Source organism: Kogia breviceps, chromosome 9 (genome assembly GCF_026419965.1).
Source record: "Kogia breviceps isolate mKogBre1 chromosome 9, mKogBre1 haplotype 1, whole genome shotgun sequence".
NCBI lineage: Eukaryota > Metazoa > Chordata > Mammalia > Artiodactyla > Physeteridae > Kogia > Kogia breviceps.
The window spans coordinates 1,512,042-1,656,220 of NC_081318.1; the positions used below are offsets into that span (position 1 = coordinate 1,512,042).

The 144,179-nt window shown below is 45.7% G+C and overlaps 1 protein-coding gene across 5 annotated transcripts; it reads right to left on the minus strand.

Moving 5' to 3' along the window:
- Nucleotides 1-472: 472 nt before the first annotated feature.
- On the minus strand, nucleotides 473-119,623 carry UBE3C (ubiquitin protein ligase E3C). Of its 5 annotated transcripts, none has more exons than XM_067041742.1 (23): nucleotides 119,206-119,623; nucleotides 98,483-98,536; nucleotides 94,878-94,952; nucleotides 93,878-94,024; nucleotides 89,510-89,625; nucleotides 82,094-82,251; nucleotides 79,121-79,274; nucleotides 78,486-78,706; nucleotides 77,831-77,985; nucleotides 74,962-75,149; nucleotides 67,050-67,136; nucleotides 62,113-62,270; nucleotides 61,723-61,955; nucleotides 53,537-53,641; nucleotides 51,385-51,472; nucleotides 50,964-51,058; nucleotides 50,026-50,158; nucleotides 40,871-41,118; nucleotides 24,659-24,871; nucleotides 17,379-17,567; nucleotides 17,215-17,281; nucleotides 12,337-12,467; nucleotides 473-2,202 (listed from the first exon to the last, which is right to left on the minus strand). In XM_067041742.1, exons 1-23 carry the CDS (start codon nucleotides 119,269-119,271, stop codon nucleotides 2,032-2,034), a joined length of 3,252 nt encoding a protein of 1,083 aa, XP_066897843.1. In that variant the 5' UTR covers nucleotides 119,272-119,623; the 3' UTR covers nucleotides 473-2,031. The 5 variants fall into 5 exon arrangements, with proteins under 5 accessions (XP_066897843.1, XP_058930662.1, XP_066897846.1 ...); XM_059074679.2 differs by having other exon boundaries at nucleotides 50,964-51,061; XM_067041745.1 differs by lacking the exon at nucleotides 12,337-12,467 and having other exon boundaries at nucleotides 50,964-51,061.
- Between the last annotated feature and the right edge of the window lie 24,556 nt (nucleotides 119,624-144,179).

A 144,179-nucleotide genomic window follows, 5' to 3' on the forward strand; every position in this document is an offset into this window, starting at 1 on the left:
CAGCTTTCCGGGGACACCAGGCAGAAGTCTATTCGCAGACACACAGCCTGTGAGAAATATCTGCAGCCTCTCCCATGGCGTGAGCACAGAACTACCAGCACCAGAGAGCAGAACAGAACCAGGAAACGGCAAACGAGACAATGGAGAAAGGAGAATCTTCCTGAAGTGTCATTTTCTCAGTCATGTAATGCTAAACCCAGTGAGACCCGGCGAGGTGAGGGTAACTCCTGGAGGGCGTGGCTCTCACCAGAGCACGTGCGGGAAGGGCTGTTACAGGTCAACCTTCTCGAAGCCTCGCTCAGCGCATTTCACACGGCAGGCGTCACTGCCTAGTGCACCTTCTCTGAATCACAGGTGGCCGCACCCAGTACGAACTGCTGACGTTTCAACGAGCCTGATAAAACTGTTCAGAAGCTGTGGTTTCACTGGGGCAGAACAGAGCTCATTACAATGACTTGGGGTACAACTCCAACACAGACTTGGGAAAAAATTTAATGCAAGTATTCAGCCACTGGAACCTACAAATAAATACGCTCAGAACAGCTAAGGAAAAAACCCCAAATAAGTGTAACTGCCCGTTTCTCTTCAGTCCCAGATATTCCATTTCCAAAATACTGACAATAACATATACAAATCAACTAATAAGAAGATATAGAACATTCAACACAAAAGGACCTAAAATAAAAATAAAACCAAGGACAAACCCTATTTTATTTCTGTGTATCAACACTACAAAGAGCATTTAAACACTTAATTTATTCTTCAGATTAAGAAATTATACATTTTGTTTCGATAACGGTCACGGTCTTGAAAGTGTCATTCAGTTCCCCCACAGTTAGAAGTATATTGCTAATTCTGGCCAGTTCAACACGACAGCCCAGAGCTCCAGGGGCAGCGAAACACCGGCCGTGGGAGAGAAGTCGCGCGCGGTCCAGAGTCCTCCGCGGCCCCAGTATCTGTGTTCACAGGTGATGCTCTAAAACGCTCTCCGCTTTTGGAGACTTGTGGAGACTGAAACCACCCAGGTCCTGATAAAGTGCCGAATCCCGAGAGAATCACCCAGGCCCCAGGCGCCTGGGCCGCCCGCCCCCCCTACACAGCAGCACCGACGGTGGGGGGACAGCAGGTGCGGAAGCACGGCGTCCCCGCACATCCAGGGGGACCGGCCCGCGGAGCCCGGGCCGCAGTGCAAAGGCGCAGGGCCACTTTGGTTCAAGTGACTTGAGACGGCGCTGCAGGGTCTCCTCTCCCCGAGCCCTCGTGGGTCACGCACGCCGCAGGGACCGGACCGAGACCCCCTCCCCTGAAAGCTCTCCAGGCACAAGGTGGAGACAGAAATGGAAACAAAAGGAAGTTCCCGCCTCACACACCACCCCCCACAGTAAAGTCCAAACCATCAGGATGCAGGGCAGCGGCAGCCGGAAACAAGCATGCTAGTCCCGTTTTGGGGAAATGGCTTAAAAAACACAAATAAAATATTACCCTTGTCATCTACTCTCCAAACCTAACCACTCTGGGAAAAGGCAGCAGGGGGAAAAAAGCCTTTAGTTTTACCAATTAGGCTTGTAAACAATTCAACCACACGAGAAGCAGTGGCCCCGAGAGCGAGCCTCTCCGCCCTCAGGCCCGTCTCTCTGAAGACCCAGAGCTGGGCCGAGCCACAAGCAGCGCCTCTGCCAGGAGCCCGGGCCGCGTGGCTCGGGCCGCGCTCGGTTCCACCAGCAAAGCCAAAGCTTCATCTTTGGTTAATTTCACTGAGTTGCCACCAGTCTTAAAACTGTGCTCTTCTTGGCAAAATTACTAAGTTAGCCACGTGGCACATAACATTTAAGTTATTTGAAAAGCAACGCCCATCTAAATACGAGAGCACAACTTAATAAATGATTTAAAAATGCAGGAAGAGGGGTGGCGGGGGAGGGACCCAGGAGAGCCAGGGGTCCAGCCTGGGCGCCCTGCTGGCCGGAGGTGCCGCGCGGAGGCCCTGGCCTTCGCCGTCGAGGGTGGGCCGCGGCCGTGCCGGCTCAGCTCAGCTCAGCTCAGCTCGAAGCCCGCGGCGCACTCGATGGCGTAGAGCAGCTTGCTCCGCAGCAGTGCCTCGTCCTGGAACTCGGGGAGCTTCAGCAGGTTCATGCAGGTGCTGGCCGTGGGCAGCCGCTCCAGGTCGGAGCCCCCGTTGTGAATGCAGAACGCGGGGTACAGCTCCTGGAAGACAGCGGGTGCGCAGGAGAAGGTTAACAAGCGCGGCCTGAAATGAGCTTTCCAGACTCGCACGCAACAGCTGCCGCCCCCAGCCACCTTTCCCCAAAAGGACACTCGCTCTTTCACCGCGCTCAAGACTCAGCTCTCAATTTCTACCAAATACTGTATGTAACCCTGGGCTCCACGCATAAACAGGGATAAAGAATAGCATTAATTCATGGGAGACACAGCCTTGTCAGTGAACAGGGCCTCTAAAGCTCTTTTTAGTCTTTTAAAAATGTGTTTAAGATTCAGAACGGTACAAGGGTAAAGAGCTGAATATATAAATCTCTGCTTATACCAAACTACAGGAAAGGCAGAAGCCCATCTTCTCCAAATGAACCACACTGTGTGGATTAGGCTCAGAAGCCACATGGAACGTAAAACAATTTCAATCAAGGAGAGAAAAAGGCAATCTCTAAATATCGAAAGCAAAATGAAACAAATAAACCTATTTATTGGTGGCTTAATCACACAGAGAGGAATATTTCCAGTGTTTTGGAATTGCAAAGAAATCTTAAATGGTTTTCAGAAATGTCACAGTAGGGCTTCCCTGGTGGCGCAGTGGTTGAGAATCCGCCTGCCCATGCGGGGGACGCGGGTCCGTACCCCGGTCTGGGAAGATCCCACATGCCGCAGAGCGGCTGGGCCCGTGAGCCGTGGCCGCTGCGCCTGCGCGTCCGGAGCCTGTGCTCCGCAACGGGAGAGGTCACAACAGTGAGAGGCCCGCGTACCACAAAAATGTCACAGTAAATTATTGGTATTGTTCTAAAACCACTGTAGTATGATGTATAACTGTTATATAAGTATTTTTTAATGGCTGCTGTTAATTTTTAATTAATTAATTAATTTTGGGGGCTGCGTTGGGACTTCGTTGCTGCGTGCGGGCTTTCTCTAGTTGCGGTGAGCGGGGGCTACTCTTTGTTGTGGTGCGCGAGCTTCTCACTGTGGTGGCTTCTCGTTACGGAGCGTGGGCTCTAGGCGCGCGGGCTCAGTAGTTGTGGCACGAGGGCTCAGTAGCTGTAGCTCGCGGGCTCTAGAGCACAGGCTCAGTAGCTGTGGCGCACAGGCTTAGTTGCTCCTCGGCACGTGGGATCTTCCCGGACCAGGGCTCGACCCCGTGTCCCCTGCACTGGCAGGCGGATTCTTCACCACTGCGCCACCAGGGAAGCCCCACCATTATATCAGTATTAGATAGAACTGTAACTTATAGTAGGGTCCTAGAACTTATCAGAGGAAGCAAACGAACTAACAGGAGCCAAGATTATCATAGGCGAAGAGAGACCCCAATATGAAAATCAAAGAAATAAAAACCTTATACGCCTAAATTTCAGTGTGAAATAGCAGTTTGAACTTGTGATGAATTTTTCTGCTGGGGACAAAAGTACGCCCATTTCCTAGCTCCATCCACTGAAAAGGCCTGGACACAATGACCACCTGTGACAATGAACAGATCAAGTGCCTGGGTTTTGGTCTCTACCAACCTGTTCTCGCAGAAAGGAAACAGGGCTTCTTGGGAAAACATCTGATTCCAGACGTGGGCCAGGAAATGTACGTGACAAGTGTTACTATCTCGTCACACCAGAAAGCAAGGAAGCAACCCAAAGCTACCTGGGACTCCGGAGCCCACCTGAAGGCCCTCGCCCGCCCATGGACGGGATACCGACTATCAAAGAGTGACTGCAATGGATTGAAACGCATCAAATGTTAGCAGTTCATAATGATAATAAAGGAACCGAAATGTACTTTAGAAGATGGCAGTTATCCCCCCTCGATGTTCTGATAACTTGTAAATGAGGAGTAACCAAGATTTACTTGATTATCGTATCTTGGCTGTACAAACAGTCCTCGGGGTAATCAAAGAGTTGACGAGAAAAACTAAAGTTTTTCTTTACAGAAAAATCAGCTAAGAAAGGAAGAAATGATACAACTGGAAGCCGGCTGTTTTCACCCACAGTAGAGAATGGATCTAGGCGGCGCCACAGCACCGTGACCGCCCAGCCGCCCAGCCGCCCAGACGCCGGAAGCCAGGACGCTGGAAACAGACGGAGCCGCGTTGCAGAGACGACTCACGACCACCGGGTCTGACCCCAAAGCCAGAGGATGCGACCGTCACGACGGCGTCAGTGCAGTGTTACTGCCAAAGGAAACATTCACATCTAGAATCTGGTGAAACCTCTAGCGACCAGTTTACAAGACACGCAAAGAAGCAACCCCGCTCCCCCACCGACTGGACCGCGGGCACAGTCGAGGAGGGCGGGGCCTGCAGGCCAGAAAAGACTAGAAAGACGCCCCAGGCAGACGCAGCGTCTGGACAGCGGCTTGTCCAGATGGCGTCGGGCGTTTGCTGTCATTTTCTAGACATAATAATGACGTTCTGGCTCTTTTTTGAAGCTACAGTGTCAAAATTCCCCCAGCCGCCCAGTTCCCACCCCATGAGCAGCAATGCTGTGGGTGTCTTGAGGATCTTCCACAGAGACCCGACGCAGAGACAAGAGCGTGCTTCCTCCCTCCTCCACCCAACAAGCATGAAGCGCTAGCACGTTATACATGCTGTCTGCACCCTGACGGTTTTCCATCTGATAATGCGTCTCTGTGGCCTTCCCGCACCAAGCCGGCCCCCCCACTGCTTCTCTGTAGCTGCACGGGCCCCAGCAGGCACGTGCAGCACAGTTTGTAAATAGACACTTGGGTCGTTTCCACTTTTTCCAAACAATGATGCAATAAGTAACCATGTCCTCAAGTCATTTTACACTGGGCAAAAGTATCTGCAGGCTGAACTCCTAGACACGGTTCCAGACTGAACACGCCAGGTCCTCAGACGGCTACAGATAACCAGTGACTCTCTGTGTGATACATGGACATCATCAGACACAAGATGTGATGTGTACGTTCCCTTCCAGCAGGCGCGCAACGCAGCGGGGACCGTCTTTACCCAGACAGCCTCGGTCTGCTAGCTCTCGGGCCCGTGTGCTCTTGCCTTTCCGCCACTGCGGGGTTTCAGAAGCCTGGCTAGTTAAACCTCCTTGCCAAGTGTATGCAGAAAACGGCGACAGAAAAGCAAAATGGCAGCCCAGCTCAGGTGCCTGGTGAGTAGTGAGAACCAGGACGGTGGACCTCTGGTCGGCGCCCTTTACACTAGCATGCTGCCTCCTTAGAGCTGTGACAGGAGCGAAAACGCTTCAAGTGCCAGTGCAGAGACAAGTCCATTCGGTGGCGTCCTCTTGTGGGCGTAACCTGATAGCTCTGTGGGGACAGCCTGGCGGGAAAGCAGCGGGAGCGCGCACACTTCACACCCTTCGCCATGGCCCCTGCTTCTAGGAGTGGGTCCCAACGATCAGAGGTGCAGACGGTTTAGGTACAAGACGGCACTATTAGGAAGGAACAGTTGTAAACAACTAATAAGGAAGAACAGTACGTAAACTATGGTAGACTCACATGATGCGACATTATGAAGTTTATTAAAGGCATTTCAAAGACTAGTATGTGGAAAAATGACCCTGACGTGATGTTGAGTGAAAAAAGCAGCCTGTAAAACTGGACATGATACAGCTTAAGCTATATTTTAAAATCATGTCTGTCTGCATAAACACATGCCCATATGTAGACAGATAAGATACAAACACACATTCATGTCAAAACACGATAATGGCTAGAATGGGAGCAGTTATAGGCACTTCTTTTCTCCCTTATACTTATTAACCACAACTTCCAATTTTCTATAATGAAAACATTAATTTTGTTACAAGGAGAAAAAAGACTAGCATAAAACATAATTACCTACTAGCCACTGTAGAGGAAAAGAAAGAACAAAACAGGAGTGCAGCTCCCGCCCTGACCGGGACCCGCGAGCACGTGTCACATCAGCCCACGGCAGGCGCCCGGACGGCCGGAACTGCGTTCCAACTGGCTCGTTTCATCTGCATGTTGGACTTAGCACACACTTGATGACATGGGCAAAACCGAGCAGTGAGAGCACAGCCACGGATTGCTGACTCGAGAGACTTACGTGCTTCTTATCATCAGTCGTCTTTACGTGGTTCTCTACTGGCAAATAAAAACTTCACTTACACAATCCCTGTGGGGGCTTCCCTGGTGGCGCAGTGGTTGAGAATCCGCCTGCCGACGCAGGGGAGGGACGTGGGCTCGAGCCCTGGTCCAGCAAGATCCCACGTGCCGCGGAGCAACTGAGCCTGTGAGCCACAGCTACGGAGCCTGCATGCCACAAATACTGAAGCCCACGTGCCACATATACTGAAGCCCGCGCGCCTAGAGCCCGTGCTCCGCAACAAGAGAAGCCACCGCAGTGAGAAGCCCGCGCACCGCAACGAAGAGCAGCCCCCGCTCGCGGCAACTAGAGAAAGCCCGCGCGCTCAGCAACGAAAATCCAATGCAGGTGAAAAAAACCAAAGAAACAAAAACTATGTGGCGTGTTAATATGTGCTAAAACCCACTGTCTTTACCCCTAATTATAGTTTATGTGCCACTTTATTTTTATTTTTTTATAAATTTATTAATTTAATTAATTTATTTTTGGCTGCATTGGGTCTTTGTTGCTGCGCACGGGCTTTCTCTAGTTGCCGCGAGCGGGGGCTACTCTTCGTTGCGGTGCATGGGCTTCATTGTGGTCGGTGGCTTCTCTTGTTGCAGAGCGTGGGCTCCAGGCGCGTAGGCTTCAGTAGTTGTGGCACGTGGGCTCAGTGGTTGTGGCTCGCGTGCTCTAGAGCGCAGGCTCAGTAGTTGTGGCGCACGGGCTCAGTTGCTAGGCGGCACGTGGGATCTTCCCGGACCAGGGCTTGAACCCGTGTCCCCTTCATTGGCAGGCGGATTCTTAACCACTGCACCACCAGGGAAGCCCCTGTGTGCCACTTTATTATTATTATTATTATTATTTTTTTGCGGTATGCGGGCCTCTCACTGTTGTGGCCTCTCCCGTTGCGGAGCACAGGCTCCGGACGCACAGGCTCAGCGGCCATGGCTCACGGGCTTAGTTGCTCCGCGGCATGTGGGATCTTCCCGGACCAGGGCACGAACCCGTGGCTCCTGCATCGGCAGGCGGATTCTCAACCACTGCGCCACCAGGGAAGCCCCCTGTGTGCCACTTTAAATGTCTCATTAAAAAGTTAGAAACAGAAGCAAAAGAGAAACAGAAATAACATTTATTAATTAGCATTCTGAGTACACTGAGGGCAACAATTTTCTCCAATGCTTGAATATACTAAAATAAAAACATCACATTTTTGAAACAGAAAAGGGTCTCTGAAGGCAGGGTCAGTGAGTACTGGGTAAATGGATAAATGACTGGTAAATGGAAAGTTTGAAATATATTTTGCAGTTAAATGACACATTTAACCTGTTTCTATCATAATGCTAATTGAATTTCGTATTTGGTGTCTCAAAGTTTAAAAAAATATGAAGTTCTTTTGTTGAAATCTGAGTCAAGGGTACCCTTTTGTGCATAACTAAACAGGGTAAAACGGGAATTTGCATTAATTCAGAGTGAGAAAAATCATCAGTTTATTATGTGGCCCGGCGGCAACTTAACAATTTTCTACAGCACGTCAATGATCCTTTTGTCTGCAACCATCACATCCAGCAAACCTATCAAGCTTCGATCAGCTTTAGCAGCCGCCCCTCTTCTCCAGCGGCCGGGCAGTAAGGAGGCTCACAACGCTGAGGCTGAGCACGCCTGCCGCCGCTGCTGCCGGCGCCTCAACTACAGGCCATCCTCTTCTTTCAATCCTGAGCTCTGCCGGCCCTTTCAGCACGCACACCGAGCTTACTGCAAAGCGTAAATATTGCGGTGACTTCCCCAAATCTGGAGTCCAATGACAACCACAAAAGCATCTGAAAACGCTTAAATAAATTTCGCATTTAAAATGTTTCAGATCATTGAAGAAAATGTGAAACAGGAAGACTGTCTCATGGCTTCCAAACAATTGTTTTTCATGGTATAATGGTAACTCAACCATGATTATATGGGATCATCAACACAGAACCAGAGAATTTTCACTATAATTCTACTTGGGATTTTGAAAGTTAATGTACGTCCCTCAACTTTTCCCGTCCTCCAAACCTGTAAAGCTCCTACTGGCTCTTCCACTGGCTGCCAGAATGTCTAGAACCTTCTAGCAAGACTCCTAATTTTTACTGAAGCAAAAACCACGGGCTTTAACTAATTAACCAGGAGCTGCCAGAAACCTCCAGGTCGTCCACTCGGTTTTTTGATGGAGTAGGACCCTCCAAACTTCCCTTCGTGAAACTAGATGCTTAGTTTTCCTACTTCTAGGTTTGGTGTGGTTTTGAAACTGGAAGATACTGTAAGCTTTGTCTCTCATAATAAATGTTACTGACAAAATTACCTAATCATATTAAAATCTTAATATACAAGAATTTAATTCGCGACTGTTTAGACAGACAGTCCTAACCGTTCCGACGGGAGACCTTCTGTATTAGCTGCATTGATTCCTGCCGCTGGCACTTCTCATCTGCCTGCTTCCTGCTCTTTAGGTCCTACACGGCCAGATTTCCAGACTTCACTACAAGCCCAAGAGGAACCAAAAAGCGGAGACATGTTTCTTTCACGTTGCTGCCCAATTTTCATTAGAGCCATAGAGGCCAGTTTTCATATCTGGTTCTGGCAGGCCAGGGCTTAAACTCACGAAGTAGATCCGCACCTATTTCTTTTGGGAGGAGGGGGGATCGTATACCAAGCTAGAAGCATCACTAAATCTTCCTGAATCACTTTGTTTAGGTGTGTCACTTGTACACAGTTTTTTTCTGACTCAGTCTGAGTGTTTTTCTTCTAATAAATGAGTTTATTCTATGCACGTTCACTGCTGTGGCAGTTCAGCTTGCTCTCATTTCTATGTTTTCTATTATCTGGTAAATAGAGTTGGTTTGGTTGTCTTGTTTTGCATGCTTATTTCTCCCTCTGAGAATTTGGAAGAGAGAAGGGATTTTAGTTCTGCTAGATCACTGAATAATATTATTCATTAATTGTTTATATTCATGTCTTTATTATTCATTGCCCCGAAATAGTCAGTGATTCACCTCCTACGAAAAACAGAATCACTGCACTTATGCCACACCCCTTTCCCCATTTCTCTACTTTACTGCTCTAGTTCTGATGGCACTTTTGGGGATGCTGTATTAAGCTACTGATGTCAATTTATAAAACACCTTAACTGAGGTGTAACTTACATACTGTAATATTTGCCCATTTAAATGTACAATTTAAATTCAACTTCAGGGCTTCCCTGGTGGCACAGTGGTTAAGAATCCTCCTGCCAATGCAGGGGACATGGGTTCGAGCCCCGGTCCGGGAAGATCCCACGTGCCGCGGAGCAACTAAGCCCGTGCTCCACAACTACTGAGCCTGCGCTCTAGAGCCCGCGAGCCACAACTACTGAAGCCCGTGCGTCTAGAGCCCGTGCTCCGCAGCAAGAGAAGCCATGGCAGTGAGAAGCCCGCGCGCCGCAACGAAGAGCAGGCCCCGCTCGCCGCAACTAGGGAAAGCCGGCACGCAGCAACGAAGACCCAACACAGCCAAAGATACGTAAATTTGTATATATATATATATATATATATATAAACGAATCCAACTTCAGAATGTTGCCATTTCCCCCCCAAATTCCCCATTTCCACCCCTTTAAAGCCGCTTCGTGTGAAAGGAATCCCAGTCTGTAGTCTATTGTCCGAGCCCTTTCTCTCAGCACAATGTCTTCAATGCTCACACACGTGGTAGTCTGTATCAGGAATCCGTTCTTTTTAATTTCTGAATCGATCCCGTTGCCTGGAGAGACGACATCCTGTTTATCCGTGACCAGTTTGTGGACATTTGGACTGTGTCGCTTTTTGTCGTTATCAACTATATTGCTCTGGGCGATCCCGTGAGAACCGTGTGAACACACGTGAGTCCACTCGTTCCCAGGAGTGGAACTGCTCCACCGTGCTGAGGGACATTCTCGGGTCACATGGCAGGACCCGCTGAAATTGTTAAACAAACACTGGAGGAAACCAGCCGGTAAACACAGCGTGCGCCTTGGACTGGACCGCAGACCAGGGAGGTCGAAGTCCACGGAGGACACACTGAGGGACGGCTGGGCCACTGCAGGCGCTCTGGACACCGAGGGGCAGGTGGAAACAGGAGGGCTGAGCCCCCTCCTTGAGTGGATTCAGGGGCTCTGGGTGAGGCCTGAGAATGTTTTAACTCCGACAAGGTCTCAGGACCACCCTCTGTGAAGCAGAGGCTCAGAGCAGCTCAGTACATCACTCAGTACCTGCCTTCCTTACTTTTGCTCACTTAACTGTGGCTGTGTAAGAGAGTATTGAGGTGGTAGGGAAAACGTGTAAGAAACACGGTGTCTTCAACTTTTACTCCCAAGTGATTCAGGAAAGAAATATATGTATAGAGAGAGAATGATACAACAAATGTGGCAAAATGTACACAATGGGTCAAAGTGGGTTAATAAGTTTTGTTCAATTCTTGCAACTTTTCTGTACATTTTAAATAATTTCAAAGTAAAAAGCTGAAGAAAAGAATCACCGATACGTAACTCAGTGTCCAATGCAAAGTTACTGGAAAGTGAATGCCAATCCATTAGGTTTCACAAGCAGACGCAATATACAATGCTTACCTAACTTGGTATTATTTTATGTTATATATATCATTGTGTGCCTCTTTAAACTATTAAATATAGCTTTTTTTTTAAACTATGAATAAGGAAAATATAAACTGTCCCATGACCAATTTTATCTTTTTTTTTTTAAGATTTTTTTTTGATGTGGACCATTTTTTAAAGTCTTCACTGAATTTGTTACAATACTGCTTGTTTTATGTTTTGGTTTTTTGGCCGCGAGACACGTGGGATCATAGCTCCCCAACCAGGGATCAAGTTTTTTTTTTTTTGGCTGCGCTGGGTCTCCGTTGCTGCTCACGGGCTTTCTCTGGTTGCGGCGAGCAGGGGCTACTCTTCGTTGCGGTGCGCGGCTTTCTCATTGTGGTGGCTCCTCTTGTTGCGGAGCACGGGCTCTAGGCTCACGGGCTTAAGTTGCTCCGCGGCACGTGGGATCTTCCCGGACCAGGGCTCAAACCCGTGTCCCCTGCATTGGCAGGCAGATTCTTAAACCACTGCGCCACCAGGGAAGCCCTGTTTTTATCTTTTTAATAAATTTATTTATTTATTATTTTTGGCTGCGTTGGGTCTTTGTTGCCGCGTGTGGCCTTTCTCTAGTTATGGCGAGCGTGGGCTACTCTTCGTTGCGGTGCGCGGGCTTCTCATTGCGGTGGCTTCTCTTGTTGCTGAGCACGGGCTCTAGGCACACAGGCTCAGCAGCTGTGGCTCGCGGGCTCTAGAGCGCAGGCTCAGGAGTTGTGGCGCACGGGCTTAGATGCTCTGCGGCATGTGGGATCTTCCCGGACCGGGGCTAGAACCCATGTCCCCTTCACCGGCAGGCGGATTCTTAACCACTGTGCCACCAGGGAAGCCCCCCGTGACCAATATGAATTGCTAAAACTATTAAGCCACTTTATATGAGACCAACACGAATTACCAGAAACGACACGGTAAGGCCAGGTAACACGAACTAAGTAACAATGAGCAACTAGGAAAAAATATTCTACCGCTCGCGCATCATTCTTCGCAAACACCCGACATCAACATTCACAGCCTGTGTTTTCTTCAGTTCAAAAGTGAAACCAGCCTGAGCCGCGCAGACGTGCGATGCTGCTCGTTCACGTCACAGTGCGCCCGCCGAGCTGCAGCAGCTCCTCGCTTCTAACCCCCAACACAGTGACAACCCCCACAGCAAGAGGTCGACACTATGAACGCAGGAAAAAAAACCCAAATAAAACCAGCACCAGGATACACAGATAATAACCAATCCTTCAGTGATGGAGCCGAAATACTCAGCTAATGAGGCTAAAAACGCAGTACCAAAATAATCAACTGGGTGTTCTGACACACTGTCAACACTATTCTCTGAAAACAATGTGTCCGCACTACTTCATTCAGCCCCATCTGCTACCCCAGCTACCCTGCTGGCTTTCTCAGTTACAAGCTGGTGTTTAAAGCCAGCTGCGGCGAGCTTGTGTACCTTAAACCCCAAGAGAGGGGGGCGGGAGCAACTGGTCACAAACTTGAGCAGTTTGCGCTTTTCCTCATCCGTGAACCCTTCCACAACTCTCCAGAAGACTCTGATTACGGGGTGATCAGCAGAATAGCCTCCTAGGACAAAAGGAACAGGCGTTTTTATTGAAAACGAGGTAACTGCCGAAGCAAGATTCTCCTAAAGGCACCAGAGGAACAAACTTATGCGAGTGATTCCTTTTCGTCGTGTCTGTCCAGTGATGAACAGTCTTTGCTTCTTTCAGCTCACGGCTGAGAGCCGACGCTAGAGAAACACCTTTACTCTGTCCTGACAGATGATGGGCAAGTCCACAGCAGGGAAAGAACCAAAGGCCAGAGTGAGCAACAAACACCCTGCAGTTACAAGATGAACGCCAGCAGCCAAAGATGCCGCAAAGGGGTCCGAGCTTTAAGAACTCTGTTAGGGGTGAAAAACCAGCCTCTGTTGAGTAGCAAACCCGAAATAACAAGGGATTTACATGAAGGTCACACACCTAGAAACAGCAGAAACATTGGGATTTTTATTTCTCATAGAGCTAGTTACTTTGCCGACACATCTTAGCGTCTAAGTTTGTTTTATCACCCATCCTTCCCACAATAAGGTAGAGACCATGCTTACCAACCAAACCCAGCACTCAATTAGACCACTGTTCTGAAGTGGGGTGTCTGCTACCTACAGCTTTTATTCTAGCTAAGTGCTTCCTAAAACTGAAATAATTGCTGTATGTTGTTCCCTCATTGCTAATATACTACAGAAATACCATCAGTAAAATACCTTAAGTGCATTAATTGGCACCAAATGAATATGGTAATATTTTAAACCTATGTACCAGAATAGGAATAGCTCGGATCATTAAAGGCATACGCTTTCAGGGCAGACAAGAGAACGCAAAGAAGCCAAGACCACTTCTTGGCAAAGGAAAGCTTGGATTGATTTCATTCTTTTCACCAGAAGACTTGATAGTGAGGACAATGTGACCTTAGGTATTATCTGCCTTTACGTAAACATTAGAGTTCAAATTTAGAGCAAGACAAATTAATTACAGAAAGGGGAGACACATGCACACATTTATATACATATAAATATACACACATGGATATATGTAATTTACTTTAGTAAATTTATAGTTCTGAAACCATGACCACAATCCAGTTTTAAAACATATCCATTTCCTCAAAAGACCCCCCATGTCCACCCCACAGACCACCATGAACTGGTCTGTCCCTCAGTGTACTTTTAAAGCGGTTTCACTAAACGAAGTTACACTCACGATGCTGTGCAACTTTCACTACGATCCATTTCCAGAACCTTCTCAAAATTTACCCTGGAGGAAAGGTTGGGAAACAGCACTCAACAGAACAGAGGAGTCTGGACAGGTTTCTTTTTAAAACTGTAGTCAAATATGTCACATAAAATTCACCATTTAAACCACTTTCAGGTGTATAATCCAAGGGTGTTAATTACATTCACACTGCTGTGCAGCCTCTGCTGCTGTTTCCAACCCAACCGCTTTCATCACCCCAAGCAGACGCTCCTACAGCCGCTGGGCAGTAACTTCCTGTGCCCCCCGCCCCAGCCCCTGGCAGCGCCTCTCATCCACTTTCAGTGGCTAGGGATCTGCCTCTTCCAGGTACCGCACAGAAGTGGAATCATACAGTATCTGTCCTTTGGTGTCTGGCTTATCTCACTTAGCATCATGTTTCCAAGGTTCATGCACGTTGCAGCGTGCATTTGTAATAATAACCCCATCGTATGTCTGCAACACATTTGTTTATCCACCATCTGCAGGTGGACACTGGGGCTGTTTCCACCTTTTGGCTCCTGTGAGCAATGCTGCATGAACACAGGTGTTTCGGTCCTTGCCTCCAATCCCTTTGGATATAGACCGAGGCATAGAACTGCTGGATTATTAGTTTTTTAATATTTAGTTATTTGTTTGGCTACACCGGGTCCTAGTTGCAGCACGCGGGATCTTCACCGCGACACGTGGGATGTTTTGGAGGGGTGCACGGGCTCTAGCGTGTGCGGGCTTAGCAGCTGAGGCACGCAGACGCCCTAGCTGTGGTGAGGCATGTGGGATCTTAGTTCCCCGACCACGGATTGAACCCACGTCTCCTGCATTGGAAGGCGGATTCTTAACCACGGGACCACCAGGGAAGTCCTGAATTGCTGGATTATATAGTAATTCTATGTTGAGCTTTTTGGGGAAGCACCAAACCATTTTCCATGTTGGCTTTACATTCCCACCAGCAATGAATGAGGGTTCCAATTTCTCCACATCCTTGCCAACACTTGTTATTTTCTGTGTGTGTGTGTGTGTGTGTGTGATAACAGCCATCCTAACAGATGTGAATGTATCTCCCTCTGGCTTTGGTTTACATTTCCGTAGTGGTTAGTGATGCTGAACACCTTTTTGAGCATACTGGCTGTATCTGTAGCATCTTCTCTGGCGAAATGTCTATCCGAGCCCTCTGCCCGTTGTCGAACCCGCTTGTCTTCTGGTTGAGTTGTAAGGGTTCTTTACACATTCTGGACACCAGACCCTCATCAGATATATGATTTCCAAATACCTTCTCCCAACCTGAAGGTTGTCTTTTCACTTTCTTAATAATGTTCTTTGATGCACAAAGCTTGTAATTTTGATGAAGTCCGATTTATTTACTTTTTTTTGTTGCTCCTGCTTTTGGTGTCATATCTAAGAACCCACTGCCAAATCCAAGGTCATGAAGATTTACCCTGGTGTTCTCCTAAGAGTTTTATGGTTTTAGGTATTACATTAAAGTTCTTGATCCATTTTGAGTTAATTTTTGCATATGGTGTGAGGTGGGGGTAACAGCTTCATTCTTTTGCAAAAATCCAGTTGTTCCACAATTAACTTTTTATATAACTGTAAACTTTTCCAAAGAGGTTCTACCATTTAACACTGGCACCAGTCAAGAGGGTTCAAATTTCTTCACATACTAACACTTAGTATTGTTTTCTTTGAGAACAGTCATTCTAGTGGGTATGTAGTGGTATCTCATCAGAATTTAATTTGCATTTCCCTAATAATTAATGGTGTTAAACATCTGTTTGCTTACCAGACTTTTTTTTTTTTTTTTTGCAGTACGCGGGCCTCTAACCGTTGTGGCCTCTCCCGTTGCGGAGCACAGGCTCCGGACGCGCAGGCTCAGCGGCCGTGGCTCACGGGCCCAGCCGCTCCGCGGCACGTGGGATCCTCCCGGACCGGGGCACGAACCCGCGTCGCCTGCATCGGCAGGTGGACTCTCAACCACTGCGCCACCAGGGAAGCCCCAGACATTGTTACATATCTTTTTAAGTGAAACACTTTATTTTCTGACCATGTTTTAAAATTCAGTTGTTTATATTATTGAGTTGGCAAAAGTTCTTTATATACTGTGGACATAGCCATTATTAGATATATGACTTGGAAATATTTTCTTTTAATCTCTGGCTTATTTTTTCACTTTTTAAATGGTATCTTTTGAAGCACAAAATCTTTAATTTTGAGAAAGTCCAAATTTCTATCAATTTCTTTTTTCTGGATCATGCTTCTGCTGGACAACTGAAAACTCTGCCTAATCCAGAAGTCATGAAGATTTTCTCCTATATGTTCTCTTAGAAGTTTTACAGTTTCGGCTTTTACCTACAGGTCTCTGATCCTGTTGAATTCATTTCTGCATATGGTGTGAGGTCAAGGTCTAAGCTCATTCTTTTCCACGTGCACATTGTTCCAGCACCACTGAACTGTCAAAAATCGTTAACTGTAAGTCTAAGTGTTTGTTTCTGAAACTCCCGATCATGTTCCACTGCTCAATATGCCTATCCCTGTGCCAACTCCACAACATCTGAACTACTGTGGTTTTATAGGAAGTTTTAAATCAGAGTGATAATCCTTCAACTTTGTTTCTATAAAATGTTTTGGCTATTTTAGGTCCTTCACATTTCCATATAAATTTTAAAATCAGTCTGCTGATTTTTACCGAAAACCCTGAAAATACCAGAATAACAGACTATAGAGTTAAGGAAAACAAAATAATAGTGGTTGTTTTAAGGATGATTTTTTTTTTTTTTTCCTTTTCACTGCTCCCAAGTACATAAAATAAAGTTTATGGGACTTCCCTGGTGGTCCAGCGCTTAAGACTCCACATTCCCACCGCACGGAGCATGGGTCTGATCCCTGGTTGGGGAACTAAGATCCCGCATGACGCGCGCCACGGCCCAAAGAAAACAGAACAGCACAAAACACCTCACAAACCCCCAAAGGGTGCAGCAATCTAACTCGGAACAACCTAGCTATGCTCCTGTTATTTAGTTAGTGACTAATGTTGCTAAGCGTCTTTCTATGTGCTTACTGGCCATTTGTATGTCTTCTTTTTGGTTTTTCATTTTCTTGACGAGTGAAAACTTTTAAGTTTAATTTAATCAAAAGTAAATATTTTGATGAGGTGGAGTTTTTAGGTTTTTCTATTTTTTGGTCTAGCACTATTTTTCAAAGCAGAAGACTGGAAGCAACCCAGTGGCCATAAGAGGAGGCTTCATAAGGTAAGTTGTGAAGAGAAAAAAGCAGGCTGCGGAACAGTGTATACAAACAAGGAAAATAAGAACGAAATTTGTATTTATATGTAAATATGTAAAGACACCAAGAACAGTGGTTACTCCTGGTGGGGACGGGCAGGGGACGAATGGGACAGGAAGAGGAGTTCACTGTAACCCCACATACAGCCTGGGTTTTAAATCATGAATGAATTGCCCGTGTAAAAAAGCATGTTGGAAGTTACTGTGGAAGTATGACCATCTGTAACATTTTCAGTGATGAATGACTAACTAGCAGTGATAACGTACCTGAATAGTTTGTAAAGGATTTTAAGTCCTCCAGACTTATGGGAACTTGTGCACCAGAAATTAATACCTGAAAAAAAAAAGTTCAGGTTATAAAACTGGAGGCAGATTTTAAGAAGGCCTTTCACATCAGGAAACACCCGTGTCCCCGGGTGCAAGAAGCGGACCTGGATCTCCTGCTGGTCGAACATCCGCAGCCACTCCAGGCTCACCACGTTGGCCAGGCCCTGCCGGAACGCCAGGCAGTGCTGGCGGATCTGCCTGTTCAGCCGATAGTCGGCCACCAGGTGGATGTATGCGATGCGGTTGGCGCTGCTCACCGGGATATCTTTTCCACCGAATTTTAGTTCAACCACCTGTGAATATTAAAATAAGAGTCAAACACTTCTCGAAGTATAGGGTAAAACAAGAGCAAGAACAACTATTTCAAGGGAACCTGACTGTGTTGCTCTGTACGTGAGAATCTTAGTGAAAAGCAGCACGTGGGGCCTCACAGATGGAAGAGCCCGCTGATGGGACCTCCGACGCTTGGCATCTTACTGTCTTTAAGATCCTTAACCGCCCCGGCTTTCTCCAAAGTACCAAGGAACTATGCTACAATGTAATCATGGCAATTCCATTAAAAAAAAAATAATGAGAAATCACACAGGGCAATAAAAAAATTAATTAAAAAAAAGAAGTCACAAAGTGCAAAGATATGAACCGAAGGATCAGCACGAGTCAGAAGGAATTCATTCTGGAGAAAACGCAGCTTAAGGAACGAAGTTGTAGTGAAATGATTATTCTTACTTGTACACACAGGTAGCATATATTTCTCTCTGTGTTTCCACATTACTACCATAAAGTACTTTGAATATGATATAAAGGGTAGTGGTAATCACTAAAAATAACTCCATTTCCCACGTTTCTGCAAGCATCAGAAAGAACTTCTTTACCACTGTGTAACGACACTCAGAAAGTCGCAGGCTCAGGAACCCCCGGGGAAGCACGAGCCGCAGCGGAGATGGGGAGCGTGGACTCGGGTGCCCCGCACCTCACTTCAGCGTGTGCCACCGAGAAGTCACCCGGCCCTGAGCTCCATGACACGGTGACACGTGCTTTGTCCATCCCGGAAGTGTGACTGTGTAAACTCACGAAAGCAAAGCTGACCAGACAAAACTCCACAGACAGCTACAAACATGTAGCCTAATTTACAAGAGGAGACGTCAGAGTCCTCGTTTACCAGTGCTGAAACGAAAGAAGTGCACTCTCAACGCGTGTGGATGAGGCAATGTATGCCAAGGATAAAGAAATACAAATACATCCAAAATAGCGAACTAAGACATCCCAGAGTGGAGGAGTTGTTTAGCAAGGGGACTGCTGCCAGTGGAAACTGGGTAACGTTCAAAAGAGGCTCAATACGCCTAGTCAGAGGGGGCAAACTGGGGGGCAAACGCAGAGGAGCCGCTCAGATTATGGACCATGGGAAAATGACGGAGGCCCCCCCCCGCCACGATTTCCTTCACGGCCTTTAGCCTCTTGGTGGTTTTGCCATATTCCAAGTGCAACAAAGACATCCCCCTCCCTCTGGGTGATGGCAGTTTACCCCGATTGTTTTATCACTTTACAGAAAGGGCTATTTTGAGATCTGGTGACGGCTTTACTTAAATTATCCTCTGTGTGACGGTTACACAACCATCTAGTGCTGTCAAAGCGGTGCAGCTTTATCAGATGACGCTCCACTCCCAGTGCTGGAGCCGCCGGGTCTGAGGGGGCTCTGGAGGGAGGCTGCGCTGCCTCTGGCGCTGGTCCCCCAGCCAGCCTCCCGTCACCTGAGCCACAGGCACTGGCTGTTCTGTTTCCACAGCTAAGACACCACCCACCTTCCTTTAAGTGGATTAAAAGCAGATAATAAATGATGATGTACTGTGTGATCTGGAAGAAAAAGGACCCGTGAAGGTATCGTTTAAGGAGCTTCCAAAGCCCCCGTTACCTGACTAATCAGACAGCACTGACATATCTAGTAACTTTATTTATTTTTATTTTTTTAAAATAAATTTATTTCTTTATTTTTGGCTACACTGGGTCTTCGTTGCTGTGTGCGGGCTTTCTCTAGTTGCATTGAGCGGGGGCTACTCTTTGTTGCCGTGCACAGGCTTATTATCCTTGTGGTGGCTTCTCTTGTTGTGGAGCACGGGCTCTAGGTGCGCGGGCTTCGGTAGTTGTGACGCGTGGGCTCAGTAGCTGTGGCTCACGGGCTCTAGAGCTCAGGCTCAGGTGGCCACGGGCTTAGTTGCTCCACGGCATGTGGGATCTTCCCAGACCAGGGCTCGAACCCGTCTCCTCTGCATTGGCAGGCAGATTCTTAACCACTGCGCCACCAGGGAAGTCCCTCTAGTAACTTTAAAGTGGTTACACTGGTAATTTAAACTCCTCTCTCAGGCTACACCTAAAAAGCTATGTATGTTTAAATCACGTCAAATCTGTCATCAGAGTTCCGTTTTGAGGGGCATATTTAAATCTTTAAAGCACGAGCTCTCCTCTCTGCCACCCTGGACGTCTACACCTTACGGCCCTTGGGAGTGCACAGGGACCGCCCCCTCTGCCCTCCCACCCCCACAGCCGTCACTCACGTGAGCACAGGGGCTCATTTCATCCTCACGCCAGCTTATCCCCTTCTGAAGATGAGCACGGGGTCTGTGACTCGCCCGAGGTCACACAGCACAGCAGCAAAACCAGGGCTTTAGCCACCAGGCTCTCATGATTCAAGTTCAGTGCTCATCTACAGAACAGATGATTATTTACGGATCCATCTGCAACCCTGAGCCTTTTCCTCAAGGGAGATATGTGCATAAATCAGTAATCTAAAATTTCAGGTTCACTTCTGAGTAGGCTACCAAGCAGCCATACTGATTACACTAAAGGAAAAAGCTGGAGAGCAACACCATTATTTTAAAGGGAAGATTCATTAACATAACCTGCCAACACAATGAAGTATCTGCACGTTACAAATCTTTAAATCACGATGTTTTATAAACCTAAACCTGTATATGAGAACCAGGTTCTTATATATATTTCTACAGAAATCCATATGATCTCTCCCCAAATTAGGTACTTTACCAGTGACTTTAATTCTTCCAATTAGACTCTTCAGTATAATTATTCTTATGCCTTATCATCTATAATGTCTCCACTCAGTGGGAATTTCTATGAATAACTGGAACATCCTGACTTCACACTTCCGCTTTTAACGGATTCCAGTGTTATCAGCGGCGCTTTAATAGAACTCTTACGTATGCAACATCTCACCATGACCGTCTATTTCAGGAGGAAAACGGGAAATACCCCCATTAGCAAAGGCCTTGGTGACGGCCCCAAAGCTTGTATTTCATCTCTTCTAAGTCGTGCCACTAGGTGGAGCGCGGCAACAGCAGCTTCACTACCTGCGGGCTGACGTTTCCTTCTGACAGTAATAAATCCGTCTTTAAAAAAATCGCAGTTTTGCAGTGTTGAAATTTCAGCTCTATGAGAGGCAAGAAGAGGTCAAAACAAAACCACCAAATGAAATACGGTTCCCAGCCCCTCATCCTTTTATCTTACAGCACCGATGCCAGTTCTCAAAGATGCCTAGACGTGACCAGGCAGGAGGAAGGAGGAGGTCTCGGGAAGCATCCCGTTTAGGATTTAGTCCACACCTATTTCTGAAACAGGCAGCTTTAAAGGCTAAGAAACATACTGAAAACTCAAAAACCACAAAGATCATCATTTAAAAAATATCCAGAAGGTTCAGACAGTAGGATGTATAAATCTTTGTGTACGCTTTTTGCTTCAGTTTTGGAAGACATCACGGTGGAGAATAAACCATGGAACGGTTCTGTAGTCTAGAGGTGAAGCCGATGCAAAGATACTAAATCTCTTAGTTTTCCCGAGGGACTCTCGGTACTACAGCACAGCTGTGGACTGTATGCAACACCAGCGAAGCCACACTTCGCACCTGCTAGGAGGGCTATTAGTTTAAAAACAGAGAGAAAAGGGAGCAGAAAATAACAAGTGCAGACAAGTATGTGGAAAAGTCGGAACCCTCGTGCACTGCTGGCGGGAGTGTAAAATCGCGTGAGAACAGTACAGAGCGTCCTCAAAAAGTTACACACAGGGCTGCCCTGGTGGCGCAGCGGTCGCGAGTCCGCCTGCCGATGCGGGGGACGCGGGTTCGTGCCCCGGTCCGGGAGGATCCCACGTGCCGCGGAGAGGCTGGGCCCGTGAGCCACGGCCGCTGAGCCCGCGCGTCCGGAGCCTGTGCTCCGCAACGGGAGAGGCCACAATGGTGAGAGGCCCGTGTACCGCGGGAAAAAAAAAAAGTTAAACACAGAACTGCCATATGACCCAACAATTCCACGTTTAGGTATACACCCAAAATAACTGAAAACAGGGACCCCCAAAGATATTTATACAGCAACAGCCATGGCATCGTTATTCACAACAGCTGAAACAAGTGTCACGTCCATCGACAGGTGGGCAAACAAACGTGACACATCCGACAATGGCGCATGTCCACCTGTGTCTGGAAAAGAAGAAACTCTGGAATGCGTCCTGCCTGCCCCACCCCTCGTCCGACTCAAATAAAATCTACTTAGTCCATATGACACTGATCCACAGAGTGTAATTTTACAAATGAAAATTACGGTCAAACTCCTCTCATTAAAAACTTTTTTCACTGCTTAACCAAACTGTGGTTTCTCTGAATTCTGGAACCACCCGACCCAGAGAATACCCAGGACCTGCCCTGACTCACAGAACTAGACCCTCAGCTTCCACTGACAGGAGGTGCAAGTGTCTTATTATTAATTTTCCTACCGGCTCTGAAACGCACCTGTTAGGCTCTCTTACCCTGAAATACCCCAAATCAGCTAAGGAATGAAACATCGGCTCTCTCCCTGAGTGCGCGTTTAGCCTTCCTAAAGCCCAAGGCCCTAAAAGGTTCTCCACGGACGACAGGATAAAGCCCAGACGTCTTGGCTCTGTCTACCTACTCTCCTCCAAGCCTGTGAAACTTCAGCCACTTCCAAATCAATCTGTTTACCTACCTGGTGACCCCTCATCGCCCACCCAGAGCCTCTTCCGGGCAGCCCTCCCCGATCTACTTGGATAGGAGCAGTCCTTTTGAGCTGCGACTAAACTACAGACCTCACAGCGCAGATCATGTCTGCCTCTAGTTAGACTGAGTGAGCTCTTACAGTTAAAGGCAATCTCCTCTGCACAGCCCACTGGCTGGCACACAGAGCGCCACCACCCCCTGCTGAATGATGGAGGAGGGGAGAACAGGCACGGAGGCAAGTGGGCGACACCACAGAGAAACACCCAAAGCCGCGTCGATCCAGACGGGGTCAGCGTACACGGTCACCAAAATAAACAGCGCTGCACCACAGGGGTCCATCACCTGTGGGGCTAGTGCACGTTCCACGCTGCCTGGACTGGACACTAAGGACTTTGCTGAATACACAGTTGCTGGATTAGCAACCAAGGAATAACAGAAATTTAGAGAAGCAATTACAAAGTTTAAAGATAACGATACTTTCATAGTTAAAGTCCAACTACTAGATTCAGAAAAGATTATCAGTCTACATAAGAATAGCAGAAAAGATGCATCTCTCCTGCGAGAGAGAAAGCTTCTATGAAAACCAAATATAAGTCAGAAACGCACAGTTGGTTACTCTTTTTTTTAAGAGTTAGAATGCTTTTAATCTGACTGAAAATATAAATATACATGTAGTAAAAGACGATTTTGAAGTTTCAAACAGACGTCAGGTCACAACTACTCTTCAACATTTGATTTTTATTCTATCATTTCTCCTAGTACGTTAGTGTAGCTCATTAACATATCACATGACCACAAAGTTAAATTCATCACAATCCATCCTCATTAGAATGTTAAGTGAAACTGTAACATACTATAGTTATATTTTATGTACACAGTTCACTTAAACTCTTACCAAATAGAGCGTCATATGAAATGGCAGAGCGGAGAAAAGACTTCCGAAAATGGGAAGAGTGGTGATGGAGTATAACTAATAGGAAAAGAGGAATTAACTGATACGGAGACGTATCAAGCGAAAATGCTACGTGGGACTATTTTAACCAGGGAGAAACAATTACGTTTTATCCTTCAGTTAGTCAAAACTGCTCTACAGCCTTCAGTTAGTCAAAACTGCTCTACAGTCTTAAATCCCAAGTGAATTAATGCTTAGCCTTTAGGGTCCCTCATTATCTTCCTTATTTTATCCAGAATTAACCGGATATTATTGCACAAGGAAGCAAGAGGCACTTACAAGTAACCGGAAACATGACGACCCAGTCAGCATTATAGTACAAGTTGGTTACTTCAAAAATCCAATGAGAGATGAACAAATATGACTTCCAAAGCGCTCAAACAATTCGATCTGCCTGTGCGCACCTTTTAAAGGTCTGCAGACTATGGGATCATGTGTGCGCGTGTTCAAGTGGACAGAATTGCATGACGACCCCCACGCCCACCTCCACCACCAGCTTCGGCAAGCTCCACCTCGCGGCCAATCTCGGCCACCTGTGCCTTCACCTGCTGGCCCTGTTCTCATGACATCCGAAGCAAATCCCGGGTGTTAAATCGCTCAGTACGTACGGTGTACGTGAGTGTTCACAGCAGTATTATTCTTGAGAGCCAAAAAGTGGAAATAACCCAAACACCTATCAACTGGTAAAGAAAAAATGTGGTATATCCATCCATACATCATTTGGCCAGAAAAGGGAGTGAAGTACACCTGCAACACCCAGTAAACGAAGCCAGGCACCAGAGGCCACACACCCTAAGGTTCCAGGTGTGAAAAACATCCAGAAGAGACAAGTGCACAGGGACAGGAAGCGGGCCAGCGCTTGCCTAGACTGGGGACGGGCGGGACTTGCCGCTGGGCAGCACACGGTGTCTCCGTGGTAATAACAGTGCCCTAAACGTGGATGCTGGAGTTGGTCGTACTAACCTGCCTTGTACAGGCTACAGGGCGGAATTTATGGTACACTGATCGTATCTCAATAAAGCAGCTATTCAGAAACTTAGCTTGACTCTCTGGGATGCTATTTACCTTTTTTAAGGATAAAAACAACAGAAGCACCCAGATGGATACGAAGGTCTGCGGCCCGCGCGTTAGAGAGGCCGAGGGCCGCTCGGGCGTGGATGAGGAACAAAGGAGCGCCACCCACCCCCAAGGCTCCAACAATGAGGCCAGAGGCAAGGTTAACGCACAGCCACGCGAGTGACCTTCACAGGGGGACGGCTGCTGTGCCTGGCGGCCTGGCACCGCGAGGGGTGGCGAGGGCTGCGCTCGCCGCCCGAACTCCCCCAGCTCTACCCTCAGCCCCGGGGGCTCTTCCCACGCGACCGCGCACGAGCTCGCACGGCGGAGCGCGAACGTCTCTGCGCACCAGGGCCCCGACGCACCTGCGCCTCCCCGAGGTCGTTGTTCACCACGGTGAAGTTCAGCCCCAGCTCCTCCACGTCACCTTCGTAGCTCTTGAGAAAAAGCAAGTTCTTATACACTTCGGGGTCTAAGGAGGCCAGGTGGTGGATGTCCACATCCGCACTGGTTCCGAGCAGCTTGGACAGGAAAAAGCCGGCGAAGGGCAATTCCACCAGCATATTCTCATAGAGCGCCTTCAAACGAGAACAAAGACCACCGATCAGCGTCTCGCAGGAACTCTGTTCATACTTTCCACAAATAAGAAAATGTACGTCCAATTTGATACTTAACAGAATCCTAAGATAGCAGACACTTCTTCTCCATGAGGAGGAGGAGGAGGAGGATGGAAGCTAGTACCTGGTGAGCGTTCACCACGGGCCAGGCCACAGTTTAAGCATTCAATGCACACATTCACTACGCAGAAACTTCCAGAACAGACTACCAAAGAATTTTAGGGCTGCAACGCCAATGGGGATGTTTAGGGGCCACAGCCTTCATGCCACGGGAGCCTGCCAGGTGCTCCCCGTGAAGAGCTTGCAGGTGCGTCAGCCTCCCAGGGCTCCACAGACTGGGTGCCTCCTAACAACAGAAACTTACCGTCTCCCAGTGTGAAGGCCTGAAATCAGGGTGGCAGCAGGGCCACGCTCCCCGGGTGGGCGCTAGGGGAGGGTCCCTCCTGCCTCTCCCCGCTCCGGCGCGGCCGGCACCGTGCGGCCCCCTGACCTGTTGCCGCGCCCCTCCCGCCGCTGCCTCCGGACGCGCTGCTGTCCCCGCGTGCGTGTCCGCCCTCTGTGTCCGAAATCGCCCTCTCCTTTCTCTTGTGGAGACACCGGTCACTGGGTCCTGGGACCCACTCTACCCAACGTGACCTCGCCTGAGCTTCCTACATAGGCAAAGACTCATCTTTCCCAATGTCGCATCATAGGTACAGGGTATTAGGACTTGAGCATCTCTTTTGGGGGGGTCACAATTCTACCCACAACGGCAGGCCAGACCACGTCAGTGACCACCCCTCCACCCCGCCCTGCAGCACAAAAGGAGCACAGTGTGCGCCAAAGTTGGGTTTCAGGTAATTTCCAATGTCAAGAAATCTTCTTCTTCTTTAGATTTTTTTTCCACCATCAAATGGGGGAAAAAGAAAAAGCATTCTTAGCTCGGTGACCATACAAAAATAGGTGACAGGCTACAGGCCCACAGGCTGTAGTTTGCCAACACATATTGTAAAACGAAGAAACTGGGCCTTAGAACTCTGGAGATTTGTCCAGATATTGAGTTAGTAGGCAGCAAAACAGGTGTGAAAACCCAGATTCCCTGATGCCCAAATCAGCGTTTTCACTGTAAGTTCCTGTCTACCTTTACATCTGAGGACGGCAATGTGTGTAATGATTTTTGCAACTATTTATACTAAGGCACGATTTACATAAAGTGAAATGTACCACGTGCGGGTACCTGCTCACAGCTGTCTCACGACCGCTCGGATCACGACAGAGAACGGTTACACCCGCCCCCCAGACCCGGCGTCCCCTCGGCCCTCGGCGCCCGCCCTCCCTCAGGCTATAGCCCTCATTCCACTGTCACCACAGCTAAGTTTTGCCAGTCCTGGGGCTTCGTAACTGGGGCTATACAGCATGTGTTCTTCTTTGCGTCTTCTCACAGCACACACTGCTTTTGAGATTCACCTGTGTTACTGTTGTTAACAGCTCTACCTGGTCACCGGACGGTGGACACGTGAGCGGTCTCCAGTCGTGGTCACGATCGTATCGTAGAGCTGCTGTATCAGTCACTAGCCTGCCTTTCTGCGGGTCTGTGCTCTGGTTTCTCTTTATTATATACCTGAGCAGGTTGGGTGACAGTGGAAGCCCTGGAGCACAAGGTAGGTTTAACTATGTCACACACTGACGTGCTGTCTTCCAAAATACAATTCCTTTTTGCCACGACCAGCAACGTAGGAGGGTTCTAACTGGTCCACATTCTCACCGATGGTTAGTACTGTCGTCACTCTTAAAGTTTAGTTATTCTGGTTGGTGCGAAGGGGTAATCTCACTGTGGTTTTAAATTACATCTCCCTGATGACCAGTGCTGTTGCATTACATTAAGTGTTAGTATTACTATATTAATCTCCAGAGATTCTCCAGCAAAGGAGGGTAGGAAATACAATCACATGAAGTTTTCCAGTATGTCGGGGTTCACCCGGCATGATAAACACCCCTATGGCCTGAGGCTGTAAAGCGCAACAAGGAATCAGAAATGCGCTGTGAAATTTTCAGAAGCATTATTATTTTATTGTAGCAGATGACTTAGAAGCCCCAACAAATCTTTCTTGTCAAAAATGTTCTAATGAAAATAATAGTTACCACTTACTGAATGCTTGCTACATAACAGGCGTTCTGCTAAAGCAGGCAACATCGGTGACTGCATTTCCATTTGGCCCCCTGGAAAATCCAACTGACTGTGAGGTAAAACTGATTCTTACGCGCAAGTCAAGGGGCAATCTGGATCTCCCCCACAAAGGCCATTTTTGTTAGAATACATCTAATCTGCAGAGACACGGATCCTCTGCGAAGCTCCCATGACTGCAGTCACCCCTGCTCTCAGGGGAGAAGGGGTGTCGGTCCCTCGCTTGGTAAATGCAGAGCTGGAAGTGTCACCTTGAGCACAGGGGATCACGGACCTTTCTCTGTTTGCAGGGCAGTCTGTGACCCCAGAAGGACAGACAGACAGGGCGTGAGGGCTGGACGAACTCTGCCTTAGCGACCCCACTACCATCAGCTATGCCGTGTGACACACGCAGATCCTCTTTAAACCACTGTGTGAGGATTCGGTGCTATGCTGCTAGGCACGCAGCTGAAATAAAGCAAAATGTCATCGAGGGGGTGATCTCTCAGCCGTGAAACTAACTTCCGAAGTCACTCTTCCAAGAGGCCACCCACCTGGCCACGCCCACACGCGCTAAAGGCTAAGCACAGGGCTTAGTGAGACAGACCCGTGTGACGTAACTAATGCCAGAGTGGGCCTGCACCGCCCCTCCCACCTTCCCCGCATTAAAGATGGCAGCCTTGTGCCACTGTGCGCCGTGGGAGGGACCCTTCCGTACTCATAGCTTCCAGCACTGCTGCACTACTGAAGCCTCTACCTCAGGGGTCCCCAACCCCCGGGGGCTGCGGACCGGTCCGGGGCCTGTTAGGAAGCGGCCGCGCAGCAGGAGGGGCATGGCGGGCGGGCGAGTGAGCGAAGCTTCATCTGCCGCTGCCCACATCGCTGGCATTATTGCCGGAACCATATCCTCCCCCCCGCCGCCCCGTGGCAAAGCTGTCTTCCTTGAAACCGGTCCCTAGTGCCAAAAAGGTTGGGGACCGCTGTTCCATCTCATACTCGGCTGGCAGTCTATAATCACTGGCCCTTAAGCACACCAGTCTTACGCACTCAGGTGCACGCGCCCCCCTTTCCCCCTAAACGTCCAGAGAAAGCTCAGATACGCCGAGACCCACATTTTAAACTCTCGCCCACTAATATGACTGGAGGAAACGAGAAAACAGCTATGAAACACCCTCCCAGAAGTGCACATCCAGAGTGCGCCGGCTCACGTTCAGAAAGCCACTGACAGGCACCTCGAACCCCACTCCCGAGTCTCAGGGGTCCGGGCTCCCCGTCTTCCCTCCGGTGAGGACCTCAGATGTTCTGTGCCGGGGACACTGGAGCGTTATGTCCCTGTGCTTTTATTGGATTTGAAGACTAATGATTACCCAATTAATTTAGAAAAGATGGCATACAAGGACTTCTTAATTAGAGAATGAGTAATAAAATGGCAACTGGCACTTAAGTCATCTACTGATAATGTAAAGAGTGAGCTGTTTTGAGAAGCCACGGTTTGCTTCAAGTTAAGAATGGCTAATACTATTAACCTGAAGCACTTATAAACCCCATTACTTCTAAATGAATGATGCCTTCAAAGCCAAGGAGAGCATTCTGCAGAAGACGACATGATTGATCTCAGGTGTTGAAGAAAAGCCTCATTTGTACAGCGGACTGTAAAGTAAACTCAAAGTGTAAATCATCTGATGTTCAATATATAAGGTCATTGTTTGCCATTTCTGCATTAGTAACAATAAACCTGTGAAGTTTGTTAAATCTATCAGAGCTACCTGAATTTTAAACAGAAATTCCACTGTGACTCATAAAATGTAAATGCATAGGTATAATTTTTTACACGAGGCAGGTTTAAACCTTTAGAGCATTTAATATACAAGCACTAATAAATGATAGCACTAAAAACTATGACTGCATCAGCTAAATGGGTTATAAATTAAATTTCCATAATGTATGCAACTGAGATACAAATGTAAGCATAAATCAAGGTAGTTTCTAAACACAGGTTAATTATACAACTTCAAAAACTGCCAATTTTTTATGCAAAATAATCCACTTAGCGTTTTTCATACTGGCCTTAATTCTCAGTCAGCTGCACCACACTTGTTCCTAGAAGCATATCAATAACTACTTGTCATAAAAAATAGCAATAGGTATATGGAAAAGAACCCTACAACGCATTTTTCAACTGTCTGTCTTTTATGAGTGTTTATAGCTAGAAATTGTGCCAAAATGATTTGAAATAAAAAGGATTAATTATGGTAGAAGCCTTTTAATATAAGTAAGTGCAGTCGCAATGCAATTAATGCAAATCACGGCCCTACCGGGAGAGTCAATGTGCACCGGCACCTCAGGCCGTTTCTGTTTGCAGCCAAATAACTTCAGTAATTTACTACATTAAGAATCAATAAAAAAAAATAATGCTTTTCAAATGCATCTCTATCAATCTTCAGGTAGTTCTAAAGTGAACATTTATAACTTAATCTAAAAACTATATCAGAGATGTCTTGTTTTAAAGCCACTCTAATTGAGCAAGGAGATAATTTTAATTATTTCAGATCGTGCTAGCCTCGGAGTTTGAAAAATAAAAAGGATGTTAGCTGATAGCAGTATGCTATTTAATTTAGTAGCTATGCTTCAGAATTAATAACAGAGTTGAGAAACGTGGTCTCTGGGGCTACTATTGATTTTTATGATAAGCTCGTACAGGGCAGGAAACACATCTGATCTTCAGTGCAAGTCTGCGTACAGTGCCGAGTCGTTTAGAAGATTTACTGAGTGCCAGCTGTGTGCTAGGGACCGCTGACCTGTAGCATGGAACTCCGCACTCATGAATTCGTTTGCAAAAAACTATTTATCCTCTTGTGAGACACTGCAGGTTATGCAAAACTACGCGTATGGGGATTCATTTCAAGCCCGTCCACACCGCCTGCTCCTGTACCGCTCCGTCCACACCGCCTGCTCCTGTACCGCTCCGTCCACACCGCCTGCTCCTGTACCGCTCCGTCCACACCGCCTGCTCCTGTACCGCTCCGTCCACACCGCCTGCTCCTGTACCGCTCCGTCCACACCGCCTGCTCCTGTACCGCTCCGTCCACACCGCCTGCTCCTGTACCGCTCCGTCCACACCGCCTGCTCCTGTACCGCTCCGTCCACACCGCCTGCTCCTGTACCGCTCCGTCCACACCGCCGCCTGACCCTCAGTGACACGGCGCGCAATGTGTCGGGTCTCACCTGCGCCGCTGCCACCCAGGGGGACGAGGTGTCGTCCCAGCAGCCCTGGAGGCGAAGGAGAGGTTTTTGCTTGTTCGTGGCAACTGACAACCCTCAGGAAGGGCTCGACAGCTTTCTTTTCAAACAACAGCTCTTCCGCTTCGGACATCCTGTGAGGATGCTAGACAGCTGGGGGCGGGCGTTCACTCCTCAGTCCTGCTCTCCTCACTGGGCATGCAGAAACCCACCCACGGGGGGGCGGTGCCTCTGTGCAGCGACTGCTGCCCCCCAGCTCAGGCCCCACAGAGGCTGCTCTGCCCCTCCCACTGGGCCCACCAGAAGGTCTCCAGATGATAAAGCACCCACGTCTCCACGGCCAAAGGAACAAAACCCACACCCCCATTTCTACCCACAAGAAGTAAATATTGGGACTTCCCTGGCGGCCCAGTGGTTAAGACTCTGCGCTTCCACTGCAGGAGGCACGGGTTCGATCCCTGGTCGGGGAACTAGAGTCCCGTATGCCGCGCGGCGCGGGCAAAAGAAAAAAGGAAGTAACTGTCTGGGGGTTCTAGAGCAGCTGTGATATTCCTGCTTCTGGAAAGACACTCGATAAGGTACCCCATACAACCAAGAACTTTTCTCCGTAATTAAAAGAAAACATTTTGCAGGTTTAAAAATTCTACTTTCACCACCAGGATAACAAAATATTAATTAGCCTTTTCAACTGTGAGTATCCTGGTGTCCCTCAAGGGTTGGAGGCGTCACCGCCAGGTACTGAGAGCCCTTGCTAACGAGGGTGACGATGTCTGTGACATGCCCCACCCACGAACCCACCTCACACTGACCTGCCCCTCCCTAAACCCCTCTGACACTTAAGGCTCTACCCAAACTACCATATTACAGCACTACTTTTTGGTAACAGCTTTGCTGAGATATAATTCACATACGGGACAATTCACCCATTTAAAGCGAACAATCCAGTGGTTCTGATATTCAAAGTTGCGCAACCACCACCACAACTGGTTTTTGAGCATTTCACACCCCCAGCCCCGGGCAGTCAAGGGTCTGCTTTCCGTCTCCCAGAGTCCCTAGGCGTCCCGCGCGGGGGGACGCGCCCGTCTGGGCACCAGGCTGTGTGCACTGCCGCCCCGCCCACGAGCCCTGCCAGCTCAGCCTCGCTCCAAAGTGCCGACCCTCCCTCCCTCCCTCCCTCCCCGCCGCCAGGGCAGCAGCTCTGCCTCCTTCCCAGAGACAAGGCTCACGAGCCCTTGAAGCCGCTGCTCCCGTCTCCCGTCTCCCTCCGGCAGCAGAGTATACATCTTCACTCGCTACCCTTTCATACAGGAAATTTACTCATTGTAACTGTTTAGAAGGGTTTAAACGGGCCCACTTTATTTTTAGATAATTATTGCCCTTATTGCACAAATAAAGGCAGGGAAAGACATGCAATACACATTACGCAGCACCAGCAAGAGTCTGTGCTCCTAATTTTCCTGGCGAGAATCTAACATGGCTCAGAAAAAGGAAAATGGCCCCGGTGCTAATACTGACCCATGTGAAACTAGTGTTTGGGAATGCTTAAAAAATATGAGAAGGGATATCTCAACAGTAAGCAAGATCTACTTTATGTGGGAGCAGGAAGAATTTTGGTGAGCATCTCAGAATGGCTAAAACTACAGTAATATTTTTGGTACTGGAATCAACTGAATTCTGGAATACACCTGCCATTTTTACTGTACAGTGAACTAGTTTAATTTCATGTTTAATTTTGAAGAAATAAACTTACATAGAAAACTATGACCTTAACAAGCAAGAAGAATCATCTCCAGATTCGGGAGTGTTTTGCTCTCAATGGAAAGGAATACAAATTGTGATTAGAATGCTATAAAAGCACGTACAATTCTCAGAAGGGATAAGGTTCAAATAAAATAATCATTCGTAAATTATAAATTGTACATATTTATAAATTATGATCTTTGATTTTTCTGTTTCCAAAAAAAGCTGAAGGTCAACAAGAGGAAACTCGTGATGAATTCGTCCACTGTGGTTAATTGGGAGATTCAGAGAAAGCTTGCTTCTGAAGTTTGCTGACATCAAAGTAAAGAAAGTCCTAACATTGTTTAGAAGACCTGTGCCAGGCACAGAATGCTCAGCTATTTACTGAATGTGACGTTTAAGAAAATCTAAGGGAAACATATATTAACATCAGAGCTCGGAGCACTGAGCCTGGGGACCATCAGGTGAGGACGCTTTGCCTACACTGACCCTTAATGAGTCCGAGAGTTCAAAACAAGAGATGATAAAAGAGAGGCTTTGCCATTTAAGGACCAAAGTAACTTAAATTACTACTACTCACCTCAATCAACAGTTTTAAAGCCTCTGCAAATTCTGTGCGCATTTTATAAAATTCTATAAAAAAATTCTATAAAATTCTATTCTAATGAATAGAAAAATAAATTCTCCCAGCTCTCAAAAGTCTCAGGATAAACTGTTAACTGCCAATATTATACTCTATGATACAGTAAGTGCTGAATGCTACTCAATACAAAATTATAAACTATGCTGAAGTTTCACCATCTGCTAATTAAAAATCTGAAATATATGATCAAGATATTATCAAATAATTTGATTTACAAGCATTCTGTTTCAATTAAATCAATATTCTGGAGCAAGAAAAAAAAGAGCTAGTTCCAAATAGAATTCAAATATGATGAAAGATTTCCCTCAATAAATATTCTGAACTTAATCGGCTTAAATGGACGTAGGTGCTTCTAACTGTTAAAAAAAAAAAAAAAAGTTCAAGATGACATTACCACATCCTTGAGCTGTTTATTTATTCCCTGTCTAGAGCCTGATTTACAGGCGATAAAATGCAATCACAACCCACACCAAAGCAGGAATCATCTGCTAATGGAACTTTTAATGGAGAAGTGACCAGTGACATGAGGTAATTCTTCCTATGTGGGAGTGCTCTTGAAGACCTCTGTGCACTTCATCACAGTAAACAATCACTAACATATGCATTAAAGAAAATTTAAATACATTATGACCCAATAAATATCATAATCAATCAATATACAATTTTCTTCTCTTAAAGATTTAATGTTCAGATACCACACTATTAGTGCTATACTATTACACTCACTTAGATCTGGACAATTTTTAACATGTTGGTACAAAGTTTAACCATTTGTGATCAGATATGTTTTAGAAACTACTGCTCCCTTAGGAATTTCCATGCAGAAAATTATATGAGTAAAATCCTTAGAGTGAGGAACTAAATTAGGTACCATCCTCAAATAACTATAGTTTTGTTACTGGTTTTGTCTAAACTTCATTATTTTACAGAGCTTTGAGATGGAATTTATACAAACTTCATTTTTAGGAGAAAGGTTTAGATGCCAAATTTTTCTCCCTGAAATCTGGTTTAAAGAGGTAACATATTCCAGGGCTTCCCCGGTGGCGCAGTGGTTATTCATCCGCCTGCCATTGCAGGGGACACGGGTTTGAGCCCTGGTCTGGGAAGATCCCACATGCCGCGGAGCAACTAAGCCCGTGCGCCACAACTACTGAGCCTGCGCTCTAGAGCCCACGAGCCACAACTACTGAAGCCCGTGTGCCACAACTACTGAAGCCCGTGCGCCTAGAGCCCGTGCTCTGCAACAAGAGAAGCCACCACGATGAGAAGCCCGCGCACCGCAACGAAGAGTGGCCCCTGCTTGCCGCAACTAGAGAAAAGCCTGCGCGCAGCAACAGAGACCCAACGCAGCCAAAAATAAAGTAAATAAAAGAAAAAAAGAAAAGAAAGAGGTAACATATTCCAGAGTACAGCAGTAAGAGCGATCTGTTATCCCCTCTGAATCTACAGCACTTTCCAAGACTGTGTCGTGTGTCATCAGGACAATTCTCCACGCAAGCAGCACGTAACTGACCAGGGACGCACAGAGCTACCAGGGAGCCAGAAAGCTTCCGCGAGCCAGGATCATCTAGTACTTATCCTGCCTCTACATTAATCAAGATTGGACAATTCATACATTCAGGAAGGAAAAATAACATAGAACTGTAATAAGATTTAATTTATGCCAATAAAATTACTCTGTTGTCTGTCACTGCACTGTATAAGAACCATTGAATTTAGGGAGTATTTCAGGTTAGGCTATCAAAGTAAAGGCTCATCTTCACAGAAAGAACGATAGCACATCCTTTCAAAGATTTCTGGTGCGATGAGTTATGAAACTTACATCCTTGGGAGGGAGCTGAGACTGAGTCGAAAGGGACCACTGACAGGGAGAGATACTACCTCCCTGAGAACTGACACCAAGGACAGCACACAGGTCCAGGTGGGAGAGATACATTATGCCTTAAAATGAATTAAGGTGAGAAAATGATCTGTTTGAAATTTATGCTAAGGAATCTAACATCAGGTCAATGCCTGAAATTTGTCACTGAAATAAGGGGAGCCTGAAGAAAACATACTGTTAAAATGGTGAGGTCAAGTTGAAGCCCATTACTAAAGTTAAAGAACACTTAAAATCTATATTATTAAAATAGCAACATTTGGAATCTGAACAAATAAATAATAACTGGGCCTATAATGATACATCTCAAAGAGATACAAATGAAGGAGCATGATTTTTATATCCAAGACATACTGATTCTCACTACCCCTCTGCTTTGTTAGGCCTGGGGTTCCATTACCATCTGTCATTAACAAATACACACACACAACACAAAACTTACTACAGAGCTACAGTAATCAAAACAGTGTCACACTGGCATAAGGCTAGACATAGAGATCAATGAAATAGAATCAAGAGTTCAGAAATAAACCCTTACATTTGTGGTCAGCTGACTCTCAACAAGAGTGCCAGGACAGTCTTTTCAACAAATGGTGCTGGGACAGCTGGACAGCCATACGCAAAAGAATACAGAGGAACCTCCTAACTCACACCATCTACAGAAATAAACTCAAAATGAATCAGAAAGAGTGGCATGGACATGTATACACGACCAAACGTAAAACAGCTAGTGGGAAGTAGCCACATAGCACAGGGAGATCAGCTCGGTGCCTTGTGACCACCTAGAGGGGTGGGACAGGGAGGGGGGGTGGGAGGGAGGGAGACGCAAGAGGGAAGAGATATGGGAACATATGTATACATATAACTGATTCACTTTGTTATAAAGCAGAAACTAACACACCATTGTAAGGCAATTATACTCCAATAAAGATGTTAAAAAAAAAAAAGAATCAAAGACATAAATGTAAGAGCTAAAACTACAAAACTCTTAGAAGAACATTCAGGTATATATTTTTGTGACCTTGGCTTAGGCAATGGTTTCTTAGATAAGGCAACAAAAGAAAAACAAAATTAAAAACTTTTGTGCTTCTAAGGAGAACATCAAGAAAATGAAAAACAACCCAAAGAAAAGGAGATGATATTCGCAGACCGCATACCTGATAAGGGACTTGAAACTAGAATATATAAAAGACTTAATAAAAGGCAAACAACTCAATTTAAGAAATGGGCAATGGACCTGAATAGACATTTCTCCACAGAAGACAAGAAGCACATGAAAAGACGTTCAACATCATTAATCATCAGGGAAATGCAAATCAAAACCATAAGGACACACCACTTCACACCCACCGGGACGGGTGTTACAAAAGAGACAGACAATAGTAAGTGTTGGCAAGGATGTGGAGAAAATGGAACTCGCATACATTGCTGGTGGGATTGTAAAAGGGAGCGGACACTTTGATATGGTCACCATATGAACCAACACTCCCACTCCTAGGTATGTATTTCTCTTGGCAAGAGAAATGAAGGGGCTTCCCTTGGTGGTGCAGTGGCTGAGGGTCCGCCTGCCGATGCAGGGGACGCGGGTTCGTGCCCCGGTCCGGGAGGATCCCACGTGCCGCGAAGCGGCTGGGCCCGTGAGCCACGGCCGCTGAGCCTGCGCGTCCGGAGCCTGTGCTCCGCAACGGGAGAGGCCACAGTGGTAAGAGGCCCGTGTACCACCAAAAAAAAAAAAAAAAGAGAGATGAAAATGTACTGTCCACGAATGTCCACAGCAGCATTACTCATAAGAGCCAACAGTGGAAACAACCCAACAATCCATCAAATGACGAACTGATAAACTGCGGTACATATTCACAGGATGGAACATTATTCAGACAAAGAAGGAACGAAGGACTGATATATGCTACAACATGGAGGAACCTTGAAAACATTACACTAAGGCAAAAGAATCAGTCACAAAAGGCCACATATTGTGTGATTCCATTTATATGAAATGTCCAGAACACGCACATCACAGAGACAGGAAGTAGGTCAGTGGTGGCCCAGGGCTGGCGGGACTGGAGCAGAACGGGGAACAGCTGCTAATGAACACGGGGCCCTTTTTCAGGGTTTGCTCTGAAATTATAGCAGAGGTGGCTGCACAACTCAGTGAATACACTAAAAACCACTGAATTGTACTCTTTAAAAGGCTGAATTTTATGGAATGTGAATCGTACTTCAAAAAAACTGTTACTTCAAAATAAGTCACAAGAGCATCATCTGCTTTGCTGGCATCAATTTTTAATTAAGCTGCTTCTCAAATGGGCAACTCCATACACTAAGCTTCAAAGGAAGGTCTGTTTAATAGAATACGTACCACAGAGAACAGAGCTACAAATAAAGGAATTTAATTGTAAAGTTGAAAATGATTACAGTCCTGATTAATTTTTATAGAAAAATTACGCAGCAACATTAGTTTCTCAATTACCTCTTCAAGACGGCAAAGCGGCTGAGTAATCGCCCCTGGCCACGGAGCTCTGAGCGCGGCTTTGCACTCAGCCTGCCACCGGCTCAGTGTCACCACCCTGAGCAGAGCTGTGCCCCGCGGAGCCCCGCCTTCCTGACCTCCCGGCTGCCTTCAGCACGTTGTTCACCCCTCCTCCTTGGTGCCCTTTCTCCCCTGCTGAGACCCCGCCTCCTCGGGCCCTCCTCCCCATGTGCTCACTCTGCAGTCTCTCCAGACACCACGGCGCGGCCCTGCCGCCCCCTCTCACCTCGTCTAGCAGAGCCGGGCCCTGGCCCTCCACCGGCCCCAGGGCTGCTCAGCGTGGCTGACGAGAACGACGACATCACAAGGAGATCCCCTGCACCAGCAGCCCCAGGGCAGCCGGACAACATCTGCGCCACCGCAGCAAGTTCCTGCAGAGGGTGCAGCTCTGGGTCACACCTGCTCATCAGTTCTTTGCTGTGTCTCTCCTAGGATCCCAGACCACCCCCCCACCTGACTGGTTCTTTATCCGTGGACACTTCACCGAAGATGGCTACCCTATCTGTGAACACCAACCAAACCATCCACCCATTCTTCTCTGGAACTTGTTCTTTCTCTAGAGAGCCTCTCTCTCCTTCCCTTGGGAGCCAAGCCGGCTGAAAAGGCCACCGGCACTCGTTCCATCTGTAAACCTTCCATCTCCGTCACCTCAGCCCAAAGCAAACTCGTTTCTGTCACGCCGCCCCAGGAAAAACGTCACCAACGACTGCGCTCGTGCCCACCAGCTGAGGGACGGCTGCACAAGCGCGGTTACCCTCCAGCAGAATATGAACTGGCGATAAAAGGGACGAAGTACCGACACACGGCACAGCCTGCGTGATCCCCGAAAACACGCTAAGGGACAGACGCCAGTCACGAAAGGCCACATACGTCATGACTCAATTTACAGGAAACGTGCAGAGTAAGGACACAAATAAGAGACAAACGGTACCTGAATAGGTTAACTAACAGTAGAATAAGAAACAGAAAGCAGATCAGCGTTTGCCTAGGTCTTGGGGGTGGGCAGGGAGGAGTAACTGTTAATGGATACAGGTGATGAAAATGTTGTAAACTTGTAGTGATGGTCGTACAAATGTGTGAACGCACCGAAAGCGCTGAACTGTACTTTTTAAACGGGTGAATTGCATGGTTTGAGAATCCTATCTCAATAAAATGTTACAAGAAAAAAACACCCAGAAAACAAAAACCTGCTGATAAATCCAGTGGTCACGTTTCAGTGCTCAGCTGACCTGACCTCACAGCATGGCGCCAGGTCATCAGGGCACCGTCACTCAGGACCGTCTCTAAAAGCCATTCTCCGCACGGGTCCCGCAGGGTCTCCCTAAAAACGTACTGAGTCCGTCACCTCGGCCGTGTGCTGAGCGCAGCGATTCTGCGCCCGACCCACAGCATGAAGGGCCGGCCTGTCGCCGTGGGGGACACACCGGCCCCGTGCGGTCGCCGGCCGCTTCCACCGCAGGGGCTGGCAAACCCGTCCTGGAAAGGGCCCAGCGGCACATACTTCAGCACCGCTCAGCTCTGCCCCCGGGGAAAGCAGCCACAGACAATATGGAAATGACATTCCAGTAAAGCCTCTTTTTTTTTTTTTTTTTTTAAAGAAAACAAACAAACAATAAAATAGGTGGGTAGACTTGCTCAGGGGCTGTAGTTTGCTGCCCTTAGTTTCAGACTGTCACCTCTGGTCACTCCTTTGACTTTCAGAAGCCGTACTGATTACAATCCTTGTGTTATAATCCAGCCCGTCTCTAAAAATGTGTTGGACAGTAAATATGAAATATCAGGCGTTCCTATTCTACTATTTCAAACAGTGGAAATACAAATGCATTCCTAGACGATCCAAAAACCCTAACAAATTGCCCCAAAAGACCACGAAAAACGTTTACCTATCTGTGTAACAACACAGCCAGGTCCTTGGGCAACGAAACGCATGAACTTCACTCACTCTCACTCTCAGCAGCTAGTGGCCGCGGTGTGTGCACTTTAGAGAACCAGGGAGAAGCTACACCTTCCTTCTATACTGCAAGGAACACCCCAGTATGAAGAGAAACGGGAACTAACGTGAGGAAGGGGTCTTCTGAGCTGGGCCCGGTGCCTGGCAGAAGAGGGTGCTGGGAGCCAGGAAGGGGGCAGAAGACGTCTCCCCACTCTGACGAGGCGGGCCGGCCAGGAGCCCGAGGCTGGACCGCAGCACCCACACGACCCCCCCACCTCCACCCGCCAGACACTGCGGTGAGTGCGCCTGCCGACTCACACGGTGGACCTGGGGTGAAGCTTTTTGTCCGTCGTGAACGTGAGGACTTGGTAGTTAGTGTGAGTGCCAGGGAGTCCTTGCACACTTCCCCCAACACACCATGCTCTGTAAGTTACGACTGGTGGAATGAATTCATTCATTCATTCAAAAACCAAGAATCATTAATTTTCAATTTCCTATGGGAATAACCAGATGATTTTCCACCTCACTTGCAACAGCTGGGCATAAGTTTCAATGACTGATTTTAGTGGGATACTTGCCAGCTACATCCTGTTAGGATTAGTAATTATCAACACCATTTAAGTGTAAAGAAGCAAACAAAATAACCTTGTATGTAAACGTTTTCCCTAACTTAAAATGCTAGTAATCAGTTAAAAAGAAAAAAAAGAAGAGTCCCTTCCTTGGGGGACTGGACCCGAGGCGTGGGGAAGAGCCCCTCCCCACGTAACTGGAGCCCCACCTCCTGCAGCCCGCCTATGGCAGCCCACAAGCTACGCCACGGTCTGAACGGCTGTGTTTCCCCCAAGCTCCCCACACGCTGTGACAGGAGGTGGGGCCCCTGGTGCTTAGGGCACGAGGGTGGAGCCCTCGTGAATGGGATTAGAGCCCTTGCAAAGAAGCCCCACGGAGCTCCCCGCGCCCCCTTCCGCCACGTGAAGACCCAGGGAGCAGGCACCAGCTCTGAGCCAGGAAGGGGGCCTCTACCAGATAAAACCACGCAGTGCCCTGGTCTCAGACACCAGGCTCCACAACTGTGAGAAGTCAATTTCCGTTGTCTGTAAGCCACCCAGTCTGTGGGATCTCGTTGCAGCAGCCTGAACAGACTAAGGCCGGCACTGCTCTAGTTCAGCAATGAGTGGGACTGGCCTCAGTGGGTACCTTCATCCTGTTCCTGACTTTAACGGGAAGGTGTGCTTTGAAAGTCTCACCATTAACTAGGAAGTTTCCACTACGTTACACAACTAAATGTTCCTTTCATTTACAATAGAGGGTAAGGTGTGTTTGTACAGATGGGGTAACACCATCAGGCGTAACACTCTGGTTACAACAGCATTACCGTAATATCCTTAAGGGGCCGATTTTCAAGAATCTGCATACAACATATGTAACACTTGAACTACACTGAGTAACTATGGCCTTCCATCTCATAGCACTTTGAAAATTTTATAGAACCTTAAAAGAATCACTTTTAACACTGATTATCAACAAGAGCAACTGTGAAAAGACAAAACATTTACAGTACTTATACCTATGCTAGCAGATAAACAGAATTTTATCTGTATAAACAATTTTATATCACGCTGCCCATGTTTTCTACACTGTATCCATAATTTTTTACTGTACGTAACTGTGTATGAAATGTATAATGCTACAGAGCAGTTATTATGTAAGAAAACACAATTCAGGGGTTCATCAGAATTACTCAAGCAGTTCTGAATAAAGGTCTTCAATGAAACAGACGGTAACCACACAGAAGCACCGAACTTCCACAGCCCGTGGCCCGAGATCCGTTTTGACATAGAGTTTACTTTACCTTTCCAAGCATCCTGCCCAGGAAGTAGTAATGTCTGGCAAAGGACTCCCCCACAAGCATCTGGGCAGCTGGGTTGGGGTACAGCAGCCCTTCGTTAGTGGTCTTAAAGAAGCCCTGGTTGGGGTTAAACCCCGACTTCAGCAGTTCATTTAGAAACTCTCTGAAAATGCCACCACCGTCAATGCCCGCTTCGTCCAGGCCATGTGCATTGAGTAAGTGCACACGGATCCGCTTTTTCAAATCAGGCTCTGTTAAGAGAGGGGGTGGGGCAAGCAGAAAATATTGTTTAAAAAGCAATAAAATAAGCTGGTATTAAAAGAAGTTAGGTAAGGGGAGCAGGAATATTAAAAATATTTTAATGCAAGACTTAAAAAAAAATCAACATTAAAAAGAGACAAGGAGACAGACTGACCAGTATTTCCCTCAGAGCCTACAATGGGAAGAAGAGACGTTCCTTTGCACTGATGCTGACAGATCAAGAACGGAGTGAGGCGGAGGGAGGTGTGTTTAGCAGAAACTACAGTTATCCCACATACGCTAAAGGATGCGACGAACTCAAATACCAGGAGGAGGGGAATGGAACGGAGGAGCTCAGGATAATAATACTGGAGCAGAAAACTATTACCAAGAAAGGCAAAAAGATAAATGAACAAAGCAGATGTCAATGAAGTTAACATTACAAAGACCTTCTGAAAGAGGCGAAGGACACGAGCTCGGAACACCAGAATCTACATCGGTTGAAACGATGTCTGGCTGAAAAACGGGGGACATTTTTGGTTACATGATGTGCCACAGTATGCAATTTTTAAGTTGCTTAAGTCTGCCTGACACGTGAGGGGCATTTCCACACAGGTCCTCATAAGGACAGCACTGCAGAAGTAGGGACACCAGGCCCCGGACTCACTTGCAATGAATACGATAGCCTCCGACACAGGCTTCAGGGCACAGGCCCCCAATATGGGCCAGTAGACGAGATTCTACCACAAGTCAAAACCGGGGGCTCCCTGGCTTAATCAGGCAACAGGTCTCACAAAGTAACTGACGCGTCCCTCATCGTTTCCTACCCATGTCCTTCAGGCGCTTTGCACATCAAGAGCCACAGGTGGAGGGCGACTGAAGCCAGGTCGCGGGGCCGCACCCGGGTCCGCGCTGCAGCTGTCTTTCCGGCAGTGTGCAGTCGCCCACACGTATCTGACCCAAAGCATCTCAGGGGACAGGTGAGCTCTAGACAACACCCCGGAAAGGGGTTTAACAGAAGGTCGGTTCAGCTGAACCCCAGCACTGTTACGTGCGAGTGTCAGTACTGAGGTCACGGGACCTGGGGTGTGAGTATTCTATACGACACTTCAAACAGGGCCGACAGTTTAACGTGTGGACTGAGGACCGTGGCGCCTGCCACAGGCGAGCGCCGCCCGCCCACCCTGGCACAGGAACAAAAGCTGCGCCCGGCGAGCTCTCCTCTAGGGCAGGGCAGTGCCCACACCTCCCTCAGGAGTAAACAAACCCAACCAGAGGCGGCAGCGGCGTCCTCCTGCGCTTGTGCTTGTGAGGGAATAACCACCGCTGACGTCTACCCTGAGCTGGCAGAACTCCCGCCAGCAATTTCACATACATGAATCCCTTCCAACCCTTCAACAACCTCTGGGTTAAGGATATCCCCATTCTCGTGTGAGAAACCCAAGGACAGGGAAGGTTGAATGATTTACCCAAGGACATACAGCTAACATTGTAAAGGGTAGTGTTGTAATTTTAAAACATGTCTATTACCTACAAAGCATAGGTTCTTTTCTACTAAAGCACATTCTTTTATTTTTAAATTTTAACTACACTTAAATGAAGAACATGCTTTTCACTGATGATTAAATTCCACAAACATTGTTATTTGCATCTATTTTGATCAATACAATTACCAAACACGTTCACTCTCAAGCCCTAGGTAAAATGCAGAAAGAATTCTAAGCAGATAACTGTGGATGCAGCACAAAAATACAGTTGGCTCTTCGTGACCTTTACGTATATCCTCTCAATACTCAGTTTTCAGGACAAACTATAAGTATTTATTTGTCACGTACACAGTATTTCTCAAACTGAATGTCAACAGTTAGCAGCAGCAGGTTTCTGAAAAATTCTAAGTGTAAACATTCTGTAAGTGGTGAATTCTCAGCCAAGGCCCGCCTGCTAACCCTCTCATTCGAACCGCAGCACTAATCTTCTGCGGGGGGGTGGGGGGGGGTCTTTGTATCTCAGAGGCTCCACAGCCACTCACAGACGTCACCTCCTCAACTGTGGCCAGAACTGAGATTCTGTGGTTCCCTGAAGCTCATTTCTGTAAACAGCAATATACAATAGCACAATATTTTTAGAATCAAATCTAGTCTTCTAGGTGTCTTGCCACTACTTGATTCAAAAGACAGATTAAAAGTATCTACTTATACAGTAAGGTTGAGGCAGGGGGACCTAAGTTATATATTACAGTTGACCCTTGAAGAATTCAGAGCTTAGGGGCCCACACACAGTTGAAAATCCACGTGTAACTTTTGACTCCCCCAAAACTTAACTACTTATAGCCCACCGTTGACCAGAAGCCTCACCAACAACATAAACCGTCGATTAACACCTGTTTTGTATGGTATACATATTATATACTCTACTCTTACAATAAAGTGAGCTAGGAAAAGGAAAATGTTATTAAGAAAATCATAAGGAAGAGAAAATACATTCACAGTACTGTACTGTATTTACTGACATGTCAAGTTTACATCATCTGCTTTCAAGATGAATCGCCTGGCTGTGAGTACCCACATCAACACTGTCTTATACGATACAAAACACTGTAGATGTTATACACAGTACTAACACTAGACATCAAAAATGAAAAGATGATGTGAAAATGAAATTCCCATTTGTTTACAGGTGTAACAATTCATGCACTGCTAACAAAGCATCAAGAATATGATTGCTGGGCTTCCCTGGTGGCGCAGTGGTTGAGAGTCCGCCTGCCGACGCGGGTTCGTGCCCCGGTCCGGGAAGATCCCACGTGCCGCGGAGCAGCTGGGCCCGTGAGCTGTGGCCGCTGAGCCTGCGCGTCCGGAGCCTGTGCTCTGTAGCGGGAGAGGCCACAGCGGTGAGAGGCCCGCGTAACACACACACACACACACACACACACACACACACAATATCGGGAGAGGCCACAGCGGTGAGAGGCCCGCGTAACACACACACACACACACACACACACACACACACACACACACACACACACACACACACACACACACAATGACTGTTTATGGTCGCCCAGCCTATGCACTAAGGAGAGACTCCTTACAGAATGCTTATGGCAAACAGCATTACAGTCACATTCATAATACAGCACTGGTAACACTGTTACGTTTTTAAAGATCACTTACCTGTGATGCTAAGCGGATAAAGCAGTTTCTCCAATCACAAGAGAGAGGGAGGCATACCGTACGGTAACGTAACTTTGAAAGCAACGTTCTGCGAGTAAGAAAGCTAACGGGTTACTAGTTTCACAGTGAGCCGCGCCCACTCTGCACTGATGTGAGCACAGGCCGTCCACGTCAGCACAAGCCCTGCGCACGATGAACACCCGGGTGCCGATGACGGTGGCACAGAAACGTCTCACGTGGTCCTCAGACTCCCCCAGGAAGACACTCACGTGCGCAACAGCTAAGCTGTTCGCTGGGCAGCGTGCCGGTTACTCCCTGCGCGGCGGGCGTGGACCTCACCACGAAGGCCTTTGTCCTCCTCGTCCTCACGCTGGCCGAGGAGGAGGCAGCGGCAGGGGTCGGGGAGGGGGAAGGGGAGGCAGGAGGGGCAGGCACACCTGGGGTAACGTTACGGGAAAAGAGCGCACCTGCTGCCTGTTTTGCTCTTCTACGCCTCCAGAACTGTTTCTATACGGCACCAATCCCTCTTCCACTGTCTGCTTTGGTCTCAGGGCCCGTATCACAAGAGGGTCCAAGCTGCAGAGGTCAGGGGCGACGTCGAACACTCAGAACCTCCTGCCCAGTGGCTGCCGCCTGCCCTGCTTCTGCATCTTGTCCTCTCGTCATTGCCTGTGGCTCAGAGGCTCTCATCTCCACCCATCCCCGCCTTCTGTCAGCTCCACTCACCTGGTGCCTACTAGCTCTTGCCTTTTTTCTCCAAGATCTGTATTTTGAAAGCCTTCACCCCACCTTTGTCACCATATTTACAATCTCTTTCATGATTTCCTTGATTGGCTCCGACGTGAATCCTGTGAAGTCACGCACAGCATCTGGACACCTTTCCCCAGCAGGACTGCGCTGTTTCTGGCTTGGCGGCTTTCGGGGCTCTTTCTGTAACAGCTATGGCATCATCAATGGTGGGGTCCTCTCAGACTCTCACGATGTTCTCTGCTGGGTCCTCTGACATCATGTTGACAAGCCTTTCCACGGAGCACCACGTGTAATGAGCCTGAAAGGTCCCTATGGCCCCCTGATCCAGAGGCTGAATTAGAGATGTGTTTTGTGAGCCAGCAGACCACTTCTACACTTCGGTGAGGAACTCACGGGTTTCTGGGTGGCTAAGGGCGTTGCCAATATCAAAAGAACTGTAAAGGCCATCCCTTACCAACAAGGTGCTTCCTGACATCAAGGACAAGGCATCGATGGAACCAATCCAGAAAAAGGGCTCTCACTGCCAAGGCCTTCTTGCTGTCCAACCAGAAGACAGTGAGCTGGTGTTTATCTTTCCCCCAGAGGCTGGGGGTGAGCAGCTTTATAGACGAGGGCAGTCCCGACCATATACCCAACTGCACTCCTGGCCCTTCCTGCTTAAACGCCGGTGCCCACTTCTCTCCCTGACCAGAAAATGTCCTATGTGGCAGTTTCCCCCGAATGGGGCACTTCCACCTGCATGAAAAACCTGCCCAGGCAGAGACGTCCCTTCTCCTCAGCGATTTTCTTACAGCGTCTGGGAGCCCGTCTGCTGCCTGTTGGTGGGCAGATGCTGCTTCTGCTATTATCCTGACAATTTTAAAGCCACACTTCTTCCTAAAATTATCAAAACATCCTTTGCTGGCATTAAATTCTTCAGCTTTTGATCCTTCACCTTCCTTTTGCTTTAAGTTGTCATACAAGATACGAAGTAGCACTATAACACACACTATTTTGAACAAACTGGAAATAAATTTTAGGGCTCTCTTGACAATTTTAAGGCTCTCCTGAAAACTCTTGACAATTTTTTTTGTTTGTTTGTTTGTTTGTTTGTTTTTTTGCGGTACGCGGGCCTCTCACCGCTGTGGTCTCTCCCGTTGCGGAGCATAGGCTCCGGACGCGCAGGCTCAGCGGCCATGGCTCACGGGCCCAGCCGCTCCGCGGCACGTGGGATCCTCCCGGACCGGGGCACGAACCCGCGTCCCCTGCATCGGCAGGCGGACTCTCAACCACTGCGCCACCAGGGAAGCCTCTCTTGACAATTTTTAAAGCAACATGGTTATCAGATGGTTTATTCTTTTTTTACGACCAGTAAGAGAAAGTAAATTTGAAAGTATGTAAGGGAAATGCAAACCTTTAACAAAACATACGGATATATTTTCTGAGTTTGAAAATGTTTTAAAAAGTAAATTAACTGAAAACATATCTGGCTTTTGTATAAATAAAATATGTAAACTTAAAATATTATGTTATGAAAATAATACATCACGGTTTCTTACTAATTTTCAATGACATCAATGTCATTGAAAATTAAACATTTAGAGATTTAATAAAACATGCATAGAAGAGCAAAAGTTGTCATATATACTTTACTTTTTCTCAAATCATATTAGAGTCTATAGATATGTCTTTCCTACAGCAATCCTGCACACATTTTCAATATGAGATAAAAAGGTATGTCACAAAAAGTACAAGGTTTTTGTACCTGCTGGTGTAGCTGCTGCCACAGCTTTACAAATTTCCTTTCCTCCTTCGTCTTATTATTTTTTACAACGGCCCTCACGGTGGATTCATTTGTCTTGAAGTGACAGCAACCAGAGCTGCAGGTACACATCAAGCAGCGCAACGTCTTCTCGTAACGTCATGACTTTTCTCTGCTTCTTGGGAGCACGTCCAGCACCACTAGCAGCACGGTGTGCTGGCCCTGGTGTGAGCTAAGGTTCACAGGGTTGCACTAGACACAAGGGAAAACACACGAGGACCGCAAGCCATCACTTTTTACTGGATTCGCGGTTTCCGGGAGGGGACGTGCTCAGGCGGAGGTGATGAGGCTCACACTTGTCTCAAGGGGGTCCACACCACGCTGAACTCAGTGCAGGAGCAACAAGAGGCGGCTAAGAGATCGTTAAAGCGGGACAGCGTGCGCTACAGGCACCTGCACGTCTGTTTACATCTCTCCTAACTGTGAAGGGCGCCACACACCTTCTACAAGTGTTTCTGTAAGTTTTGATAAACTTGAGTATGCTTCTGCCAGTAAATGATAGAACAGACTAGTATCTATCAATACGTGTATTTTATGCACTCATGACATACCTTTTTCTTAATTTTTTCAGTATTTCTAGGTTACGCGGTTTATCTGCAAGTGTTTTTCTAATTGTTATAAATCTCCAAAAAGTCTGGCAATATATTTCTTGAAAAAACTCTGCGTAAGTGGACCCGCACAGTTCAAACCTGCATTGTTCAAGGGTCAACTGTACTTTGATTTTACCCTATTAGCACTTCTTCTTCAGAAAAACAATGTAATAAACCCTGCCCATTAAGCAAAACGGAATCCAACCAACCAAGCAACACACGAGAGCACGAGTGAGGCTCTCAGGAATGGAGTCCGGAAGAGCTCAGAGCCAGCTCTAGCAACTCTCATCCCAGACAATGGAAGACGCCAAGAGCTCACTGTGACGTTAACCCTCACAACACCCCCGAGAGCAAACACGGTCACTTCTCCATAGTCTCCACAAGGAGAAACGAACATCCACCCCACGCTCTCACGCAGGTAAACTGCCGCCAGGTGGTGGCACGGTGGAAAGAGCGCGCGTGGCGCCGCCGTGCCCGAACCCGTGTCACTCTGCTGGCTCGGCTCCCGACTGCGACAAGAAGTCACTCAGCTTCTCTGAGCTCCACCAGGTCGGCTCACTTGCCGGACGCGGCGAAACCCACACTTTAGAAAACTGTTCTGAGATGATATGAGATATAAGAACCCATGGAGAATGGATCTGCTTTAGTGACTAGATGATGTACGGAACAATCCTATTAACTAATTATGATCGGTCAACGGAGCACTTCAAACCAACTTTCCATAAGTAAATTAAACATTCTGAGATGATACTTAATTCTACAATTTGCATAGCAAAATACCAAACAATTTTGACATATGGTTTAAAAATTCTTATTAAGGCCTGACTGAGAGAATACTTGTAAAGATTTAAGGCATCATAACGTAAATATTGTAAGATTTTTCTAAAATCTTTAAACTCAATGAGATTATCAGCCTGCACAACTAGACAGCTGGAATGTGATTAACTTTTAAATCGTTTTTAAGCTTAAGGATTCATTAGGAAATTTGGGGCTTATTATCACTGAGCAGTAATGTCTTAATCTCCACGAAGTAAAGTTAACTGAAAATCGCTGCCAAGCACGTGTTCTCATTTTGGCGGAAGAGCTCAAGGACAGACGCTAGCCCGCAGGAAGCCCAAGGCCACCAAGTGCAGAGCCGGGTTGGCTGGGAACGTCCACGCCCTTTGCAGTGACCCAGCCTGGGAGGCGCGGCTCCCAGGTCCTGCCTCACACGCCCTGCATCTGAGGAAGCCCTCCAGCATCGAGCACATCTCAGCTCTTCTCTGAACACTGCCAGCCGTCTGCCAACTTACGACTCCCTTAGAGCTCTTATCTTTCAACAAGCATCTACTGAGCACTAGCTGGCTGGGTGGGCTGAGCAAGGGTTCAGGGTCCCATCTTAGACCGTGAGGGCCTCCGTCGAGTGGGAGACACAGACACAGACACCGCTAACACAGTAACACGTAACACAGCACAACAGCTACTATAATTGATTATGAAGGACCGTAGATCCCAGAGAGAGAACTTTGTTTTCCCCAAAAAATACGTTAGACTAGGTGTCAGGATACCTGATTTCTGCCCCACTCATGCAAAAAGTTTTGAAAACATGACATCCTAGGCAACAGTAACCTGGTATAGGGGAGGGCTCACAGCCTGTGTCAGACTTAAGTTAAAACTCTGTCTCTGTCTGTGATACTTGACCTCAGAGGGCAATGGCACAGATTAAATGACAAAACTACGCTGGGTTAAAGGCAAAAATTCTACACACAAAACCTGGAACAGAGTAAGGGAACAAGTGACGCTAGCGTTCCTCCACTGTTCCACAACATGACAAAATTAGCTCCGTATCTAAGTAGAAAGGAAAGTATTCAAAATGAGAGGTTTTGCTTTCCTAGAAGAAAATGAAATTACTCCCCTGCAAGAAAAGGCAACCATTATTCGGTATCTGACAACCCGCCAGCACCTCCCAAAGACGTGAGCTGGAGCCTGCCAGGCTTTCGTTTTTAATACCTGCATTGATATAACACTGAGTTAATATAATATCATGGATACCATATTCTGAAGTTAAAATGATTAATACATATATTAATAACACTAAAACTTTTTTAACACTGGGTGTCAAAGATTAACATAAGACAAAATGTGTCACTGACCTCTAAATCCTGTCCCAATTATTGTTACAATATAATTGTCTTTTATCTAATAGCAGTGTCATTGAAGCACACTTGACCTCTGATAAAGAAATCTGGATTGCAATGGTGTTTATATTAGTGTATTTAACTTGGCTTACAATTTATGATGTTTCCATAAATAGACTGTTATATACGACATTTTTAGAATCGTAGCTTTTTTGTCAACTAAATTTTAGAGACGGACATTTGGGGGAAAGAAAGGCTTTTTGCCTTAAAAAACAAATCAATATTTGAAAGGCTTCTGTAGCAATAATTATTTGTTAATCTTAGAATTATTATTGATAATTTACATCCAAGCCTGACCTACTACATTTGTTTTGAATAGTCATTACAGAACAAGATAATCAACACTAATTGTTTAATGATCACCTTTTTCTATAATCCCCCAGCCTCCCCCGGCCATATGTACACATACAGAGAGAATGATATATACCATTTTCTGGGGAAAGTTTGTCATAAGCATCTTCATAAATATAATTTCTTCTTATTGTGACATTAATTCCATCCAGAAATGGACCATCTCCTTGAACTTCTTGCTTATCTGCATAAATCAACCTTTGAAAGATCTAACAGAGGGGAAATTATAAGGTTACTTGAAAACAACACATTTTTCGTTATAAACAAAAGCAACCAAAAGGAAAAACTGCTAAATAAATCTTAACTTTAACGTTTGTATCTCCATAAACTCTGAAACAAATTTTAAAGGCCAAGGTATCAGATACTGATTTTATGCCTTATCAGTGAACGTGCAGTATTTATATATTTGTAACATTGTTCCTTTTCCCCACTTTACAACAAATTTTAAAAATCCCATGCTGTGTCGTATTTTCAGTATTTCCTTTTGGAAGCCTTTTCTAGAACTCCAAACGGCGGAGGGCAGAAGCGTAGCTTTGGAAAGCCGTCCATTAACATCAGTAGGAACATCTCTACCGTGATAAAATTCAAGTCATTATTTTATGCTAAAAATCCAGCAGAGGGCACTCGGGAGTTATGCAGCACCATGTGTACACGTGAGCGTGTATGTGTTTTAATGGAGAAATGTCAATAGCTTTAATTGTTCATCCTGTGAAAAGTGGGCAGACCTAAAAAACACCCTCTTGAAGCCTTCACCCAAGTAGAGAAGTGTAGTAGTTTCTAGAAATTGCTAAATAAGTTGGTGAACACAAACAAAACATTTTTTCAAGAGGTATTTGATTGGATTATGCTTTTATAAATCATGGTCAACTATTAACAATCTAATGAGGAAAACATAAATTATTTAATCAGATAGGCACTAGGCAACTTTAGAGGGTTTTTCCATTGGTGTTACTTTTTAACTCTGAGATGATATAAATAAGCACAGAACACGTGGACAGAACCCAGATTCCGTACCTTCACCCGCTCCTCAAACGGCACCACGAATGGCAGCTCTGTGAGGATGGCGAGCCGCCTCTCCTCGGACACACACAGCGGCGGGGGCGCCGGGGCTGCTGCAGCACAGGTGAAAACCTTCGTTACCGCGCGCACCTTCCTCTCTAGCCTCGCAAGGCTACACTCTGCATGGTTCAACTGGAAGACATTCTGGAAAAAGCTGAACTATACCCAGGGACAAAACACCCAGCCTGCGGTTGCCAGGGGCCCGGGTAAGGAGCTGGCTACAAGGCATGAGGTGTTCTCTGGGGCGATGAGACTCTCCCACCTGGCCGGTCATAGTCAAAAGTCACAGACCAGCAGACTAAAGAGCGAACTTCACAGTACGTGAGCTACACCTCGACAAACTCGAGTCACAAGGGCGAGGTCCCAGGGGGCTCACCGTCCAGGGTGGACCGCAGGGGGCCGATCCTCCCCATCCGCCTGAACCTCCAAGCGCTCCTGGACTCCGGGACGTAGAGCTGGGTGACCTGTGGGGACCAGACACGCCGCTTGGTCAGCCCTCCCCTCTGTCCCAGCGCACACCGCTACCCGGCCTCGTTCGAGCTGCATCGGGGCTTCACATTTACGTAGTTACATCCCGCTCTGCCGTCTCCTGCCCTTTCCAGGAGACCTTTTCATAACCTCTCTCCTAGGCTGGCTGCTCTTTTATACGTTTACTCTGTAATTATTTTTTCTAAATACATTCCAGGGAAATCTCTACTTGTTCTATTTAACGACGTGTAATATGTGGACACAGTAAATCATCAGAGTATGACTGCTTTATGAAGAAAACCACATCACCCTTAAAAAATTATTTTCTCACTATTACTAAATATTCACTCTCATAATTTTTTAAAAAATGGTCTGACTGAGCATCCAAATAAGGCTGGTATAGTAAACGGTCTCTGAATCCTTCTCATCTGTCAGGTCCCTTCAGCCCGTATTTCTGCCCTTGTGACTGTGATGAGGAAGCAGAAGCAGCATTTGTCCTGGAATCTTCCCCATCGTGTGGAGTTCGCTCATTGCAGCACCATGGTGTCAACATGTACTTCTAGCCCCTCCATTTCCTATAAATTCGTCGTTACATCTGGAAGTTTCACCAGGCCTGGTTTCCGGGAGAAGCACTTCGGAGGTGGACGGTGTTCCCTCCTCGAGAGGCATGCCTGCTCGGCACCGTCGGCCGCAGGTCAGCGATGAGAGCAAGAACTCAACCAAGGAAAATAGCAGGCAACTGTCAACAGGCACCAGACACACTGCCTGGCTCAGCTGACAGTCTCCCTGGAGCACAGCAGCAGCACAGATCCTCATCTCCCAGGCCTCCGGCCCACGTCTCCACTGGACTTGAGGGGGGGGCCGACACCGAACTTCATCAGAGGAGGCAGGCTAGACACCTTCTTCACGTACCGTCAGCTGGAACACTTCCACGCCGAGAAGGCTCTCACAGCATCGACTCCGCGGTTAGCCCACGAACAGTTCATAAAGGAAAGGCAGGCTGAAGGCGCGGTTATTTCCTTCTTCCTACCAGTATGTAAAGCGAGGGTGGTCCCTTTGCATCCCACGAAGATGGCTAATGAAGTTCTTCTTTTTAGCATCCTTATGAACACACAGATTCAAACACACTTGACGGTTAGTCCTCTGCACCTACCCTGCTGGCGCTTGTGCCTCCACCTCTGGCTGCTAGAGCCCCTTGAGACGGCCCCCGGCCCTCACGCAATCTCCCGAGGCCCCCGCCCTCAGGTGAAAGAACACGCCACCGTCTTGCGCACTTCTTCCCTGGACCTGCCACGAACCACTGTGACAAGGACCCTTTCTTTTCGGTGGGAAATGTTCAGAAACCCCACCGTGGGCCCCAGGGGCTTTCACTGCTACAAGACCTGCCACAGAATCCCAGCCTGGCCACTGGGCAGAGCTCAAGCCACATGAGTAACTCAAAGAGACAATACTCCATGCGGACAAAGCGATGCCTCTGAAACAGCCCTGTTTTCTTTAACATCTCTGTGATCTTGCTTCCTCCATACCCACCACCCTCTGCCCCCAGCCCCAAGTTTCTGAGATGAATCCAGTCATGCGTTTCTCTGACAAACAACAATGAAAACACCTCATGCCCTTTGTTGATATTATCTTAATTTATTTTGAAATAGATTATACTGTTTAATCTACTTTAGATATAGATCTTAGTAATATTCAAATTTCTCTCTGTCCCTTTAGAAAACCAGAAATAAGTTCCATCTCTTAAGTACTAAATATATACTGAAAATAACAATAAAAGCAAAAAATTTTTTGCAACCCCCCAAAACCCCATTATGCTTCAATATACTTTGTGGTTAAGAGCAAATTCGGATTAACAACAAATGCAGGATGCACGTGGAAGCCAATGATATTGCTCTACGTTCTACTAGGTGACCTAAGAGTTAGTAACATAAAAGTTTACTGTTAATATTTACTTACATAATAAGTCAAACAACTTTAAAGGATTTATTCTTCTCCCCCAAAAGATAAAAGCCGAAAAAATACGTTTAATGAAAAACATTTAAAAGATTTAAAAGTAACACCTTATCTGCTCTAATATCTTCTTGCTCTGACAGCCAGTGATTGGGAGGACAAAAATTTCTCCTCGCGTCTCTGGACTTCAACATTTTCACTAGATTGGTGATAACCTGAGAGGAAGAACAGGAACACGTCACACGCAGGCTCGGGAACTACGGCAACACTTCCGGTCAGGAGTGAGAGGTCACGGCACCGCTTCATCTCCGTGCCCGAGGATGTGGGCTTCCGTGGTGAAGAGCTGGCTAGACCGCCACCAGGTCAGTCTGCAGAAGAGAGCCTCGTTCTGTGATTACAGGAGTTAGTTTTAGGTACAAAGCGGTTAATATCTACCGGCAAAGAGAGGAAAATTATTAACACAAATTTGTGCAAGGGCTGATTTCTTAAAAACTGCAAGGGTGGCAGTAATTAAGTTTTCAAACACAAATGGGGAAACGTATTAGCCCATCTGAGCTATAATAAAAGACACGTCCAAGTACAACAATTTCCCTACGGTAAAACACATTTCTTAATTTTTCTGAAAAACACACTCTATTCAAGGCTGCTGGCAGCGGGGGAGGGGTGGGGGGGGGTGGGAAGCCGTGTCCTAGACACACCTGTCAACCTTCCAAAAAGAAAGACGATTTCAGTATTTCCCTTACGCAAGCCTCTGGAATTAGGTCTGCGTCCCAGTGCAATTCCACGCAAACTCAGCGTAACGTCCTTCAGGAAGCCTCTGCACAGGCTCTGGCTACCCACCCCCCGCATTATCATAGCCTAGTCCTTCACTGCTCTTTTCCCGATGGGCATCAGCCCCTCTCTGGCTGTGCGGTAAGCCCCCCATGAACAGACCCCAAGTACCTACCTAGAAACCTAGTAGGTACCTGATGATGCACAATTGTATGATAAACTCCGTGATGTACGATTAAAGAGATCTGAATGGTACTGTCTATTTGAAAAAGACATGAAGTTATACATTAAATAGAAATGTGTTTTGTAATAAACAAAGATAAAGCAACACAAAGCTGTACAACCAAAGTTTTAAACCTTTACAGCCAGGAGTTGACCGGACAGATACTCTGTAGTTAATGACTATGATGGTATTTTCTGAAAAAGTCAGCCAGGCTTCTGCACACATTGCCTCTAATTCAGTAAAATACAATTCGAATAAAGAACTAGGAAATGTCATTGTGTGTCCAACGGAAGTGGGTAAGAAAGGGTCCTTGGTTGGTACCTCAGGCCACTATGACACCAACACCAGCTGGATGATCTGCCCAGTGACAGAAAAAGTAACGCTTGAGCGGTTTGGCCGTCCAGACAAAACCACGTTAGCAAAAACCTCCCAAGGTCTGGAACACAGCTTGTACACTGGTGGATATCTCCTGCCCATTTAGCTGTGACGTCCACCCTGTGGTATTTTAAAGCCTATTGTTAATACTATGGTCCTGTCCCTTTTGAATCAGCAGAAACTAGCGTAGGTAAGCAGTCAGTTGCTCAGGGCTCAGCTTGCACACATGCAGTGTTTTACGATGACTGATTTTAAGTGCAGCTGAGGTAGAGTGAAAGAGGCCTAGTCTTTGGTTCTATCTGGTTAACTGCTGGTCATATACAGAGTAAGGCCATTGACCTACAGCACCAGCTCTGGGAATTCTCTCGGTACTGCTCTTCAGAAGAAAAGACGAGATGCCAGTAAGTTCATTCCACGTGCTCTCTGGGTCTGGGACAAATTCAGTCGGGTCCACACAGATCGCACCAACAGATGCTCTTCCAACAGTGGAGGGTGAAGTACAGTCTTGTGGCAGGACGCACATTATGTCTTATCTCTCCTTTTACCTAACCAATTACATCGGTATTTTGAGTAAATTTGGATCTAATAGACATTGTGCTGAAATTTACCCACAACACACCACAACTGTTGACAAAAGACGTCCTTTCTGACAAACACTTATGTGTGTTTATTTAATGGCTCTCACACGTCACCCCAGACTCTGGACGCCGTCCCCACTGCGCACGCTCAAGCCCGCAGCTGCCGGACCCACCCCCCCCACCTCTCGGTCTTCAGCACGATCCAATCTATGCTGAGGAGGACACTTCTTTTGTACGGGTCACAAACGTTGTCAAACTATCTAAGAGGTAATTAATGCCACAATTTACATTCCTCTTGTAAATTACTGTGAAATTAAACATTATAAAGTTTCAATATATGGCATTCCCTTTCATATTTTCATATTCTAAATATGAAAAAGAAGTAACATAAAATGTCCTATCCAAGTATCACCGATCCTCTTTCAAAAATATAGGAGAAAGAGAGGTGGGAAGGGAGGCACGGGGTGTGGGGGGAGAAAGGAGGAAAGCAGAAGGTACAAAGTGATGTGGGCCTGAGATACGGCAAGGAAGGGATGTCAACAGAAGGCACTGTGGAAAAAGCGTATCTTAACGAACTAAAGCTGACAGGAAAGAAAACCTGAAGACGAGCCCTAAAGAGTACTGCCAGAGAAAATACAGGACACCTAGACAAAGCTGAATTCCAGATAAATGTCAAATGAATTTTTTAGTATAAATATGACCCAAATATTGCTTTATTCAAAGTGTATGTCTCAAATATTGATTTTTAGAAAGCATAAATGTATCCAAAATATTGCACGGGACATACCTGTATCTATAATGCATTTGCTGTTTATCTGAAATCCAAATTTAACTGGGTGACACATATTTTTACCTGTTAAATCTGGCAATATGAGCCCTGGACCAATTCCCCAAATATTTTAGAAATGTCAAATCCCCTAAGAACATTCTTCTCCTTTAAACTATTTTTCTTCTAAGTTCTAGAGAAAAATACAAATTTTAAGTAACCATGAAAATTTTAACTGGATCCATTCTGTGATTTCAGAACACCTTTAAACACATTCCCTTTCTCTGCATTCATTTTCGGTATCACAAACTGCTAGAAATATTTGGTACTGAAAAAGCAAAGTTTACATAGGTAACCATTAAAAAACCATGTAAACTGACGAAAGAGTGTCACAGGTAAAGAAAATTGAAGTCACGATTTTACACTGGATCAATACAGACGCCCAGTGCTGAGATCAAAAGACAGTTTCTCTTTCAGTTAATTTTATCAAATCTCCTCGCACAGATACGCCTACTACAGAAGACAGGACCAGCACCGAGAGACTGGCAGGATTAGCTTCAGGCATGGGGTGCAAGTCTGCAAACTGAGATCAGAGGTTACTACTATCTGCCCAAAGGGAATCCACCGCACAGCCAGGCCTGTGGGGCAACCCAGCTGCATTTCAGAACCCCCTGCTGACAAACACCCCAACGGGCACCTCCAACAGCAACTGGAACTTAGTTCACCTGCGGTGAGCCCGTCAGTAACGGTTAACTGATCCCCAGGAGATCGTGAAACACAGTGAGACTTGAGAACCAGTGTGCTAAGAAATATGAAATAAAACAGCAAACAAGCAGACACTGGGATAACTACACGTACCTCACTCGATACACAGTTCTGGCCGACTTTAACAGTTACAAATACAGGAGTAGTATATTTTACGTGATACGTTTAACTCTTGTCTCCCGTGTCATCTTCTTCCGCGCTGGATCTAAACTTTAATACTCAAAAACTAACAAAATTACTGAAGCAAATACTCAGAAATGCACAAAACTGTGAGGCGTGTTTGATTATTCGCCACTGAAATTTAAAAACAGGTGATACCAGGGAATCCCCTGGCAGCCCGGGGACTGGGACTCAGCGCTCTCACCGCTGAGGGCCGGGGTTCAATCCCTGGTCAGGGAACTAAGATCCCACGAGCCGCGCAGACAAAAGAAAAACAACAAAAAACAGAACAGGTGACACCTACAAGCAGGTTTCCCTTAACCCCAATGTTAAAAGGACCAAGCAGATGACTGATTAGAGACACACAGATGACTCATAAAAATCACACCTGACAACGGTCCAAGTTAAAGATTTTAAATTAACACGCACTATTTCACAAGATTACTGTATGTATGAAACTTCACTGGCTATGATGATCACAAGAAAATCTTGACTAATGAACTTAGGGAAATAATCTTAAGCATTACATATATTACATCATAGAATAAATTTATATATATAAATAGTAATATATCTGATGATGACTTAAAGCAATGGATGTTCCACTATGATATTTCTGAACGGAGATCTCACTGATATTTAGCTCTATTATTGCAACAAAAATATACATATAGCCCAAATTTTGAAAGGCAACTGTAATAATCTCTTTTTATCTTAAATCTGGTATGGAAATTCGAACATCTTAGGTAATTATTTTAAAACTTCAAAACAAAGCATAGGACACAGCACATAATTTATGGGTACCTAAGTGTGGTAAATGTGTGATGTGATAAATATACAATAAAGAATTTTTTAGATTTGGATTTCATAATGAAGAATATGTAAAAAATGAAATACAGGGCTTCCCTGGTGGTGCAGTGGTTAAGAATCCGCCCGCCAATGCAAAGGACACGGGTTCGAGCCCTGGTCCAGGAAGATCCCATATGCCACGGAGCGACTAAGCCCACACGCCACAACTACTGAAGCCCGCATGCCACAACTACTGAAGCCCGCACGCCTAGAGCCCGTGCTCCGCAACAAGAGAAGCCACCGCAATGAGAAGCCCGCGCACCGCAACAAAGAGCATCCCCTGCTCGCCACAACTAGAGAAAGCCCGCGCGTAGCAATGAAGACCCAACGCAGCCAAAAATAAATAAATATTTTTTTTAAAAAAATGAAATACAAGAAAAACCAGTAAAGTACCAGCTCTTAAGATTATCATCTCATAAAAGGCCAGAATGACGATTTTCCTAGTGTAATCCAAAGTTCAGAACGACTTTAGCAGTTCTTTTTTCCATCCTGCGTACTCTTAGCTTTGTTCTAGCTCAACATCATCAGTTGAAAGGTTTGTCTTTTTCATTATACAGTGATACTCAAAGAACAGGGACTCTGTCAGACTTCATTTATGAGTCCCCAGCACAGGGTGGAGCCAATGTTCCTGGGATAAACACTGTGGGTGTTTAAATAACTGATAGTAACGACACCCTAGCCTATAAAAGTCATTAAGTGTAAGGATTCCTGCTATCAACGTGACTATGTGTTAAAGTTGGTTTATGTTAAAAGTCAAAGTATTCTGCAGCATGTTTAAAACACTACAAAATTATTTCTTTAAGTCAAACACAGAGAAGGACACAGGGCAGCTCCGCCACCTCAAAGGGAGCCTGGGTTCGCCTCACTGGCCGACACTGACAGTTAATAGCGGCAAGTTTCCGTTACAACGAGGCGTTACTGCAGCTTTCACGGTTTACTTTTTTTTTTTTTGCGGTATGCGGGCCTCTCACTGCTGTGGCCTCTCCCGTTGCGGAGCACAGGCTCCGGACGCGCAGGCCTAGCGGCCATGGCTCACGGGCTTAGTTGCTCCGCGGCATGTGGGATCTTCCCGGACCAGGGCACGAACCCGTGACCCCTGCATCGGCAGGCGGATTCTCAACCACTGCGCCACCAGGGAAGCCCTCACGGTTTACTTTTTTAAAGAGTCTTTTCAAAACTGAAAAATGCAAACCAACCACCAAGAAAGTGAAACTCCCTCGTACTGCAGCCCTGTCTGTCTGTCCAGAGCACGCAGGTAAGGCAGGCGCGAGTCCTCTCTCCCGGTCCCTCCTTTCAGGCGGCTCCAGGTCAGTTTGGCAGCTGCTCACAAAGGCAAATCAAACAGGAGCTCCCATCGCCTCACAGGGCTCAAGCGATTATAGCTGTAAATTACACTTCAAGAGGAGTTTATACATTTGATAAATGCATAAACTGTTTTAGCAGTGTCAATGCAGGGCTTGGAAACTGACCTCAATTCTTACAGTGACAAAGAATGATGACTCCATCCACTTAAAAGTCTATGTTCTGCGACCAGCCCCCCAGAGCCTCTCTCAGAGATAGTCCGAGAGGACGGGCCATCGGGAGGCTGAAAAATGAACATGGCTGCTGGTTGAAGGAGTCGGGCCTCATCGTGTGCAACTCGGTCAAAACCAGCAGAAGGCAGGAAGTCACCGGCAAAACGCGACGACCTTCTTTGGTTGAGTCTACCTTGAATCCTTCAGCTAAAACTTGACAGTGAAATATTTTCAGAGGGACAATGGAGAGGAGCAGCTGAGTTCACATGCTGCCTCCATCATCTACTAGCTATGTGACCTAATCTGTAAAATAGGGATAATTACAGTATCCTCCTCACAGAATTATTGCTTTACATGAACTAATATATGTAAAGCCCTTAGAATATTGTCTGAAACATAGAAACCACTGAGGGCTAAATTCTTATTATTTCATATTAAGGATAATTTTGTCTTAAAAGAAAAACTAATAGCAGCTGAATCCTTTCAAAGCCTTGCCTTGATTTTGTTTTGTTTTGTTTTCTGGGCTCAGCTCAATAGCGGGCAGTACAAAAAAAAAAAAAATCTTTTTCAAAGAACAGGAATCTCATTCAGAAACTTGTCTTCAAACAAGTCTGTTCTAAACTCAGAAGATCCTTATAACAACTCAATTTCAAACCTAAGACAATCCTGTTCCAAAAAAGGTGAACTTTTACCCTAATTCTTAAAAAAAAAAAATCCTCAATCCTTAATAAAGGAGTAATGAGTCATTTTGAGGCATAAGAAAAAATTCACTACAAAATTTTCATTTAATGGTTAACCAAAATAAAATAGGACCAGGGAAAAAACACCTTATACAGCTTTATTAAATTCAGATGTTTCTGGGTCCTAAAGATAAGCCTGTCATATGAAAATTATGAAATTCTGTATAGGTGCTATAAAATAATGAAATTATCTGATACTGTACACAAAACCTGATAACATACATAATGGAAAGTTTTACTAACAAAGATCCCAGAGTTTAATTAAATACTTAAAAGAAAAACATACATGCTACCATTAATACCCATATCCAGGAAAAGCTTACATAAGAATCACAAGTTTTAAATGGGCGATACAGCTTATTTTTAACTTAGAAAAGATGCAAGTGTCAGTCTTTAAGCAAGGATATATTACAGGGCTCAACAAGTGACCCTAAAAGTTTACTTAGAAATATAGAGATGGGTAATTAAAATAAATTGTGCAAACATACACCACATCACCGGGCAGAAATCACAGACTCAACGAGGCGAGAGCGCTGTGTTCAGCGCGGGCAAAACACTCTCAGTTACTCTCCCTGCTACCGGTGCTCCTAAGTGAGATGCGCTGTGAAATCGGGCAGGACAGCGGGCGGGCAGAGCCTATCGGGCGCTCGTAGCATGAATAAGCAGCCCTTAATTAGCCCATCAGGTTAAGTGCAAGCATTAATGGGCCTTTCCTAAAGTCTAGCTTGACATCTTTCTCCAAACATGGCCAAGAAGAAAGTTCCATTAGCAATATTAATACAAGCTTAGTTGATCATTTTCATTCAATTAACTTCTTTCAATTAAATAGATAGCTTGACAAAAGCAGTGATAAAAGACCTAAAGGGACGGCTGATGACTCGAACTGAACATTAGCGAGCGAGAGGTCGCCCGTATTAAACGGACTGTAAATCTAGCCTTCAATTTGGAAAATGCGTTTCTTCTGCTCTCACTCCTTTAATGAGCGATTTTAGCTGACTAGATGTGTTTGCTGCAGAAATTTCATGGGAAGTCAGGCACCCTTTTCCTTTTCTTTTTTTCTACCCCAGTAGTTCTGTTCTCAGTGGTGGTGGTTTCCTGACAACATTCCAGCCACGTAGGTAACTCGTAACTTCTCTCTCTGTGTGGTTAAAAGTGAAGATATTTTAAAATAATTTATACTCAACTTGCATTAAGTTAATGATCTTATTCTACCTTTGTTACTCAATTTCTTAAAAGGTTAAATACATAAAATCTGTACGAGATTTTTTAGTGAAAATAAAACCGAAAACAATAAAAAATTTTTAACTATACGTCGCCTTGTCATTGGAAGTACCTGGGTCAATTTGTAAAAGATACACACGTGACAATGTGAAAACAAGGCTTTAAAAGGAGGCAGATGTAAAACGAAAATGACTTTTCTTACAAGTTTTTCAAACTAACAATTGTGCCTGAAACCAACCTGGATTTCTATTCTTCTAAAATGAGTCAATTCAAAAAAAATCTGAGGTTAAACATGATTTAATCTCAGTAAACAAAAATACTCATATACTCATTACCTTAAATAACTGAATCCATCGTTTCTGTTCCATCTGTATACACTGCTGCATTTCAGAATTAGTAGTAACTCCAATGCTTCGAAATGCTATAATATATTCTTCTCGAACTTCTGGTTTTATTTCTGGATAAGCCAACTTGATGATCCCTAAGCACGCATCTCGAAGGCATCGAGACAGCGTTATCAGCTCTTCTAAAGTAAAAGGCATCATTGATGATTGTCTCTGACCTACAACTGAAAAACATAATCCAAGTTTCTATCATATTTGGGATTTTTTTTTTTCATTTCTTAACACACACTGAAAGACTTAAAAGGCTTAACACTTTTCTATCACCTATGAAAATGGACAGGCCATGAGGCCAGCAGCAAACCAATTCCTCAAAATTCTTACCTTCTATGGGGTCACCGAAGAACTCATTATCATGGATGGAAATCAGTGAATGACTGAACAGGGAGCTGAAAAGGTAGAAGAGCGGGATGATTCTACTCGAATCTTCAAAAGACATAGGGGAGCCCCTCGATATCACCTGAAGCAATGGTACCGTGGACCTAGAGTTGGGGAAAAAGGAGAAAAAAACCACAATGATTGAGTTTGGGAACAAATTCAGACATGACATCAGACAAATATAATCAGGGAAAATAACGTTTACATTAGCAATTAAACTACTTCCAGGGGAGGCAAAGTCATTCTAACAATACAGGTTAACAAATAACATGAATTAAAGAACAGGACACCAAGCCACCACTACTAATGCTCCTGCTACTATCTTCAGCTGGATAAACTTAGAAATTTGAGAGTGAATCAGTGGTCCCAAGGTTCACTGGAAGAACAGAGAGTAAGTAACACCACTCTTAAAGACACACACTTTCCTTTTATGTTGAAAACCACCCCCTTTCCCCTCTACAAAGGCAGATGGGTCTGGTCTCATGAAAAATTTATCCAGCCACTTACATTTAGGAACATCCAAAACAGTTAAATGTTGAGCCCAAATTAGAACCTTCAGGCTGCCTCCCCTTGTTCCCACCTACCAGCCCCGTTACTGTCACTGGAGACTGCTCCCACTTTTACGAGGAGTCTGAGACCACCTGGGGCAGCTCTAAAGTGAGCTGGTCTCTTTCCCTCCCAAGAGCTGCCAGCTGTCACGTTTACTTCTCCCTCCTGGTTAAATGCGGTTCCTTCTCTCGCTGAACACTCAGCTCCCAGAGGCTCCCCGTGAGCTCCTCCCCACGATAAAGCCCCGTGGCCTCTCCAGTATGTCCGGGTGGTCCTGGGTTCGCAGACCTTGTGGGCAAGATCGATCTCTCACCTTCCTCCATCCGCACCTGCACCTCGAACATCAATTTCCCCCCAAACCACAGTTATCCAGGAGGCGACGTGACGAGGAGTCAGGACTGCAAATTCCCCAGGGGCCGGCCCACCGCTGCCCCAAGTCACATGGGCGAGCAGAGCAGGAGGTGAAGCCTGGCTGAGGCGCTGTCCTTGCTGGGGGCTTTGGTCAGCTCACATGAGCCACCCGGAGCTCTAGGGTGTCCACAGGGCCCAGTTCAGGGGACAGCGTGCCACTACCGGGGCTGGAGCGCAGGGCCCGCTGTGCAGCCGGGGCTCGGCTCCTGCCTAGGAGCACACACTCGGGCCAGCGCTCAGCGCCGCGCTGAGTGAAGGCCATCCACGCCGAGTAACAGTGCAGTGAGGGCGGACACAAAGGGACAAGCACGCTGTCCTCCCTCCTTGCCAACTTGGGGACGACAGAAAAAGGCTGTGTGCCCGGGTCACCGCACGGCAGTGGCCAAGTCCCAAGAGGACGGGAGCCCCCATCTCCCCCAGGTCACCCCCACCAAGCCCAGCCCTGTGCCATCCACACAGGAGAACAAAAGGGTAAGGTCATTTGTTTGGCTGATATTGGTCAAACTAATAGTCTGTATCTTTTAGTTCCCTTGTCACTAACTGCAGAAGTACAAAAGAATGGTTAATATTGACAAACACACACTATTTAGGGGGACATGGCACAGGTCGAGTTAAGCAGCTGCAATGTGGAGAAGGTATGTCCTGGATCTAAGAGGGCGATAGAGCCGCTTTCAGCTGCGACCCGTCAATAATCCTTAGGTCTCAATTCAGCACCGGCGTCAGTTATGCACATATATGTGAGGACGCATAAAACTCTTACACTGCTTCCCTAAAAAAAGATGAGGGCAATTATTCAACGTTAGTTTACGTGTTCTCTTTAGCCCCCTGTGAGGTAAGCAGAGGGAATTCACCACGGCCCCGTGCATGACAGGAAGCGGGACCCGGCAAGCGGGCCAGCGTGCGCCTGGGGTCCCGTCCGGCTGGGACGGAAGGAGACGCGTCTCCCGATTCTCTGCGGACCGCTCTTTCTGCCGTCACACTGACTCAGATACTCCTCTCAAAACAGGTCAAAGACTTACGTGCAAACAAGAAGTCCGTAATTTACCGTAATGAAAGGAAAGACACTGATTCGTGACTCGGAGAGTTGGCTGGATTAGGGGCACAGACAAGACCTCAGACAAACCCTCACCTCTGTACACACGCTCAGAACAGGGGTCTCCACAGGGGGCCGGGCAACTGCCCCCCTCCCCATTAAGTGAAAGAGCTCTCGTCGTGTCTAGAAGCTTCTAGTGAAGGCATTCTTGCCTTGAAAAGTGTTAAGAGGGCTACTGTAAGCACTACTAAGCACTGGAGTCAAGGTGAAGAGGAATGGGCAGGATACACTCCAAACAGGCCCTAGTGAGTTGAAGACAATAAACGCCGAACCACACCAGCCTCACCACACAGGCCTGTGAGAGGGCGAAACGCCCTCAGGTTAGGCTTTGGGAAAGAGAGGCCTGTCAGAGAGCAGAACCAGCTGCCCGTCAGCTCCTTCGGCTTCACCTGCATCCCAGCCACCGAGGAGCCCGTGAGGCCACAGATCCCGGCTTCCAACCCAGGCCCCGAGCCCAAGCCTCCGGGCTGGGACAGAGACGTCTACACTTTGACACACTCCTCCAAGGAGCCGTACGCTCACTGAAGCTCAGGAGTCCCAGCTACGTGTAAGTCCCGCTATGAAACCACTGATATTTCCAAGTTACACTTAATGCCATTTTCAGGAAAATCAGGCATTTCATCTTAATTTTATTCCAATAGTAAATATGATGAGATACACATTAGGAATGTGTTAATACACTAAGTCTCTTGAGGGACTTTATTTTAATAAATTAAATTACAAAGAAATTCCTTCTCAAATGAGCTTTTCAGAAATAATGAGTTTTTAAAAATTTGTATAATTCTGCTAACTTATAATACTAATAATTTCATAGAATCAATACTGTCTCATTTTTCTTTCACACAGCATGCCTCCATCTCCTCACCAGGAGACAAACGCCATAAACAAACAGGCAGGGCCAGGACGGGACCTGTGTTGCTAAGATGCGGCACTGGGAGATCAACGATAACTTCCGGTTCCAATGGTCCCCAATCTTCTTCTGCCCTAAACAAACCTGTCACTCATGAGCGCCAAGGCGGGCTTAATCCTAAGTGTTTGAAACACACACACACACACACACACACACACACACACACACACACACTAGAAACCTTACGTCTTAATTTGAAAAGCACAGGATATAGAAGACATTTTCTAGACCTTTGGTCATCTCCCTCACATCTCTACTGCTGCTCTCTGCTGATACGGGGTACACGGCTCCACCCTTCTGAGTTTCATCAGCTCCACTGCTGTCATTCGAAACTCCCTTCAGTCATGTAAGATACATTAAAATTACATGAAAAAATCATGAAAGTATCTCAAAGTTACGCTACGAGTACCCTGCCTCTCCTCTAGCAATGGGAAGAGGACTGGACCTGGGTTCCTTTGGCACAGGGCTGGCTGGGGACTCACCCGAAGGCGCGGAAATGGGACCATCTCGTCCTCCACACACCACAGTGACAAGCTAGAGACCCAAAGAGCGCCACACGTGTACCGTGTCACAGACCAAGGAAGACTGCAGCTGGATGCACAGTGAAATGCTGGACACCCCAAACTCACCCAACAGTGAGGCTTTCTATTTCTCGTCTCAAAAGAATACAAAACTTGTTTGAAAAAGGAAAGGAGGACTTCCCTGCTGGCGCAGTGCTTAAGAACCCGCCTGCCGATGCAGGGGACACGGGTTCGAGCCCTGGTCCGGGAAGATCCCACATGCCGCGGAGCAACTAAGCCCGTACGCCACAACTACAGAGCCTGCGCTCTAGAGCCCACGAGCCACAACTACTGAAGCCCTGCACACCTAGAGCCCGTGCTCCGCAACAAGAGAAGCCACCGCAATGAGAAACCCGCGCACCACAATGAACAGTAGGTCCCGCTCGCCACAACTAGAGAAAGCCCGCGCGCACAGCAACAAAGACCCAACGCAGCCAAAAATAAATAAGTCAATTTTATATATATATATATATATATATATAAAAAACGGAAACCCTCTTCTTTCCAAAGGCTTGCCCTAAAACGAGGAAGTGCTTTCCTTCCCAGGACAGGCTGGCTCGCGGCTGCAGGCAATACAGTGCTGGCCGTGATCTCCACCGCATGCAAGTGCACTTTAGAAGCTGAGTCTCCAGTGAACTGAGTTACACACTTCTTCTCACACTACAGTACAGAAGGATTGGCTCAGACCCCAGACAGAGGAGAAATTCATCATGGTAATGGCCTCCGTCCATTTACCGTGAAGGATTTTTGAATATTACATTCTCTACATATTATGCATTCAATAAATATGTATATTAAAGATTCTAGCCACGATTCACATAAAAAATCAAATTATTTCAACAAAACAGTTTAGAAGCCAATTTCTACAATACTTTATATGTTTTAATGTTTGTAATGGTGGTAAATTTGCTTCAAATCTATATTTTCACTATCAAAAGCAGAGAAAAGACATACGAAGCAAAGAAATTTCAAGTTTCTGATTTTCAAAACATGACTAGTTTTGTTTTTTTTGGCTGTGCCACACCGCACGCGGGATCTTAGTCCCCAGCTAGGGATTGAACCCATACCACCTGCAGAGGAGTCTTAGCCGCTGGGCCATCAGTGAAGTCCTGACTAGGATTTTTAAAACAAATTTACCCTCAGATAAAGCAATACTCTTAATAATATACACAGGTAAACAACTGTAAAGTTAGGCATTAATTTTTTCACTTTGTAAAATTGAGACCATCTAGAATTTTTCTTCTAATATGAAATAAGCTAAGTGTAAGTAGTGCTTAAAAATACCTTCTTACAGTGCTTTTTATTAGCTCTCCACTTTCCATGTCCTTAAGCTCAATTTCTAAGCCTGTGTAACACATACCCTGTGATCATCCGTGTCGTCATAGAAGATATGAGAAACCAAAGGTGCCTCAGAAACCTGGCATTGAAGGCTAAACTGTAGAGAAGCCTAAAAAGGAACAGGGGAAATAAGAAAGAGTTAGCAAATATTCATTCCATATACTTCTTCAAAAAGAAGAAAGCTATAAACTGAAGATAACGTACAATTTAGAAAATATCTGTATTAACACCACAAATCAATTCCTTCCTACAGCAGGCTGCTTAAGGAGTACAAAGGAGAGCTAGTCCGTGCACCCCAACTGTGAGAGCCACTGTCTACTGTTACGGAGCTAAGCTGGCCCTGAGCTGTGCCTACGAGACCAACCCCAAAGAGAACCGGACAGGTCATTTTAAAGCACAAGTTGAGTTTGCTGCCCCTCTGAGTACGTATCATAACATATTACTATATCACAATATGATGTATTATTAATATTATTACTACCAATACACATTAAAATTTAAAAAATATTTTAATAATCTTTATATTTAATAATTTAAAAAATATTTTAATATTTAACTGATTTTAACATCCCCCCTTTAAAACAAACACATAAAAATGTGTTTTTTAATGTTAACTAACATCTCAAAACTAACTTAAATCTAAAAATATATTTTAAAGGCTCTAAAAACCCCTCCTGTATAATATCAATTTGATTAAAAAGGCTAAGGAACTTTGTGGGTAACCACAAAGTTTAACTTTAAATTAGCTTTACTTAGTATACTGCATTTTTGTAATAGGATATAATTTTTAGTCACAAGCTTATAATCAGGAGAAAAAACCTGCATAAAACATTTTTACACTCTTTTTAAAAGAGGGTACTATCCAGTATAATTTTAGAAGGGCAGGAGTCAAAAATCAAATTTCAAAATGATGAGACCAAATCACAGTAAAAAAGGTTTAGGATGGTAGGAAAATACTGTTTTAAGAAAGAGATGCGATCTTACTTTAGAACCATCTCAGAAGAACAAGAAGGCAGAAGAGCAGAGACAAAGCTGGTTACAAAAAAGACAAAGCAGAACTAAAGAGCACAAACGCTTTCACTGTGGTCTTAGAGAACGCACAAGGAAATGATCCTGGAGTGAAAACTTGAAGATGAAAGTATTCTGAGGACAGAATTCTGTATTTTTAATACACATATATCATCTAGTCCTATCTACTTTTTTTTTTTTTTTTTGCGGTACGCGGGCCTCTCACTGTCGTGGTCTCTCCCGTTGCGGAGCACAGGCTCCGGACGCGCAGGCTCAGCGGCCATGGCTCACGGGCCCAGCCGCTCTGCGGCACATGGGATCTTCCCGGACCGGGGCACAAACCTGTGTCCCCTGCATCGGCAGGCGGACTCTCAACCACTGCGCCACCAGGGAAGCCCCTATCTACTTTTTATGGGATGCTGAAATTAACACTGAATCACTGGATTTTCAGGGGAAAGACCTTTGAGACGGTGTCTGACCCCCAAAGTTGTCAAGTCAGCTTATGACAGAGCAAGTAGCAGCCCACAGGCTCCTGAGGAACTAGAACAGAGCTCCCCTATCTCCTCAACAGTGCGACCACCAGCCCAGGGTCTCCTGAGACCACCCCCAGGTCCTTTCCTGAGAAATGGCCATTAACAGTAACTGGATGATCTGACTAAATAAAAGCACTATGCAGTGTATAATGTATTGGGGGAGTGTATCTATAATTCTCTATGGAGTTAATTACCACAGTTGCTGTAAACTGAGTATAATACAAAATACTGAGTATAATGCAAAATAGTTTAATAGACTAAATTTTGCAAACAGTGTATTAACTTAAATGCCCATAGTGGAAGAGAAAGGAATAAGGGTTTAGATAAATAAGTCATTCTTCAATATAAACGTCTCAAATTTAATTGCTTATTTTCCTGCAATTCCATCAAAAACACCAGATACATTCTTCAGCATTAGCACTTTCTGAGTCTACCACAGGGGTTACGGAGCACTGGTTTTTAAAAATCCAATCCAATTTTAGTGTGGTGCATTTTGAGATGTTCAAATGGCATTAAAAGCATAATCATTTAAAAAACAGTGGAAGCATAAAAGAGTATGTGAAATTTACCTAGAATCATGAATCTTAGGCTAGAAAGAATCTATTAGATCATTTAGCCCAACCACTCTTCAAGTGTCATGTAGACCAAAGGCAACCTGTTTTTATCAAAAAACGAGGGGACTGTGCTACATCAATTCTAAGGTCTTTTCCAGCTTAAAAATATGATGATTCTACAAAAGTGAGTTATGTTTGTCACAAGTACATACTCAATAAATGGTAACAATACTATACTAATTCATTAGATTGGGAAATTAAAACAAAAATTATTGGAATAACAAAAAAATGGTAAGAACACAATAAATCATAGGAGATCAATTAAATAAACCATGAAAAATAGAATTTAAAAAACGCTATAAAAAACATGAACTTTCACCATGAAGGAATTCTAGAAGGTAATATCTGCTTGCCTTCTTTCTCTTTAATCGAGAAATTAAGGTCTTTTAAAAGAGTGTACTATCCAGTATAATTTTACTGACACAATTTCTTAAATTCATGTTAAATATAAATACTAACACTTGGCACCTCAAAGGTCTGAGGAACAACGTACTGTAAGCAGGTGTTTCCTGTGCTCCTTTTCCTTAACAACAACAAAAGGGAAAAGATCTTTAGCAACATTTCATCCCATCTTCCCCAACATAATCAGTTAATACCTTGGAATAAATCATCCAGACACGGTGGACAGACGTAAACAAAAATGGGTTCTCCCAATACATTCTCTTACAACACAGATTTTCACCTACAATTGTAACTAACATCTTTCCACATGAATACATATACATACTTCTGAAACATCATTTTAATGGCTACACATTTCAAAAGTTGTATTTCAAGTTAATTTTTTTCAAGTTAATTTTCAAACAACTACAGTTCCTAAATTAATCACTCAATAGGCAATAATAAAACGAATTATTAAACCTTTTTTATAAATTAATAAAGGTTATTTGGGACTTTACTGCTAAAAGGTAAGGAAGTGAAGTATTCTTTACATATACTGGGCTATATTAAAAATCACCCAGGAAGCTTTATTTAGCTGAGACAACCCTATGAGTTAATCAGTAAAGGACTATATTCAAGTTACTAAAGAGAACACCACGGGAGACTCCCGCTCACACATAGCCAGTAAAGGGCACGACAGCAGGCATTCTCAGAGACTCCTCTGTCTGTAGAGGTGTCACAGGTAAGAGAAATAGGACAAGGCACCCACCCAAAGACCATTCGGCTCTTGCCGCACGCAAGTGCAAACGTTGATACTTTGTGTTTTCCTGCTCAAAGTATCACTTTTTTGGCAAAAGCAATATTAAAATACACATATAAATTTCACCTGTGAATAATGCAAGACTAAAAATAAGCTCCAAATTGCCTTCCTGATAATAAAAATTTTAAGACATATTTCAGCTTGAAGCAACCTAAAACATATTTTCTTCACAAAGTAGGAACTAAGAGTGGAAGATAAGCTTCAGACATACAGCTGTGTTAAACTACCGACCCAGTGCTGAAACCACGTCCAGGGTAAACAGTTCCCTTTCCCCTGATAATTAATTGTCTTTAATTTTAAGACGAACCGATTCAAAAACTGTACCTTCCCTCATATTAGTTTAAATTAAAATGGGAGAAAGCAGCATTCATTACCTTAGATGCCTTCCTTGATATTCCCTTCCCTTTTCTTTCTTTCAAGAAAACTTTAAAAACTTTTAAGTAGCCTTTGCGTGTGCTTTTTCCAAGTTCACTCATATTTCCTGTGAACTGTCATCCTCAAATGTTCAGAAAACTCTTAGAAGTTGCAAAACTCACTACAAATTATATTCCCAAATTTGACTAAATCAGGCCTACTTTATTAATTTGATGCCTCTAACAATAACGATTGCCAATTCATTTATAATCTATATATGATTTCAAGATAGGTAATAATAAAATCATTGTGTTGAAATGTCAAAAAGCTCACAAATTTTATCTGACCTTCGTAAGAATGCAAATTATAACAATAATCAATAGCTGCTTAAATCTATTGTTTATACCAAAAATATCATTGATAATAAAAGCAAGCATGAAATCATAGGCAAAAATAATAATAATAATAATTGTTTCTCTCTGTAGGTACATTCTCAGTATTTTTTCTAAAATACTATAAAATTTTGTTTACAAAAACATGAACAGTATATAGTACTCCTGGAATACCCATGTAACACAAATTTGCATTTTTCTCTGCTGAAGTCATTTGCACAATCATTCTATCTCAAATTATTAGAGATATGAACTTACAAATCAAGAGGTAAGGGGGTACCCATTATCACATTTACTTAATAGTGCTTAGAAAACAGATGAGGAAACGGCTCTACGCTCCCAGGGCACACAACTGTCCAAATCACAATGATTAATAACACAAGACACAATTAAGCTGGCTCATTCTAGTAATTTCTGGTAGAAAAATCAAGCACCTGATACAATAAACCTGATTCTGATGGCTTACAGCAAGAGGTATGAGCAAGAGAACTAGAGGAAGACTGTAACACCAACCTTCCTGATCCTTAAAACACTACCTTTAAAATTCCATTTCGAAGTCTCTAGATGTTAATGAGACAAAAGAGCCAAAAGCCCCAAAGAATACGCTCCTCCACCCACCTTAAGTACAAACCCAAACTCCTTAAAAGCAACTTTCAAGGGAGTACCTACCATAAAATGAAAATTTCACTAGAAGCTGCAATTACAGGCGAAGCTCAGCATATAAACTCAGGAGGGTTTTTTCTGAAAGATGATGACCTTTGCATGACTCTAAGAGACAATTCAGCCAAGACAAGACAAGGAGGAGGGCAGATGCATTTTGGACAGACACTGGCACAGGCAAAATCAGAGAGGCATGAAATACCTTGGAGGCATAAAAAATAGCAAGAAAACGAAAGTAATGAAGCGTGGCTGGGGCAAAAAGCCCTAATTTTATGGCTGGAACCGGAGTTAGAGGGGTAGCCAAACAATGGATTAGGAGAGGGCACTGCACAGCACTACGCAAAGAGATGCGAGTGTTGTCCCGAGCCAAAGGGATTCACTGCTAGACGTTCAAGCAGGAGAATGAAATAACGTGGGTCGTATTTCTGACAACACGACACAAAGCACGCAGCACTCACATACCATGGTGACAGTGCCTCCAGGGAACTACCGAGAGAGCCTGAACTCTCAGGCGATGCTGTCCACCAGAACTTCCCGTGACGGTGGAACTGGGCCACACCGTGCCATCCGCTGTGGCAGCCACCGGCCACCCATGACTACTGAGCACTTGAAACGTGGCTGGTGTTGACTGAGGAGCTGGGTTTGTACTTTTACGTAATTTTAATTAACTTAAAGTGAAGCGGCCACATTTCACCAGCGGCGGCCCCACAGGCCACTGCAGCCCCAGCGTGACCCCCAGGTTTAGGGGAAAGATGCTGAATTCAATCGCAGGCAGCAGGAAAGGAGCGTGAGGACGGCCGCTGCTAATAAGTGGCTGAATGGGAGTCCGGAGCTCCAGAAAGCAGGTGAGCCGCCTGTGTGGACGAGATCACCCAGAGAACCCACTGAGCAGAGAGGGACTGAGGGACTCAACAGGAAGAGACGCCTAAGGGTCAGGAAACACTGTGACAGAGACAAAGAACCCACAGAAAGCACTGAGAAGGAGAAGCCCGAGACAAAAGGGAAACTCATGGGAATCCGTGGCTTGAGCAAACCGGCCTCAAGAAGAGGGACAAGGAGGAGGAGGGGGGGGGGGGCAGACTGGGCTCAGGGTCACTGGCGAGCGGCAGGGGGCCCCCGGGGAGACTGCGCGGCAGCGAGCGGCCAGCGAGGCCCGAGGCCCGCGTCCCGCGTGGACAACACTTCCCAGCAGTACGGATCCGCCCGACACACCACCAGACCCCTGCCCGCCAGGCCCGATTCCGAGTCAGCCGGGGGGGGGGGGAAAGCTGAGCGCCTGCCTCCAGGCTGTCCTCAAGCGTCTACTTAAGCATCCCACTTTCTAGGCTTAGTTCTCTAGATACTGGGGTAGTGCCTGCCTTTCTCTCCCCTCCCACAATACAACCACTCAATATTTATTCATATTTAAAATTAGTGAATATGAATTTTAAATCCAAAAGTTTGTTCAGATTTCCAAGTTCAATGGTAAGATTTACAAATTTTCTTTCATAAAAGGAGATGGCAGTACATTACTTAATTTTTAAAAATTAAAGTAGTTCACAGAATCCAAAGCTCAAACCATATGAAAAAGCACGTGGTTCAAAATCCACCCTCTCCTCCTCCCTCAACCTCCCCAGCAGAACCAGACGTGCGAGTCACGCTCCTATGAATTTCTTGTGGACGCTCCCAAGTTTCTTTATGCAAATACAAAGACACATTCTTACTTTTCCCACCTTTCAGACACAAAAGATAATTGTTCATTGCTCTATACCTTCCTTTTTTTTACTTAAACATATGTCTTAGAAATCTTTCCATATCAATGTAGGAAGGGCCTCCAAATTCCTTTATATATCCTGACAATCAATGTTAAACAGAAATTAAAACCTCAAATCCCAACCCTGAAAATAAGAGGCACTAATATGAGCCTGGGAAGAGCTGAGAGCGAGTTATCAGCCTCGGAATTTGCTAATCATCTTTTAAATACCTTTAAAAAAAGTTGCAAGTAGTTACAATCTACAACAGTTAAAATAAGCCGATTTGCTCTTTTATGAGCTATGAAAAACATTCTAAATACTCAAAACCTAATATATTCAGGCCATAAATAAAATTCCTGGAGTACTTTCTTAGAGGAAATAGGTGCTGTACTCATAAAATCAAGGCTACATATAAAGTTCCTTTACCATTGAACACCTTTTGGAAGCGGTTCGCCGGTAAAGCCCAGACCAGGGCAGCGCCGCATCAAACCCAGTCATTACTACCCAAAGCAATGGACTTTGTGCTCCAATAAAAGCAAGGGGCCTGGTTCAGCTGCAAGCTCCTCAGATCTCACATCCTGCTCTGACGCAATTAGCCCACAGAGAGCTAATCACCTAATCCCGGGCTGGCCGTTTCCCTGGCATCTTGCTGCGGCCGACAGTAATAAACACCAGTGAGCTGGGACAGCACCTAATTAGTTGGCTGCATTAGTGTTTACAAGGCAGCTGCAGGTGATGAGTTCCCTGCATACAGCTCGTTTCAAAGAACGCTTTGCCAGCAAGAGAAACAGCTCTTTTCATGTTACGGGATAGCATTTTACAAACAGAGGGGACCCTGTCTGGCCACACAGGACTCAGGCACCCACGCGCCTCACCGAGGGTGGCCCCTCAGTTCCCAGTGGGACCACCACACGCGTCCCACCGCGCTCCTCTGAGCACATGGTTCTGTTAAACTCCAGGAAACTGCGCGGCTATCACTCAAAACAGGGAAAACATACCAGTGGTTTAAGATTACTGTCACGTTCATCAGCCACATTTAAATTCCTGTTTCTTGTCCCTCTCAAAAGTTCATTTCAAAGTCGCGAAGAACAAACCTTTTTCAGGTACCAGAGTAAACTGCCAAGGGCACTCTGACAAAAGGAGTGCCACGAGAAAGCCTAGAGAGACAAGTAATACGTTGCGTCTATCATCCAGGCCTGAGTCAGACTTTTTAACGGGGTGGCCAGGACTGAGTCCCCCTCACCCCGACAGCACACAAGAGGAGCTTCCTGGGTTGGTGAGCACGTCAAAGGCCAGGGCAAGGACTTCAACAGTGTTAGCGGGTTTAGAAAAGAAAAACAAACGAACTTTCATCTTCCATGACACTGGCTGGAGGGAGCGGATGGGCCGCGGAGGGGGGAGAGCCCGCCGGATGAGGCACCCACGCCCAGGGGACTTGCCTGGCCTTGGGCACCATGACTCGGTGCTGCACCATGAGCGTATGGCAGATGGCCGCCATCAGCGTGAAGGCCTCCTCGCTGGCTGAGTCCCTCCAGACCAGGTTTAACAGGGTGTTGGTCTGCTGTTTCGTATCCAACTTTTTCAGACATTCCTCGGTTATGTACGGTACCGACAGTCTACCATCCTCCTAAAACACACCAGATGGGTTAGTCTGAGTTAACCATGTTCTATCAGAACTCAGCTCAACACTACAAAGATAATGTAAAACCTTATTTTCCTTCAACTGAAAATATAAGAAAGGCGTTACCTAAAAATTATCCACATCACAACGAACATATCAGTATCTCTACCAAGTCACCCATTAAAGTAAGTTGAAATCCTCTGGAGATCCAAAGTCATTATCTATGGTAGGTACCAATTTTGCCCAGCATAACAACACGGGAACTGTGAACACTCAGTTTTTGCTTACTAATCTGACAATATTTTTAGTCCTTACATTTTAAGAAAAATTTATTTCATACTTCTCAGACTGTATTATATACTAAGCATACATGTGTGAAAATGTATTACCATCTGATAAAATTTTCGTTTTAAATTATGTGAGATACCATAGTTTAAGCAAAATAGTCAGAATATTAAAGAACTTAAAAAACATCAAATGAAATACATAAATCTGTTATTTTACAGCTTACCTTCTCTAGAATATCTGATTCACTGACTAAAAGCTGAGCTAATACTCGATGCAGTTTACCTATTTGGGATATTAACCAAAGATATATACTTTTTTCATATATGTACATATATATGAGTGTATAAGAATGACTATATACACAACACCGGGTATTACTGACTCTGTACTGTTTGGAAACCTGGATGAATATAATTTATGTCACTTACAACAATCTGACAAATAAAACACTGTATTAGAGATGTATCTAATATATATATATATATATATATATATATCTCTTCACTTAAGATACAAATCGCATTTTGTACAGGCACACCTTGGAGATACTGCAGGTGGTTTGGTTCCAGACCACAATAAAGCAAACATCGAAATAAAGTAATTCACATGAATTTCTTGGTTTCCCAGTGCATATGAAAGTTATGTTTACACTCTCTCGTAGCCTACTAAATACATAATGCAACAGCATTACGTCTTTAAAAAAAAAAACAATGTACACACGTTAATTTAAAAATGCCTTATTGCTAAAAAATGCTAACCATCACCTGACAACAAACAACTGCCAAAAACCTTCAATGTGTAAAAAATGGAACATCTGAGAAGTGCAATAAAATGAGGTATGCCTATACAAATAAAAGTTAAATTTCACAGATTCTCTAGAAGGTTAAGTATTAACAGACTGTCTTCTAAAAACGGAAGTTTTATCTACATTTCATCTACAGGATCCCACTTCTTTTTTTGACCATACAATAAAATTCACACTTTTTGGTGTGGTGTGCAGTTCTGAGTTTTGACAGATTCAAGAGTTCTAGCACCCACCAAAACTCTGTTTTGCCTCTTTGTAATCAACCCTGCCCTGGTCTAAGCCCTGGCAACCACTCATCTGTTTCCCCCTGTCCCCCTGTTACGGCTTTTTCATCTCTGCTAAGGGAGGCTTTGTGCCCTTTCACTCGACCCCCCCCCCCCGCAACTCCCACCCCACCCAGTATGAGTCACTCTCAAGTGTACTGCTCCTGGGACTAGACTCGGCATTAACCAAAGAGAAATTTCCTAACAAAAAAATATATATATATATATCTAAAACCTAGTACAGCCACACCTCAAGCCATTTCCATCGTGTAATTAAGAGAAAAAGACATCAGTGGCAGACAAAATGTGTGTGTAAGTGACACAAAGCTTTTTATTCCTTGCAAACGCACAGTAAACAACGCTCAGTGAGAAGTGGGAGATAATATGTGACACTGTTCGTAAAATGAATTTTAAAACCAATCATAGTATTTATCATCTATAAAATTTGCGAAAATTGACAAAAGACGTTGTGTGCTGTTCACAAGACAGGGTAAGAAGAAACTTAACCTTGTTTCTTCTTTTAGGGGCTGAGGAGAAGGAGGAAAGGGGCTGACTGCTAACGGATCTGGGGTTTCTCTGTGGGGTGATGAAGACGCTCTAAAATCAGACGGCGCTGATGGCGGCACAGTCACGTTCCAGTGAAAAGTCATGGAATTGCATATCACTCTCAAAGGGGGAATGTGGGGACGGCCCTGGCGGGCCAGCGGTTAGGACTCCGCGCTCCCACGGCAGGGGGCACGGGTTCAATTCCTGGTTGGGGAACTAAGATGCTGCATGCCGTGCCGCCAAAAAACAATTTTAAAAAAATAAATACATAAAAATAAAAATATATTTTAAAAATAAAAATAAAAGGGTGAATTTTATGGTGAAGTGTATCTCAATAAAGTTATTTTTTTTAAACTCTTTTAAAAAAGTAGAACAGTGCCTGACACACACACAGTAAGTGCGCTTCCTGAGAACTAGCCGCTTAACCTTTTAACCCAATCATTTCACTCCCAGGAACTATTTCTTAAGTAATGATTCAACTAATGTACAGGATGACCCTATTTTACATTAAGAAACCAAACACAAAGCTATGTCTCTCCACGTAACCTTGTACAGACGTAAGGAAAAGGTATGGAAGAACTCGTGTCCAATCACGAGGATGGCTCTCTCTGGGGCAGGGCCCGACGGCAGTGCAGGTGAGGGACCCTTATCTCTACAGCTGCGGGCTCTACAGTAACAACGTCTTGATGTATTACTTATATAATCAGAAATAAGGATGGACACAAGCTTTTGACTTCCGACGTCAGATGAAGCTGTGCTCGGACGCACAGGACCCGGGAGCTTACTGGAGCACTCGTCTGCGTGTCTGTCTCTCCACTCTCATCTTCAGAGTCACTGGCTGAATCCTGACAGCTTGTGTTGGCAGGTGAAACCGGCAGCTGAGAAAGGAGGGTCTGGAGGACTCTCAAATACACTAGCAGTCCTTCCTCAGAGAGGGTCCCTTTGTAAAACAATCAGTTACAACCGTTAATCAAAAGGGATCAAAAAGAAACTGGAAAACTCAGGTTAACATTTTTCCTGTACTCAGGGAGGCATTTCGGACCAGGACTTCTTATTAGAACTTTAACAATTCACATACAGATGTGTGCATTAAAATATACTAGAGGAAGATACCAAAACTCTACAATGGGCACATGAGCAGTTTGGCACAAACGGGGAAAGCATCCCCGCCCCCCCAGGAGTTGTCCCATTCAACTCTACAGTCCTTTTTCATCTGTGTGGCCTTGTCATTTGTATTTAAAGCAGACTTTTTCATTGTGCCTGGAAACCTTCCCCAGGGACACCGCCCAGGCCACAGTCCTTCAGCAAATCCACCCTTCCAGAAATCCCGACCCCAGAGGCCACCTTGACAAGGGGACACCCGCCACCACGCCCCCTGCTCTCATGCGCTGATACCACCTCTATGTGAGCTTGGGTTAAGACACGTCCTGTATTCCATACCCAAATAATTTTCACCAACAGTTAAAACGAAGTAGAAGAGCCACGGCGCTCCAGCGCTGGTCTCGGGGCGCGGGCCCTCCGTGGCCAACAGCGCGCTCAGGAAGGGCGCGTAGGGGAAGGCCGCCTGCGCGCCGGCCACGGCGGGGACGACGAAGTGGAAGACCTGCTCTGTGAAGGGCGCCGCCAGCACCTCCCTCGCGAAGGCTGTGAACACGCGCTGCCTTGAAAAGGAAAACGGAAGCTTTTAATAAAATCAAAACACACTGTCCACAAAATCACTGATTCAAACCACTGGCCACAAAATACCTTCCTAATCAATGTTAAGCTCTCAATATCAACTAGATTACCCTGAACTTAATGTTGTGTCTTTCCTATTAAAAAAAATCTGCTGTGTTTCTGCTGACTTTTGATAGCCACTAGAAAGCAAGAAAATAACCAGGTCAACAGAATTATAAATTTATGTTAGGTTGCAGGACAGAGAGAAAAAGTACATTTTTCTTTAAACTGAGTCACACTAATAAAGCAAAAATTTGACTTTCAAGTCTATATTTAACATAGCATCCTATGTCAAAGTTATTGTTGGATACATACGATCTTGTGAAATTACAAAATCAATAAATTGATTCCATTCTCACCTTGCACCTTCTGGACAGGAGTTGTAAGTAAAGTGCAATGGTTTTAAAACATTCTCTAGCAAAACTTTTGCTATAGGAACTCGAGATAAATCAGAATATTCAATACTTGATGGAAGCTTGCTGTTAATTAACAAATAGAGAGATCTATAATACCCTAAAAGAAAAGAAAAACATTTATAATTTGTATCAATTCATACCTTTTCTTATGAGGGGAAAAAAAAACTTGTCAATTTTTAAATGCTTTTTATAAATCTCCACAGGTACAACTTCAGGCTAATTTTTCCTCAAGTTTTTATTAAGAAAACCTTTAGGCACCCATGTAGCTTGAAGTGATGCATAAAGTCCACGTACCCACTACCCAGCACCAACAATTATCAACCGCAGCCAGTCATCTAAGCCTCCACTCATTTGGAAGCAAATCCAAGATATAATTATCTCAGTATATCATCAAAGGACTTCATCTTTCTTAAAACTACCATTATCACAGCTAAAATAAATTCGTAATAATTCCTCAATATCACAAGTACCTATCAGTGTTCAAGTCTCCAGTTGACTCATGTTATAAATTTTATTTAACTAATTTGCTTGCATCAGGATCCAAGTAAATCCCATACACTGTGACTTTTAAAATCTGTCTCTTAAGCATCCTTCAAGTAATGAAGTCGTCCTGTGGTTTTTAAACACTGTCACGTCGAACCCAGGACTTGAACCCCTGGGCAGACTTCCATCCGCTGCAGCTGCTCCACTGGCTGACACTCCTGCCCACCGCCACACCGCTGATGGGGTGCAGCGAGGCGAGCACCTCTGCTTCCTGATGGGACAAGATGCCCCAGTCTCACCTTCTCGTCTCCCAATCGGGCCCAGGGACTCTTAAATCCCTTTTGAAGGAGAGGATGCCTCTGGAGACCGCCATGTGGGCACCAAGGGATTCACATGTTTTCAAGACGGCCTCTATGCAGCAGAAGCACCTGGCACGGCCTCTCTAAGCTGCTGCTGGGCTTTCTAGGAGCACGGTGAACACAGCTCTGCCGCCACTAACAACTCGGGTCACGCAGGCCTACAGAAGCGTGTGCCCCCTTCTTGCGCGGCAGCGAGAGCATCTCCGGGCGTAGCCTGCAGGCGCCCCGTTACTGTGAGCTCACGCTAACACGCACTCCACCTGCTTGCTCTACTCCCTCCGGCTCTGTACCCGACGTTCGGTGGCTGAACGGCGAGTCTCCACACGGGTCACCAGACCTGCTCTGCCACCACCCCCGCTCTAACCTCACACACACCCATCACCAGCGACGCGCAACAAGAAAGCCTGAAAGCTCTCCTGCTATAAAACTGAAAAGACGTAAATACGTCAAGAAAAAAATTTTAAACACATCAAGAAAAAATTTTAAAGTAGCGTATATTAACACAAATATGTGTAGATTGACAGCATGAACAGAGCATTAAGTAGTGTAGTTGCAACTGTTAAAAAGCTTCATGCTGAGGCAACGTACAGTGTACAATAACAACATGAACTAGTAGATGAACATTACAGACTAGTAGTGTCAGGAGTAATTTATCAAAAAAGATGAAACATGGCTATACCACAGACACTGGAAGCAGCACCTTCTGTGTAAGATTTTGAAGCACCTCCTAGTTCAAGACACATTTTAAAATAATGCATATTTCTTAGTTATCATCTTGACACTTTTGAAAGCAAGAAGAGTAAAAATTCTCATTGAATGCTTAGTCTTAAGTCAATATATATAATAATACATCAATTAATACAGTGGACCATTTACAATTCCCATTAATTTGCTTTTTAAAAGATCAAATTCCACAAATTTCAATTTACTTTTAATTAACTCAGTAGTTTCCCTAATTTTTCAACGAACTAAGTAGGGTTTCTTTCTTTTTTTTTTTTTTAACCTAAGCCAAACAGTAAGGCTGGATGTATAAGGATTTAATTTCTACAGTTTTAATCCTGAGAATTAACTTAGCTGGATTTAACCCATCAACAGGTTAGTCCATCTCAGAAACACAAAAGCAAAATTACTCATGTTTTTATCAGTAACTGTTGCTTTCTAGAACACCCTATAGCTCCTTTTATGACTCACAACATAGCCATTCTAACCTCGATGCTCCGTAAGTCCAGGAGCCCCGCGGCGTCTGATTTTTCCACCTCCGAGAACACCGGGAGTCAGACTGTCGCTGCCGCTGTCCTCGCCGGCCACGCCACGCGGCTTGTGGGACCTCAGGCCCCCAGCCAGGGGCTGACCCAGGGCCCGCGGCGGTGAAAGCACCGAGTCCTAACCACTAGGCCACCAGGGAATGCCCTGGGAATCACATTTTTTACTTTGTTACTTAATTATCCTAGAAGTTTTAAAAATCATATGCACTTCACAGTCTTTCTGCCGGCAACACGAACACGTTCTCAGAGGAATTTCAGATCTAGGTTATTATACGTAGATAGAATAAGGTATATAATGTACCTCAGCATATCCATATGCTAAGACCATGTTTTGGTTATGTAGTCATATGCTAAGCGGATGATCCACTGACCTAAGCTACAGCTCAGCTACATCTAGAATGCAGTCACTTTAAGACGTGTGTCACCGAGTTAATAAGAAAATTCAAATAAACTGAGCACCTTCCTCTCCTCTACGGAACCGCTGGGATTCCTGGGACAGGCTCTCCCCTGGCCGGCGTGGCCGTGCCCACCTCCCGGGCCGCGGCACTCAGCCAGGGCAGCCAGGCCTGCACCGCGGGCCCAGAGCACCTGAACAACTGCCGAAAGCAGGCACGGACGCACTTCCTCTTCAAGCAACAAGAAAAGTGAGCTAAAGATATCGGACACCTTTCCAGATTTTGAGGGTGGGTAGAGATGAGGACAAATGTTAGAATCTGTGATTCACACAACGCCTCCCGCCCCGCAAGGGGCCCTGGCGGCGCCGACTGCTCACGACCGTGCCAGCCCCAGTTCTTGCACTGCCGACTTACCATTCTGAATCATGTAGTGCAAAATTTGTTCAATCACGGACACCACATAGCTAGCATCTTGTAAAACAGGCAAATAGGTGTTCTCAGAGGAAAACACCTCAAGCATTCTCATTGGAAGTGCAACATTCAAACTGTCATCATTACAGTTCTGCAGTAACCTGTAAAAACGAAAAAAAAAAAGTATTCACATACTTACTAGATGGCAAGTGTCACCGAAAGTTTCGTCAAATTCTTCTCTTCACCAAGGTAAGTGTTCGAGCCATTCTGTTCTAGCACTACAATATCCCTGAAAACAGACGTGACTCCAAGACAGACAGGAAATAACCAAGCATCGTGTCACCGACACTTTTTTTGAGTCCTTATTATGTGCCAAACAGAATGATGGCGCCCGGCTGAGAGAGGAAAAATGCACCATCAGAGAGGGAGAAACAGACAAGGAAAATCAAAGATCATCAATGGCGTGTGGGAAGAGTGTGATCCACTGACCTAAAAGCTACATCTCATCCAACTCAGACAAGGGTCTTTCCACAAGTGCCTGCAAGACTTTCCAGGCCCACAATATCCCCCAAGAACACTGAGTATACTTCTGATCCTAAGTCATCTAGCATTTTGACTAACGGCTCCCTTCTTACTATGAGAATTACAGGTGGAAAGGAAGGCTTAGCTGTCACAAAACTAAGTCTTACTTAAAAACAGAGAATGTCTTTTTTTTTTACATCTTTATCGGAGTATAATTGCTTTACAATGGTGTGTTAGTTTCTGCTGTACAACAAAGTGAATAGCTATATGTATACGTATATCCCCTCCCTCTTTTCTGAGAATCCGCTTTACAGAGACACAATTTACACATGATAATCTGCACTCATTTAAAGTACGCAACGCAATGAGCTCCGACATTACCCCACAACGAGGGCACAACACATCCATCCACCGCTTCCTCTCGGCCCTCTCTAGCAACTTCCTCCAACTCCTCCACCCCCAACCAATTTCTTCTGTCACATAGGCTAGTCTGCATTTTCTACTATTCTATACACGGGGAACCATACAGTATGTACACGTTAATGTCTAGATTCTTCACTCAGCGTCTTTCTGAGATTCATCCAACATGTTAAAAACACGGTCCTTTGACTGCTAGTAGCATTCCACAGCACGGGAAGCCCACGTTTTGGTTATGTGTTCATATGCTAATGGACACGAGTCGTTTCCGGACTTTTCTTGTTATAAATAAAGCTGTACGAACGTTCAAGGAGAGCCTGTGTGGACCTGCCTCATTTCTCCTGGGTGAATTCCTAGGTGAGGGCCCACCGGGTCACATGGTAGCCGGACAGTATTTAAGCTGACGGGAAGCCGTCCAGCGTGAAGGGTAGTGCGTGAGTCCCAGCCGCTCCGTACCCGTAACACTCGCTGTTAGCCCTCTGTCAAGTCTTAGCCAAGCTAAGGGCTGTATAACTGAACTCGACTGTGACTTGACGTGCATCTCTGTGATTATTTATGATGCCGAGAGCCTCACCTTTTCAAGTGCGCACTGTGCGTTCATGAGCCTGCTTTTCCAAAGTGCTCGGCCTTTCAACCGGGCCCTTTGTTTCTTGAAAACCCAAGCACACTGTCCCTGCCCACGCAGGCCGCGCCCGGCACTCCGGCGAGCCCTTCCCCGGCGCCCGGTTCCGGGTCCCCCCCCCCGGCCTGGGTCCTGGATAAGCACGCTCTCGGTTTCCCTCCTGAGTCTCCGGGCTCCTCACCACTCACAACTCCTCCTGAACGCGAACCGACCAGCCCCTCCCCGCACGCCGCTCTCCTCAAGGTGAGCAAAGGCGCTATGCGGGGAAAACCGCCAGACTGTGAAATGGGCAGAAAAGACCGGAGGCCGGCCCAGCTCGCTCACTGTGTTACCCTCCGTCCTCGCCTTCCACCGGGCTGATCTACAACTCCGCTGAGACACACGCTAACTTGTAGAAAACTGACAGGAATGCAAACGTTTCCCACACAGAGCGACGCAAATTATTCCTGTTCCTGGCAATGCAAAAGGCTCTGCCAGAGAATATGAATTCCCTAAGGCAAAGCCTTATTTGAATCAGTTGTAACATCTCCCTGGTTCCCTCGTTAATTAACCAGTTAAATAAAATCACTGACACGTGTTCATAGGGAGTCCTGATTTCACCTTTCCTGGAAAACAATGCTGAGCATTACCAACTCCACGATCAATTCTCTGACTCCATTCACGCTGGTAGCCGCTCCCTGACTGCCCTCCTCCCCCCTCCTCCCCCGTGCTTTCCCTACTTGGATGCCAGGGCCCTGGACTCTCCTCCTCCATCACCAGCTCCTCCTCTTCCCCACAGCATCCTGATGTCAGGGGACCCCAGGGACCAGTCTTTGGTTCTCTTTCTACACAATTCACTTAATCTCATGCATGTTTATGTTCCTTAGTGTTTAAAACGACTTCATCCTTCTAAATGCTCAAACCAAAAGCTGGCATGCATCCTTGGCTTTATTTTCTGAAACCCCACACCCAGTCTGTAAATCCTGTACACTCGAGGTTCCAACCAACTTCATGACACTCTCACTGTGATCACCACGGCCCAGGACACCATCATTTCTGGAATGGACCACTGCTGTCTCTCACAGATCCCCGTCTCTGCAGCACACTAGTGAGAACAGTTCTAGAAAAACATACACTGGAGAGGCAGGGTGGCAAGGGCTATTCCAGATGAAAAGATTCAAGAGACATCCAAGGTTATGTGTGGTCAATTAGAGTTTATGTTTTAAAAAGAAGAAAGAAAGAGAAACAGCCATTCAATATAATTTGAAAACAGGAGAAATTTGAAAATGGACCTAGTATTAGACAAGATGACCAACCGGAGTCATTTCTAAGTACAAGGGTTGCTATTACTGGGATTATCAAACCAGACTGGTTGCGCCAGTGATAGTTAATATTACCCTCAATCATTTTTAAAGGTATACTAATGAAACTCTTGTTTGCAGGAGAACCCTTCTTTGGGGAAATGGACACTTAGGTATTTGGGGAGTGGAAAGTCACTATGTTACCTTGAAATGATTCAGCAAAATGTTAACAGTGGTCAACAATGTTAAAAACAGTCGACTCTGGGGCTTCCCTGGTGGCGCAGCGGTTGAGAGTCCGCCTGCCGATGCAGGGGACGCGGGTTCGTGCCCCGGTCCGGGAAGATCCCACGTGCCGCGGAGCGGCTGGGCCCGTGAGCCGTGGCCGCTGAGCCTGCGCGTCCGGAGCCTGTGCTCCGCAACGGGAGAGGCCACAACAGTGAGAGGGCCACGTACCGCAAAACAAACAAACAAAAAAACAGTCAACTCTGGATGGCAGGCAGATGACCACTTACTGTGCCACTTTTCTACTCTTTTATGTTTCAAAATTTCACAATAAAAACATTGTAAGAGTCAGGGAAGAAAGAAAATTCAGGTCATGTCACCCTTGGCTCAGAACTCTCCTTTGGCTTCTCTCCTCTCTCAGCATGAAAGCCAAAGTCCTAAAGAAAGTCCCTTCCAAGGCTTCCCTGGTGGCGCAGTGGTTAAGAATCCGCCTGCCGATGCAAGAGACATAGGTTCGTGGCCTGGCCCGGGGAAGATCCCACATGCAGTGGAGCAACTACTCCCGTGCGCCGCAACTACTGAAGCCCTGCACACCTAGAGCCCGTGCTCCGCAACAAGAGAAGCCACCGCAATGAGGAGCCCACGCACCACAATGAACAGTAGGTCCTGCTCGCCACAACTAGAGAAAGCCCACGCGCAGCAAGGAAGACCCAAGGCAGCCAAAAATAAACACATTTTATTTTATTTTATTTTATTTTTTGCGGTATGCGGGCCTCTCACTGTTGTGGCCTCTCCCATTGCGGAGCACAGGCTCCGGACGCGCAGGCCTAGCGGCCATGGCTCACGGGCTTAGTTGCTCCGCGGCATGTGGGATCTTCCCGGACCAGGGCACGAACCCGTGTCTCCTGCATCGGCAGGCGGATTCTCAACCACTGCGCCACCAGGGAAGCCCAATAAACACATTTTAAAAAGCAAGTCCCTTCTAGATCCTGGATGTGCCGGAGGGTCCTCCCTCTACCTCCCTGCCAAAGCCTGGGGACACTCTGGTCCCTGCACAGCCGTCCATCCTCCCTGCTCAGGGCCACCCTTCCCTCCAGACTCTCGAAAGTCAAACTACACCCCCAAATTTCAATCTCCCTTTCCTCCTCCTCATTACTGAACGTGATGTCTGTCACGTAAAGACACTCACACGTTACTTACTCTTGCTCATTCCCGGTCCCCCAGGAGACAGCCTCCAGGAGAGCAGTCCCTTCCCTGCCTGTCACAGTCACGTGAGTGCTGAGAACGGGGCCATGCACTTAGCAGGAACCCCATAAACGTTTTTAATCAACGAAGTTATTAACTGATTAGGCAATCCCAATTTTGTTCCTAATGGATGCTCACATAAGAAAAAATGTAAGTAATGTCAGTATTCATTACCTTTTTAAAAAATTATCTTTATTTTCAAAATAAATTTACTGAAGTTGATAAGCAGCTGTTTACAAGCAATGTTAGCACTAAATAAAAATGACAGAAAGCGTATAGTCTGAGAGCTGTACTAGATGCCAACGATGACCCCTGTACCGTGAGATCCCTGAGCCCGCAATGCTGCTTCCAGTGCCCAAGGCAGGGCAAAAAGATGGCTTTGAAGGATGCAGGTGACCAGGAGACCGTTTTCTTTTAAGTAGAGGTTTACCCATCAGTCCAGCCACCCAGTAGAGCACTGAAATACTGGGCCTGGAAGGACCAGTCTCATCCAATATTCCTCACTTTAGAATGAAGCTAAAAACTAGATTCAGTAACTTTCGTCACGCCCTAAGCAGGCAAGACACAGAGGCAGCACTAGAATCTCGTCTCCTGACCTCTACTTCATTACTGCACTGACCCGAGTCCCACTTATCCTCAACTCAGGCGGCATCGACTTCCGTGTTACCTGTCCATTCACGTATTTTATACACAATGAGGTACGTCATCTCTTTCACGTAAAACTACTTCTCTAGCTCTGGAATCGCCACGGAGACCGAAAGAGTGGAAGAGAGCGCACACCCCCTTCTCTGGTAACTTTTGCTGAAGCACCTGAAGCTCAGTGCCCTGCCCGCAGCAGCTAAGATCATTCACTGGTTTATTAACATCACACACTTGAAATAAAGTTCCTAACAGATTGCTATTTTAATTTTACTTTGTTAAAACTTCATTCCTCGTCTAAAGGAACCAGCTTCCTTCGAGAAAACAGCCCCAACCTGGGGCTTTCAGGGGAGGCGTTAAACAGAGCCCAACACCGCGTGGCCCCAGAAAGCAAAGAGCGTCAAATCACTAAGGGGCTCCGGTAAGGGTTCTCCCTCTACCCAGAATTTAACGATACATGAGGCCTGACCGAGACCAAAGGGAAAAGGAGGCAGGGTCTTCTTCAGAAATAACGCCAACTAACGAACACTGAAGAAACAACAGAATTAGAAAAGGCAGCATTTTATAAACCATGGATATAACAACTGATTCAGGCGTAGATCATCAAATGCAAAAACAAACCACTGGGTGAAAGGTGGTACTCTAATGCCAAGGAAGGAAATGTGCCTGCACAATACGGAGAAGAGTTTTTACCTTCACTCGGCCTCACTGAGAACGGGCTATGTCTCACGTGAGGCACCGGACTCTCACAATTGTCTGCTATGAAGCATTCTTGTTGAACATGCTTAAACTGAATCAAGTACAGCCCGACGCCAGCGGGTCTCACAGGGGCGACACTCGGCGGTGTCTGGAGACCTGTGTGATCAAGCGGGTGCCGCCCGCATCAGGTGGGTGCAGGGCAAGGATCCTGCTAAACATCCTACAACACACGGGACCACGTGCACAACACAGAACGGTTCAGCCCCAAACACGAAGAGGATGTGGCTGAAACACTCTCCTCTAGAACTGACATCCAATTTAAAGGAAAGAGAGGAGACAAAGGTTTAAGTGAAACCAATGGAGCCTAGGATCATCAAAACAGAGAAGATATTTTTGAGATAACTGGGGAAATCTGCATATGGAGTGTGTATACCACATGATATTAAGAGAATTACCACTCATTTTCTTAGATGTGAACATAGCATTAGGTTATCAGAGAGTGTGCTTTCCTGGGAGAAGTACGGTGAATCGGGTAGAGCGTCGTGATGTCTGCAACTTACTTTCACGTGCTTTAGAAAAACAGCATACTGTGCGAGTCGAGAGATAGAGCAAATGTGGCAACATGGTAACTTTTGAATCTATAGGTGGAGGATACATGGTATTCTTTCAACTTCACTGGCGTTAGAGATTTTCCAAAGCAAAAAGGTGGGGAAAACAAGGAGAAATTACATTTGGATTTATCATCTATTAAAATTACTTGCTAAATGAATACCTTCGAAAGGACATTGTGTCCACTAACTACAACCCGTGCACGGAACCAGCCACAGTGCTGTGTGGCTCTCGGGTGAAGGGTGCTCCTGACACCTTTAAAAGCTTGTAAAAAAAAAAACTACGTATAAGAGAGACCACAGGTGACCCACAAACCCTAAAATTCGTGCCATCTAGGCATTTACAGAAAAAGTTTGCGGACTCCTGCTCCAACGAATGAATGCATACAATGTGTTTTTCAAAGTAAAAGTTTTTCCAAGAAATAAAAGGGGTTTGAAAAAAATCAGATTTCTTCGGATTGGTGATCTTCCAGATTCTCCCTCTTCATAAAAGTTCTTCTCTACCTTTAGTCCAGCTCAGGATTCTGGAAGTCAGTTAACAAGGCCTAGCTCTGATAGTAATCCTAAATAAACCTTACTACATGCAACTTGCAGAAAATTAGCTGAAATTATATGAAAGGCTCAGAAACATATGAAGGTTTGCTACTGTGCAGATATCAGCAATTTTGAGAGAAACAGTGAAGGTGTCAATTGTTGTCTCATTCAGGTACACTACTGCTCACATCACCTGGGCGTGCTCTGTAGGCGGAATCCAGGCAGGTCATGGAAGTGACTTATTTCAGTCCATACATACATCACAAGAGCCTGATGGCAGGCCTGCTCTGAAGAGCCTGTACCCTAGCGTAGCGACCCTAGGAGAGGGGGATCCTCCTCACAGCAGGAGTCCTTTCCGGTGGCCCATCCACTCGCTAGCAACCAGGACCCCTGATATTCCACAAGATAATTCCAGAGCCTACTTGAAAGAAAACATCATCTGGAAGTATTTATATCTACATTTTAATTTCTACAGGGAGAATCACAGGAGTGAAAGCCATAATACATAGAACTTTCCAGTCTCAAAAAAAAAAGGAGGAGAACCACTGTCACAGACACTGAAAACCAAATGGTATTCCTCTAGACAAAGTGATCACCACGTTACACAAGTTGCTGACGACGATGGGTTTACCTGCAACAGAGGCTCATCAACCTCTTTATTTGAAATAAGCACGTCAGTCTCTCAGATCCATCCAACTGCTGGACAAACAAAGAGCTATATTTAATTAGGTTCTGATACATCCATATCTGAAAGAAACAGCAAAACATACCATTGTAACTCTCAGTCCATAAAAAGCTAATTATTTACCAATTACAAACATACCAAAATTTCCTTAATTGGTAAATACTTAATCAAAACAATCAAAACATGATAAGGGGCTTCCCTGGTGGCGCAGTGGTTGAGAGTCCACCTGCCGATGCAGGGGACGCGGGTTCGTGGCCCCCCGTTCGGGAGGATCCCACATGCCGCGGAGCGGCTGGGCCCGTGAGCCTGTGCTCCGCAACGGGAGAGGCCGCGACAGTGAGAGGCCCGCGTAATGCAAAACAAAACAAACAAACAAACAAACAAAAAGCCATGATAAGAAGAAGTAAATCTTCTAAGTCAGGTTTTAGATAGCAGTAGACACACATCCTGAATTTTCCATCTTAAGAAAGCACATCAGCATGAAGTTAAATTACTAAATTTATTACTAAAAGTACTTAAAACTCATGTAAATGTGAAACAAAAAGTTTATTTGCAAAAATCAGCAAACCACAATAAAAACATATGAGAATCACAATCTTAATCATAAGTTACAAAGGATAACAGTTCCTTCTTTTAAACTTTCTCCTCTGAGTTTCCAGCCCCTTTCCTGTGGATACTCTCCTTCCCTAATTCCACGAAATTTCAGTAGAAAAGGCAATCATTCAGTCCCACTATTCCCAATAAAAGGCCAAGTGTGTAGCATGTGAGGCGAGAGATGTGTCACTTAACTAGACAGGAGGAATCCTATCGCAATGTTTATACAAACCATCGCAGTGTGCACCTGAGGTATTTTACAATTTTATTTGTCAATTATACGTCCACGCAGCTGGAAGGAAAAAAGGTCAGAGATGCGTCCGGATGGCCAGAACCCCCGCTGTCCTGGACACGGTGATGGGCCATCGCGGTGGGCAAATGCTGAGTTAGATTTCTGTCAAGTTCCCATCCAGGAGGCCTCTCTAGTGTGGATACAGCTGCCAGAAGTAATTTTGAAAACACAATACCGAACAGGAATCTCTTACACTTGCTCTACGATACTTTTGTTGCTCTTTGTTCATTTCATGAAACCCATTTAGAAGCGTTAAAATTAAGACAGCTTCTTAAATGTGCCACAGAACTTTTTCTTTACCTGTCATTTTTACAGTTTCTCCTCTGACAGTAACACTTATTTGATATAAAATGTTATCAAACAATTAAAGTACTAACACATGTGTTTTGCATGATAAATTCAAGTGGGTGGAAATAACTCTGAGACCCAATCCGAATGTTAATTTACCTACACACAAGCTTTCTTCTTGAGGTATTTGGAGCTACCTGTTCATATTTTCTCAGGAACCAATATCACACAAATGTTTTCTACACTATCTGACACGCAGTTCATTCTAAAATTTGTATTGTATGCTACCCATTAACAAAAATAAATAGGATGTACAGTAACTAAACATTATAAAAATCTCAAGGCCAACTGTAGGAAGTACAAGAATAAGACTGTAAATACATTAATCAAGTAATTATGTTTCAACGCCATTAAAAAAAAAACCTCAAAGCACTTTATTTGAACACTTTCTGGACTGGTTTTTGTTTTTTTTTTAATTGAGGTATAGCTGATGTACAACATTATATGCTTCAGGTGTACAACATAGTGATTCACAATTTTTAAAGGTTATCCTCCATTTATAGTTATTATAAAATATTGGCTATATTCCCTGTGCTGTACAATATATCCTTAGAATGGACTGGATTTTGATACTGTTTTTTACATTCTTGACAAATGCACCAATATCATCCCAAAAGTTCTAAGTACACAAACATCTGCTTTGCCTAACTTTCTGTTGTTATTTACTAAATTCAGATAAGTACAGTTTCAAAAACTTTCCATCTTATCCATCCTTTCTCCGGAAGTTAACTGAGGCTGTGTATCAATAAAACAAGGGAGTAAACCAAGAAATCAAAAAGATACGGAATCAGGAAAGAGGACCTGAAACGGAAGCAAAGCAAAGCGGAGGTTTTCCCAGAACGTGGCAGGCGTGGAGAGCAACCCCTCCAAACTGTGCAGCAAGTTCCCGGGATGCAGAAGGAACAGCTCGGGGGGAAAGAGCATCAGGGACCCGACTCTCCAGTCACGGAAAATTGTACTGAGAATTATTTTACGGTTCGGAGGTGGAAGAAGACTTTATCATAAAGAGATTCAAAGATAATTAAACAGAAAAAACACAATAATTAACTCCAGAATAACTCAAGAAAACTGTACACAAAAGAAAATACAATCACAGTACACTATATTAGCAGCGACCATATTTACAGTCACTATAATAAAAAATAAATCAAGGGAGTGGGTGAGGAAGGGAGAGCCATATACGCACAGTTTTGCACAGAGCACCTTAGAAAAACTTTCAAAAGTGGCATCACGCCTGCTCTTAAAGTAGGAATTAGGGTACTGGAAGATGGGCAGGAGACTTTCCCTCCACATATGACTGATTTATTGTTCTTGCATTTTTGTGTACAAATTGAATAAACAATCCAGTTGGCTTTTCTCATATAAACCAGGTTTGAGGACCTGGTTAATTCTAATCCTACACAGGGCCTGTAGGACTGGGCAGCTGCACCACATCCAGAACCCATGCAGGAACCGCTGACCAGACCTCCGAGTGGGGCAGAAGCAGCTCTGCACAGGGAAGAGTGCCCTGGAGAGACACGGGACCGACGGCCCTTCTGACCCGCACATGGCTGTGCTCCACGCCTGACCTTCAATCCACAAGGTCAGAGTATGTGAGGAAGGAACAGACTGCTCCAGAAAGAGAGCCAGATGACCTGCTGCTGTACGTTTCTCATTCTTCTTCTCACAGACTTCAGATGGAAAGCCTAAAAAGAGCCTGCCTTTAGGGGACACGGGCTCAAGCCCCGGTCCGGGAAGATCCCACATGCTGCGGAGCAACTAAGCCCGTGCGCCACAACTACTGAGCCTGCACTCTAGAGCCCGCGAGCCACAACTACTGAGCCCACGTGCCACAACTACTGAAGCCTACGCACCTAGAGCCCGTGCTCCACAAGAAGAGAAGCCACCGCAATGAGAAGCCCACGCACCGCAACGAAGAGTAGCCCCTGCTAGCCGCAACTAGAGAAGGCCCATGCATAGCAACAAAGACCCAATGCAGCCAAAAATAAATAAATTAATAAATTAATAAATTTAAAAAAGAGCCTGCATTAATGGAAAGCCATCTTTACCGCCTCTAAAGATTTATGCAAAGTTCTTCCCATGGTCCAGCCTAGCTCAATACAGGAAGCAACATTGGGTTCTAAAGCCAAACACCAGATAAGCCATAAAGTATTCCTATGTCCTCTGTACTTATAGTCCACACAAGGATCCTTCTAGTATGTACGGTTGGAGCATGGAAGACTTACTTTTCACTGTATACCCATGTTTTAATTAGAAATTATTAATCCAGGTAAATAAGGATGTCTAAGAATAAATACTGGGCTTCCCTGGTGGCGCAGTGGTTGAGAGTCCACCTGCCGATGCAGGGGACGCGGGTTCGTGCCCCGGTCCGGGAAGATCCCACGTGCCGCGGAGCGGCTGGGCCCGTGAGCCGTGGCCGCTGAGCCTGCGCGTCCGGAGCCTGTGCTCCTCAACGGGAGAGGCCACAACAGTGAGAGGCCCGCGTACCGTCAAAAAAAAAAAAAAAAAAAAAAAAGAATAAATACGTATTTAACCTAATGAATCTCAGTATTTCCTGGGAGAGTGGACACAGTAACAAGTTCCACTTTATGAAGATGATTCATCCACGTATCTCCTCCATTAATACACACCGTTCCTCATCACTGATAACATCCAAACCTACAACGTTTTTTAAGTTACACAATTATATTTTAGATGTTTCAAGAGAGAGACCCTAGAGTTTAGCGATTTGCATTTAAGTGTTTACAGGTAGCCGGCTATGAGGCTGAGGCTGCGTGTCACAGGGAGGAGGGTTCTGTGCAAATCAAGGTGCTGTCTGTGCAGACTGGGTACCGGGGACAGCACAACAGAGGAGCCTACTGTTTATGTTTGAAATTTTCCTTAATTAAAAAAAAATGAAAAAGTCTACTGAAAATCTGTACCCATTTTTAAGAGGTAAAACATTATCACCAAGACGACCTATTACCGCTGGTTGAGGAAGTCACAAGGGGGAGACACGCTGGAGGGGTTTTCCGACCACCTTAAACCAAAAGCTGGAAAACACATTAACAAGGGTTAGTGAAAATGTAGTCATCACTCACCAAGCGTTTTGAGTCTTCATTCTGTTTGTAAAAAAACAGAAGCTGCCTCACCAAAAGGGTAAGGTTGGGACCGTTGGCGATGGAAAAAGTGCCACCGGACTGGGACAAGCTGGCACGGCGATCAAATGCACTTCTCTGGATGGAATACTGAAAACAAAACGAGACATAAAGACAGGATCACATGATCGTATGGTCTCAATGGTCACTCAGTGTTTAAACTGGAGCAGTGGAAACTGACAATTAAGATTCTGTTACTGAGAAGTTATCGTTGGTAAACGGTTAATGAAACCCAAAAAGCCTGGAATGTAGTGACAGAGCCATGAATGCCCTATGCAGGAGTCTTCCACCACCTCCTTCTACTGTGATCTTTAGCCGTGGTTTGGCCTATGTTTGCATTTAATAATTTAAAAATCACCAAAAAACTCATCTGTCTATAAATCTTTATATAAACTAATAAAATTAACTATTGGGGAAAACACTATCATCCACCTTAACTTTCATTAAACAAGTACACACAAAAACACGTACAAAATGAATTCCACTTCTAAGAATTCAAGGCCATATTTAAAATAAGCTTTCGGGGCTTCCCTGGTGGCGCAGTAGTTAAGAATCTGCCTGCCGATGCAGGGGACGCGGGTTCGAGCCCTGGTCCGGGAAGATCCCACATGCCGCGGTGCAACTAAGCCCATGTGCCACAACTACTGAGCCTGCGCTCTAGAGTCCGCAAGCCACAACTACTGAGCCCACATGCCACAACTACTGAAGCCTGTGCGCCTAGAGCCCATGCTCCGCAACAAGAGAAGCCACTGCAATGAGAAGCCCTTACACCGCAACGAAGAGAAGCCCCTGCTCGCGGCAACTAGAGAAAGCCCACGCACAGCAACGGAAGACCCAACGCAGCCAATCAATCAATCAAGCTATTAAAAAATAATAATAAATAAAATAAAATAAGCTCTCTCATACCTTTCTAATTCCTTCTCAGTTTAAAAAACAAACTTACTTGCTGTTTTCTGTCTCTATAGCCTCGAATAAATGACTGGATAATTATTGCATTTTTCAATCTTCGTCTTTCTTCCTGAATAATGCAGGGAGGAGGGAACAATGGGTCAGGATCAGTGAAAATGACAAATACTAGTTAAGACTTAAAAAAAAAAACAGCTACATAATTCACGTACCACAAAATTGACTCTTTTAAGTGTACCATTCACCAATTTTTAATATACTCCAAGTTGTACAATCATCACCACTGTCTAATCTGGAACATTTTCATCACCCAGTGGTTCTACCCAGTCATCCCTCATTCTCTGTCCTCCCACCCCGACCCCCGACTGCTGGCAATCACTAATCAATGTTCTGTCTATATGGAACTGCCTACTCTGGACGTTATGTACAATGGAATCATAATATGTGGCCTTTTGTGTCTGACTTTTTTCACTTGGCTTGATGAAAAACTTGATGTTTTCGAGGTTCATCCACGCTGTACCATGTATCAGTACTTCACTCCTTTTTATGGCTGTTCCACTGTATGGATGTCTCATTTTGTTTATCCACTTATTACCTGATGGACATTTGAGCTCCTTCCACTTTGGGCTATTAAGAATAATGTTGCTGTGGACATTCCTGTACCAGCTTTTGTGGGGACATAGGTTTTCATTTCTCATGGGTGTATATCTAGGCATGGAATTAACACTTGAGGAACTGCTGGACTGTTTTCCAAAATAGCTACACCATTTTACAATTCTACCAGCATAGAAAGACTTCTCTTTTTTTAAGTTTTTGTTTTAAGTATTAAAAAAAATACAAACAGAAGCATCTATTTTAAAGGTCACTTTGTTTCCAAGCAGAAAACTCCAATTTTTATCAACTCGACTCTGTCTTTAAAACTTTCAGGGGTAGGATAGGGAGGGTGGGAGGGAGACGCAAGAGGGAGGAGATATGGGAACATATGTATATGTATGGCTGATTCACTTTGTTATAAAGCACAAACTAACACGCCATTGTAGAGAAATTATACTCCAATAAAGATGTTAAAAAAAAAAACTTTCAGTGACCTAGCAAACCTATACATTCTTCATCATCATTATAACCACTGCAGCTAACAGTGTTTGAGAGCCTACTATGTGCCAGCCCTAAGAGAGACACTTCACATGCATTCATACAATAACCTTACAGGGGAGTATTACTCCTGCTTTAAAGACGCAGAAACCGAGACTTCCATAAAGATTAAGTGATGCCAAAAGATATGAGTCAGAGAGCAAACTCAGGTGTGACACGAAAATCTGTACTCTGTCTTATCACATGACAATGTGTCACATCTTCTATGAATGCCGCCTACCAGGCTTGAAAGGCACATACACACTCACTCGACCTTGGGATTAGAGGACATACCATCAGGTCACAAACGTGTTACCTTCTGAGCTTCAAATGGTTACAACAAGGGAACCCTTGAGCTTAAACCTAGTTTGGGAATCTATTCATAACTACGATGACTCTAACAGCACTTAGTTAAAAACCCATATAACATCCCATGCATTTTCAAAACACTTATTTTTACTCATTCAGCTGTCTGCTGGGGAAGGGTCTCATCAGGGACGCTCCAGCTCTCTGGCAGGTGCGCTGAGGACAGGCGAGTCCTCACGAGGCCCGCAGGCCGGCTTCAGCTTAGCTCATCCCTGTTTTAAAGGGGGTTCATCCCCACTCCACTGCCTGCCAGAAGCAAATGCAATGCCCTCCAAAAAGAAAAGCCCATATTCTAAGCCCGAAGATATCACTGCAGTTTGGAACATACAATGTCCAGTATTCAACCAAAATAACCAGGCAAAGACAAGAACTTAAAATCAAGAGGACAAACAACAGAAACGAACCCACAGGAATTCCAAACACTGGAGAGTAAACATTATCTTAAAAATCTACAATTACGGGCTTCCCTGGTGACGCAGTGGTTGAGAGTCCGCCTGCCGATGCAGGGGACACGGGTTCGTGCCCTGGTCCGGGAGGATCCCACGTGCCGCGGAGCGGCTGGGCCCGTGAGCCATGGCCGCTGAGCCTGTGCGTCCAGAGCCTGTGCTCCGCAACGGGAGAGGCCACAGCGGTGAGAGGTCTGTGTACCGCAAAAAAAAAAAAAAAAAAAAAAAAAAAAAAAAACCCTACAATTACATGCAAGAAATGAAAAGACAAGAGAAGTGGGAAATAAAAGAATCAAAGAAAATTCTAGAACTCAAATAAAAACTGAAATTCAGAACTCAATGGATGTACTTAACAATCAGACATCACTAAAAGAGATAATTTGTAAATCAGAAGTTAGATAAGAAGAAAACAGCCAAACCAAAGCATAGATATTCAAAAGAATAAATATACCGAAATGAGTACAGGAGACACACAGGACATAATGCGAAGGTCGAACATCTCTGTCACGTGAGTCCAAGAGGAGGAGGAGAGGGAGGATGGGGCCGAGGCACGACTGGGAGAGATGCCTGACTGAGGATTTTCCAGAAAAGATAAAAGACACCAACCAATACACCCTTTTCTTGTTTGAGCAGCGATTTTCAAGTGAGGGCAATCCCCACCGAGGGAACGGGAGTTCGGGAGTTTCTGGAGACATCTGTGGCTGTCTCAGCGGGGGTAGGGAGTGCTTCGGCATCTAGAGGAGAGAGGCCAGGGAGGCTGACAGGCATCCTGCAGTGCGCAGGACAGTCCCCACAACAAGGACTTACCCGGCCTGACCGTCAAAAATGCCAAGGTTGAGAAACCCTGCCTGAGCGTTTTGGCATCTGCTGCTCCCTTCATCAAGAATGCTCTTCTTCCAGCTTTCCACAGCTTTTCTTTGCCATCCTTCGGAAATGCACTCGACTCTCACCAGCTCAGGGATGCCTTCCCTCAACACCCTATCCAAAGCAGACCTTCCCAGTACCCATCTCAGGATCCGATGAACATCTGTGTTCTACGGCCCAGCAGAAACACTGATTTATTCCCTGTCTATATACCCAGCCAGCAGAAAAGTACCTGGAACATAACAAGCTCTCAATTTATATTTGTTAAAGGAATGGATGAATTATTAAAAAACAAAACAAAAAATGACCTAGAAAAGCAGGCCATAAGACACCACAACTGCTGATTAATCAACAAAGTAAAGCCATTTGAAGAAATTACCTCCGAAAGATAAAACGTAAAATAAAGACTACAACGCCAAATGTCACTAGCTCCTTTCATTTATTCAGCTTCTTCACAAATAGTTACGATAACGTGCCCCGACAGGGAGTTTTCTCCTTTTGCTTGACAAAACATGAACGCTATACACGAAGACTTTCTACATCTTCTGGAAAAGCCATATCATAAGCAAGTACGTGAACTGAAAGCCTGTTTTCTCCCTCTATTCTGGAAACTGCTCTTTTAGTCCTTCTTTTCTACATTGGTTCCAGAATAGATGACCTACCATAAAATCCAACAAATCCAGAAATGTTTCTGAAGTTTAACATACATATAAATACTTAAGTTATGCCACATATAACATACGTATATCTAATATATAAAACAGGAAAACCAAGACTTATTTAGATGCCACGGAAAAATGTTTATCTACAGGGACTATTACAAAACTGTTTTTACCTCCCTCTTTCTTCTTTCTTCCTGAGTACGATGTAAAAGAGAAGCCTTTTCTTCCTAAACACAAAAAAGAGAGAAAAGATAAAGGTTATAATTTCAAATTCTGAAATACTCTCATACAAAAATTATAGAATGTTGTGACCCAAAGGATTCTAGAGATCATCCAATCAAACCGTCTGACTTAGTAAGAAATCTGAGGCGCAAGAGGCTAAATGGTTCCCTCACCCTCATCCCCAGGTCACAGATCTAATTGCAGTTTTTCAGTAGTTTTCTAAGAATAAAATCTGATTTCCTTACACACAGGTTAGTTCAGGTTAATACTGGGGAGATCTGGGTAAGATCAGTGCATTGTATCAATGTCAAATCCTGCTTGTGAGCACATATTACAGCTTGGCAAATTACAACCCCCAGGGGAAATTAGGCAATGCAAACAACAGACCTTTCTGTATCATTTCTAACAGCTGCATGTGAGTCTACAATTATCTCAATAAAAATTGCAGTGAAAAAAATCAATCTTTTATTGTTACCAAAATTTTAAAAATTCTTTTCATCGTAAGTAAAACTATATTTCAAATAAAATTACTTGATATGTAGAAGGAACTGAAATAACAAATGGGAAAGTTAAACATTTCAGATAAAATAAAAATACTTACACACGACCCTCCTCACCCCCCAGAACCATTCCAGTCTATACTGTATGGGCATTTTATTTTTGTAAATTTAATCCAAAATAAAATTAAAGGCCTAAGACATCAACATGTAAATCATTACAAAGATTAATAAACCTAAATTTCTTAACACAAACATACAACTCATCAGAATAGAGTCAGAAAGCAAGTAATGAAGCCAATTTAAAATAATACTTTGATATGTGAAGGAATACATAATGTATAGAGCAAAAAGTTTCTGACAAAATTTTCAGCCAAAGAAACAAATCCTCCAGATATTTTCCATTACAGAGAATTTCATTTCTTGAATTCAAATAAAAAGTATCTATCACATGTCAAAGGTCAGAAAAATATTTCATTTTTAACTGATTAATTAAAAGGAGGAGGAGGAATGGAAAAATCTAAAGCAGAAAGTGCTCAGAATTATGGAAAGCTTCTAGATAAAAATACAGCCATATTTGTGGTCATTATCTTTATTTATGAATAGGAGTGGTAAATATATGTCTGTAATTTCTCTTCCTTCTGCTCCATTTAATCAGATTTAATATATGTTCATTACTTGGTTAAAGAGCTAAGATTTCTTAAAATGATACATGCTGTTACAACTACGAGAAAATATACTTAATGTCTGAAATTAAACCCAAGTTTTACTTTTAAAAAAATGGTAGGGACTCCGCTCGTGGTGCAGTGGTTAAGAACCCACCTGCCAATGCAGGGGACACGGGTTCGAGCCCTGGTCCGGGAAGATTCCACATGCCGCGGAGCAACTAAGCCTGTGCGCCGCAACTACTGAGGCTGAGCTCTAGAGCCCACGAGCCACAACTACTGACAGGCTCTCGTGCCTAGAGCCTGTGCTCCACAACAAGAGAAGCCACCGCAATGAGAAGCCCACACACCACAACAAAGAGTAGCCTCTGCTCGCTGCAACTAGAGAAAGCCCGCGTGCAGCAACGGAGACCCGACACAGCCCAAAATAAAATAAACAAATAAATTAATTACAATTTTAAAAAATGGTACATGCCAGCTAAACAGTCACCAAATTGACTTCACACATAAGCTTAGCTGTCACTAATCTAAAAGCTGTGCGGGGGCTTCCCTGGTGGCGCAGTGGTTGAGAATCCGCCTGCCGATGCAGGGGACACGGGTTCGTGCCCTGGTCCGGGAAGATCCCACATGCCACGGAGCGGCTGGGCCTGTAAGCCATGGCCGCTGGGCCTGTGCGTCCGGAGCCTGTGCTCCACAACAGGAGACGCCACAACAGTGAGAGGCCCGCGTACAGCAAAATAAATAAATAAATAAATAAATAAATAAAAGCTGTGCGGGTTTGAGGGGCCGGCCTGTCTCTTACCACCAGGTCCCTATCATTGGCTTCAATGTCTGCCACATGTAGGGATTTAATAAATATTTACAAAATGAACCAACGAACATTTCCTTTAAGTAAAGCAAAGTAGTTTAAAAGGAGTAACCATAAAAGCTGAAAAGCACTTCTGAATACCTGCAACACAGCACCGAGGTTGAAGTATTTTAAAAATCAAAATGGGCACCAATTATCAAAAAGCACAAGTGGATTCTAAGTGAATACTTTCGTGTGAGGCACGCGACGTGAGATGTCTGTGAGCGCACCAGGGGCGCTGCTGAATGTGTTGAGGACGGATATCCTTACCCTCTGATGACCTACAGATTAAAATCCTTGGACAGAGGACACGCATATAAATGGAAGGTCACTTCTCCTCACTGTGCTCAAGGGCTGTAAGGTTTCCTACTTAAAACAGCTCATTTCAAAACTTATAAAATACGCATAGCAAGCAAATCCAAAGTCCCGGACACACACACAAGAACCCTTACATGTGATTTCAACTGTAGTTTAAAATGATGTGAAGGCCTTTCAAAGAGCACTCACGCCCCCTAGTTATTTTGCAGAGAGGAGAGAAAGGTCTGCTGGGGAGGCCAGCCAACCCCACAGGTCAGGCCAGTCACGTGGGCAGGAGACTCTAGGACAGCGCCAGCTGCCACCAACACTGATTCCTCTGTGCCCCAGCACCGCGCCCAGCGCACAGACAACTAACGCGGACTGAGGGCTTACCCTCCACGCGCTAAGCAACACCCTAAACCCTAGGGTCCGGCTCACCGCACACTCCGCAGAATAACCCAATGCGGTGTGAGGACCATTACCTCTCCTGCTTTTACGGATGACAAGAGTGAGGTTCAAGGGTGGTAGAGCCAAGATCTGAGCTCAGGACGGGTCCAGAGCCTAAGCTATTAAGCAGTGTACTATTTACTTTGAAAAACAACATTAAGTAGGATCATATTATTTCACATTTTGAGGAATTTTTAAAACTCTCTTGCCTTCATAACACATACGTAATTTGGAAGCTATATGGGAAAAGAGGCTGGTGGGGAGGGGTGGCCACAGGAGAAAACAGGGGTCACCAAAATGTGCCATGAGTTCAGAGGCATTGGGGGGGGGCCTGAGAAACAAAGGACCCAGACGCCCAGGAAAGGTGAGGTGAGCAATCGCAAAGGCCCGGGACACAAAGGTGGCCATAAAAAGCCCGTTCAGCACAGAAAGAAAAGGGTGACGGAGCACTTCATCGATGTCTATAAATTATGTACACTCTCATATGCAGCACCTGTACTAGCAACCAAATTCCACATCAGAACCGGAGCTTCTTCCTGTATTCCCCAACTCCGAGACTGTCTCTGTTCAAAAGACATTCAAACGAGGCACAGAAGAGGAATTTATTCTCAACAAATATTGGCTGACTCATGCGTCATTCTAGGCACTGGCTATTTTAAAAGTCATAAAAGTGCTGTTCCCGAGGAGCGCACAGCCTGCTGGGAGCAGAGGAAGCCTAAAGCAGAGGCGGCAGGAGCGGCCCTGCCCTGGGAACGCGCACCTCAATACGGGTGGGCACCGGGGGCGAGGCAGCGCGGAGCAGGGCCAGGCACTCCGCCTCCGCGGCGCGGGGCACTCTCAGAAGAAGTGGAGAACTCGAAAGAAACCTTGGAAGGCTGCGCTCACAAGGATGACAAGACGGAAAGCATCCCAGCAGAGGGGGAAGCACGTGAAGCGGCAGAGGCACGAGAGGGGCCGCTGGGCAGGAAGCAGGGCTGGAGGGGGCGCTGGGCTGACCTCGAGGACAGCACGGAGAGGGAACGGGAGACCCCCATCTCTGGCTAGGTGAGGCATATACCAAGACAGCATGGGATGGAAGGGAGAGAACGACAAAGTTGAAGTCCACTGACCTTGAGACATCTCTGGGACCGACAAGTCAGTCAACAGGTAATAAAGAACAGGGAAGAAGTATGGATTCAAAATTCAGCGTTCAAATCACCCATGACTTAAGCTTAAACTCCTTCCGTGGTTTCCCACCCTCTCTACCTGCACAGAGGGCTGCTACGCCTTTAAAACAAACAAAAACTGCAATATCTAATACTCATTTCCTAAAAGACCGCTGGACACTAGATGGAACCATCTCTTCTCAATGCTCAATTATTTACATGAACCAAAGTTATGTAAAACCTACCATGCTGGTCTTATTTTCCCACTTCATGGTAGCCTATCTGAGACTGTAATGTGAGAACGGCCAGTGTGTTCTAAGGGGTCAAGTTCAAACACAGCTTTGACGCAGGAATATTCCGGTCAAACACCTCCTCCACTTTCTCTTGCGCCACCAGCACGGCGTGCCCCCCAACTACCCTCCAAGTCTCAAATGCCCCACCCCTCCCCAGCCTGGCCTTCCCTCCTGGCACTGACACGCACCTGACATGAGCCCACTCGCCTTAGGTGAGACTCAGCTTAAATGTCACCTCTTCCATGAAGAGAAGATGATCTCCACTCCTATTCCTCCACACAATGAACAGGTGAGTTCACATTCACAGACGGGTACCCAGCACACAGGGCGACCACTCAACACGCAGAAAATGACTGTATCTGCACTAGTCGGAATCGGAGGCCACACGGGCACTGTCCTCAAAGATGTGGCCACCAAATGCGGTGGAAGGCCACTCTTCAGCAGGTTACGCACCACACCGGGCCAGTTGGGCTGTGGTTATTCTGAAGAAGAGCAGAAAATAAGAAAACAAAACAAACCCCATCCCTGAAAACAGCAGTAATGAATGATCAAAGTATGTCAGGCCCAGCAGTCAGGTGGGAAAAATAAAGGCATAGGCCTGATCCTAACTCGCAATTCTGAGTGACTACACGTGGCTCGAACCAGTAAATAACTATTAATTTCTCAAAGTGAAATTTCACCAGGCTGCTAAAAGAGCAAACCAACAAACCTACCACAGTGCACAATGGTAGTCGGCGTCCAGGAACTCCCCCTAGCCGTGTGGACCAGGGCTAGAGAAGCAGTCCATCCCTGGCGCCCACACCTGCCTCATCAGAACAAGCACTCCAGGGCTTCCCTGGTGGCGCAGTGGTTAAGAATCCACCTGCTAATGCAGGGGACACGGGTTCATGCCCCAGTCTGGGAAGATCCCACGTGCCGTGGAGCGGCTGGGCCCGTGAGCCATGGCCACTGAGCCTGCGCTCTAGAGCCCACGTGCCACAACTACTGAAGCCCGCGCTCCTAGAGCCCGTGCTCCGCAACGAGAGAAGCCACTGCAATGAGAAGCCTGCACACCGCTACGAAGAGTAGCCCCCGCTCACCGCAACTAGAGGAAGCCCACACACAGCAATGAAGGCCCAACACAGCCAAAAATAAGTTAATAAATAAATAAATTTATTTTTAAAATAAATAAATAGAAGATCAACAATCAAATAGAAAAATTAGCAAAAGCTATAAACAGTACATAGGGAAATAAACAAAAATATGTTTTAAACATAAGAACTTCGTCTTTACTCATTTTTAGGAAAAAATGCAATAAAAACACAATGATAAGCTTTTTAACCCATCTAACTGGCAAACTTTAAACCTCAGATAACACACTGAGATGAAGATGGACAGCAGCCACTTTCTTACACTGATATGATCTCCTAGAGGGCAATTTGGAAATATATATAAAAATACCCTTTGACCTAGCACTTCTAGAAATTTAACCTACAAATATTATTGGCACATATACAAGTATATGCACCACAGTGCTGTTTAAATTAGCAAAAAAGCTGAAAACCACCTAAATGGCCATTAAAATACATGACAGCTAAATAACTTAACAGAACACTCATTACATGGAGTATCGTACATAGCTTCTTTTTTTAAAACATTTATTTAATTTATTTATTTTGGGCTGCAATGGGTCTTTGTTGCTGCACACAGGCTTTCTCTAGTTGCAGCCAGCGGGAGCTACTCTTGGTTGCAGTGCACGGGCTTCTTATTGCGGTGGCTTCTCTAGCTGTGGAGCACGGGCTCTAGGCGCACGGGCTTCAGTAGTTGTGGCACGTAGGCTCAGTAGTTGTGGCACAAAGGCTTCAGTAGTTGTGGCACGTGGGCTCTAGAGCGTAGGCTCAGTAGTTGTGGCGCACGGGCTTAGTTGCTCTGCACCACGTGGGATCTTCCCGGACCAGGGCTCGAACCCATGTCCCCTGCATTGGCAGGCAGGTTCTTAACCACTGTGCCACCGGGGAAGCCCATACACAGATTTTTGAAAAATGCAGTAGATCTATTTGTACGGATCTGGAACTATGCCCAGAAGTAGTGCTGGAGGGAGAAGCACAGCAGTCTGTTCAACGCGGTCTAGCGTGTGTTCAAACAAGAGAAGAGTGCACATCTCCGTGATTCCATGCGCAGAAAACAGCTCTGAGAGGACAGGGAAGAACCTAGGAACTCAGACCCATTACAAGGATCAGGGACTGGGGGAGTGAGCGGTGGGGTGAAAGGCAAGGAGACGTTCATTTGATTTGAATCTTTATTTTCTATTGCTTGAATTATTATCCAAGTACGCGTAATACTTTCTCACTTTTTTAGAATAAGATACTAATGAAGCTACTCCAGAACGTAAGTTTTTAAAAACAGCTCAACAAAGCCAAGAATAAGTTCATTAATTAAGTGGCCGGGAGGAAGAGAACAATAAGGTACCAGTAAAACGCATTTAGATTTTCATTCTTAACAAACTTTTGGTTTCAATTTCTTATAACTGAAAATAGCTTTTACCTTTTAGAGTCTACAGGCCTTGACAAGTTAGGGTTTCCCAGCCCAGTTATATACCAGTTTCATAAAGTACACTGAATCAACTGTTTTGGGAATGACTAAACCTATTGTTCCTATAGCAAACCTGTTGCTTTCAATGTTAATCTCTCACCTCCACAGCTGTGACACTAACCCTATTCATCAATATGTAAACAACAGTAAATTACAGCAAACTTCTCTATTTGATCTTTGAGCCTTAGGCACATTATCTTATCTTCTCTGAAAATTAAATATGGCCAAACTTCACAAATACCATTAACAAAGATGTCTGTTAAAGGGGGGAAAATGCTTTCTTCATGCAAATGAATTTAGTGGGAACAAAATGAAGTTTTTAAAAAGTCAGTCACATATATAGTTTACATTAGATTTCATTAACCATCAGAATCAAAAAATGCTCAAATTGACTGCTAACCACTTATAAAAGTAAGTTCAGCATGTTTATTAATACCTTGATTTTTTTAAACTGTGAGATTTCCTTTGTTTCCAAAATATTTGGAATATTTTCCATTAGCAATTTACTCCATTTACCAATGTAAATAGAACAATCAGTTTCACATCTGTTTCAAGTTAGTATATTTTCCCACTCTCATGCACTAACATAATACTAAGTTTTACACAATTTGAAGAATATTCAACTAAAATACTTAGAGTTAATTAAAATGTTAAAAGTTAGCAAAAGTTTTATTTGTAAATAATGCACAACCTATGATCTGTGGATTTTTCCTTCTCTTATAGACCTATAAGAAAGAACCTTTATGAAAATATAACAGCAACCAACTTCACATACATGCAAATATTTAAAAGTGCATCAAAATACAGTAATAAGTTACTAAAAATCATATTTATAAAACAATGTGGGCTTCCCTGGTGGCACAGTGGTTGAGAGTCCGCCTGCCAATGCAGGGGACACGGGCTCATGCCCCGGTCCAGGAAGATCCCACATGCCGCAGAGCGGCTAGGCCCGTGCGCCACAACTCTGAGCCTGCGCTCTAGAGCCCACGAGCCACAACTACTGAGCCCGCATACTGCAACTACTGAAGCCCATGAGCCTAGAGCCCGTGCTCTGCAACAAGAGAAGCCATCGCAAGGAGAAGGCCGCACACCACCATGAAGAGTAGCCCCTGCTCGACACAACTAGAGAAAGCCCATGCACAGCAATGAAGACCAATGCAGCCAATAAATAATTTATTTATTTTTTTAAAAAAGTACCCCAATAAAATGCAATTGTTTATATCTCATTACAATAAATTCCAAAAGACCCTCTTTTCTTTTTTTTTAAAGACCTTCTTTTCTTACACCAAAACTGTGTATTAATTATGGCACTGTTTTACTAGCAAAACCCTGGAAACAAACTGCACATATACGTCTATCAATAGGAAAGTGGTTCTATGATACAAACCATTCAGTGGAATATTATGCATCCATGGAGAAACTACTTCTAAAGGTGCTGGTGTGGAATCATCACTAAGACACAGTGCTGAGGAGAACAGTAGCTCTCACTGTTATTTAAAAAGCTAGGGGGGCTTCCCTGGTGGCGCACCAGTTGAGAGTCCGCCTGCCGATGCAGGGGACACGGGTTCGTGCCCCGGTCTGGGAAGATCCCACGTGCTGCAGAGAGGCTGGAGCCTGTGCTCCGCAAAGGGAGAGGCCACAACAGTGAGAGGCCTGCGTACCGCAAAAAAATAAATAAATAAATAAAGCTAGGGGCACATGTTTATTTATATGTACTCTCGTTTTGAAAAGACTGAGGAAACTGGTAAGAGTGGGGAAGTCTGGAGTCTCAGTGAGAGGAAGACTTTATTATATGCCCTTTAGAAGAATCTCAGTTTTTATAACTTTTTCAATTTAAAAAAATGTAACTTTTTTTTAAAGGTCACTGACTGCAGATTAGAAATGGAAACATTATCAGACCAAGGAAGATTAGTGATAATCTAACATTCTCATTATCAAGAATTATGACTTTCCCGTTACAAGATGTGAAAACGAGACGCCCAGAAAAGATGAATAAGTTGCAGACAATTGGTTAAGAAGATAAGCATTTTTTCAAGTCCCCATTTGACTTTTTACATTTCATCTTTCACAGTGAAGATGTGCTATGAACTGTGCTGCTTGCCAACACACGAGACTTTACTAATGTTCCTAAAAAAGACACAGGATTGTTAAAGCCGTCCTTTCAGCGCCTGTAGTACACGGTCTTCAAGTTGCCTAGCAGTGAAAGGAGAGCTCAAGCAAAGCGAGAGAGAGCACCAGACGCGCAGGCTACACAACATCCAACATCCAGACCAGGGTTCACATACTCCACTAAATGATCTGGAATCTCTGAGCCCTGATTTCTTCCTCTACGGGAGGTGCTGGCAAGCACCTCCGCCTCACAGAGAAGTCAAGAAGAGGTGGGAGCATACAACGAGCAGGAGGACAAACCCTGCGGAGCGCAGCGTAGGTGAGTAACAAATACGGAGAGAAAACAGAAACACCCTGGAGAGAAAGTGCCCTCAGAGGTTCCCTGCAACTGCACAGATGCTAAGGCAGCACTTAACTGCTAAGACCAGGGAATGGAAATTGATATAGTTTTTTCTAGAGAACAAAACATATCAAAAGCCTATGTGCACACTGACCAAGCAATTCAGCTTCTTTCTGCAATGTATCCTAAAAAATAATTATAAATCATTGGCTATAAAGATGTTGTTCACAACAAAATAGTAACAACCTCAATGTCCAAAAGTACAGGATGAACATGTATACGTCATCATACACAGCTCATACAAAGAACATGCATGGTAATTTTAAAAAGAAAACAAAATTTTAATTTTAGAAAATACACTGAACTATTGGATCCTCAGCTTTGGAATAACCCAGAGTTTATATAATTGTCTTATGGTCAGTCCACAGGATAGAGTCACAGCTACAGCAAATAACACCTCAAAGCCAGTACAAAAGGTCTGAGGTCCTCCAACAAGCCCTGCTTTTCTCATGAGCTCTGCTCTGCTCGCGGCCCCTCAGTCAGTACTACTGTCTGCGCCCACTGCCGCGCCCGCTGGCGGGCCATGCACTGGTCCCAGCAGCACCTCTCCCTTGTGTGCCCCTTCCTCTGTTTCTGTAAACGCTGGCATCCCTCGGAGTTTTGTCCTGAGCCCACATGTCTTCTCAGCAGAACATTTTCCAGAGCATCTCACAACTTCAACTGTTACCTACTGATGGACCAACGGACTCCCAGTCTCTGCCTGAAGCTCCAGGCCAGCACCCCACCTGCCTACTGAGCAACCCCAAGCATCTTACATTGAACACATCCCTAGGAACTCAGCATCGTGTCGGATTATGGGGTCACTGTCCACTCCTGTCACCCCAGACTGACACCTGACGTGGTGCTTGTCCCCCAGAGCTCATCAGTTCTGGCCCCTCGACAGCCCTGAACCCCTCCTCTCAGCTCCTGACGCCTGCTTCAGGCCCTCACTACTCCTCTGCACAACTACACCTGCCTGTCTCTCGCCTGGTGTCCAGCCCCTGCACTGCCCCACAATCATCTCTCTAAAACCTGAGTTTGCTCAGAGTCACTTCACTGCTTCAAAAGCCTTCAGTGGGGCTTCCCTGGTGGCGCAGTGGTTGAGAGTCCGCCTGCCGATGCAGGGGACGCGGGTTCGTGCCCCGGTCCGGGAGGATCCCACGCGCCGCGGAGCGGCTGGGCCCGTGAGCCGTGGCCGCTGCGCCTGCGCGTCCGGAGCCTGTGCTCCGCAATGGGAGAGGCCACGACGGCGAGAGGCCCGCGTACCGCAAAAAAAAAAAAAAGCCTTCAGTGGCTCCCAAGGTGCCCCTTTATGACCTGGCCCCTGACCGCCCACCTCCCCAGCCTTCTCTTCGCCCACCCCCACCCCAGCCAGCTGAACAGTCTGTAGGTGACTGCCACCTCTCCAGGGTCGGACACCTCTGCCCGTGCGGATCCTTCTAACTGGTGGCAACAACGTTCAACCTGTAAACAGTGGTAAGAATCCCAGCCCAGCACACAAGAGCCGAGGGCACTGACATTATGCTGCCCACCCGGGGCCCTAAGAATAGGCCCTGGAAAAGGAGGGAAGCAGGCTTCCTCCCTCCGTTCTGGCACAGGGCACCCCAAGCAGCTCTCAGATGGCCAGAAATTTACTTTGATGCTCTCCTACTTCACTCCCTCTCTCCAATGGCCTGATGCATCTACCTCGTGCCCTATGGCTGTCAAAGTGACAAGCCAAACACTTCCATTCCCATATTACTTACTCCCCTGTATGTTCCCCCCTTTTCTCCAAGGGTGGTTGGATTAAAAAGGTAAATGATCTAAGTGAATTCAAATTGCTGCAAATAAATGGCAGCCTCTCATGATTCTGACACTTTTTTGAGGAAGATGCTTAACTCAAATAAACTGCCTAACAGATAACATTTCAGGTAAGACCGTGCAGGAACGCAAGAGCTTAACAGCTCACAGGAAAGGCAGCTCACAGTCAGGGAGCCTTGCCTGGGAGAAGGGAATTTTAAGTCAGTTCTCTATTTCACCAGTTTTCTAAGCTGTTCCTAGCTTACCCACTTCTTTCCTTGTTACATTTCCAAACTGGTGGAGTTTGATTCCTCTCACCTTGAGTGCGGACTGGATTGACAAAATAGGACAAAAGTGACAACGTATGACGTTCAGGACTCCCTCGTAACAGGCTTTGCCTCATTCTCCCCGCTCTCCTGCGTCACGGGCTCCGGGGAAGCCAGTTGCCAGGTCAGGAGGACACTCAAGCAGACCTAAGGTGATGCCCGAGTGGCAGGAGCTGACACCTCCCGCCAGGACCCATCACTGGCCTCCAGGCACAGGCATGAGTCAGCCCCACAGTGGCTCCCCCAGCACCGGGCACGGCTTCCGATGCCTGAGCCTCCAGAGACCCTAGGCCAGAACCACCCTGCACGCTGCTCTGGGATGCCGGCCCCACAGAGCGGAGAGAACAAAAATGGGCTGCTTTAAGCCACTATGATGCACGGAGAACTAGACCTCTGTTCGTCGGCAATTAAGACACTGGTAAAGCAGAGACCACGACTGTTCAGATTAACATAACTTAAATGCAGACTGCACTACTGTTTTCCAACCTACTTATCTCCACTAACAATGACACAGTTTAATACATGAGTAGACATCGATAAATGATAAATATTAACAAATATAGATCATGACCACTTCAAACAGTTGTATAGTACCCCACCGCACTGTCACACCATTTAACAAATTTCCTATTGTTAGACATTTATTTTGAATTTTTCAATACTATAAGTAATGCCACAAACATCATCTTTTCTTTCTCATGCATCTATCCCATGCACCTGTCAAATTAGTTTCTTAGAATAAATTTCTAGAAGTAGACGTACTGGATTTAGAGGGGTCGGACCTGTTTACGACTCCCGATGCATGCTGTTAAACCATCCCCCAGGAAGGCTTGCCGAGTTACGCTGCCACCCACACCCCCCAGCAGGCATCTCCAACTTTAACTTGGTCACCACTGAAGGTGACGGACTCCGGAGACACTCGACCAGAAGGAAGCTCCTGCTCCTGCCTTCGTGCTCACAAGCAGCCTAGGCCGAGGCCGGAGAACAAGGGGTATAAAATAAGGGTCATGGTCAAAGAATAAAATGCTTAACTCCCAAACTCCTAGGTGCCCGCATTCTTTAAAGTTATAAGAAAAAAGGGAAAGAGACAGAGGGAAACTCTTTACTGCTTTTGCAATAACCTCTTTTGAGGGCTCTTCTACAGTCCTATGAGATGACCTGTTTATTACCTTAGTTAAGAGACCTAGTTGGCAACTAACTCTGTAACTCAAGAAAATCAGCACACACTGGAGTGTGCAAAAGCCAGACAGGACTAGGGAAGGCAAGCCAGGTAGGTGCCTGAGCACAAAATTTAAGGAGGCACTCACTCTCAGGGCCATGAACCCGAGGGCCACCGTAAGCCCTGCACCTATGCATCTCGAGTCACAGCCTCCTTAAATTTTGTGCCCTACCTGCCTTGCTTGCCTCACCCTAGACCCTGATTAGAAGTCCAAAGACAATTAGACAAAGTCTCAGCCCTTCCATTCTGCTTGGTTTCCCTAGGAACCAGATCAAGAATTCCTGACCTTATATGCTACAGAGAACTACAGAGTTCTGGTCTCGTATGTGAAGAGTATGGAAAATCATATTCAAGAGAACAGAGGTGGGGCTGCTAGATAAAACAGGAAGGTAATAATACCAGTTCTGACAGTCAATCTTAAAATCTGATTTTAGAAAATGTTTCTACTTTACTTGATGTCAGACGTGTAAAAAGGTTTACCTTCCACTGCAACATACACAGAGGAGTATGACAACATGTATATCAACTGCCAGCTTTTCAAAACGAAATAGCACGGGACTTTTTTTTTTAGGTTAAAATATTTTAGGTAAGACCTCCAATTACACAACAGAGGGCAGTTATATAAAACTAACCAATCAGAGTGCTTACAATCCTAAGAGTATTCTAGACTTATTGAAAGGGGAAATTAAAATTACAGTAGCTGGTTTTGGTAGGCTCTACAGTGAAACTCATTCTGCGAGGCCAGCAGTACCCTAATACAAAAACCAGAAAAAGACATCACGAGAAATAAAAGCTACTCTCTCCGGAACACAGATGCAAAAATCCCCCAAACAAAATACTACCAAATTGAATGCAACAACGTATAAAAAGAATTATACATCATAACCATGTGGGATTTATGCTAGGTATGCAAGGGCTGGTTCAGCATTCAAAAAACACTTGGTGTGGGCTTCCCTGGTGGCGCAGTGGTTGAGAGTCCGCCTGCCGATGCAGGGGACGCGGGTTCGTGCCCTGGTCCGGGAAGATCCCACGCGCCGCGGAGCGGCTGGGCCCGTGAGCCATGGCCGCCGAGCCTGCGCGTCCGGAGCCTGTGCTCCGCAATGGGAGAGGCCACAACAGTGAGAGGCCCGCGTACTGCAAAAAAACACAAAAAAAACAAAAAAAAACAAAAAAACACTTGGTATAATCCATCACATCAACAGACTAAGGAAAAGTATATGATCATACAATAAAAAGCACTTGACAAAATCCAACACCCAGGTAATTAATTCCCTGGCAGTCTAGTGGTTAGGGCTCCGTGCTTCCACTGCAGAGAGCACAGGTTTGATCCCTGGTTGGGGAACTAAGATCCCACATGCCACGCCGTGTGGCCAAAAAGGAAAATAAAAATTAAATTTAAAAAACCCAACACCCATTCATGACAAAAATTCTCAACACACTAGAAATAGATAGGAACTTCCTCAACTTGATAAAGAACCACCACAAAATACCTACAGCTAACATCATACTTAATGGTGAGAAACTAGAAACCTTCCCATTAAGATCAGGAACAAAGCAAGGATATTTTCTCTTACCACTCCTTTTTGACATCATTAGCTCTAGCTAATGCAATAAAGCAAGAAAAGGATACAAAAGCTATACAGATTGGGAAGAAATAAAACTGTCTTTGGTCCCAGATGACATGATCGTCTCTGTAGAAAATCCCAAAGAATTAACAAAAAACTCCTGGAACTAACAAGCGATTAGAGCAATACTGCAGGATACAAGATTAACATACAAAAGTCAACTGCTGTTCCACATTCCATCAATGAACAACTGGAATTTGAAATTTAAAAAATAATAATAATAATAAATAAATAAGATTTCCACTATGGAAACAATATGAAGGTTCCTCCAAAAATTAAAAATAGAACTACCTTATGGTCCAGCAATCCCACTTCTTGGTAGCTATCCAACAGAAATGAAAACAGGTTTTGAAAACATATCTGCACCACTATATTCACTGCAGCATTATTCAAAATAATAAAGATACAAAGACCTAAGTGTCATCAAACAGACGAACAGATAAAGATGTGGTGCATACACACAACAGAATATTATTCAGCCAAGAGAAAGAAGGAAATTCTACCATGTGTAGAAATATGGATGGACCTTGAGGCCCTTAAGCTAAGTGAAATAAGCCACAGAAAGACAAATACTGTAGGTATCACTTATACATGGAATCTTAAAAACAAAAAAAAGTCAAACAAAAAAAAGTCAAAGTCAAAAAAAAGAGTAGGGGCTTCCCTGGTGGCACAGTGGCTGAGAGTCCGCCTGCCAATGCAGGGGATGCGGGTTCGTGCCCCGGTCCGGGAAGATCCCACGTGCCGCGGAGCGGCTAGGCCCGTGAGCCATGGCCGCTGAGCCTGCGCGTCCAGAGCCTGTGCTCCGCAATGGGAGAGGCCACAACAGTGAGAGGCCGGCGTACTGCCAAAAAAAATAATAATAATAAAAAAGTAAAAAAGTAGCTGCCAGGGGCTGGGTGGATAGGGGTGGGGGAAATAGGGAGAAATTGGTAAAAACGTAAATACAAAACAAAATTGCCTTCTTGTAAACCAACAATGAACATTTGGAACTGGAAATTAAAAACACAGTATTGTTTACATTATCACCCCCCAAAAAAGAAATACTTTGGTATATATAAGGCAATTTACAATAGTCTGATGAATAAAGTCAAAGAACTGCACAAATGGAGAGACAGTCCATGTTGAATAGGAAGACTCAATATTGTCAAGATCAATTCTTCTTAACTTGTTGATCTACAGATTCAACACATTCCCAATCAAAATCCCAATAAGTTCGTAAAACACAGAGAACATACCCAATATTCTATAATAACTATGAGTATGACCTTTAAAAACTGTAAATTACTATTGTACACCTGTAACTTATGTAATATTGTACCATCAACTATATTTCAATAAAAACAAATGCAACAAATACACCTAAAATACAGTGGCTTAAAAATATATATATATATATATATATATAAAAGTTATTTTGTGAATATCAACAAACTGCCTCTAAGGTTGATATGGAAAGGCAAAAGACCCAAAAAAGCCAACACAATGCTGAAGAAAAATGTGAACAAGGTTGGACGACTGACACTAGCTGACTTTGAGACTTACCATAAAGCTCCAGAAATCAAGACAGTATGGCACTGGCAAAAACAAAGCAAAACAAAAAAATCCAGAACAGACAAATAGATGAACGGACCAGAATAGCAAGCCCAGAAATCGACATACAAAAATACAGCCAATTGATCTACTGACAAAGGAGCAAAGGCAATTCAATGAAGAAAGGACAGCTTTTCAACAAATATGTTGGAACAACTAGATATCCACATGCCAAAACAGAAAGAAAAAATAAAAAAATATAGACACAGACCTTAACACCTTTCACAAAAATTAACCCAAAATGGATCACAGACCTAAATGTACAATACAAAACTATAATACTACTAGAAGTTAACACAGGAGAAAAGCCAGGTGACATTGTGTTTGGTAATGACTTTTTAGATACGACATAAGAAGCACAATTCATGAAAGAAAAAACTGATAAAACTGGACTTCATTCGAATTTAAAACTTCTGCTCTGCAAAAGACTGTTAAGAGAATGAAAAGACAAGCTCAAAACTGGGAGAAGATATATGCAAAAGGCCTCTCTGAAAAGAGTTTATATCTGCAAAATATATACAAATACACTGAAAATGTGTATAAGGAACTGCTAAAACTCAACAGTAAGAAAACAAACAACCCAATTAAAAAATGGGATAAAGACCTGAACAGACATCTTAACAAAGATACACAAATGGTAAATAAGCACATATGAAAAGATGCCCACCTCACATGTCAACAGGGAAATGCAACTTAAAACAATGAGATACCACTACATACCTACTGGAACGGCCAAAATTTAAACACTGACACCACCAAATGCTGACGAGGATGTGGAGCAACAGGAGCTCTCGCCACTGCTGGTGGGAACGCAAAGTGGTGCAGCCACTTCGGAAGACAGTTTGGCAGTTAACTACAAAACTACACATAATCTTACCATACGATCTAGCAATCACGCTCCTTGATATTCACAAAAAGGAGCTGAAAACTATGTCCACACACAAAACCGGCGTGTGGATGTTTATGGCAGCTTTATTCATAATTGCTAAAACTTGGAAGCAACCAAGATCTCCTTCAGCAGGTGAAGGGACAAATAAACGACGTCCCATCCAGACAATGGAATAGTATTCAGCAATTTGGAGGGGGTGTGGGGAAAGAAAAGGCCAGGAAAGACCTGGAACAACCTTAAAAGCATATTCCTAAGTTAAAGAAGCCAGTCTCAAAAGATCAAAACTCACAGAACGTACAACACCTGGATTGAACCCTGATATAAACTGACTTAATAAGGTATCAGTATTGGTCCATCAATTGTAACAAACGTATCACATTATGACAAGATGGAAATAATAGAGAAAACAATGTGCTAGGAAGATGGAGTGAGAACTCTCTACTTTCCCATCAGTTTTTTCTGTTAAGACTTAAACTGCTCTACAAAAATAGTCTGTTAATAAAAAATAAGATAAAAAAACAAGCTAGCAAGCTATGAAAAATCATGGAGGAACCTTAAGTGTATGCTGCTAAGTGAAAGAAGCAAATCTGAAAAGGCTACACACCGTATGATTCCAACTACATGACATTCTAGAAAGGCAAAACTATGGAGACAGTAAAAAGATGAGTGGTGGCCAGAGACTGGGGGCAGGGGGGCGGCAGTGTGTGAGGGATAAGGGAGAAAATGAATAGGTAAAGCACAGTGGATTTTTAGGGCAACTATTCTCTATGATGCTGTAATGGCCGATACATGTCATTATACATTTGTCAAAACCCACTTAAAGCACAACACAAAGAATGAATCTTAATGTATTGCTATTGGTTCATGAACCACATTAAGGCAAGATGCTAATAACAGTGGATTTCTATACTTGTAATCAAATGACCATTAAGATATTCTTCTATGCACTACCAAGACTAGAAAAAAAATACTGCCAATAAACTATGTCATGCCACCATGTATCCTGACTTCAGAAATATTAAAAAGTGGAAACCTATGTGACTTAGACTCAGTATATACCTACCCAATCCAGTATATACCTACTCAATGTATACCTTTCCACCCACCTGGAATACCCTTGCTTCCCAGCTACCCTAATTCCACGCATCCTTCAAGACTAAAGAGCCCCAACCAACTCTATTCTTTCCTGAATCAGCCCAAGGGAAACCCAGAATGTGGTAATTGCTCTCTATTGTTATTTAATGTTTAACTGTGTAAGTCTTACCTCCCCAACAAGATTACAATGAGGGCATGAACTTTTCCTTACAATGTTTCAGATCCTTCAAACAACCTTTACAAACAAACATTTTAAATATTCATTTAATTTGGTGGGGGGGGAGATGTGTTTATTCAAAAAGTGGCAACTATTCAGTTTCCACTAAACTTCAGAAGGGAAAATTTCAAACAATAATTTAAGACATGGGGGAAATATCATTTTAAGTTTTTGCCTTTTAAATGAGGCAAAGGACTTACGTTGCAGCCAAAGAGAATTAAGGAAAATAAGCATATGTGGGTGCGCAACATCATTAGTTGTTACGAAACAAAATTAAAACTGCAATGAAACTACAAACCAACGGGAACTGCCAAATTACAATGACTGACAACGCTAAGTGCTGGCAAGGAAGCGGAGCCACTGAAACGCTCAGAACGAGGCAGAGTGCACTGGAGCTAAACCCACATGCAACGTGTGAGCCCCACGTGAGAGCATGTGTCCACCCAGAGACACGTACAACAAATACGGATCAACTGTGCTATGTACGTTCAGACAATGCAACCAAAATAAGATGATGGATCCCACCTCTCAGACCAAATGCTGAGCCACAGAGGCCAGTCCAAAAAGAGGGGCCTCTACGCACAAGAAGTTCAACAGGCAGAACTGATCTGCGGTACTAAAGGTCGGAAGAGTAGTTACCTTTGGGTAGCAAGGCTTAGAATGGAAAGGTGTAGATGGGGGCCTCTGGAGTGCTGGGCACGTTATTTGATGGGAGTGGTGGGCCCACGGGTGTGTTCATATGGAAAAATCCTTCCAACAGAAGCTACATTTAATTCCCTGCCCAGATTCGGTGCCAGGCCAATGCACCCAACCCCCAGCCACTGCAGAGTGACTGCGGTGGGCTCCTTACTGCCACCCTCACTGGAGAATTACACTCCCACCCACCCCAGGGGCAGCCTGCAGACAACGACTAAATGATATGTGGATACAAAATGCCAGCCCCCTCACCTCAAGAAGGTACAACTCTGTGACGCCAGCCATGCTCCAGAGTTGTCAGTGGGATCCGGCTAAAGATAAACTCCAACTGAAAAAACCCCTCGTCCCCTGCCCTCTCCTCTTCCCTCCTCAATTTCACCTGCACAAGGACTTCCTCCTCAGGCTTCTAGGGCACATGGCCTAAGACACAGACACTTAAAGTCTGTGACCCCGACTGTATGTTAAGTCTAAACCTCAATGAAAAGGAGGGTAAAAAGGGGGAAAAAATTGTTTCGCACAGCTGAAAAGCAAGACGTGCAATATCCCCTTGAGATTCTGATCAAGGGGATTAAAGAAGAGACGTGTTACTTGGTGAGAAAACAGGATCAACACCCTAGCAGGACCTGCCAGGGCATCCTGCCTGTAACAGAAGTCACAAGGTCCTACATAAGTGAGGTGACATGGATTCTAAGGTGGTGACCTGCCCCCAGCTTGCTATGTGGCTGTGCAGTCACTCAACAGTTCTTTATCCCACCTGTAAACTAGATCTGGCCCAGAGGCTCTCCAAGGCCCCTTCCAATGCATAAGCCCTTTGATCTCACTTGGAATTTTCATGAATACCCAAGCCACGGAATGTGACCCACGCCAGCCCTGCACAGCACCTACACAGCACCTAGTTCTGCAGCCTCCAACTCATCACCATCACGCAAAACCCAAAGCTTGTGAATTATCAGCACACTTCCTTCCCAAACCCCTGCTGGGTTCCCCTCCTCTACCCTCAGAAACCATCATACACATACCCCCATAGTACAATTAAAAACGGATAGTCTTACATGGACTTGAGCATACGCGCAGAGTCATGCGCCAACCCCGTCATTCAGTGTAACATACAGGACACACTAATACAGAAGAAAGAATAGACGAACCACTGAAAGAACACTTTAGAAAATTATTTAGTGAACAATCCGCTAATTATACTCACTTGAACTTTTCCAACACTCTAAGCAAGGGCGACCACCCTTTATTTTTAGTCTGATAAAACTAAAACAGGCAGGGAAGGGATCCAATGGAGAAGTGGTAAAAAGCAAGCAAATGAAGCAACACTGACGCTGAACTACTTGTCAGCAATTCCACCGAATCAGTATATGCCAGTCATCAGAGAGGATAGCACTCTAACTAGTTCGTACGCCCTTATTCTAAACTGTTATCCTAAGAATAATCATACGACCAGTTGTAACAGAAAAAATGTGCTAGAGTTTCTCCAGAAATGTTTCCAAAAAGCTGGTAAAGGACGACTTCCATGGCCTTGGATTCAAACACGTGGCCTATGATGAGGAGTTCCGCCTCAACTTCAGAGACTGTTGTCATGAACAAATACATTCTACTTACTTTCTACAACAGACGAGACCCCAAGTAGTACTCTAAAAGCAATCACCATCAGTCAAGTATCTAAAGTTCATTTCTGAAAGAAACACTGTGTCCTTTGCCCCGAGTTTTTCACTACCTAAGTATAAAAGGCCGTCCACCCTCAGCATCCTTGCAGCTTCTGGGCGATTCCGGTCCACAGAGCGCTTTTTCCCCATCAGCTTTCCTTCCAGACCCGCTTTGAGCCGTCGGAGCAGGTGACCCCGCAGCCCGCCCCCCGCGCGTCCCTCCGCCAGGATGGATCCCTCCCGGACCCGAGCCGGCCCCCCGCCTGCCTTCCAGCCCGGAGTCCGCGGCCGACCCCGCCCAGCCCCGCGGCGCTGCCGCACGCAGGCCGCTCTTACCTTCCGGCTCGCGCCTCCCAGGGACACCTTGGGCCTGGTTTTGAAATCCCCTTCGAAACTAAACATCTTCACAGCCTATCCCATCTGGGAGGGCCCGACACTGAGAGCGCGGGCGGGCCCCGGGGGAGGGGCCCCGGCGGGGGACAGCGACCGGGGGAGGGTCCTGGCGGGAGGGAACGACGAGGACGAGGCCGCGCCAGGAAGTGACCCCGAGCCCGCGCCCGCCGGCGCTCTGCCCGCCCGGACTGCCCTGGGGGGGAGGGGCGGCGACACTGGGGGCAGCCCTCGGCCACCTCCCCCCTCATCCACGCCTCCCCGCCGCTCCGGCCGAGCCCGAGCGCCCGCAGGACCGCGGACCCCGCACTTGCACCCGGAGCAGCTGCCGGGAGGAAAAATGGCCGCCGCCGCCGCTGCCGTGCGCCGCCCCGCAGGCGTGCGCGCGCCCGATACCGACGCCGCGGCGCGGCTCCCGGCGCCCCGCCCGCGTGCGCGCGCCCGCATCGACGGCGCGTCGGAGCGTGGGAAGAAGCGGCGGTGCCAGGCTCTGCGGCGGGAGGGATGAGGGGCGGGGCCGGGGCGCGTAGGTGGGGCGCAGGTGTCCGGGGAGGGGGGACCGCAAGTGGCGCAGGGGCGCTGGTGCCCCGGGGGGAGGGGGGCGGGGGGGGGGCAGGAGGGGGCGTGCGTCCCGATTGGTGCGGATGAATCCCGTGTTCAAAGTGCACCGAGGGCGGCTGCAGGGGTCGGTGGGCGCTTGCGCCCCGAAGTGGGACTAGGATGTTGTTTGTGCACTTTTCTGGGAAGCGGGCTCCACGCTTTCGATGATACCAAACTTGACTGATCTGAGGGGAAAAATATCAGCTTTACTACTTAATGCCCGTAGAGAGTGCATCATTTAACGTTGTGACCCAGTTATGTGTGAACTTCATACACACATATTTCAATATATACACATATATATCATACACACAGATACAAATGTATATCACATATATGCACATGTATAAAAGTATACCATGTATGCATACATACAGTTAACAAATGTCACATGCACATCAATATATACACAAATATATAGAATATACACATATATACATACATCTATATCACATATACACAGAGAAATATATATCGCGTACACATATACGTAAATATATATCGTATGCATACATATATTTCATATACACACGACTGAAATAAAAATCTTAAAAACTAATGTTTTTCATTATTATGTGGGATGCACTATTTTTTTTACTCTGTTGTCTTTTTTTTTTTACCAGCTGCAAACCACTAAATACATTTCACAACCCACTAACAGGTTTCAATCTCAGTTTGAAAAATCCTGCATGTACACACACACACACACAGACACACTATATATATATATGAGTATCACACATACTATATATATATTCTCATATATATATATGAGAATTAGGTCACAGTCGTCAGGATCAAAAAACTTTGAAAACCAGTGATTAGTGCAGTTTTCCAGTTAACACATAAGCTACTCTGATACATCAAGAAATCCTTGGGCTTCCCTGGTGGCGCAGTGGTTGAGAGTCTGCCTGCCGATGCAGGGGACATGGGTTCGTGCCCCAGTCTGGGAAGATCCCACATGCCGCAGAGCGGCTGGGCCTGTGAGCCATGGCCGCTAAGCCTGTGCGTCCAGAGCCTGTGCTCCACAACGGGAGAGGCCACAACAGTGAGAGGCCCGCGTACTGCAAAAAAAAAAAAAAAAAAAAAAAAAAAAAAAAAGAAATCCTTGATTCATCAAAAATATACAAATTTTACCAATTTTTAAATTTTACAGATTTTACAAATCATCACTTTTTTAAACCTGTCAGATGAGCAAAGATTTAAAATATTGGTAATATCCAGTATGTGCCCTCAGTAAGTGACTACTCTGAGGTCTCAGATTTTGCCCCAGATGAAGTCTTCCAAGGTCCAGGCCAGGAGTGAGGAGCAGGAAAGCCCATTTAACTAGTTCTCCAATATCAGCTTTGTTGGTAATTAAGGTGTGCTGCCTCCATCTGCTGGGTATTTTTCAAATTTTCTAAATTGGCTAAGAACATATCTATCTGTCTTAGTTTCCTATCATTGCTGTAACGCATCAGCACAATCTTAGTGGCTTAAACAACACAAATTTACTATCTTACAGCTCTGCAGGTCAGAAGTCTCACTGGGCTAAAATCAAGGTGTCTACAGGGCTATGTCCCTCCTGAAGGATGGGCTGTCATTTATTATCTCACCATTCCCCTGTTGTTTGGCACTTAGGTTAACACCATTTTGTCGAGGTTACAAATTTTGCTGCAAGCACATTCTCTCACACACAGGAATGAGTTCTTCCTGCAGGAAAGACACCCTAAGGCATCAGTGGCTGAGTTGCAGGGCAGCAGGCTTACCTTTGATGGGTCTGTTCCTTGATGTCCCCAGAGGATACACCCCCTCTCCTTTGAGATTATCCTGGGGCTTCTGGTGAGCCATGTAACTGTTGCCTCCGGAAACTCTGGAGTGGGTCCCAAGAGAATATTCATTAAATTAACAAACACCAAGGCCACTGTACACCCAAGGCTGGAAATTCACTCCTTCCTTTTACCGTCCCAAATCATGCCCGACACACTGTCCAGTACAATTCACTAGAACTCATGCAATGTGATTAAGTGATCCCATTTAGATTCTCCAATAATAAAACACCAAGAAAATTCCAAGGAATAAAACTATAAAGCAATATACAGAAAATTTTGTCACAAAATGGGGGAATAGTAGTTACTGATGGGAGAAGACCCTGGAGGGAAGAGTCAAAGTTACTGGCAAAAAATGAATAAATAAAAAACAGTTACTGGCAGCATTGTTTCTCAGCCTGCATGGTCTTTCCAGGGGTGTTTGCTTTGTATTATTCTTAAAAATGTTGATATATGTTTAATATACTTTCTATGTGTATAATAATTTTGATGATCAATTTCTTTCAGAAAAAGAAGCTTTATTGTCTTAGTTCAGGCTGCTTTGACAGAATGTCACAGACTGGGTGGCTTATAGACAACAGAAATTTATTTCCCGGTCTGGAGGCTGGAAGTTCCAGATCAAGGCCTGGCAGATTTGGTGTCAGGTGAGAACTCACTTCCTGGTTCATAGCTAGTGCCCTACCTCTGTGTCCTCACTTCGGGGATGGGACAAGGGAGCTCTTGGGGTCTCTTTTATAAGGACCCTCATCTCATTCACGAGGGCTCCACCTCGTGACCTCATCACCTCCCAAAAGCCCCACCTCCTAACACCATCACATTGGGGGTTAGGATTCAGCATATGAATCTGGGCGGAGGAGACACAGTCCATAACCTTCATTAATAAAATGGCAACAGTAAAACGCCCTAAATTTGAACATACACTCCTCTTCCATTATCATATTCCAGGGGATGTTAGAGGACAAATATTAAATCACTTTGCAAGATTAAAGTCCAAAGGTGAAAAAGTCCAAAGGAAACAAAGTGCAAAAACTGACGGAAATGAAGGGAGAAACTAACAATTTGACAATAATAGCTGTAGACTTCAAATACCCATTCTGAATACTGGCTAGAACAGCTAGACAGAAGATCAGAAAGGAAAGAAGATTCAAAGGCCACTCTCAGACTGACCTCACAGACTCTGGGGCCCAGCTCCCGCATCGGAGCAACCACTCCGCCCAGGGGCACATGGAGTCCATGCCGGGCCCTGCAACAGAAAGACAGAACTCGTACCAAGGGGTTCTCCAGCCACAATGGAACGAAGTCAGAAACCCATGGAAGCGGAAAAATTGGGAAACTTACCAAGGTGGAAATTAACTTCTTAATAGCCCCTGGGTCAAAGAAGAAATCCAAAGGGAAACCAGAAAGTACTGTGAGGTGAGTGCGAATCAAGGTAACAGACCAGAGACAACAGCAGGGGTTCAATGGCATTTAAGAGGAGGGCGGAGGAGGCTTGAGGTTCACAAAGATGGACGTCCACAGTCCAAGCCGGGAGCTCTCAGCTCCTATCAGGAGTGTAATCTCACGCCATCCAGAGAGATGGGGTGTTTTACCTGGGCAAACTCTCCCTTTCAGAAAGTGGTACCCGGGACACTTCTGCCTTCCGTCTTGCAAACTTTGCAAATCTGCTTGGGGCAGGCCCAGTCAACAGGCTGGCTGGAGTACCTTTCTCTCCCGGCCCCCAGATCCAAGACCCCGTATCTCTCCCCTACTGAGCCCTGTGTCTCTGGTGCTGGACGCCCACTGAGTGTCAGCTCTGCCCGTGACATCGGCCGCAGGGGGGCTCGGGAGCCGTTGCAAGCCGTGACGGCCCTTGGCCTGTGGCCCCTCGCCTAGGGAAGGTTCTTGCTCCCCTACATTGGGTCCAGCTGAGATTCCTGAGCCGAGGCTTCTGCGGGAGTCGCCATGGGATCACCGGGAGCCCTTCCCTCTGTCCGTCCTCCTCCACGCAACACAGTCCTCGCCTCGCGCTGAAGTGGAGGCCACGCGGCAGCCGCTGCTGGACGGCCCTCCTCCCAAGAACCCCGGCTGGGGGGTTAAGCTGCCCTGCCGGGCCAGGCTTCCCCGGAGGGTCTCACCTGCTGCCGGCCCCAGCACGGTCTGGGACACGCGGCCTTCCCACGGGGGCAAACCCACCACCGGTGGCAGTCGCCAGGTCAGGCCAACACTTCGCCTGGCCCCCGACAAGCACCGTCTTCCCCTGCGGCGGCAAAGAGCCGGCCGCACAGCTGTGAGATGCAGCTGCCCTGCAGGCTGTGAGCGACGCAGCCCCACCGGGCCCGGGCTCAGCGTGGCGCTCCGAAGCCCAGGGGCACGTGCCGAGGCCCCGCCAGCGCCCCACCCGGGGGAGGACCCTGTGCCGGAGGCCTGTGCTGTGCTCGCAGGCCTCAGAGGTGCGCTTATAACCTAATGTAGAAACCAGGACCTCATGGAGAGAGGAGTCCCGGCCGAGCGTGGACCTGGGGGCGCGGGGGCACAGGGGCGCAGGACCAGCCGAGGCAGGCGGGACGCAGTGGCGCAGGAGGCAGGTGCTGTGGAGAGAGAAGCGCCAAAAAGCTGATTCCACACGCACAGGCTTGCATTCATCGGTGGTTACCTTTTCTTCTTTTTGTCATAAAGCTCTTTACAATGAAGGACTAATTTTTTTTTTTTTTTTTACTAAAAGCTGGACTGTGTCCAATACAAAATGGCCTGCGTCCTCATCATTTCCAGGTACACTACAGACATGCTCTGTTATTCTTCAGTAAAACCGTATTCCTACCATCCATGGCAGGTTAAGCAATATTCACAGATACCCGTGCTTGCTCTCAGCACTCAAAGGAACATGAAGTTTAAGATGTGTTCTCACAGAAGACAAATACCATATGATATTACTTATATGTGGAATCTAAAATACGACACAAATGAACATGTCTACAAAACAGAAAGAGACTCACAGGCATAGAAAGCAGACTTGTGGTTGCCAAGGGCAGGGTGGACGGAAGGATTGGGAGTTTGGGATTCACAGATGTAAGCTTTTATATATAGGATGGATAAACAACAAGGTCCTACTGTAGAGCACAGGGAACTGTATTCACTATCCTGTGATAAACCATATGGAAAAGGATATGAAAAACGATGTCCATACACATGTGTATGTATGTATAACAATCACTTTGCTGTATAGCAGAAATGAACACAGCATTGTAACTCAACTCTACTTCAATAAAATGTAAAAGAAGAAGAGTGTGTTCTCGTGGTCAAGCACTGCTCAGAGACAGGTTTGGGCCCCAGCCCTGCCCTATCTAACTCCGTGACTTTGGGTCAATCAGTGACCTTCACCAAATTCATCTGCCAAGTGGGCCAAACACTCCCTGGCCGGAAGGCACAGGCCTGGCCCACGTGGCTCTCGAGGCCTTTGCTTTGGTGACACAAACACGTTGAATAAGCTGAGACGTTTCTGACCATTGTTATTCCCACGAAATGTCTGTAGCATTTTGCTAAGTTCACAGGCCAAAAACATTTTTTTAACAGCAAACAATATCGAAATACCGAGTATTAATATGCTGTTAACATTCTACTGATACTATTTTTATGCATTATCAGCATCATCATTTTAATCATTTTAAAAGGTTAGACAATTAAGAGTGTGCTTGGCAGCCAGTCCCTGTGCGGGAAGCAGGAGGCCAAATTGCAAAAGCTCCAGATGGCCTTACAAAGACACGAGCCGCCAGGATAGCCAAGGAGAGTTCCTCTTCCCGAAGCTCAGCTCAAGTATTAAATCTCCAAACGAACTACGTTTTGGAAAGATATAATTACACTTCTGTTCAAAGTCACCTAAAATAATGAAGTGCTGGAGCATACCAACGCAGTGGTGGAAAAGGAGAGCTACTATTTACTGAGCATTCACTTTCTATCAGGTATTACACTCTGTGCTACCCAGGCTTTTACTCCCTTACTTCTCACCGCAGCCCTGTGACGCAAATGTCATTCCCCACGCTTGACCGATGCAGAGAGTGGACACAGGAAGAGGGTTAGCAATTTGACAGCTGGTCAGCGCACAGCTAGGATTCAAATCCAGAGCTCCTGTGTCACTCCAAAGCCTGGTGTTTCCCCTAAAGCACATCACTTTATAATCTACAGTCAGCCCGGGTTTAATTTCTAGCAACATAAATGAGACTTCGCCTCAAAGATTTCCATAAAACTTTTTTTTTTGTTTACTCGGGGGAAAAAAAAGTGCAGTAAAACAAGCCAATGTTGTAAAGACAATATTGTAAAGAGCACTCCGCTTAAGTGCCTCCCGACAGTAAAATATCAGGGCTGCGTGTGCTGCCAAAGAACGAAGACATTTTATTTAAAATTACACTGGCGCAGGACCATCAAAGCGTCCTTAACATTTTCATTAAATTGAGATACAGGTATACTTAGGGTAGTAAATCTCTTCTGATACAAAGAGCTCATTTGAGAGCCAAGATTCTAAGGCGTGATGAGCCTGAAAGAAAAGCCAGAAACACTGACACCTTGTTCAAAGCTCTCCACGTGCCACCCGGCCACACGATCAACCGCAATCTGAACAAGATCTAAGCGGGTGAGGCCTCCAGCCGGGCCCTCGCCGAGGTCTGCAACAACACGCAGTGAGTGTCTTCGGGAGATGGACAGTCAGGCTAGATCCCAAGAGGAGGGGGCGTGCCCCACAACAGGAGGGCCACAGGGGAAGCACCAGGACAAGTCGGGAGGTCTGGGGGGGGTGTGGGGCAAGGCCTGTGGTTTCTGCGGGGCAAGGCCTGTGGGGCAGCGGCGACAGGTGCAGGACTGGCTGGTGTGAATAAATTCAGCTGCTCTGGGGCACAGGGGCCGCCCCTCATTGCTGGGACCTGGTCCTGAGTGATTGGGGCAGGTGGAGAGTGGCCTGGTGTGTGAGAGCCTGATAGAGGAGGTGATGACAGGGCTGTGGGCCCTACAGTGGCTGCTTTGCACTTGTGAAGTGCGCTCACAAGTGGACAAAGGTTTACTCTCTCTAGGAACTGGCTACCTGGGGCAGGCAGTCCCTGCAGGGTCATCGAGGCCCCAGATGTCAGAGCATCAGGTTACAGAGGACTCAGTTCTCACGCTGACAAGCTGGACCAGGTGCTGTCTTGGAAGTAGAGCCTTTAGTGAGGCTGCTCCCATCTTTTTCTGTTTCCACAACTTATTGTTTTAATTGAAGTATAGTTATTTATAATGTTATGTCATTTACTGCTGTACAGCAAAGTGATTCAGTTATACATATGGACACATTCTTTTTTTAATATTCTTTTCTATTATGGTTTATCATAGGATATTGAACATAGTTTCCTGTGCTCTACAGTAGGACCTTGTTGTTTATCCACCCTATATATAAAAGCTTACATCTGTGAATCCCAAACTCCCAATCCTTCCCTCCCCCAACCCATATCTTGACTGCAAGCTCCCAGGAGACCTTGAGGGAGACTCAGCCAGCTAAGCCCCTCCCAAGTTTCTAATCCACAGATGCTGAGACACTAAATGCTTATTGTTTTAAGCCACTAAGTGTTGGACAATTTGTTAGTTGGCAATAATTTACTAACACAAATCTGTGTCTGTGGGGTGTTAATCAGGCCAGGATTGTGGGTCTGACATCAGGAGAAGCACCCAAGCTGGATGTTGGCAGTGCCATATATAGTCCTCAGACCCCGATATACAAGTCTCCAGAGATAGTGCCAGCACCAATTTCTAGTCATTTCCAGAGACTTCCGGAGGGATGTGCTGGGGTTGGAACACTGCACATCCGTGCTCCGCTCTGTTCTAAAGATGTCCACCTGGCTCGAAACAGGCGGTGACTGAGAAGGGGGCTGAGTGCCCACAGAGCCCTCCTAACTGGAGGGTCTGAACAAGACACAGTCGTGCCTCCAAGCCTGCACTGTGACATGCTTCACCGCAGGGCCATGTTGACACTCAGGGCCCAAAGCCTGTTCTTTTATGAATGAAAATTTCATAACTCAACAGCTTCTAAAGTGCCTGTTCTTCTCAACTCACCCCCAGTCCCACTGGTCATAAGTGACTCTGATCAACGAACAGTGATGGGTCAGTGAAAGCTCACCTGTCACACCTGCAAAGCCACCCAAGATTTCCACACCAGCTGGAGTGGGCACGTGGACATAATGTGTCTCAGAGTGGGTTGGATTAATTTTAACTTTTTTAAGTTATTTGAAAATTTTCAAACTTATAGGAAAGTTGCAAGCATAGCACAAAGAAGTCCTCTTTACCATTCACCCCGATTCACTCACTTGTCTATCATTCTCTGTGATTATCTTCTGAGCCATTTGAGAATAAGTTGCAGCGTTCTTCTCTCCCTGGTTCAGAATCCAGTTGAAGATCAGGCATTACACTTAGCTGTTGTGACTCTTCAATCTCACTTTATCAGAAAAAGTTACTTTTGAAAGACTAATGAGGCTCCGGCACACAGGGGAGTCTGTGTTCCTGCGTCCTGTCTTGTTTTGCTGCCTGTCTTATCCTCCATCCCTTCCCTGTCGGCCTTGCTCACATAACTGAAACATGGCCACATGTGCCATATTTTGAGCCCAGTTTTTTCTCTTAACATACTGTCCGGGTCTAGAATAAAAGAAACTATACCATCATAGCTTGAGAGCCGGTGTCCTCTTTGGTTTGGAGCACAAGTAGAGAAGCTCTGCTCAAGTGACTAACCCTTCCTCTCGGGCTGTTGCAGAAGAGCATCCTGCTCCCTTCCCATCACATGGAGGGTTTACAGGAACACATGCGGAGAAGCATGAAGGAAAAAACCTTCCTCACAGACATCCACTGGGGCTTTGCACTTCAGGGAGAAGATGTCCTGGAACCTCTTTCAAACCTGGCAACTCCGTGTTCTTGGGACCCCACACAGAAGGTGTCAGGACGGCAGGTGGTTTTGTACCTGCTGTTGGTTCCATCGGGGACGTCCTCCCACCCGCTCCCTCTCTGCTGAGGTGGAGCCTCTCCGTGGGGCCCAACCCCAGGCTGTCCCTGTGCCTCCTGCCCTGCAGCAGCCCCTCCCTGTCTCCCCCCAGCCCCCTCCAGGCCTGTCCTGGGCACATGCTGACCTCTGCCTCGGAGTCGACAGGCCTCCATCTCTTTCAGGCTCACGGAGCCTTCCTCACCTCTGCACGTCCCAAAAATGCAGGCCATGCTCTCCACTGTCTGGTTAGCTAATTCAGCCAGGATCCTACTCAATGAAGCCAACACATTCTCAGCCAGTAGACGAGTGTCCTTCAAAGGATGCGATTCTGTCAGCTGTTCTCCCGGCCCGCTGTTATAGTCTAAATTAAAAGCAAGACTGTTCTGAGCAACAAATTATTGAATGTTATACTCGGTGTATTTCTACTGTGAGGGAGCTACTGTCTATCAATGTTACAAACAGAAGTTAATGCAAAGGTGGCAGGCTGTTGTCTAAAAATGGCCACAGAAAAATGTCCAGTCCCCCTTCCAGAATCTTCCACACACCCTCCAATCAAGAAGTGCTAGAGTCCAATGAATGAGCTAAGCGTAATTTTATTTTTATTCATGATTGTTTATTGTGGTAAAAGACCCATAAGATTGACCATTTTAGCCATTTTAAAGTGTACGGCTCAGTAGCTTTTAAGTACATTTACGTTGTTGTGCAACCTTCCCTACCATCCATCTCTAGAACTTTTTCATCTTAACAAACTGAAACTCTGTCCCCATTATACACTAACTCCCCATCCCCTCTCCCAGCCCTGGGAACCTACTTCCTGTCTGTATGAAGTTGATCACTATAGGTCCTCACGTAAGTGGAATCATATAGTATTTGTCCTGCTGTATCTGGCTTATTTCCCTGAGCATAATGTCCTCAAGGTTTATCCCAGCTGTAGCAGGTGTCAGAATTTCCTTCCTTTTTAGGGCTGAATCATAATCTCTTGTATGGATGCACCTCATTTAGTTTGTCCATTCATCTGTTGGGGGACACCTGGGTTGTTTCCTTGTTCCGGATACTGTGAACAATGCTCTGATCACTGGTGTACACGCATGTTTGAGTCCCTATTTTCAACCTTTGGGCACACAGCTAGGAGCTGACTAAAACTAAACTGTGAAGACAAACTTCTCTGTTATGGCAAAATCATAGCAACACAAAGAAAACATGAAATCTAGTGCGTGAGAAAACAAAGGCTGATTTGGCTGCTTTTCCACCCAAGATAGTTTCTCAGAGAATAATTGCAAGACTGTGGCTCAGGGACTTCCCTGGTGGCGCAGTGGTTAAGAGTCCGCCTGCCACTTCAGGGGACATGGGTTCAAGCCCTGGTCCGGGAAGATCCCACGTGCCGCGGAGCAACTAAGCCCATGCACCACAACTACTGAGCCTCCGCTCTAGGGCCCGCAAGCCACAACTACTGAGCCCGCACACCTAGAGCCTGTGCTCCGCAACAAGAGAAGCCACCGCAACGAGAAGCCCGTGCACCGCAAAGTAGAGTAGCCCCCGCTCACCGCAACTAAAGCCCGCGCGCAACGATGAAGAACCAATGCAGCCCAAAAAAAAGAAAAAGAAAAAGAAAAAAAGACTGGCTCAGTGGAGAAAAGCAATGCAAGGCCTCGGATGCACAGATGTTTTCCTCTTGAAACTGGAGCTGTGACTGATTCACATTCTATTTATGAGCATGAGTCCTGAGACTTTGTAATAAGAAAAACATATAGAATTGATGTGCAATAGAGATTTAAACTTGAAATTTTCAAATGACAAGCTAATCATATCCTGGAATCTGGGTTTTACAGTCATTTCTGCACAAAAAAACAGAGTATAATAATAAATGAATGCAGAGCCATGACTGTCCCACTAGAAAGCAAGCTTCCTTAATGCACCTGTGGCTCATCTTTCAAATTAAATTTGGTAAGTAGGTTTATGATTGTATTTTTCCTGAGGAAATGTGATTACTTTAAAATATTTTATGTTTTTCTTCTGAGGAGCAAAGACTGACATACAGATATTAAATAGATCAATATTAAATCGAGCAAAGATTGATAGCCATGGATCTTGTCCAACTCTCTCATTTTACAGATTGGAAAATTTGAACCCAGAGAAGTCAAGAAAATTACCCAAATGGGTGCAAATTCCAATTCTCATTCTTTACATTAATATCATGATGCTTTTGTTTATTATCCTGAAATTATCTCAATCATGTTTCAAAGCGAGCCTTTTTCCTTGCATTTCAGGACTGGGAGGACATTTAGCAAAGCACACCAAGAACTGGCTGAGCAGGCTGCCTGCCCAGGGCCGCGGGACCGTATTGCCCTGGCCAGAGGTCTGCTTCTCTTCACAAAATGCCAGTAAGTCCTCTCTGTCAAGGGCATCTGTCCTGTATCCCGATTTCCTAGATCCCTAGTCTTAGCCACTGATCTGGAAATAAGTGGCAGTGAATTACCGTTTTATCTGCCCAGGTGACATCATGGAAATTTTTAATGCTTCTTACTGGAGAAAGTTTTAAACATATGCAAAAGTAGAAAGACAAATATCATAAACCCTTATGTACCAGTTACTCAGTTTCAACAATTATCACCTCATGGCTGATGTTGCTTCCACTGCAGCCACCTGCTTTCCCCTTCCCCACCTCCTCCCAGGCCATTATTATTATTTTTTTTATTTTTTATTTTTTTTTGCGGTAAGTGGGCCTCTCACTGTTGTGGCCTCTCCCGTTGCGGAGCGCAGGCTCCGGACGCGCAGGCTCAGCGGCCACGGCTCACGGGCCCAGCCGCTCCGCGGCACGTGGGATCTTCCCGGACCGGGGCACGAACCTGTGTCCCCTGCATCGGCAGGTGGACTCCCAACCACTGCGCCACCAGGGAAGCCCCCAGGCCATTATTTTGAAGCTAACCCCAAACACTGTATCGTTTCATCCACAAACATTTCAGGATGCGTCACTAAAAGGCAAAAAGGACTGATTTCTTTTTCCTAAACCATTAGCCACAGTCCTGTTATCACACCAAAGAAATGAAGAATAACTACTTAATTCTCAGGGGTGAAATGTACAGCGTGGGGAGTATAGTCAATAACTATGTAACGTTGTACGGTGACACATCATAACTCGACTTCTCATGGGCATCATTTTGAAATGTAAGGAAATACTGAATCGCTATGTTGTATACCAGGAACTAACATAGTCTCGTAGATCAATTATACTTCAAAAATAAACAAACAAAGTCATAGAAAATGAGATCGGATTTGTGGTTACAGAGATGGGGGTGGGGGAGGGGAAACTGGATACAGGCCGTCCAAAGGTACAAACTTCCAGTTACAAAATAAACAAGTACCAGGGATGTAATGCACAACATGATAAATATAATTGACACTGCTGTATTAAAAAAAAAAAGGCAAAGGAACTGAATACTCATTTCTCCAAAGAAGACATACAAATGGCCTACAGCAACTTCTCTGGCGGTCCAGTGGTAAAGAATCTGCCTTCCAATGCAGGGGATGCGGGTTCGATCCCTGGTCGGGGAAACTAAGATCCCACGTGCTGCAGGGCAACTAAGCCCGAGCACCGCGATTACTGAGCCCATATGCACCTCAACTACAGAGGCTGTGTGCCTCAAATGTGCTCTGGAGCCCGCGCGCCACAGCTAAAGAGAATCCCGCACACGTACCGCAACTAAGATCCCATGTAGCCAAAATAAATTTTTTTAAAAAATGGCCTCTACAGATGCATGAAAAGGCGCCCAACATTACTTAATCACCAGGGGAATTCAAATCAAAACCACAATGAGATATTATCTCATACCTGTTAGACCCGCTATTATCAAAACAAGCCAAAAAAAACCATAAGTGCTGGTGAGGATGTAGAGAAAAGGGAACCCTTGTGCACTGTTGGTGGGAATGTACATTGGTGCAGCTGCTGTGGAGAGCAGTATGGAGGTGCCTCAAAAACTTAAAAATAGAACCACCAAATGATCCAGCAATGCCACTTCTAGGAATTTACCCAAAGGAAATGAAATCAGGATCTCCAAGAGCTATCTGCACTCCCAAGTTCATTGAGGGCGCTATTCACATTCATTTTTCAATGAATGAATAGACAAAAAATATATAGTTGTATATATCATATGTACGTATTTATATACATACGTATATATGATGGGATGTTTTTCAGCCTTTAAAAATAAGGAAATACTGTCATTTGTGACATCATGGATGAACCTGTTACAGGAAGGGGGACCCCCTTCCAGGGCCCAAGAGCGGGCTCTTGTCTAACACTTGGAAGTGAACGTCCGAGGAGACGCACGTGCTGACAAAGCCGGAGCCTTTGTTGAGAAAGCAGCGAGTGAGGGAACCCGGGAGGACCTGGTCTGCCACGTGGCTCACAGTCTTGGGTTTTAGGGTGATGGGATTACTTCCTAGGGTGTCTCTGGCCAGTCACTCAGAGGCACGCACACCTCTCAGCCAGAGAGATGGGTTCTGGCGAGGAGGATTCTGGGAGGTTGGTAGGACATATGGGCTGGAGTCTCCTCTCTCCTTCTGGCGTTTCCGGAATTCTTCCGGCTGGCCGTGGCTTGTTAGTTCCGCGTTCCTTACTAGGACCTCCTGTGGAAAGATCACTCGTGCAAGTGGTTACTGTGGTGCCTGGCCAGGGTGGGTGCTTTCAGTCAGTGTCTCCCCGAACAAACCTGGGGGACATTATGCATTAAATATGTACAGCTTTTTGTATTTCTTTTAAATTAGGTCACTACCGCCCCCTCAACCGCCCATCCCAGGGGTGGCTACTTTCAGTTCTTTTAGTTTTCGATTCTGGTTCTGTGTCAGGAGCATATGCAGTGAGCTCCCGATTCAGCCTTCAACACGCTGACGTTGTGACGACATGACATTACGATGAGGATTACAGATGAGGATTTCAGCTCTCCAGTACCCTTTGCTCTCCTCCATCTTCCCCAGACAGATACAGCACAACTTTATATTCCATCTATGCTTAGTGTTTTCATCATTATGATAAATACTTGTCTCTGCTGATCCAAAGTTCCATGCTAGCGCTGTCCCACAGAACTTCCTAAGTTGATGGAAATGTCCTATATCCGAGCTGTCTAATACTAGACATAGGTGGCGATCAGTTTTTCTGACTGATGCAGATGAGGAACTGAATTTTGTTTCATCCTAATTAATTAAAATTTAAATAGCCATTCTCGTCTCACAGCTATCATTTGGACAGCGCAATAAATCTATACTATGATTATATATATTTCCTTTCTTAGGTCACTTTTTTCCCTAGAGTTAATAACTATCTACGGTTTTTGTGGTACGCCGGCCTCTCACTGCCGTGGCCTCTCACTGCCGTGGCCTCTCCCGTTGCGGAGCGCAGGCTCCGGACGCGCAGGCTCAGCGGCCATGGCTCACGGGCCCAGCCGCCCCGCGGCACGTGGGATCTTCCCGGACCGGGGCACGAACCCGTGTCCCCTGCATCGGCAGGCGGACTCTCAACCGCTGTGCCACCGGGGAAGCCCCTGTCTACGGTTTTATACACTCCTTTTTCTTTGAAATGTGTCCTCACCTCCAACGGCCCTAGAAAATACATCCCATTGTTCCCAAGGAGCTATTGATATAGCCACGCCCATAAGCCACACCTCTTTGGGGGCTTCACAGCCATTTCTCCGGAAAGATTGTGATCTCCTCTGGCCTGGCTCACCCCTCATCGGGTGGGAAGCATCTGCCGATGGCTTGATAAAGAAGAATACAAGAGAACTAGCTTTTGTGAGGTCGTCAATGTCTGTGAATGTCTTTTTCGACACTCACTCGTGACTAACATAATAGTTTGGTTGGATGCGGGACACTGATTCCACGACGGTTTTGACGATTTGAGGAGCCTCTGACCTCAATCCCTTGCGCACAACTCTGTGGTGTGTGTGTGTTTTTTAAGATTTTTTTTTTTTGATGTGGACCATTTTTAAAGTCTTTATTGAATTTGTTACAATATTGCTCCTGTTTTATGTTCTGGTTTTTTGGCCCCGAAGCATGTGGGATCTTAGCTCTCCCACCAAGGATCAAACCCACACCCCCTGCATTGGAAGGCGAAGTCTTAACCACTGGACTGCCAGGGAAGTCCCAACTTTGTGGGTTTTTTTCTCTCTGGAATCGTTTAGGACCTTCACCCCTAACATTCTGAAATTCACACCAGGTAAGGGCATTGAAAGGGCCCCTTTCAGTCTCAAAACTTGTCTGAATCTTTCAGTTCTGCGAAACTTCCTTACTTATTTCTTTGATTATTCACTCCTTGTCTTTGTATTTCTGAGGCAGAGTCTGAGACTGGGCTCCCAGGTGCCCCTCTTTACTAGTCTCTCTCTGAGCACCTCTCTGTGTCTGCAGACTCTCTGGGCGAATTCTTCCAACTTTTCTCTTATCTGCTTGTTCATTATTCTCTTTCCTGTTCTCTGACTTTTATTTATAGTTTTCCTGTGCTTTTTTATTCTTTTAATGGATTTTTAAATTATTTATTTATTTATTTATTTATTTATCTTGGCTGCACCAGGTCTTAGTTGAGGCACGTGGGATCTTCACTGCAGCATGTTTAGTTGCAGCAAGCGGACTTCTTAGTTGCGGCATATGGACTCTTAGTTGTGGCATGCGTGCAGGGTCTAGTTCCCTGACCAGAGATCGAACCCGGGCCCCCTGCATTGGGAGCATGGAGTCTTTCTTACCCACTGGACCACAAGGGAAATCCCTTTCCTGTACCTTAAAGCTGTAGTACTTTATCTCATTACTGTGAAGAGCTTGTCATTTCTTTGGTAATTTTCTTCCACTCCTTCCATTGTCTCTGTTTCTTCTTGAGGTCCTTTTAGCGTTTCACTTGTTTTTACCTCTTTCTATCATGTTAGAAGCATCCCATAATGTTCTTCGTTGTCCATTCAACTGAATAAGCCACTAAAAAACCTTTTGGCAGTTCAGTGAGTGAAGGGAAGATGGTTTATCAAAGGTGGGCTCGTCCCTAGAAAACTGCTTCCATATTTGGTGGCATTTGTGTTCTTTAATCAGAAACCCCCAGAGGTCAAGATCTGTACATCTTTTTCTGTGTAGTTCAGTGTCTCCGGAGTAGGACGCTCTGGGCTCCTGCCCCAAGGGTACAGTGCCGGACGCACCTTTCTGGAGCAGCAGGGAGTGGGGAAGGCTGGTAGCTTGGTCCTAACTGCCTGGGTCCTAACTGGCTGGTCCTAACTGCACCTTATTTCTTCCTCGCATACACCTGGTTGCCAATCTGGAGTCTCCCTGGTTCAATTTCTCCAGATAATAAAACTCTGAGCCCCTGGATGAATGGGAGTAGTTGCCTAACTCTGGGGGCTGGGAGCTGGCGGCTGACCAGTCCTTATACAGACCCAGAGTCTCTGGGGCAACTCCTTGCCCTCCCTCCCCTTTTATTCCCTCCTCTCCTCCCTCCTACCCTGGGGTTGGCCAACGGCAAGGTCCATGGCATTCTGAGCTGAAGAGCTTATTGGCCCTGAATCCTTTTAGACTCTACTGCTAGGGGGGCAGGGATCCTTTCAAAGAAAGAAGTGGACAGAGTGAAACCAGAGCCCAACTGCTTTCAAGAGATCCTCAGAACGAAGTGAGAGCGTGGCGTGGACATATACACGCTACCAAGTTTAAAATAGCGAGCTAGTGGGAAGCAGCCACATAGCACAGGGAGGTCAGCTCGGTGCTCTGTGACCACCTAGAGGGCTGGGATAGGGAGGGTGGGAGGGAGATGCAAGAGGGAAGAGAAATGGGAACATGTGTACACGTATAACTGATTCACTTCGTTATACAGCAGAAATGAACACACCATTGTAAAGCAATTATACTCCAATAAAGATGTTAAAAAAAAAAGAGAGAGAGAGACCCTCAGAAATCCTGCTTAGTGGGTGTGTGCTGGAGGGAGGAAGAGCTGGCCAGCAAACATAGACAAGTGGGTGGCATCAACCTAAAAACGTCTTCAGAGCCAAGGAAACCGTCAACACAATGAAAAGGCAACCTACGGCTTGGGGGAAACTATGTGCAGACCACATAGCTGATGAGGGGTTACTCTCCAAGATATACAAGGAGCCCAGACAACTCAACAGCAACAAGTAAATAACCAGATTAAAAAACAGACACAGGACCTGAGTAGACATTTTTCTTTCTAAAGAAGGCATAGAAATAGCCAACAGGTACATGAAAAGATGGTCAACATCACTAATCATCAGGGAAATGCAAATCAAAACCACAATGAGGGGCTTCCCTGGGGGCGCAGTGGTTAAGAATCCGCCTGCCAGCACAGGGAACGCGGGTTCGAGCCCTGGTCTGGGAAGATCCCACGTGCCGTGGAGCGACTAAGCCCGTGAGCCACAATTACTGAGCCTGCACTCTAGAGCCCGTGAGCCACAACTACTGAAGCCCGCGCGCCTAGATCCCGTGCTCCGCAACAAGAGAAGCCACCGCAGTGAGAAGCCCGCGCACCACAACGAAGAGTAGCCCCCGCTCGCCGCAACTAGAGAAAGGCCGCGCGCAGCAACGAAGACCCAATGCAGCCCAAAATAAATAAATAAAAACCACAACGAGATTATCACCTCACACCTCTCAGAATGGCTATTACCAAAAAAGCAAAAGATTATGAATGTTTGCAAGGATGTGAAGAAAAGGGAACCCTTGTACACTGTTGGTAGAAATGTAAATTGGTGCAGCCGCTGTGGAAAACAGTATGGAGGTTCCTCAAAAAATTCAAAATGGAGCTGCCTTATGATCCAGCAATCACACTTCCGGGTATTTATCCAAAGGATTTAAAATCAGAATTTCAAAGAGATATCTGTACCTTCATGTTGACTGCAGCATCTTTCACAACAGCCAAGACATGGGAGCAAAACCTAAATGTTCTTCTGTGGATAAACAGATAAAGAAGATGTGGTGCATATACACAATAGAACATTATCTAGCCTCCAAAAGGAAGGAAATCTTGTTATTAGCAACAACATAGACAGAGCTGGAGGACATTATGCGAAAAAACCAAATCTAGTCACAGAAGGACAAATACTGCATGATCTCACTTAGATGTGGAATCTAAAATAGTCAAACGCAGGGAAGCAGAGAGGGGCATACGGTTGTCAGGGACTGGGGGCGAGGGGGAGCTAGAGAGATGTTTGTCGGGTCCACAGTCTCAGTTACGCAGGAAGGATAAGTTCTGGAGACCCAATACGCTACTGTATCCTTTTTTTTTTTTTTTTTGCGGTATGCGGGCCTCTCACTGCTGTGGCCTCTCCCGTTGCGGAGCACAGGCTCCGGACGCGCAGGCGCAGCGGCCATGGCTCACGGGCTTAGTTGCTCCGCGGCATGTGGGATCTTCCCAGACCAGGGCACGAACCCATGTCTCCTGCATTGGCAGGCGGATTCTCAACCACTGCGCCACCAGGGAAGCCCAAGCTACTGTATCCTTGAAACTCTCTAAGAGGATAGATCTTAAGTGTTGTCACACTCTAGTCACACAAAATGGTAACTATGTGCGGTGATGGGTATGTCGATCTTTTCACAACGTATACCTATGTCAAAACACCTGGGAGGCCCTCGTTCTGGATCTCCAGCTCAGCCTGCTGCTTCCATCTGGGGAAATACTTGCAGGCTCCCTGAAATTCAATCAACCCACATCTGACACAGCTAAGGCGCTAAGATAACCCCTGGGCGACCGGAGTACAAATACGTAAACGATAAGAAGATGTGCATGTTTTACATAGCTAATACATTTCTAAAGATTTCAAAAGAATAAATGATTTCGAAGGAAGAGGAAAACATCCAAATCCCTGTTGCTGACAAGGCCTGCGTCTTCCTGAGCTAAAGTCACTGACCCTAAAAAGAAATTCATTTTCAGAAATTATTTTTAAAAGCCGTGAGCTTTTCCAGGAGTCTCAAAGCATAAATCACGTCTTTCACAAAAGCCCATAAAATATACTCAGCCTGTGCGATGAAATGAAACCAAGACAAAGCTAATGTTTACAGTTACTAGTTCTGTGCCCGGGCCGAGACACAAGGCTACTGCCGGGGTTCTCTGCTTCTGGACAAGCAATTCATAAACCAAAATAACTACCTTGCGCAGCTTTTTGCTCTAGAACTGCCATCCCTGACACATTTTGACACATCCCTGCTCTCTGGGACGCGGAATGCGTCTGCTGCTAAAGCAAGTTTCACCTCGTTGCTTTTTTACACGCTGCTAGGAATTTGTTCAGACCTACCTTAGAGCCATTTGAACAGTATTTTATCCCTGAAGCAGCACATATTGCAGATTTTTTCATATTATCTTGATCAGGAGCAGCAGAGCCTCGTATGGGCGCCTCGCTCACGTCCAGAACGAGCCACACGTTACAGCCAATAAATCAGGTGCATGGTGACAGTCGCCCTGTACAATAGCCATACATCTGTTGTACCTGACAGGGCTCTAAGCCTGAGTTTGTGAAGCCCTGGAGCCTTCCCAAGGAAATCGGAGTCTTGAAACACAAGGTGGAAAACATTCTCAAGATGAAAATACATTTTTAACCCTCTTTGACTTAAAAGCAAGTATGAACATCAGATTATGTGGTCGAGTGAGGATGAATGCATGGTAAGGGTGTTTTGAAATGAAAGGAAAAAGTATAGAACGTCAAAATCCAAAAGCAGAGAATGTCCCGCCTATGTTGCCAAAACGGCTCAATTATTTTGACTACTTGATCGGTTATTAATGCATTAGGCAATCTCAGACTGGCTTGTCTGTTGCTTCACACAGTCTTAGGGTAATAAATGAATAAACCACAGAAGCCAGTTGGGGCCTCCTGAGAACGTCGGTGCTGTGTCGAGAGGCTGAACAAACCCAAGCAAGAGGGTCACGTGCCACAGGAAGCAAGAGGGCTACGGGCCACGGGGCCCAGCTGGGGTCTCTGCTCCCTGAGCATCAAGCTCATCACATCCCAGGGATTCTGGGCAGATCTTCTTTTTTTTTTTTTTTTTTTTTTTTGATAAAAGAAAAACAATCATTCATTTATTCACTATATGTTTCTGTGTGTCCAGTATATAGCTGAGAGTGTTCCAAAACTGGAAATACAGCAAAGAGAAAAACAGTTAAAAATCACTGCAATCATAAGCTTATACTGTGGTGAAGAGAATACAGAGGATAAACAAGACATATAATGAAAATGCACAGTTAAACACTCAAAAGTGCTGAAAATGAAGAGGAGGTGGAGGGTCAGAGACTATCAGAGAAAGCCTTAGAGGATGGGGCCTTTTGAGTAACAGTCTGAAAGAAGTGAGGAACCATGCAGATAGATGGGTATAAGAGGAACAATTGCAAACTCTGTATGTCTGTCAATTTCTAGGAAGAGCACAGAGGCCAGGCAGCTGTAACAGAAGGAGCCAGGGGGGAGGGTGATAGGAGGTGCAGTCTGATGTAATGGAGGTGGGATGTCCAGATCATATAGAGCCCCTTAGGCCCATATAAAAACATGGGCTTTGACCTTGAGTGAAACTGGACACGTTTGAGCAGAGGAGTGGCGTGACCTGACTTATGGTTTAACAGAACCACTCCAGCTATTGCTTGGAGACTAGCCTGAAGAGAGACAAAGAAGAGATGGGAGGAGACCACTTAGGAGGCTTCTATGGTAATTCACTAAAGGGATGAAAATGGCAGCAGGGTGGAAGCAGGAGGCATGGTAAGCAGTGCTATGGTCCAGGATATCTAGATGGTATGGATGTGAAAGAAAGACTTTCAAGGACAATTCCAAGTTTTTGGCTTGAGCAACAGGAAGGAAGTACAAATTACTGTGATGGAAAACACTTTGAAAGAATCAGGTTTGGGGAAATATGAGTTCAAATTTGGACCTGAAGTTTAGACTATTATTAGATTTTTTAATTAATTTATTGGAGCAAAATGAATCATCTATACATATACATATATCCCCTCTTTTTTGGACTTCCTTCCCATTTAGGTCACCGCAGGGTATTAAGTAGAGTTCCCTGTGCTATACAGTACGTTCTCATTAGTTGTCTATTTTATACATAGTATCAATACTGTGTATGTGCCAGTCCTTATCTCCCAATTCCTCCCAGCCCCCCATTCCCCCTCCGAATCCATACATTTGTTCTCTATGGCTGTGTCTCTATTTCTGCTTTGCAAATAAAATCATCTATACCATTTTTCTAGATTCCACATATATGTGTTAATATGCGATATTTGTTTTTCTGTTTCTGACTTACTTCATGCTGTATGACAGTACATCCACGTCCATCCACATTTCTGCAAATGACACAATTTTGTTCCTTTTTATGGCTAATATTCCTTTGTATATATGTACCACATCTTTATCCATTCCTCTGTTGACGGACACTTAGGTTGCTTCCACGTCTGGCTATTGTAAATAGAGCTGCAATGAACATTGTGGTGCATGTGTTTTTTTGAATTATGGTTTTCTCAGGGTATATGCCCAGTAGTGGGATTGCTGGGTCATATGCTAGTTCTTTCTTTTTTTTTAACATCTTTATTGGAGTATAACTGTTTTACAATAGTGTGTTAGTTTCTGCTTTACAACAAAGTGAATCAGTTATACATATACATATGTCCCCATATCTCTTCCCTCTTGTGTCTCGCTCCCTCCCACCCTCCCTATCCCAGCCCTCTAGGTGGTCACAAAGCACCGAGCTGATCTCCCTGTGCTATGCGGCTGCTTCCCACTAGCTATCTATTTTACATTTGGTAGTGTATATATGTCCATGCCACTCTCTCACTTCGTCCCAGCTTACCCTTTCCCCTCCCCGTGTCCTCAAGTCCATTCTCTACGTCTGCATCTTTATCCCTGTCCTGCCCCTAGGTTCTTCAGAACCTTTTTTTTTTTTTTTTACATTCCATACATATGTGTTAGCATACGGTATTTTTCTGACTGACTTCACTCTGTATGACAGTCTCTAGGTCCATCCACCTCACTACAAATAACTCAGTTTCATTTCTTTTTATGGCTGAGTGATATTCCACTGTATATATGTGCCACATCTTCTTTATACGTTCCTCTGTTGATGGACATTTAAGTTGCTTCCATGACCTGGCTATTGTAAATAGTGCTGCTATGAACGTTGGGGTGCATGTGTCTTTTTGAATGATGGTTTTCTCAGGGTATATGCCCAGTAGTGGGATTGCTGGGTCGTATGGTAGTTCTATTTGTAGTTTTTTAAGGAACCTCCATACAGTTCTCCATAGTGGCTGTATCAATTTACATTCCCACCAGCAGTGCAAGAGGGTTCCCCTTTCTCCACACCCTCGCCAGCATTTACTGCTTGCAGATTGTTTGATGGTGGCCATTCTGACCGGTGTGAGGTGATAGCTCATTGTGGTTGTGATCTGCATTTCTCCAATGATCAGTGATGTTGAGCATCCTTCCATGTGTTGGTTGGCCATCTGTGTATCTTCTTTGGAGAAATGTCTATGCAGGTCTTCTGCCCATTTTTGGATTGGGTTGTTTGTTTTTGTGACATTGAGCTGAGTGAGCTGCTTGTAAATTTTGGAGATTGATCCTTTGTCAGTTGCTTCATTTGCACATATTTTCTCCCATGCTGAGGGTTGTCTTTTCGTCTTGTTTATGGCTTCCTTTGCTGTGGGCAGCTCTTCTGGACTCTGTTAAACTTCACTCTTACGCAGCAAGGAAGGCTTGCGCTTGCACTTGTAGGAGGTGACCGTTTGGGTGTGTGTTAGTTGCCTGTGGCGGCTGCAGCAAAGAGCACAAATTCAGCTGCTCAGAACAGCAGTGTTTTCTGATTCCTCCTGAGACTTAGCGAGGCCTCCGGCTTCTCCTCTTTTCTGGCTTCTAGAGGCAGAGTTGCTATTTCTGGCCATCCCATCACTCCCACCTTGGCTTACCCATCGCGTCTTCTCCTCTGGCTGACCCTCCTGCCTCCCTCTTACGAGGAGCCGCCCAGATAATCCAGGACAATCCCCCACGTCAGCATCCTTCACGTGGTAACACCTGCAAAAGTTGCCTTTGCCCAGCAAGGTGCTGTGCTCACAGGTTCCGGCGATTAAAACATGGGCCTCTTTGGGGGTCAGGACTCCACCAGCCACAAGTGTTATTTCTTACGTAAAACATTTGTTAGACGGTCATATTGTAGAAGGAGAAGTTTTCTGAGAGGATCGAGGGGGCAGAATGCAGTATCATCAGGGCAGAGGAGCTACCTGGTGGCGCCTGAGCACAGGTGAGGGCTGCCTCTCCCTCCCCCCGGCGGGAGCCGCTGAGGGACCCCAGGCGCGACTGGCTGCGGGAACACCCCAGCAGTGTGGGCGCCCACAGAACCGGAAGGCTCTCTGAGACCAGAAACAGTGCCGCTCGGTTCGCTGAGCAGAGCGTTTTTTGAGCACCTACTGTGCGCTACACTGAGGGACAGCCTGTCCTGAAGAAGCTCACGGTCTCATTCAAGGACACACAAAGCATCAAGCACGGCCAGCCTGAGAGGTGAGGTGGGGAAGGACGGCGCTGGGGACAGGGGGGCAAGGCCAAAGGGGGACCGGCCCTCGCCCCCCACCCTGTTCATCACGGCCCCGGAGCTCCATCCAACCCTTTGCCGTCTGTCCACGGCTGCTCTGAGCTCCAGGCCCGGCTGCCCGCCCGCCTGCCCCACAGGCGTTGGAACTCAACGCGCGTGCCTCCCGGCTTCCTGTCGGGACTCCCTCGTGACACCGTCTCCTCAGCCCCGCGCTCTCCTCGTCCGCCTTCCTGCTCCCTGACTGGCTGCCGTGGCCCGCCCGCCCCGTCGGCGTGGCCGCACCCTGCCCCAGCCCCGCGGCCTCTCACAGGCTCTGCTCACCTTCCCGGGCACGGCGCCTGCGCGCGCCCACATCGCGGTGCTTTCCGGAACCGGATCTGGCAGAGCACGGGTCACCGGGGCTTGCGGGCGGCACTTCCGGTTCCCTGTCGTCGTCCGAAGCCCGTCGCCGCCTGTCTGGGCGCGGCAGCCCGCGCTCCTCGTCTCCTGGACCCACCCCTCCCCTCCGGTGGGCCCCCCAAGAGAGGGCCAGGGCCAGGGGCTGCGGACGCTCTTCCCAGACGCTCTGACTCCGCTCCCACCAGAGGACGAAGGCCCGCCGCCCCCCAGTGCCCGGTGGGCTTGCGGCGGCCCTCGGGGTCCGTCCCCGGCCCCGTGCCGGCACAGACGTGCCTCGACCAGCGGGAAGCCCTTCTCCCCTCCTCTCCCAACAGCGCCCCCTGGGCCCGGGTCAAAACCCAGGAATCGAAAAGCCTGCCGCCTGGAACAGTCAGAAAAGGTGCCAAGCACCGTTCCGCCAGGCTGGCGCGAGGAGAGCAGCCTCTGCCGTCGCAGGCCCCCAGACGGCTGGACGGTGTTGAGGGCCCTTCACCTGTGCGTCTGCTTTCAGTCAGTACCGGCCCGGGCCCGCAGCCGTGTTCCATGACCAGCCCCTGAACTGTCTGGAACACAGCGGTCTGACGGCCCCGTATCAGTGTGATTTGGGGCACCCCATGTGGAATAAATCAAGATCCTTAATCAACAGGGAC

What these genes read in the sequence shown, in the direction of transcription:
- UBE3C (XM_059074679.2), bottom strand. Translation starts at nt 119,271, where the DNA reads ATGTTTAGTTTCGAAGGGGATTTCAAAACCAGGCCCAAGGTGTCCCTG. An exon ending in GCACTACATGATTCAGAATG is followed by an intron (nt 79,275 to 82,093) that starts GTAAGTCGGCAG and finishes CTTTTCTTTTAG; the next exon opens with GGTATTATAGATCTCTCTAT. An exon ending in ACACGCAGACGAGTGCTCCA is followed by an intron (nt 75,150 to 77,830) that starts GTAAGCTCCCGG and finishes GGTGTGTTTTAG; the next exon opens with GAGGATGGTAGACTGTCGGT.